The 144179-nt window shown below is 40.8% G+C and overlaps 2 protein-coding genes across 6 annotated transcripts; both read right to left on the reverse strand.

The window, feature by feature from the left end:
* Positions 1 to 4202: 4202 nt before the first annotated feature.
* Positions 4203 to 88437, reverse strand: LOC149314714 (deubiquitinase DESI2-like). 5 transcript variants are annotated; one of them, XR_016280958.1, is made up of 7 exons: positions 88404 to 88437; positions 86126 to 88104; positions 22844 to 22916; positions 17442 to 17535; positions 16659 to 16800; positions 15812 to 16335; positions 5010 to 5087 (listed from the first exon to the last, which is right to left on the reverse strand). XR_016280958.1 is itself a non-coding variant. In XM_089521782.1 (5 exons), exons 1-5 carry the CDS (start codon positions 86162 to 86164, stop codon positions 4845 to 4847), a joined length of 591 nt encoding a protein of 196 aa, XP_089377908.1. In that variant the 5' UTR covers positions 86165 to 88296; the 3' UTR covers positions 4203 to 4844. The 5 variants fall into 5 exon arrangements, 2 of the variants coding, with proteins under 2 accessions (XP_089377908.1, XP_089377907.1); XR_016280957.1 differs by lacking the exon at positions 88404 to 88437 and having other exon boundaries at positions 86126 to 88296; XR_016280959.1 differs by lacking the exons at positions 86126 to 88104; positions 88404 to 88437 and adding an exon at positions 57406 to 57474.
* A 34799-nt stretch (positions 88438 to 123236) lies between these two features.
* On the reverse strand, positions 123237 to 136533 carry SYNJ2BP (synaptojanin 2 binding protein). Its single transcript, XM_089521783.1, has 4 exons — positions 136291 to 136533; positions 131005 to 131141; positions 126492 to 126587; positions 123237 to 125401 (listed from the first exon to the last, which is right to left on the reverse strand). The coding sequence occupies exons 1-4, from the start codon at positions 136352 to 136354 to the stop codon at positions 125261 to 125263; spliced, it is 438 nt and encodes a 145-aa protein (XP_089377909.1). The 5' UTR covers positions 136355 to 136533; the 3' UTR covers positions 123237 to 125260.
* Positions 136534 to 144179: the final 7646 nt, after the last annotated feature.

Here is a 144179-nt window from a genome sequence, read left to right on the forward strand (position 1 = left end):
GCAGCCCTTAGGAACAATGTACTCATCGGAAAACCCTTTTCTGTATCATTCCGCCTGAACACTAACATCATCATAAATAAATACAAAAGGCCAGAACAATTCAAATGATACTCCCTGAAATTTATAGAGGTGCCTGTGCCAAACGTTTGGTAGTAGACTCTGTTAGTCTGGATCAGAATACAAAGAGATTTTGTAGCACCTTTGTAGAACCTAAGTGAGAGAAAGAAGTTGGCAGCATAAGCTTTTGTAGACATCTGATGAAGTAGACTTTTTCTCCCCGTTAGTCTCAACGGTTTTACAAGACCTCTTTGCAAGTTTTGGTGGGTATGAGAAAAGTATCAAGATCTGCTCTTGTGTGCATTTTGCCATTGCCTTGACCTGTACAGGAACTGACTCTTCTGGCACAAGACTACTTCAAATGATGTAGGTGCGTCATGGCACCCAGGGCTGATGTAGGTGGAGACAAGTTGGTATAAATTACTGAGATCTGATTCCCTTGTCCAGAAAGGGGCCTGGGACCTGACTGATTGCCTATGTTTTGCCCTTTCTCATTGGTATCATTATTTGTTGATTGTTTTTAACACTCACTGTAAAATCAGTGAATTTCACAGAAAATAATATTGATATACATTTCCTATTCCATGTAAAGATTTTTAGCAGTCTGTCAGGGGCTCAAGACTGCCACTGGCCAACCAGGAAAGGAAGCTGGATTCCTTGGGCATCAGTCCCATAGTTTCCAAGTGACATGGCCTAACTGTGCGAGTAAAGGAGGGTATTCCTACAGCCTCCTGCTGAGACAGGCTCCAAGCTGCTCCAGGCACCGAAACCCTCCCCATTTCTCCCACTCCACCAAATGGCTGCCTCCCCCCACAACCCCCGAACACATTATGAAGTCAGCACAGCATGTGTTCGTGTACCCAGAACAAGAAATAAACACTTCGCTTTTGTTGTTGTGTGTGCCTTCAAGTCATTTTTGAGTTATGGCAATCCTAAAGTAAACCTGTCATGGGGTTTTCATGGCATGATTTGCACAGTGGGGGTGGGTGAGTTGCCCTTGCCTTCCTCAGAGTCTGAGAGAGTTTGACTTACCCAAGGTTACCCAGTTGCCTTCCATGTCAGAGTGGGGATTTGAACGCTGGTCTCCAGAACCATAGTTCAACACTCAAACCACTATACCATGCTGGCTCTTGCACTAATTAATTACTGCTAAGTAATTGTGTAAGGTTCCTCTCAAACTTCCTGAAGACCATGAATGAAGCTTTAGGCATGGATAGAGACAGCCAAAGAACATGGCTGAAGGATTCTGGAAGCTGTTGACAAAAAAACTGTTTTCAAATACCACATACCCTCAGGACCTGAGGGAATCTAGTAAATGGCACTCCCCTGAAAGGGTAAAATGCCTTGTTTATATTTTAAGTGAAGAAAACTGCCCTGTCAAGAGTTCGCCATCCATCTTAAACTGTCACTTGTTGACTTGGCACACTGCTTTAGGCATTGGTTTGAAAGACATATCTGGCATCCATACAGCTCCATCCCCTTTAAAAAGCCACTTGTTAACTAACTTACCTACCTACCTTGGATTTTGCTTTTGATGTTCTAGCATTAGAAAGCCTAGCACCAGTTCAAGAAAGTACGCTGATGACGCCCAGATATGTTTCTCTGTGTCTTGGACTGCTGCAGTGACTGGCATCTCTCCTCTGAATGACTGTCTTAGGGCAGTAATGGACTGGATGAGGGAAAACAGACTCAAGCTGAATCCAAATAAGATGGAGGTACTTGCAATAGGGACCCCTAGCCCAGGAATGGAGATATGTTCACCAGTGCTGGGTAGGACTACACTTCCCCTAAAGGACTGTGTTCGAAGCTTGGAGGTGCTCCTGGACTTGTCTCTCCAGTTGACAGCTCAGATGAATGTGACGGTCAGGAGTGCCTGTTATCAGCTTCAGCTGATATGCCAGCTGCGACCCTTCCTTGAGCCAGGTGACCTACAAACAATTGTACAGCTGGTAACCTCTCAACTTGACTTTTGCAATGGACTCTACATGGGGCTACCCTTGTGCCAACTTTGGAAACTTCAACTGGTCCAAAATATGGCGGCCAAGTTGGTCACAGGCACATCTAGAGCTGACCATATAAGACCTGTTCTGAAATCTCTTCATTGGCTGCCAATTAGTTTCCGGGTACGGTATAAGGTGTTGTTATAACCTTTAAAGCCCTACAAGGCCTGGATCCAGACTACTTGCGGGAGCACCTTCCTCCACATAATGCACCCCGCACACTTAAGTCCTCTGGGAAGAATCTGCTGCAGCCTAAGAAGACCAGACTGGCTGCAGTGTCCCAGAGGACCTTTTCATCTGCTGCTCCTAGGCTATGGAATGACCTGCTGGACAAGATCCATCACATTACCGCTCTAGAAGCCTTTAAAGGGGTTGTTAAGATGGATCTCTTCCGGCAGGTTTTTCCAGATTAGCCCTTCCTGATTAGCCTCCCCCTCATTGATATCAGTGGCCCCGAACCCCCCTAGAGAAAGATATCTGTCTTGCCTCAAATCTACCTTTAATTTTAGAAAATCTGTGTTTGAGATTTTTAATTTGTCATGTTGTTTAATCTCTGTTTTATTGCTCTTTGACTATTATTTTATGATGGGGGGAGGGTTGGGATATGAGATTGTTTATAATTGTGAATCTTTATTCTTATGTTATTTTGTTGTTATATTTTGTATAAATAAAGAGAAAGCTTTAACAAGAGCCCCACCATTCAACCCAAATACCAACCCTAGCCAATTTCCTTTTTTATGTAGGTTTCTTACAGCAAGACCATTTTTCTCTGCCTGAAACAGAGCGTAAATGGCTCACCCACATCAACTAAGGGCTAGCACTTTGAAAAATCATAGACTTGAGGTCCCATGTAAGAAGAAAGACAGAATATACATTAAATTATATATAGCAGAGAGGGAGGAGACTCCAAGGATCATCTAATTCAACTCTCTTCCAGTGTAATAATCCACAGCCAAAGCAGTGCTGAGAGATGACCATCTAACCTCTGTTTAGAAACCTCCAACAAAAAAGAGCCCATCACTCTCTGTCTCAATGGAGTTTATCAAACGGGAGGAATTTCTCTTAAATTTGAATGAAAAGAAAGTGGGGCCAGAACGCATTCACTTAAAGTCGCTAGTTTCACGCAGTTACATGAATATGCATTGCATTCGAACTGGCTCCCCATTGCCCGAAAATAGAATGCCATTGCCCGAATTTGCATGTGGCAGTCTATCACACAATAACGTGAAACCATATGATTGCATTCGGACTGACTTCCCATTGTTCGAATTTGTGTGTAGTGGGTTATCACTCAATAACATTAAACCCCATGATTGCGTTCAGATTGCCATCGGATTATACTTCCAGTTTCCCTTGTCTGATAAACTCCACTGTTTAACAGCCCTAAAACTTAGTTGAAATCTCCTTTCTTGTAACTTGAATCCATTAGTTTGGGTCCTACTCCTTGAAGTAGCAGAAAACAAAGTTACTCTATCTTCCTCATGGCAGTACTTCAGATATTTGAAGATGGCCATTGTATCACCTCTCAATCACCTCCTTTCTAGGCTGAACATACCCAGTACCTTAAATTGTTTCTCACACATTTCCAGGCCCTTTACCATCTTTGTCATGTTCCTCTGGAAATATTCCAGATGGTTCACAACTTTCTTCAACTGTGGTTCCCAGAACTGGATACAAATTCAACTTTTTAAGTCACTGATCTCTCATTTCATCTCCCCACTGCCCCCATATTGCCTGAAGCTGTTCAGTTCACCTTGATGCATGGCAGGGTGATCCTCTTTCAGCGTGGCCTTTTAAATGTTGTTGAACTACAGCTCCCATCATCCTTCATTATTAGCTACAACGGCTTGGGAAATTGGGATTTGTTGTCCAACAACATCTGGAAGATCACACATTTCTTCCTTCTGGATTAAATATATGAGGGAAACCCTTGTCCAGAAAGGAACTTAGCATCTGTCTTTTAGTCCCAGTCTCTTAATAAAAGCCAAAACCACACATTCATTTTTAGATGATTTTTGCTATTGTTGCTGAAGGATAAAGAATCCTCCAGTCTCTTACACAATATTCTAATTCACAAAAAAAGAAAGGGAAAAAAAGAAAAGAAGAAGAAAAGAAGAAAAAAAAAAAGAAATCTGCAGTGGTAGAATGGCAGCACCTTTCATTTTTCCAGCAGATAACTTTAAGAAACTAGTGATTACAAAACAGAAAAAAAGGAAAGAGAAATGAGGAGACAGAAGAGTGTTAACTGGAGCTTGTTGCTGGTCGTACAGATGAGAAAGTTAAGCTCAGAGTCTGGTCCATTATTTTGGTACTCAAAGGAGGCAGGTGCCCTGTGTGAATAAGGTGCAACCTTGGAGGGAGTGGAGAAAAGGCGTTTTGTGTGCATGGCAGGAGGAGGCAGAGGATTAAAAGAGTTCCAGAGGAGGAACTTCTGACTATGGCTTCCCTTCATGTCCACTATGTCATCATGTCCCAGAAATGCCAGTAGTTTCTGCTTTTCTTTTTGGATTCAGGAGTACATGTCAGCCTCCAGAGTTTAAACTCCAATACATGTTGGCCTAAGTCTTAGAGTGACAGAGGTCACTTGGCTGAGAAGCTGCAGCAGCATGTAGAAAAAGAGGCAGGGCTTTCATCTCCTTTTCAAAAGGATTCAGCCTGGTGTTCTTGGCGAGAAGTGTTCTCCTGCTGTTTTCAGGAGATGGGTGAAAAGATCATGAGAAGTGGAAGATGACTGTCAAATGGGGCAAAGAAAGAGGTCTGAGAGTGTGATTTGAATGGACACAGAGTTCAGACCCTTGTGTGCCTGCAGGTTCGTGAAGGACCGGAGGCTGAGGCACCTGCAGAGGTGGACGGGGATTCCTCGTCAGTGGTGTCTCCCTGCTCTTCTTTGTGGAGGCCAAGGCTGATGTGGCTCTGAAGGGCAGCTGGCGTTAGCCATTCCTTGGGGAGGCAGCTTTGCAGAAAGGGAATACAGGAGCTGAAGTAGGCCAGGCGATTCACCCAGCGTGGGATCTCCTTCCCACACAGGATCTGGGAAATTGACAGAAGAAAAACAATATGAGACACTTACGTTTTGCATGCATTTTGAGAGGCAAAAGTACTTCCAATGAAGTAGAATTTGGCAAAAATGATTATTTGGGCTTCAGCTCCCATGGTCCTGGGAGTTCTGTAGTCTAAAAAAGAAACTTTCCCAAGCTCTGCAATGAAGCACACAGACAAGCAGAAGCATTAAATAAAATTCTAAAAGGAAAAAAATAGTCTCAGAGATAGGGATAGATGATATGACAAAATGTGGAGAATGTGAAACCTGGGTTGGGCAGTAGGTATGTTATGATGGGGATAATAAATTTTCTTTGTTTTTACGGCTGCTCCTCTCACAGTTACTGCAGGTTGTATGGGACCTGTCCCAGGGGTTGGATGCTATTCTGGATAGAGATTCAGCACAGCACCTGTACAACCTGCAGTGCCTGTGTGAGAAATATCCATAAAACTGAGAAGGGATTTTTTGCTCCTGTAGTAATGGATACATTCTTTGCCCTGTTGAGACGTTAACTATTGCAATTGTCTAGGCCTCTACACCAAAGTTACCCAAAATACAAAATGTACTTGTGTCATCTGAATAAGTATGTGAACATATATCACCTTAATGGAGGTTTAAAACTAGCTCTTACAACAGTCAGGAAGTGAGACCAAGAAGCCTAGGGAGGGTGCTGAATTCCCTTCCAAAGTGAAACAGAAATCTCCAGGAATTGAGAAAAGAAGCTGGGCAAATGACAACATGCCCTACAATTCATTCTGCAAGAGAACTCTAGCGACAAGAGGACCTTCATCCTGCAGTGCAGAGTGAGCAGAGCTGAGAATGGCAAATGAGCATGCATGAACAAACTCCCTGCACTGCATGCTGTGAAATGAAGCCAGGCAGCAAGACAGAAAGTTTTTGAAACCAATCCAAAAGCAGCTGGATTAGCGAGCCCTCTGCAGTTGTACAGCTTTCTGCTTTGCAACAAAAAGTGACCTAACAAAGATTACTTCCCTGCCTACATTATGGCTCTTATTTTATGAAACCAATGCAGGGTTACTTAATGGCGCTTGAATTTCTAAAGAACAGGCCTGAAATATTTCTTTTATTGTTGATACATGTCTTCAGGTCAGCTCATACTTATGGGGACATTATCCTAGGCTTTTCTTGGCAAGATTTATTCAGATGAGGTTTGCCATCGCCTTTCTCTAACAGCAATAACAAAAGCACGTACATTTCTATACGACCTGTCATTGAATTCTGCACTCTAAGAGGATTACAATCTGTAAACTAATTGCCCCCAATGAGCTGGCTATTCATTTTACCAACCTTCGAAAGGATGGAAAGCTGAGTAAACCTTGAAGCCCCTGGGATCGAACTCACAAACTTGGGGCTGCAGTATTGGCATTTAATCACTGTGCCACCAGGGCTCACTCTGAGGGTATGAGTGTGTTATGTGACCAGGGTCAGCCACTGGATTTCCATGGGGTAGCAGGGATTTGAGCCATGGTTTTGCAGAGTCCTATTCCAGCACTCACAACTCTACATTATACTGGCTTTGAAAAGCTTTTTACCTAACCCATAAAAGCTTACTAGCATGTGCTGTGGGCTGCTTAAATAGAGCTTAAAACAGACAGACAGACAGATCTTTGATTATAACTCCCTGAGTCCAGCAGTGACCATGCTGGTTAGGGGGCTCTGGTGCAGGAGTCTGAAAAACCATGGCTCATATCTCTGCTAACCCATGGAAATTCACTGGCTGACCTTGGGCAAGTCACACACTCTTCACACATTTTCATATAGAACATGGGAGGATGGCTTCTACCTAGTGAGAAGAATAGTCCAGTTCCTCAGCAATGCATTGCTTGCATTCACTAGCAAAAGCTCTTCAGTGTTTCAGAGTTGTGTTCTTCCTCAGCCCTCTCTAGAGATACTGCAGGTTAACCCCTATTCCAGCAGTTCTCAACCTGTGGGCCATGACCCCTTTGGGGATTGAATGACCCTTTCACAGGGAATGCCTAAGACCATCGGAAAACACATGTTTCCGATGGTTTTAGGAACCAAGACACCACTCCTCTATCTGCATCCAGGCAGGTCCACCCACATGCAGATACACCCACATATGAGTACCCAGTGTGATGACATCATCGTGCTAACTAGCAACGAAAATAATTTTATGGTTGAGGGTCACCACAACATGAAGAACTGTATTAAAGGGTCGCAGCATTAGGAAGGTTGAGAACCACTGCCCTATACCTTTGGCACACAAAACAAGTGCTCTGCCACTGAACTGTTTTAAATCTACTTCTCATTCCACTTCAGTTCTTGGCAAGCTGTTTCTCTCAGTTCCATATAGAGTGCAGAGGCCATTTGAGCTTCTTCAGGGAATCAAACAAAGGAGGAAAGAAGACTAGCTACTTCACCACCACTACACATGCCTATCAGAGCCATTGTCTTTTTAATTTCCTTACTGTTCATAGTGCTGAACAGCTATAGACTGAGAATTATATCAAATGGCTTCCATCTGTTTTAAAATTTCAGAGAGGAAGAAGAATCTGGATTTTGTAACTCAAGAGAGCACACAAAGACTGGCATTTGTGACAGCCCAACATCCCAGCCTCATACAAATTTGGCTGCTGGCATTACAAAATTTGGTATCCATCCTTTTCTTTCTTTGCAAACAAAAGCTAGTTTCTAAAACTGAAATATACCCACATAACAAAGACGCAGCAGGAAAAAAAGGCAGGGGCTTACATGGCTTTGCTCAACTATCATGAGATGCAGCTGAATGCTTTCTAGGCCCTAAAAAGCGCCACCTTTGGGTCAATCCAGGGACATGGCATGGAGATGACACATGCTCCCAGACTGGTCAGAAGCCACACCAAGGCCCACTAATATGGCTCAAAGCTGGATGCAAAAGGAGTGCAAAAAAAAACATTCCTTGCTGGTGGTCCATTCCGGTCCCATGGCAATCGGAGGTTGATCGGGGCTGAAGCGGCTTCTGGCTGCTCTAAGCTGCCTGTCTGGCAGTGATGTCCAAACTCTGGCCCTCCAGGTGTTTTGTATTTCAGCTCCCAGAAGACTCAGCCACTTTGGCCAATGGTCTGGGATGCTGGGAGCTGAAGTCCCAAACACCTGGAGGGCCAGAGTTTGGACATCACTGCCCTAGTGGGTGACTCAGAGGCAGGCTTGCCAGAGTGAAAACTGGAGAACCTGTACCTTTAATGGTTGTGTAGAAGAGACCATTGCTTGTCATGCAACTAGGTAAGAATCATAGAATCATAGAGTTGGAAGAGACCCCAAGGGCCATCTGGTCCAACCCCCTGCCATGCAGGAAATCACAATCAAAGCATCCCTGACAGATGGCATCCAGCCTCGGCTTAAAGACCTCCAAGGAAGGAAACTCCACCACTCTCCGAGGGAGTGTATTCCACTGCTGAACAGCCCTTACTGTCAGGAAATTCCTCCTGATGTTGAGGTGGAATGCAACACCCTTTGTCTTCTACACAACCATTAATGGTATAGTATCACTTTCCAGTTTTTATGCTGAAACCTGACCCAAGGGCTGTTGTCACACTGCAAAGTTAATGCATTTTGACACCATTTTAACTTTCATAGCTCCATCCTATGAAATCCTAGTTTGTTGTGGTACCAGAGCTCTCTAACAGAGAAGGTTCAGTAATTCACAAAACCACAAATCCCAGAAATTCTGTAGCATTGAGCCATGGCAGTTAAAGCAGTGTCAAACTACATTAATTCTCCAGTGTAGATGCAGCCTCAGAGGACAAGGAAAGTCATTTGCAAAGGGCAAAGCAAACATCACACTTTCTGCAAAGAGCATTTAAAATTTAGTCATCATCATTCAGGCCTGCACGACTTGTGACTCATCAGGATGAACACATCCTACCTGCCATTGCTTGCGGCCTCTTAAAATCCCTGCCCCCCCCCCCCCCCCGGACACACACCTCTTTTTTATTGAGCCCTGACTGGGAGACAGAAAACACAGGAGGTTTACAGAATCCATTATGAGCCACCACAGAGTGGGTGAGTGACATTTGGCCTGGTGTATTACAAGGTGTTATGTGGCCATATAAGTTCCTGTACAAAAGACAGCATTCTGTCTGCAGGTGCATCTAGTCTTATGGCTAGTCTACATGCAAGTGTATTATGCAAATTGCTACAGATTTTTGCACATTTGCATCAATGTGCAATTTTCTTCACTTTCCTGTACAAATGTGCATCTATTCATCCTCTCTCTTCCGAAAATGCACAGCCATGCAACTCCATGAGAATTGATGCAAAGTGGACAGATGATACATGTTTGATAATGTGCATCCCTGTGTACGCTCTGGTAAAAACCAAAAATCCTTTTTCAGAGGGGTTATAGAGTCCTCCCCTCATACAAAAAGCCAGAATGCCTCCAAATCACATGTTGCTGGATCACAATCTATTCAATTTGAATGAACAGTATTTTAAATGTGTAGATAAGCCCTTAGTTTAGTTTAAAGATAAAGAACCATAAAGAAAGGAGGGCAAAGGTCTGATACCCCTGGAGAAAAGTCTGAGAAAGCACATTCAGGCCACCATCGCCACATAGCACTCAGTGATCAGAGCAGATGTATCTCCACTTTTTGTTTCCAAACTTGGTTTTCAAGTTCTGTTATTTGCCTTTAGAGCCCTGAACAGCTTAGAACCTGATTGCTTCAGAATGGTCTGCTCCCATATTAACCTGCCTAACCTTTAAAGTCATCAGACAAGAAGTGGAAAAGCCAAGAATTAAATGAAAGTCTTACAAGACAGAAAAGTGAAAGATAGTCTAGGAATGCCTAACATGAAGGTATACTGCAATGTTTGCTGTATGTCATGGATGAAATACTGGATGACACTTGCTAAACTCATAGGAAATTTTAAAAGAGATATAAAACTAGAAGGAATTCAAAATGGAAAAAAAGTGAACTAGACAGTTGGCTTTGAACACAAACAGATAATAATAAAATTTTATAAAATGTTAATTACTTATGAAACAAAGGGAGAAACTGTCAAAAATAATACGATTGGATGGGCACAAAAATGGAAAAACCAAGAAGCACTAAGGATCGAGGAGTCGATTCTGAAACTGATAGATATGTTAGAAATCCATAAACTAACAACTCTTTTCGGCAATAAGAATACTAAGTATTTCAAGGATAATTAGAAAAAATTAATATCTCTATGGAGGGGGGTAGGAATAAGAAATTTAACATCATAAAAGGCCATAACAGATCATAAAACTTTTATGTGGATCTTATTTTAAAATTTGGGAAATAATGTATAATTGAGATGTCCTGAGGACAACAAAGCAAGGAAGTAGCCTCATAGGTTTATTTCTTTACTAGGGTTAGTAACTTAGCAATAGAAACAAAGAATAACAGACCAAGCAGAGAAAATACACCAACAGTTTGAACAGGTGGAATATGGATGTTATTTAATTTCTGAAATAAAAATTAATGAATGTATATTTGGAAATAAGTTATTGTAATGTAAGCTGAAATCTACAAGTGGATGTAAGTCAATGTGACTGAATTTTTGGGTCGTTGCTGTTGTTTTTCTTTTTTATATGATGATAAACTCAATAAAATATTTTATAAAAAATAAATTAAATAATCTCATGTGAAGGTCCTGCTGGAGGCATATAGGTCCAAGAGGCAAAACCTTTTGGTGGTTGGGCTGCAATGTGGAACTCTTTTCTAGTAAAGATTTTCCAGGCTCCCGCTTTTCTCATTTTTTGGTGCCAAATAAAGCCAACTCTTAACCATTGACTGCTTTTTAAAAGACATTTGATAATGTTCTTGGTGAAAATTCAATATTGGTGCCTTTTGTGGCTTAAACTATTGTTATTTCTTTCTTTGAGAACTTTCTTCTTGCCTTTGTCTCATTGTGGGGCACAATAAAGCTTACTACAGGATTAAAACAAGTACAAATACAGATTTACAACAGGAGCAGAAAAAACAGACAGAAATTTAAATGTTACAAACAGATTAAACAGATTATACCCGTGTGGTGTAGTGGTTTGAGCATTGGCCTATAACTCTGGAGAACAGGGTTTGAATCACTGTTTGACCATGAAACCTATTGGGTGACTCTCAGCCTCAGAGGATGGCAAAGGCAAATACACGCCGAAGAAACTTCCCAAGCTAACCCTGAGATACGTTCACCTTAGGGTTGCCATAAGTCAGAAACAACTTGAAGGCACACAACAACAAACAATAAATTATTAAAACATGATTAAATTAAAAAGCAAAAGAGAGGCAGTTAAAAATACACAGCAGAAACATTTTAAAAACCCTTTCTCAGCAGTGAGCCAGTTGCCAAAAGTCTAGCTAAATAATAAGGCCTTTGTCTCCCGGCAGAAGGACCACAGGGATGGAGCCAAGATAACCTTCCTTGGAAAGAAATTCCACACCCTGGGAACAGTCATAGAGAAGATCCACTTTGTCTCATCACCAGTGTGTGGAAACAAGAGAAAGGTCTCTTTCCAAAGGTTTCAATGCCTAGGCTATGGGACTAGAATACAATTCTTGAAATAGCCTGGACCAGTTGGGACTTCTGTGTCAATAGGGCAGTTAATCTGCCTGGGTTATAGTCTGAATCTTAAAAGAGCTATGCAAGAACTTGCACTCTATGCCTCAAAATAGGGTCTACCTCCTGCATTGCTCCTTTAAAGTATGGATTAAAACCTAGAGTGGATTCACTGCTCCACTGAAATGGAAATCATCAACTGCTCCCATCCAGGACTCAAGCCATATAATAGTGAATGTGTGGTGCTATAGTTTAGTTTGATTATTTTATATATTTTTATGTCAAGCCACTTTATTATTTTAAAAGAAAAGTGAAATAGTAATGTTTTTCAGACCAAACTACTGAACCAATGTTCTTCAAGCTCAGTACATCACCATCTTTATCATCATTGTCACTACTAATATTACTACTATTATTAATGATTTTTAAGGGCAAAATGCAAGTATGTGACATAAAGGAGTTACAGCTACAGTAATGGGATCGACAAGATTAGAAATTGCACAAACATGGAAAACAGTGAAAGATTTTAATTTCAGTGCTGGTTGGATCACATGTGAAGAGCTGCTCTTGCAGAAAAACTGACTTGTAGACTTGTAGATTGGCTAGAGGGGAACTTTAAAAAGATATGTTTGCTTCCATTTGGTCTCCCTACATTTCATCAATACATGAGCAAGAATCATCAATAAACATTTTGAGTCTCATTTCTTTAACATAATTGTGCCAATAAAAGGATTCTATGGAATTACTTTTGTATAGAACGAAATTTAAAATCAGTATTTGTGCTGGTTGGCTAGCTGTGTCATCTTTTTTGTATTTGTTTTTTGCCTTTCCTTTTCCTTTTCTTTTCTGCTTGTATTGATTTCTTGTCATCATATAAAATAAAAAATTAATAAAAGAAAGATGAGATAAACAACATTAGTTTTCCCATAACTTGTGCAAGAGAGTCAACCCAGTGAATGGTCAATTCAACTTCACCAGTCAGGGCTCCAAGACAAAGGCTTCCAAGAGGCAAATCTGACTCCTTTTCACTCTGGCAAAAGATAGATGTGAATCCCAATGCCTCTTTCCTCTCAATTGCTTTGTTTTGGGGTTCAACTGCAAGCCAGGCTTTTCTTGCAATTATGCACTTTTAATGCATGAAAGTCCTTGAGAGGAAGATTTTGAAGCACAGGGAGCAGCTGCAGGATGACAAGAGACTTAACAAGTGGTCCTCTGGGGAAGGCTTGGGTATAATTAAGACTAAGATTGCTGGTGACACTTCAGAATAATGGATTTCACTCTGAATGGATGAGCAACTGTAAGTCAACCAAGCTACTGCACTGTCACAAAAAAGCCATTTTCTACCCCAGTAGGTATTAATGCAAGGCCAGTGTCTTAGAACAGCCCCAATGAATAGTTAGGAAGATACTACGATTATGCTGTGTTAGATGTCAAATGTCCTGTATTATAGTTTTATGTTGTGTCTGAATAGAAATGAATGACATGAAAGAGCCAATCTGGATGCATGTTTCTAAAAACAGATTCAAACCGATTGCTCCCACTAGCGAGTAAAAATACCTCATTTTGGAACAAGGATGTAAATCCAGACTTGATTCACTCTTGGACAGAAAAAGAGAAAATGCTTCCTGATAATGTGAAGTCGAAGGCTTTCATCGCAGGCATCCATAGATTTTGTGGGTTTTTGGGGCTAAGTGGCCATGTTCTAGCAGAGTTTCTTCCTGATGTTTTGTCAGCATCTGTGGCTGGCATCTTAAAAAAATGGCAGCCACAGATGCCGGCGGAACGTCAGGAAGAAACTCTGCTAGAACATGGCCACTGAGCCCGAAAAACCCACAAAAAACTATAGTTTCTTGATAAATCTTCTCACACTGATATGTGATGATTTTTTTCTTTTGATTTTTGTTTTCCTTTGGCTATTGTTGGTAACGAAGATTTTGCACATTTTTAAATCTGCTAATTTTGTAAATGCTCCAAATTCAAAACAGTAATAAACGTTGCTTTGCTGCGTGGACTGATAAAACACAGCGGCACCACACTGCACAGAGACTTCTAAGCAAATTATGGAAAATAGGACACACACAATCTCTCAAAGGTTTTGATGCCTCATTTTCATGCCGAAGGAAAAACTTCCATGAAGTCTGAAGAATCCTCAGCTGGATGTATTGTTGTTCTGAGATAGCCTGTCTGAACTAAAATCTTGCCAACTGTGAGATTTTTCAGATCACTTTTTTTTCACCATCAGACTTCTAGATAATTGTGAGGCAGACCCAACCTCTTCCAAACATGCATCCCAGCATCAGTCATCCTAATTGCTGTAACTGTTTCCCTCTGGGGGAACGGGAGGAATTTCTCTTAATTTTGAATGAAAAGAAAGTGGGGCCAGAACGCTAGTTCAGTGAATTTACGTGAATTCGAATTGCATTCAAACTGACCTCCCATTGCCCGAAAATAGCTTGCCATTGCGTGTGGTAGTCTATCATGCAATAAGGTGAAACCTCATGATTGCATTCGGGCTGACTTCCCATTGCTTGAAATTGCGTGTGGTAGTCTATCATGCAATAACGTTAAACCCCATGATTGCCTTCTGATTGCCATTGGATTTTACTTCCAATTTCCCTTGTTTGATAAACTCCTCTGTTTCCTTCTGAAAACTGGCAGGAGTGATAGCTCTGAGAAGAGTTGCTGCTACAGGTTTTATTAGATCATATCACTTTTAAGAGTGCCCATGCTACCATGAAGATCATTTCCCAGGGATTCTGAAACCTTCAGATTTAGGGTCCCTTGGAAATTATAATCACACTGTAGTGGGTGCCAGGATCCAAGGGAATTATTGTTTACCAGGCTTCCTTAGACTTTAAGGGTCCATCTGATTCCAACTCTTGATCTAGGCCAGGAACTCTGACCTCTTTTTAAACTGGGGGACTCAGTATTGGCAGGCCAGTTGTTATTAATTATGCCTACTGGCAGTGGGAGGGCAAATTACTTTTCCTACTCATTGTCATTGAAATATCCTTAAACATGAAGACTCTTGCAACAAAAACATCTCATTAGATGTGCCCTGTATGTGTTCAGTGTAGCTGACTCTGAGGTTAGTGTGCATATGCTAGATGACAGGCAGCCTTTATTAACCCTGGGAAAGCTCCTTGACAATTTCTGTCATAATATTTCTTAGTTCTTGCACATTCAATACATTTCTTGTTGATAACTCCCATGCAGGCCCAACTGCATAGAGGTTTTGATGCTCCAATTCTATCTATTCATTGGGGGGGGGGGGGGAGGTGGGTCTAACCCTCTAAGCTAGGCTTGAGCCCCTCTGCCCCACCCTCATACCAGGGACCATGCCTTACACTCAACATTTGTTTGGGCCTGGCTTGCATACAGCTACAAAAGTGAAGCAGTTCCTCCACATGGTTTGCTTATGGTGGCCTTCTGGCTTCACAGCAGGACTGGTGAAAACTGGGTGTCCAAATTTGTTCAGAAGAAGTCACCATAGGACAAAATGTATATAGGACCCTACAGGGACATAGCCGGGGGGGGGGGTTCTTGGGGTCCAGACCCCCCCTTCCATTAGAAAAATGAATGGTGTGTGCTGCTGCGCCGCCACACCCAAGCCCCATTATAATGGTGGCACTTAGTGTGGACCCCCCCCCCCCCCGTTCCTAAAATCCTAGCTACGTCCCTGACCCTAGATAGAACTTGCTGCACTATTACTATAACAGAGTAGTAGTTCTTGTTGCTAAGATGCTAATGCTTTCTCCAAGTCACTTTATCAGTCAAACCCAAGATGACAATTATAGGAGTAAGGAAGTCTTCAACATAATAATTGCACTTGAAATCCTGTACTGAACAGTAATAACTTCCAACTTAAAATATACCTATCGGGCTCTTTTAAAGAGGAAGGAGGGGAAGATGTGGCAATTTAGAAAATGCCTTGAGATATGTAACTCTACTGACAGAGTCCTGTACAAAAAGAAAACACTGCACACTTAAGCAGTCCACTTCTCATTACAAAGATTTCAGAGGAGTTACACTGCAAGTGTACCTGTGAGTAATGTGACCTCTTAAACTACAGTTACACTAGGGTCACATGTAAAGAAGCTCCATCAACTCTCTTTTCCTTTGCAAATTACATTTGGGGTGGGACAATATACACCTAGCAAGAAAAGGAAATGCTTACTCCTTTGCTCTGCCAGTTGTTTTCCTTCTGTACTCTTGCCGTAGATGCTTTTGTGTTTCTCAGTGTTGTAAAGCCTGCTCACATCATAGACATAAATCAGAAACCACAAGCAAAGGTATGTGTGGGGAGGTGGGACTAGCAGTGGAAAAGTAAGCAATAACAGAAAACTTGGAATAAAGGGGCCATCAGGGTTTCATTATACCGTCGGCCCTTCTTATACATAGATTCTTTATACACAGATTCAAATATCAAACCTTGATTTCCATTTTTTATAAGGGATACCATTTTGCTATGTCATTATATTTAATTGGACTTGAGCATACATGGATTTTGTTATTGACAGGGGATCTTGGAACCAAAAACCAGCATATAACAAGGGTCCACTGTACAATGCTAAAACATAATGTGTAGTGTCTATGCCCAACCGTCAAAAGTTCTGCTATACATTTGCTTGTGGCGCTAGAGATTTCGGAGCACATCAAAATTGAGTGATTTGGCCTTTTGTCTCTTCCACTTGCATTATGCTGAGGAAAAAAGAGAGTAGAATGGTTTCACAGCTTCCTTGAGACACATAAATAAGTCAAGGGATGGGGTGCTCCTCTGAGAATAAAGACGTTTATGACCTTTTCACTGACACTTCATACAAATTACAGGTAAAAAATCTGAAAGGTATCATAGTAGAAAGCAAAGATACATGTAACATCCCCCCCCCCCCCCGCCGCCCTCATTTGAAAGATGCAAGTATCAGCTTTTTACTCAGAACAGTCAAGTTTCTATAAGTTTCTCACACTGATATTGGCATCAGGTCCTGAAAGTCACAAAGAAAAAGAATGGAAGATGTGCTAACCTCTGCCAGTGCAGCTGAGAAGTGATTGCAGTTCTTGTGCATAAGGTGGTAGGCATTGCCCTTGTATTCCTTGCCCAGTTCTTCCATGATTTTATCCACATCCTCCTCTGTGAAGTCTGTGGTGCCCAAGGCGATAGATTCTCTAGTGTTTAAAAAACACAACAGTCAAGAATAGAAAAAAATACAATAAGGTAATATGAAAAATTGGCTGAGGCAACACAGATAGTAGATGAGAGAGAAAATGCATGCATAGTCTTCATGTGGCAGATCTCTCATCATCCACAGCAAATTTGGTGTAAGTTTTCCCGCCCCCCCCCCCCATCACACGATTTTTAGGGGGTTGCATTGTAATGGCATAGAATAAACTGCCCAGTCTAGATAGCACTTAATGTAAATAGCTATGACAAAGAAACAGCCACAATGGGAGACATTTAAAGCATCATCCATGTGATAGCTGTGGGTTTCACAAAGCATTTGCTCTTCCATGTATTTTAAATTATTGTTGGTATTTCAAGTATTTCATTAATTAGTCACTTTCCCCAGAAAATAAGACTATTTAAAGGACAATAGGATAACAACATCACAAAGTTTTCCCTCTAAAGGTATTATACACATTCTAGCCATTGCCTGCTTCTCTTGATGCCAGAAAGCATCAGGAGGAAAAGACACACATAGGAAATGAGAAGAGTATGGAAAAATGGCTGAAGTTAAAATGGATTGTCCTATTAACAATTTGTGGCTTGTGAGAAAATAAACATGGAGCAAAGCAGCAAGGGCACTTACTTGAATTTAAAGGTCTCGCCAAGCTCCACGGCACTACCAGGGGTGATTTCAAAAATCCCACTGAAAGGGTAGGGATGCCCTCCATAGGCAAATTCTGGCAAGAAAGAAAAAAGAGACTGTTAGTGAGGTAATGGGAATTATGTATCTGGGGAAAGACCACCACTGGCAGGGATGGAATTCCACATCAACAAGAAATTAACCTCCATCCAAATAATACAATATAATCTCATCTCATTGCACTTATTTTTGATCAAAGTGTCAATTCAGAAATGTAATCCCACACATTACATCAAACAGTGGCAACTTCCTTGCCATTGTAAAGTGCTAAGCACTTGGGCAAAGAAGTGAAATAATACACATACTGACTTTTTTTTTTTTTTAAAGGTGCTAAAACCTACAACAGTGGCATTTGGTGGCTCCCCTGGTAGATGGGCAGTGAATCTGCCTGGAATTTTAGTCTGAATTTTAAAAGCAGCATCCTGAACCTATTTTGACAACAGAGCTGGTTGCCTTATAGCTGTTGTCTTCTCGACTGCAACTTTCCCTCACCACTGACTAGGCTGGCTAGAGCTGCTGAGAGTTGTATTCCAGCCACATCTGGAGGACTAAACATTGCTCATCCCTGCCTTAAAATAACAAGGCAAGCTAGGCTTCTCTGGACCTTCCAGGAATTCCATTCCTGACAACAGTTAGCTATAGCTCTTAACACTGTGTCATAAAATATTTTAAATAATGTCTCTGATACTAACCACAGTAACTCATAAGATTTCTCTTTTTGCTTTAGCAGAATTGAAAATTCAGGCAAAATAAAAATTATTTACTTTTAAGTGCATGGGGAATGGGAGTAGGTGCTATCTTGTTTTTTGCCTAAGGGAGTAAAACATCTTGGGCAAGCCCTAATTCTCACAGAGTACTTAATATTAAGGGTAAACAAATACATTAACAGCATGGCTGGTTGATTAAAGTCCATTAGCTGCATCAACAATGTAGTTCCATTGTGCCAATGCGGTCCTGACACACAAAGCCTACCAGGAATCGGTGACTGACATTTAATTCCTACATAGCTCTGACCACATCTACACTGCAGAAATAATCCAGGATGACACCACTTTAACTTTCTTGGCTCAGTGCTATAGAATCCTGGGAACTGTAGTTTGTGAGCTCTGGTGACACAGCAAACTGCATTTCCCAGAGTGAAGTCGAAGACTTTCATGGCTGGCATCCAAAGTTTTTTGTGGGTTTTTCAAGCTATGTGGCCATGTTCTAGAAGAGTTTATTCCTGAATTCCCAGTTCCCAGAATTCCATAGTACAGATCCATGGCAATTGAAGTCAAGTCAACCCGGATTATTTCTGCAGTGTGGATGCAGTGTCAGTCATTTAAGACTGACATCATGTTTCAGTCAAATTGAACCTAACATGCAGATAACTGATATGGAGTCATCATCTTGGGAAGCATGACTGCACATTTTTACTTGCAGTTCTCAGTCACCTGAAAATGTCTGTATAAATTACACAGAATCCTGTCCTTTACAACACTAGTAAAAAGGATGATCCTATGTGAGCTATTTAGCAATTGCCAAGTTTTTGCTTTAGGTGTGTGCTAGAAATAGTTGCTTAGGATAGCATGAGAACTCTTTGTTTGAACCAGAGGTAAACTCTTCTTCTTCTTCTTCTTCTTCTTCTTCTTCTTCTTCTTTGGCACCACTTCTCCCATTAACCCCAGCCAGCCTCCCCAATAGTCAAGGCTGATGGGAATTGTAGTCCAAAATCTCTGAAGGGCAACAGTTGCCTATCCTGTCTTCACTAACCATGAGATAGAGTACTGGTCCTGTGACATCAGACTTCCAGGCCTCTGCTGACTGAGTAGCAGCATTGGACTAACGTGCTAAGCATTGAAGCAAAACTCCTGCCATGCAATCTATGCACTAGCTTAGGGCTTCTTTTAATTAAGTGCCCAATGTTCTTCAATCTTAAATGAGTAAAGGCAGAACTGTATCAATTAGCCACAAAGAGCCCTTTGAATGCCCTTTACTTTCAATTTCAGTACTTTAAATTTCAGAGACAGTTTCAACTCTTCTTTCATTGAAGAAGAACAAGACAATGTTTTTATTCCTGTGAACAGGGAAACTGTCCTTGCAGAAAGACCACATTGTTGTGTTGGGAGTCTTTGCAACCAAAGGCTATAACTGCACTAGAAGCCCATGAATAGAGTGAGTCTCTTCCTGAATGGGAAACCACTGGCAAACTCTGAGTCTGAGTAGCTAGGTCCCCGTGCTTGCATTTCCAAATTTCTGAACTCCAAGTGGCTCTAGAAATTATATGTTCTCACTGGAATTTACTCAGCCTGACTGATTTTCAGCTCCTAGCACTGAGTTCTCTTTTTTGGCACTTAACTCCACCAGATTTCAGACAAGTGCCTTTTTAAACTACAGCTCCCATATTCACTGGGGGATTTTGGAAGCTGTGATCCAAAAATCACTTCTCCAGTTTTCTATACTCACAAAATTCTGTCAGTTGCTCTCCTGCTTTATTTCTTGATCCTAAGCCAAATTTTCCTACAATCTTTGATTCTGCTCTGATTCCTGCTTTTCCATTCCATTTGCCTATGATTAACATCAAGCCCTGTTTTGGTGTGTAATCAGTTTCCTTCTGGACTCCAGATTCTTTCAGTTTTCTCTTCTTCTATCTCTGTAGTTGGAGCATAAACGTGGATTATGGTCATAATGACAGGTTTTCCCTGAAGTCTTATTGATATTATTTGGTAAGACTTTGCATTATATCCTCTGACTGCTTTTGCTACATCTCTCTTGATGATTAATGTGCCCCATTTCTTCTTAGATTTTTATTTCCTGAGTAAAACACTGTGTAATTGACACAGAATGTCCCATTCCTGTCCACATTAGCCCACTCAATCCAGGTACTGCAATGTTTATACATTTTATTTCTTATTTTACTATGGAGCTGAACAGACCACCCTGATCTGGCCTTTCGGTGGCACAAAAAGGAGCCACAAAAAGCAGCTCCTTTTTGCTCCATGGAAAGGGCGCCATAGCCGCTGGCACCGCAGCTTTTCAGTACTCCTTTCGCACTTCATCATCTGGACACAGTGCCAGAGGAACATGGTATCATGCTGGCATGGGGGCAGAGTTGGTGTGTGCATCGTGCTGGCCTTTGATGCTGGTCTGTTGAGGCTCTATGTCTAGCTTCCCCTGATTCATGCTTCTCACATTCCATGTTCCTATGATATGTCTTGTGCAGCTTTGGACTTTCTTTCCACCTCTCAGCATGTTAACAGCTGAATGCCCTTTTGGCTTGAGTCCAGTTGCATCATTAGCTACAGTTCTATTAGTAGTTGTCCTCTGCTGCACCTCAGTAGCTCATTGAGTGTCATCCAACCTGGAAGACTGGTTGTTTCACTTTGAATTATCTCAGCATGGGGCTTTCATGTTAAAAGACATTCAAAAGGGGTTTACTCTCCCTCCTTCTGCTCCGTACTAACAAGTCTTAGCTACGCTGCCACTGCTATTGCCTCTGAGAGATCCCCTGCCAGCATCATCCCCCAATACTGCTGTCCAGTAGCTGTTTGGCACATTAATTTGGCTTCTCAGCAAAAGCCTATCTGATATGGAAGACCCTACCAGCACCACTGCTGTTATCAGTGTAACCTCTTGTCCCACAAAAGCACATAATGCCACCATCGTAAAGAGATAATGCCATGTACTTCACTTTTGGTAAACCAGAAATACCTTTTTGCATAGGTTCCATACTTCAATCAGTCAGAAATCACATCATTAAGTCATTTGCCCAGTTCTTTCGCTAGATCTGTTCTGACCTCTCCTCCCTAGATTCAGAGGACCATGCCCACAGGCACAACCTAAGTGTATCAGATTTGTTAAAAAGTTTCAGAAGTCTTAAGCAGACCTTAAGCATTCTGAATTTATAGTGAATAGAATGCCAAGAGACCCTTCCATATACAGCCTTGACTGTGAGAAAAACTTTCAGATTTTTTTAAAAATATTTTTTAATTTAATATATATATATATATATATATATATATATATATATAATTTTCCCCAAAACATCACATCTTACCAAATTTTAACTTTAATCACATGAAACTATTACATGTAAATACATTTAGGTTGTACGTATGATGTTGTAATTTAAAGGTATAATTTTAATTTTACTAGTTGTTTATGTCAGAATTATTACCATTATATTCAGTGAGATAAGAGAATTACGATTTATAAGTAACATTGGCCCAGTACCTGCCGGCGCCTTGTTTTGCTACGCGAGGAAGCTGCAGTGGACAAACCGTGCGGCTTTCTCACACAGCAAAAAGAACCTTCAAAAAGCGAGTTCTTTTTGCAGTGCCATAATGCCGCAGTGTGCCAGTGGCACACTCGCAACATCATTATGGTGCCGCAATGTGCGGACGCTAAGCGTCCATTGCGTCAAAATGGCAGCGCCCATCTGTACAGGGTGCCGCCATTTTGACGCCTTCGTCACGTGCTAGGGTTGAGGCCCATGTGGGCAGAGGGCCCTCAGCCAACCCCTAGCACATGACAAGGGCGCCCCATAGGCCTGTCTGTACCGGGCCATTAGTACAAAAAACATTAAGGATTCTGTATGGAGTGGTATAGGAGGAGGTCAATGGGGGGTTGACAACACAAGTTACCACACTGGGTGACACCAACCCTAGTGATGCCACTGCAGCCATGGCAGCTAAAGTGGTATCAAACAGCTTTAGTGGTGATCTCCAGTTATGCCGGCTGGGAGTTTATGAGTATTGGAGTCCAATACATAGAGGGTGAAGCAAGCATGTCCCTGCTAAGTTGAAGGACTTGCAAAATGGCTCCCCTGCTGACTACAATTCTACTACTGAACTGCAAGTGACATGTGGAAGACATGAGAGCTTGGCAAGAGTTTGGGTATTCAGAACTACTGAGCTTAAGATTCTTTCAAAAGGTGTTTGCCTCTTGGACCAAAATCTGGATGATGAGTATCAGGGCTCTAGGGAAAAAATGAGCATAACATGCAAGGATAAAGTTTGTCCAGCTGCAAGGTTCAGGGTTGCAACTTCAATGCACATGATTACATCCACAGGTTTTTTTCCTATTTAAAATCCTGGACAGCAGCTAAGAATTGTATCCCATAGTTGCTTTCAGCACCACACTGCTACAAATCTGTCTTTGTTTATTTTAACATATGGCAACTGCTACCTGTGTAGCAGACGAAAACTGAATAAACAGCTCCGTATAGGAAGATATAGTTTTCCTTTAAGTGGAAACCACCTGGCTATGATAGATGACAGCCCAGAGAACTTCCCCTGCCCTTTTCACCATTCAGCACAGTGAACATTTCCACCCATTTTCAACACAACTAACAGAAAATACCATACCTCTGCCATAGATCTCAATTCCCGAGTGGAAGACTCCAATACCCAACGTGGAGGTGTATTCATTTATCCAATACTAGAGAAAGGGGGAGGGAGACAGATTTGGAAATGTTATTAGAACAAACAGTGTTTGCAAATCTCTATTTATCACTTTATTTTGTTATACCTCCTCCCATTATCCTGAAAGCTGTGGTAAGGTTGCAGTTGCAAAACATTTAACACAAAAAACCTTATAAATTTTATATAATATAAACATAGCCTATAAAATATTCACAATAAAATTGCACAAAAATAAAAGCATGCCTCAAGAACAGCTTAACCCTCAGCCTCTGTATATTTAGAAGAAAGCCTTCTAGAACAACAGTGGGAAGTGCACAGACATTCCAGATTTTTTGAAATACATTTCCCAACAGTCCTAGCAAGAAGAGCCAATAGAGAAGGATGGTGGAAGATGCAATCCAGCAACATGTAGAAAGCCATTTCTCAACTTGGCAGTGAATAATTAGCAATATTTGTTCCATCCCCGGTATGATTTTTTTTCAGCACTTACACTTTTAAGATGCCCCAAGGGAATCCAGAGTGAATCCTCACACAGAGAGTCCAGGAAGCTGAGACCCAGGAAAACCCTTTGACCCTTATGCTGAAAGTCTGCAAACATCCCCATATCAGATTGGAATGGGTTCCTCCCACAAATTTATTGCGCGTTTCAATGTGTTATCAACAGCAGCTCAATCAGTATTTGTGTGTGTTTGTGTGTGTGTGAAGAGTCATCACTCCAGTTTAGGGTGGGCAGGTATGGCCCTTGGGCTGCATGTGTCCCTTGGGACCCTCAAATGTGGCCCATGAAGCCCCTCAGAAGCCTTCTAAGCCCCCAGACTAATTAACAAAAACTTCGGGTGATTTTTGCATGGCTTTTTGCCCTCAAACTGCCCAAAATGTTCCACAATAGTGATTTGCTTCCAATGTTTGTATGAATAAATACAATAGTAAACAGATTAAATTGTAAAAGGACAAGAGAAAAGAAAAGGAGGAGGAGGAGAAGATAAGAAGACGAGAATAGAAACCCCACATCAAAAGACGAAAAAATAAATGAAACAGAGAGGAACGAAATAGAATTGGCTATGTATCAGAAAATATGATGATATGATATGTAAAAATTTGGTGGATAAAAAAATTGTTGAATAGAAATATTTAATTAAAATAATAGTGATTTGCTTCCTCTGACCCTTCAAACTCCCATCATCTCCTCAAAACACAAAATAAATCTTTAAACAAAAACTTTATTTTTTTCTACAAATGTATACATTTCATTCAAGTGATATACAATTGAATTTACATGCTAACGTAAAATACTATTTCAAATAAACTTCCTCTAGGTCTGATGCATGATCATCCTTTCTTCCTACTGTAACGTATTCAAACATTATTGTTCTAATGTTATTTTATGATACACGATCATATATCTAAACAGTAGTGACAAGTTTTAACTCGTATAATAATTCCACCTCTAAATTTGTCTTATTTGAAAAAAGAAATCTTTAAAATTTGCCACAGATTGTCCAAAATAGCAAGTGGAAGTGACATTGTGTCACTTTGGACACACATAACAGTATTGCCCGCCAGGTGGTGCTGGGTGTCAAAATGTCCTGAAATCCTAGAAAGAGACTGAAAATGCCCTCCTGCATTGGCAGACAGGATTATGACATCATAGCTTAGCTTGTCCAGCTGCTGCTGAGAAAGTCTTTGGAGTCAAGCTTTTACTGTGATTACTCTGACAACAGGCTTTGAAGATCTTTTAAATGACAAGCCTTGAGCTGTAGAGCCCTGTCCTCATAGGCTATTGACTCCTGACCTGCATTTAGGTTTACATATTTAATAATTTTGTATCCTCCCTCCTCTTCAAAGCCTGTCTTTCCAAGTCGGGCTTACAAAATGTGACAACAAACCTAATAGGGATTTGGAATCTATTTTTGTTTTTCCTTTGTGGGTTGGTCAACGAATTTGGTTATTAGGTAATCTGCATTTTGTCACAAGAAACCAACAAAAACAACAAACATTGAGGAGCATCATAAAAATAAGAGGAATTAAGAAGCCGGAAGCAGCATAAAACACATGTATAACAATACATTTTTCTTCACATATAGGATGAAAGGTATGGTTGGAGGTGTCAGGTCAGCTTTACTACTATTTTCCTCTAGACCAAGGTTGGGAAAAGTGCAGCCCTATCTAGATGCTACTGGATTCTAGATGCTAATGGACTGCAACTCCACTTCTGTTTTAGAAAACAAACTAACTAACAAAGCACCAAGTTCAGTAGCAAAGTCTGAAGCCGGTCCAATCTGCCTTCACCATGGGTGTGGTGTTTATGAACTAGACAGTCAAAAGCTCATATCACTAACACAGAAACACCATCCCAGAACTTTGTACCTCGAATGGCAGGCATTGAAGCCTCAGTCTTCAGAGCCCTTGTCCAGAACACAATGATAGGCTTGGCCATCAATATCCTCTGAGGAATGATCTACTCATGATTAGTCATTGATTTATGAGGAGCACTTATTTCTCAAGTGGAATAATCCTGTATCTGCACTGCAGAATTAATGCAGATTGACACCACTTTAACTGCCATGGTTCAATGCCATGGAAATCTGGGCTTCGTAGTTTTGTATTTATCCTTGTCTGTCAGAGCACTCTGGTGCTACAACAAACCACTGCCTCACTCCACCCACCATCCTCCCAGAGCCTCAAAAGGCAATGGAGGTTCAGGTGGAGGTTGATTGTTTTGATTGTTTGACTAATGGTTTTAATGATTTATTCTAGTTTTTGTCATTGTTATATTTAGAGTTTTTGTTGTATATTTGAAGTGGAGTGGAGGGGGAATTATGTGTATTGTGTTATACTGTATTCGAGTTGTATTGTATTATTGCATTGCATTCCATTAGAGTTACATTTGCTATATTATATAATTTCTTTTTACTTGTTTTGCTCTGTTGTTATGTATTTTGCTTTGTTAATTTTATTGTTGCTATAATTGCTATGTATTTTTGTTACTTATTGCTATTGTTAATCACTATCTTATTTTATTGTTATTGTTTAATGCATTGCTATGTTACATTTGTTTTTTAATTCATGTTCACTGTTATTGCCTTGTATTATCCCCTCTGTTGTAAGCCACCCAGATTCCCAGTGATTGGGCGACATATAAATAAATCCTATTATTATTAAACCACAAATCCCAGAATTCCATAGCACTTAGCCACAGTATTTAAAGCCATGTCAACTGCATTAATTCTGCAGTGTGGCAGCAGCCTGTGTTGTTGTTGTTGTTGTTATGTACCTTCAAGTCATTTCTGACTTATGGTGATCCTAAGGGAAATCTATGATGGAGTTTTCTTGGCAAGGCTCTTCAGACAGAGTTTGCCATTGCCATACTCTGAGGCTGAAAGAGTGTGACATGGCCATGCTGGGATTTGAATCATGATCTCCAGAGTCCTAGTTCAAGCCACTACATCACATCTGTGGGCAACTGATCCTGGACCTTTAGGTATTTGCACTGTCCAGATTTAAGTAGTCTCTTAGTTCCACCCTTCAGCTGGGGGGGTGGGGTATCTGCATCAAGGTGAGACTTAAATGTCCATCTCTCCCCATGGCCCCAGCATCCAGTCATCCCCTCCCCATTCTACTTCAAGGCTCCCTGGACTTAGACTGCTCTTCTGTGTCATTTGATTCAGGCAGTGTCAGATCATCTTCCAAACAGGATTGAACTAGCAGGGACCATGAAACCTGGGGAGGGCATTCCAGAAATAAGGAATCATCACTGACAAATCTTTCACCTCAGCCAGCCTCTCCCTCTCCTCTGTAGGTGGAGTCATCTGAAAGAGAGGTCTATCGATTACATCTACTGGCCAACCTATGATCCTCTATACATTGCAGTTGTCATCGACTCTAGCTAGCATAGTTAATAACAAGAGATAATGCCCACCTGACCAAACTTATGGTTGAATTAGGCCAGCTTTCCTGAACATGGTATTCTCCAGATGTTGTTGGACTCTAAATACCAGGGCAGCAAACCATTATCTGTACTGGTTGGGGGTTAATGGAAGTTGAAGGCCCAAAACATTGTATAGTTCCATGTCAGAGAAAGTAATTTAGGATGCAATTCTGTGTGTAAACCCCATTGACTTCTATGGGAGTTGCCTTTGAGTAAATATGCATAGGATTTCACAGTCACGCTTGCTCACTGGGTTGAAGAGCTAAAAGTTCTGCTTTGCTGACTACAGTCTTTGTCTCAATTGCACAGCATCTGAGTGGTCTGACTGTAAGATGTCCTCAGTCTGCACTAGGCCAGAGTTGTCTATTACTACTTTAACTATCCAGCTTCTGTACCATGTGAGCCCAAATTTTGTTATGTTTATACCTCACATAATTCTCAAGCTGAGGCAGTAAATTCCGCTTCATTTTCTTCTCATCCTTGTTTTTGTATTTGGATGTTTCCTAGAGCAAGTCAAGCCTGAATTCTTCCTAGACGCAAAGATGACTAAACTGAGGTTACTGTATTTTGGCCATATCATGAGAAGAAAGGACTCGCTAGAAAAGACTATAATGCTTGGTAAGATGGAGGGCAATAGAAAAAGACAAAAACCACATTCCAGATGAATAGATGCAATCAGAAGTTACAGCCATTAAGTCTGTGAGCAGGGACGCTGAGGATCGGGTGACTTGGAGGTCATTCATTCATAGGGCTGCCATGAAGTTGACTTCAAGGCAGTTAACAACAACAATTTTTCCCCTCTGCACTGAAATTTGCACCCATTTTTTCACGCTTTTTCTAATTCAAATTTATTTGTGCTGTTTACCTAATTTTCACAATTGTTTTCCTGGTGAATAAAGCATTTCCCCTCCAATAATGTGCATTTAAGCCCTTTTTAAAATATTCATATTCCTTTGTGTATACTTTATTTCTAGGAAATATTCTGTAAGCCTTTTAAAAAAGATTCTCAGTATATTGATATCAATTGCTGCAGTTATAGGCAGCAGCTCCTCCTCTTCCTCCTCCTCTATCCAAGTTGACTTTAACTTACAGCAATGCTATCATAGGAGTTTAGCGCATGGGGGAGATCCTGTGCAGAAATACGGATTTAAATCAGACAAAAAAAAAGGCAAAATTGGGTTGATTTTCACATGATGTCATTGTTAAAGTGGTGTTAACCCGAACGGAAAGTAGATGGAAAGTAGACAAAAGCCGCTCCTTTTTACTTTCGGAAAATCCCTCAAGTAAAGAGTGGCTTTTGTCTACTTTCTGTTTGGGTTAACACCAATTTAATAACATGTGTGAAAATCAATCCAGTTTTGCGGGTTTCCTCCAGTTATTAAATCCCATTTTTGCATGGGATTTCCCTCGTGTGATCAACTCCATAGAGTTTTCTTGGCAAGAATTGTTCAGAGGCAGTTTGCCATTGCCTTCCTCTTATTAGGCTGAAAGAATGTGTCTTGCTCAAGATCATCCAGTAGGTTTGCATGACTGAAAAGGAATTTTAACCCTGGTCTCCTGGAGTTCTAGTCCAGTACTCAAACTACTATACCACATTGGCTGCAGTTATAGAATTTGCCTAGCTCTGGTAATAATGGATTGGTCAGCGTGCACACACACACACACACAGTTTCTGTCAGCTAATTGGGCAAATTACTTTTTACAAACCCCCATGCTTCACTGTCTTCAGAGGGACAGTTTTTTACCATCTGGATTATATACATACCCTCCTGTCTCTGGGTGGCCCTGATATTTCATAGTATCAACTAGTGTGTTGCTAGTGGATATACTTAATCCACTTTCTTTGCCTTTCTCCTTGCATTATTGATGATTCTGCAAACCCTATTAACTCTCTAAGTATCTAGAGATGCATTTTGAATGAATGCTACAGTCCCTTAAAAAAATATTAGAGTTGCCTTATTATTCAACACAGAAATCCCAAAGGTTACTAGAGGAAGGGAGGCTCTTAGCTCAAACAGCACAAAGCCTCTAATTCCAAGTGCCTTGCCAGCAATTCCCCCCAGCTTTACATGTCTGCTCCCCTGCCAGAAAGCTCCCTTAATGCTTCTTGGTCTCTGGCCGGGAAATTAATGCTCCCATTGTAGGAGCAAAGGCTGGCATATGACCTGAGCCCTGGCAGTCTCTCACCCATCTGTCACCTAGTCTATGAAGGCACTACTAATCCCAATATACCCCTTATTATGCAGGCTTTTTCTAATATGAATGTCACATCGTTCTGCATATATGAAAGCAAAGGGAGGGAGATGAGCAGAACATGTAGTGCTCTTCCCACTTATGAGCATTCCTACTACACTTCTCTGGAGGCAGGTGTGATTGAACCAAAACACTACAAACACAAACTGCATGGGCAAATATGCATTTGCAGCCTACCCACATATGCCGGCAGATTTTCATGTTAGTGGACTCTAGCTGACTTGGGTCCCACTGGGGTTGTCTGTATCAGTTCTTCTTATGTCTGAGATGGGCAGCATGCATTTCCTTCTCTGCTGTTTTAGCAGCCCCTTTCCACTTGACTCTCTCTGGATAGCCCATTTCTGGCAAAAAGAGGGGAGCAGAGCATACACTGCCTTTCCTGGAAACTTCCATATCATATTTTAAATAGGTTGCAACCTTCTCCCCACCCCCACCCACTGCAATTTAATATTTAAAAAACACCAACCTAGTTTTCAATACTTTGTAATTATTCTGGCTGCTTTCTCCCCCCCCCCCCCCAAAAAAATTCAATTTGTAATTGTTGTTTGAATAAACTCTTCTTTTCATATAACAAACATGCCAGTCAATATTATATAATATTTTAAAAGAAATTTGTAAAGGTGTTAATTGTACATTTTTTAAATTATTCTGAAAATTTCAATTTTCTTCTGGGGAAAAAAAGAAAAATTGAATTTTTTCTAGACATCCCATCCTCAGGCCAAAATGCATAATATCAAAAGGTTTCAGTGGGGGATGACCATAAAGCAAGAAATCTCACCATCACTTTCAGGCAGTGAAATAATATATTAGATAATTAAACATTTGGTGTCCTTTCATGATGCCTCAGATCTGCTACCTGAAGTTGTTGCCTCAGTTTACCTTATAGCAGAGTCAGCCGTACTTCCCACTCGAAAAAAATGAGGGCTTAAAGTGAAGAGCAACAGAATGAAAACACAACACCTACTTTTCAGCATAAACAGCTGGGCTGTGAGACGGAAGGGATGGTAACTAGCCTTGCCTGGCTATAGGAGGATCCAAGGACATGAGGGGGGAAATGGAGTGGAGGCAGGTGGCCTCGTCTCTGACACTGGTCACACAGCAGGGGTCACAATTTAAAGAAGGCAGTGCAAGTAGAGGGAAATGAACTGAGATCATGTCTGCCTCAGATGTCAGGCTTTCCCTTTGAAGTTCATCGAGAAAGCTGAAAGCAGAGCAGATGAATCAAAGCATCCACTTTGTCCTCCTTTCACCTCATCTCCAGAGAACTGCAGGAGCCGTTCAGGGCTGTGCATGACTAAACTGTGCAAACACCTCTTAGTTCTTTGGAACAACCCTCAGTACATCTCTGGGGGCATTTGATTACTATCACACAGCTATCTGGTGAACTAGAAAGCACACAGAATATTTGATTTTTTAAGAAACCCAGTGGAAACTGCTTAACCTTCTCCCTTCCAACTATATTCTGCCACTTCCTCATATGTGGAAAACAAAAGACAACAACCCTTGTACATAACTCTCTTGTATGCAAACTGCAGGGAATGAAGAGACAGCCCCTGCTGTCCAGTCGCTTCCGTCCCTCCCTGTATCAATGGCCCTATAGGGTTTGGGAGCCGGGAGGTTTTGGACAGGGTTCAAGGGGCTAGAAAACAGCCCCTTCTGCCCTGTTCTAATAAACACATGAGTGCACTTTACACGTATGTATATCACTAACAGGATGCAGGACATGTTTGTATTAATGTATATGCCAAACTTATATTAATGTATATTCCAAGCCTATGTTCCGGTCCTATGTATGCCCTTATTTCCTTTTTCTTTCCTTTTTTCTCTCTCTCTTTTTATTTGGTCCGTTGTTTATAATTATACTTTTAAAATCCAATTTGTTTTAAAGGACCTTGATGGCAATAAAATAGATCCAGGGCTATGTGCATGAGAGAGAAGCAGTTTGGGGAAATCTTTTGCCCCTCACAACCTGAGCAATGAGTCTGCTCAAGGGTTTAGCCAGGACTGGAGTAGGGCAATCCAGGCACAGTTTCACTCTGTGTTTTAATCTTCTGAGCTACATGTATAGAATACTTGGACCCTTTCTGTCAAAAAGCAATAATAATAATAATAATAATAATAATAATAATAATAATAATAATATAACAATAAAATTTTATTTCTATTTCCCGCCTCTCCCTGCAGATCGAGGTGGGATCACAACAGTATCAACAATACAAAATGCACAATAGAATAAAAACAGTATTATTTAACAATACATACAATACTAATCAGCCAGCAGTGTTGCTCTAGGTGAACTAAAACATCCAAATAGTCGTCTGTTTCCACATTATCAAATTGGAATGGGAATATTTAACTATAACAGGTCGGGTGGATATGCCCGCCGGAAAAGATCCGTCTTTAATGCCTTCTTAAAGGCTTCTAGTGTGGTAATAAGACGGATCTCTTCCGGTAAGTTATTCCATAATTTAGGGGCCACAGCTGTAAATGTTTTGTGGAAAGTACTGACCAGTCTGGTTTTTGTGTATTCCAGCAATTTCTTCCCTGAGGCTCTGAGTGTGCGGGGCGGATTGTGTAGGGAGAGGTGTTCCCTTAAGTAACTCAGGCCGGAGCCATGTAGGGCTTTAAAGGTAATGAGCAACACTTTGTATTGCGCCCAGAAGCTAATTGGCAGCCAGTGTAAAGATTTTAATATTGGTGTAATATGATCCGATCTTGATGTTCCTGTGACCAATCTAGCTGCAGCATTTTGGATCAATTGAAGCTTCTGAACTTGGTACAAAGGTAGCCCCATTACAGAGCGCATTACAGAAATCTAAACGAGAGGTTACCAGCACATGTACCACTGCTTCAAGGTCCCCCTGAGCCAGGTAGGGGTGCAGCTGGCATATCAATCAAAGTTGATACCAGGCACTCCTGGCCACCGCCTCCACATGGGACATCAACTGTAGAGACGAATCCAGGAGCACTCCCATACTGCAAACCTCGTCCTTTAGGAGAAGTGTGACCCCATCCAGGACTGGTTGACAAAACTCCCCACCCGGGCCAGGGGTTCCTATCGCAAGTACTTCCATTTTCTCTGGATTCAGCTTGAGCTTGTTTTCCCTCATCCAGCCCATTACCGACTCAAGACAGGCATTTAGAGGAGAGATGCCATCCTTGGTCACTGCAGCAGTCGAAGACACGGAGAGGTAGATTTGGGTGTCATCAGCATACTGATAGCACTGTGCCCGTGTCTCCGGATGATCTCTCCCAGCGGTTTCATGTAAATGTTGAAAAGCATGGGGGACATGAGGGATGCCAGATGTCAGCTCTCTCTTACAAGAGCAGCTGTCCCCCAGCATCACCATCTGGAATTTGCCCAAGAGGTAGGGCCGGAGCCACTGGAGCACAATGCCCCCAATACCTAATTCTTTCAGGCGTTCCAGAAGGATATCATGGTCTATGGTATTGAAAGCCGCTGAGATGTCCAAGAGCACCAACAGGGTCACACTTCCCCTGTCGATACCCAGACGGAGATCGTCGACCAAGGCGACCATGGAAGTCTCAACTCCGTAACTTGCCCTGAAGCCAATTTGAAACGGGTCTAGATAATCAGCTTCATCCAAGACAGCCTGGAGTTGGAAGGCAACTGCCCTCTCAATCACCTTGCCCAAGAATGGTCACAGGGAGACCGGCCTATAGTTGTTTCTAATCAGGGGATCAAGGGAGGGTTTTTTCAAGAGTGGTTTAACCATTGCTTGTTTAAGTTTAGATGGAAATATCCCCTCCCTGAGGGATGCATTGATAATGATTTGAAGTATGGTTAATACTGCATCCCCTCCCTGGGCAGTCAGCCAAGGTGGACAGGGATCTCGAGGGCAAGTAATCTTCCTTACACTTCCAAGCAGCTTGTCCACTTCATCAGTATTCACAGGCTCAAAATGATCCAGTCTAACACAGTTCACATTAGACAGAATGTGGCAGGTACTTCTGCTGTTGACAGGAAAGAGTAGGATTTAATTTATTGTAAGTGCATTTTTACTCCCAGAGGCACCTAAGGGATAATTTATCTGGCCTAGGATGTTTAAGCACCTTGTCCAAAACTTGGAAAAGTTATTTTCTGGATTACAATTTCCAGAATGTTCCAGCCAGCATCAGTAAATCAATCACTTATACCCCACCTATCCCCTGAGATTGGGATTCAAGGTGGCTTACAAAATAAAGAGAAGTACAAATGAAACAACCTGTATCTGAAGATATTTTTAGAATTAAAACTAAAATAGTATTAAACTGTCTATCGTCTTCAAATTATGTAAAATATTAATTTAAAATCACAGAATAAAGGGAGGCGCGTTACAGACCACCCCTTTGGGGTGGCCTGTAGGCGCTCCTTTCCCCGCCGGATCAGGGCCTCATCTGCCAGAGTGGCAGCCTCTGAGGCCCCAATCTGCCACTTTCCAGGCTGCGGGGAAGCAGCAAAAGGCAGCGCCTATGTGTATAGGCTGCCGCCATTTTTTATGTCCTGGGGACATACTAGGGTTAGGTGCGTACGTAAGGCATGCACTTTCCCTAACCCTACAACGTCCCCAGGATGTACTTTACACCCGTCTGTAATGGGCCATAGTATGACAAACAAAAAGCCCTTTACGTCACATCTGGTGGAAACATGGGAGAGGGCCTTCATAGTGGCTGCACCCCTGGGTGTGGAACTCCCTTCTCAGAAATGTTAAACTGGCACCCTCCCTACTTTCTTTTGGCGAACAAGTAAAGACTTTTCTATTTCAACAGGCATTTGATGAGTGATTATATGAAGTTGGTCTTTAAAAATGCTCTGGATGTTGCTAATTATTATGCTGGTGTGTATGCGTGTATGTTTTAATGTTGTATGTTCAACCTGGTTTTAATTTTTTTAATTGTTTAATTGTATTTTTACGTTTGTAACTGTAAGCTGCGTTGAGGAAAAAGCAGGATAGAAGAAGAGGAGGAGGAAGAAGAAAACGATGGCCATCCTGTTCAGGGAAGCATTCCCAGGCATTGTGCGATTGTTATACTTTGGCCTGTTACAGACAGCCAAAATAAAGCTGCTTCGAGTCACAGTGGAGGTATGGTGTTTCAATGATGCATGCGTCCTAAGAGTCCAGAAGTCGCACCAAAGCCACACTCCATACTGGAGTGTGGCTTTGGTGTGGCTTCTGGACTCTTAGGACGCATGCATCATTGAAACACCATACCTCCACTGTGACTCGAAGCAGCTTTATTTTGGCTGTCTGTAACAGGCCTTTGTTTTTAATTTGTTGCCTGCCTTATTTTATTGAACTCTTTCATGTATTATTATGTACTAGCTGTACCCAGCCACGTGTTGCTGTGGCTCAGTCTGGTTAAATGGAAAAGAAAGAAAAGAGAAAGTGCACGTTTCTGAAATATTTAATTTCACAATGCCTGTGGGTATACAATATTATTTATTGTTGCATTGTCTGTGTAGAGATTGTCTGGTTTGCTGACTCTAGAACACACAACATATAATTGTCCATGTGAGAAGCAATCCGTGTCTAGATCTAAATCGCAAAATTCTAAAGATTGGCCCTGAGTTTTGTTGATGGTGATTGCAAACACTAATCGAATTGGGAATTGCAATCTCTTAAACTGAAATGGCATATCTGTTGGAATCATAGGAATGTGAAGAATGAGGACATTTTCACCTTTGAAAGGTCCTGTCAAGATTATTGTTTCAATGATGTTGCTCATTAATTTTTTTACTGCAAGTCGCGTGCCATTGCAAAGCTTTGGCTGGTTGATATTGCGCAACATGATAATTGGAATGCCGATTTTCAATTGCAGTACATGTCGTGGCATCCCTGGCAGATTGAGTGAATTCAGAAATGCTGTTGGATAAATAACTACTTCATCTGCTTCCACAACAGTGTTGACGGACTTGTATGTGACTGCCTCGCTTTGAATGTTAGGCTGAATAATATTGTTAAGTTCATAGATGTCTTTGTCCTTGGCCGCAAGAATAGCTTGTTCACTCAGCCAACCGTGATTCTTATAATTGGTTTGAATATTGGGAAATACTTTTTCAACCAATTCTTCTTTTGACATCACTAAATTGTGTAGTTTAAAGCTTAAAGAAGTTATGAGGTAATGAAATTCATCCTGAAGTCATATCAATTGGCATCTTTCCATTTCCAATTTCCAGCAATATTTCAGCTGATCGTTTTGCAGGTGGACATGCATATTTGTAGTTAATTTTAACGTCTTTACGTGTCGCCACAAAGTGGAGTATTTCAGGCAAGCATTTATTATGTCAATTGACGAATAGCAGGTAATGTTTGCCTGAAATCTCCTACAAGCAATATGAATGCATTCCCAAATGATCTGATGTTTCCAGGCAAATCTTGCGATGATCAGTGTTGTTGTTATGTCCAACAGATGGCACTGTTTTTCAAAAAACATATTTTACCTGTCACAGGTGTGACATCTATATAATAGTAGGTATACAAAAACAAAGTAGGTATATAAAAGCATAGTAGGTATATAAAAACATGTGTGTATTCGAATTGAACATTGTGTCAAAATGTCAATGCAATCGGTGAAGAACATTCAGAGATTTGAGATTTTGAACAAACAAACATTTACATTTTTATTTATATAGGTTATTTTATATGTATAATGCTATTATTTCATAGTATGATTATTTTTATCTATTTTACTGACTGTATTTACAGCACTGTGTAAATCTACAGTGCTATATAAATAAAGCATAATAATAATAATAATAATAATAATAATAATAATAATAATAGGCAGAAGCAGCCTCTGCTACTGCCAACTGGAATAGAAAGGACATCAAAGAGGAAGCTTGGACCCTAATGTCTGGAAGGGCATTCCAAGCCTGGGAGCAGCTCTTGTGTTCCCACTAAGTATGCCTGTGAAAGATCATCTTCCAATGATCTTAGTCATCAGGCAGGCTCATATGGAAAGATTCAGTCCTTCAGACAACTTAGGACAAGGTTGTATACAGTTTAATATGCCATAAGGTGCATTTTGAATTATGCTCAGAAACAGGCTGATAGCCAATGGAACTTTGGTAACAAGGGAAGTATGTGCTCCCTGTAATCAACCCTTGCTAACAATCTGAGTGCAGCTTGTTGAACCAGATGACATTTCTGAATATTCTTCAAGGGCTGTCCCCCCAAAAATTATGTGACAGACATCCAAGCAGGTTATACCCAAGGCATATGTCATGCTGGCCAAGTCATACTAATTTTAATTATGCAAATAGACTTGAAGTCATTGTCAAAATGTGACCACACAGGTTTGGGGCTGAGTATACTCCAACTGTGGGCCTGCATCTTCAAGGAACATGAAAGCACAGGATGAATCTCTATTCTCTGACCTGCATTTCAGCTGGACAGGAGCATCTCTGTCTTGCTTGGATGAAGTCTCAATTTATTTGCTTGCAAGCAGTTCATTACTATCAGTAGGAACTGGTTTAGAATGGAAACAGCTTCCTTTGATTGAGGTGGAAGAGAAAGAATTGGGTGTCATCTTGGTCCAAAGAACACACAGAAATAATCCAGTTTAAGATTGCTTTAACTGCTCTGGCTCAGTGCTAGGGAATCCTGGGAATTGTAGTTTAATGTGGCACCAGATTTTACTGACAGAGGAGGCTAAATGTCTCATCACAAAACTGCAGTTCCCAGAATTCCCTAGCTTTGCACCTAGGCCCTGAGCAGTTAAAGAGGTTTCAAACTGGATTATTTCTGCAGTGTGTTTTGGACCAAGATGACACCCAATTCTTTCTCTTCCACCTGTCCAAGAGCAAAGTTCACTTCTTGCTGCATTTAAACCAGAGAATGACATGATCGTTTTTCTCATGGACTGAAATTAGGGATGCATTTATGGACAGAAGTTTGTATTATTTTGTTTTCTTTAAAGGTTCATATTTCATTTAAAAATACAAACAAACCATGAAGTCTATTTTTATTCATGAGTAGATTTGAAAAAATGTAAAATGTAGCTCAAAATACATAGATACATAATTCAAATAAGGTTGGGAAAATCCATTCATGACATGAGGGCTGAAAAGCAGCCAAAATCATTATTAGAGCCAGTGCCACATTGATTTCAGTGAGGCAGCCTGGGGCAGGGAAGTGGGAGGTGGGATGGAGGAGAGGAAGAGGACAATTCTACCATTATCTACTTGGATTGCATTGATCCTGTTGTGAAAAATGTGATCGCAGAGGAGAAAAATGGGAGCTATGATGTTGAACTGTTTTCTTAATAGCTTTTTTAAAAAAATCTAACAGTGTTTTATCCTGTGGACTTCCAGACAAAAATACAGCTTACTGCAGACAAATCATAGGGTTCTCAGGTCAGCAATATCCTATTCTGATGCTTTCTCATGTTACAGGGGTGGGTCCTTGTGGGCCCAAGCCTTCCAGGGAACAACAAACAAAATCCAACTTTGTATCAAAACAGAATAGGGAGCAACTGCAATATCTGTTGCTACAGTTCAAGTCTTCCATAAGTGTATTTATTTTCCCTCAGGTATATGAACAGTGTTATTTTTAATAAGTACATTGCCTTCCCATTCTGATAAATTACTTTCATTTATTGTCAGTCTTTCTCACCCTAAGTTAATTACAAATGTGTTTAAAGAAATTAATGACATTGGCTTTGCAGTCAACCTGCTTATTACAGGAATCCAGCTTAAGGGAGAAGGGTCTGATCATGCAACATTTATCCTATTAATAAGTAAAGTACTCCAGGAGGCTCCCCCAGTTACGAGTGCATGACGGGAAAGGAGTGGGAGCTGCGATTACACTTCTGAAGCACCATGGGGGATCACACCCATGGCGCTTGCTTGACGTTTGGGCTGCGCTTGCGTGACATTTACCACACGGAAGGACCTCCATGTGATAGTGGCGACAACTGTGAATAGTGAACCTGTTCAGTCTGCAATCCAGATGCTAACTGCTGATGAGCAACTTGACAGCTTCTACTTTTCATTCTTATCTTTAAACCCAAGTTGAACTAAAAGTGCACCAGTCCTAAACTTTCCTCTATAGGATACATGGTCAAGTCACTCTGTTCTCTAGACCAGAGGTAAGGAAACTGTGACATCCCAAATGTTGTTAAATTAGTATCATGAGCATGTTGCTGTGGATAATGAGAATTGGAGTCCAACATTACATCCCCTGGACAAACATAGTCTCACTCTTGAACACCTTGTTCTACAGTTATAATGCAAAGCTGCTACCATGTAGGTCTGAGTTATTTCCCATAACCAAGGAAATGGAGCTCCCAGATTCCTCAGCTGCAAGCTAAATGGGGTCAGACCTTCTTGTGTAATTGCCTTTCATGCATCATGTTTATCTCTAATAACATTACTTTAGCCTTTTATCTTTCACTATCACCACCTCACTTTAGAAATATAATAGGAGAAAATCATTTTTAATCCATATATAACTGTTTCAGTGGTTGTAAATTAACCCACTTATACCTGTAGAGTTTGGAATGTTTGTGCTAAATCAATGGAAGTAAAGGCACAATTGCAAATGGAGGGGGGACTCAAATAATATCTGAATTGTTCATTGGAAGTTCCTCTGTGTGTCCAGGGAATGCAAAGAAGGAAGACAATGAACATAGAGAGATGGCTATTCTGTGCTCTGGTTTTTCTTTCTTCAGATATCCCCATTTGCTCTAAGAAAACAATATGCAGTCTGAGTGGTTCACTGAGCAACAGTGGAAAGTTAATGACAAAAAGCAGTCATTTATTTCTCACAATAAGAACTGTTTCTGAAGCTGACAATTGGCCCTTGGAAATCGCCATGTTACTGCCCGAGTACTATACAGAGGAAAGATTATCACAGCACTGAGATGGCCAGGGAGAGAAAATGGTCAGAAAACCTTTTATTGTGGTTTTATGTATTTATGGGATTATGGCTCTCATCATGTCACAGCAGAGACATTGGCTGGGGAGGCAAAAAAACAAAAACAAAAACAAAAAAACCCTGCAGTCCAATACATCTGGAGGAAAAACCTAGTAGAAAGAATAGTGTGGAATAAAATGCATTTTGGAAGAGAGAGAATATAAGAATATATGTGTTGTGTGGAAAATTATTGCTTCATTTTCAGAATCAGGGCTATACAGAGCTACTCTGACATTGTCAAAGCTGGGTAAGAATTAAATCTGATTAAATGTTTGCATCTCAAGAGACTACTTACCTAATTCACAGAAGGTAAATGTAAGACATTTATCATGTTGGGGTGGGGGGAGACAAGTGCTCCTCCCAGTGGTGAAAGCTATCTTTTATTCTGCATGATTTTTCTCAGATGTTTACACTTGCTTTGTATGATTGCTGAGGCATATATCTCAGAGAAAATCTCACTATGGGAGAGAAAACATTCTCACTATGAGGAATATGCATTCGCTGAACATCTAGTTTGATTCTGAACATCCCTGTTTATCAGCCAGCCAAAAATAAGCAAATCCATTTCTTGAACATCAGGGCCCAGCATGTACAGAAAGCTCAAAACCATCAGTTTACCATATGCAAATGGAAGTGTGTACTCATCTTGGTTGGCTATGACTACACCAAGGACTTGTATGACATGCAAAACACTATGCCAACACATTATAATAATTAGTGCCAACTGTTGTGTTTGTGCAGTAGGAGTATATGAACGTGAAGGCCACAGACCAGTTGAACTAGTAATACAGAAGATGCATGATAGGCCTCTTAAAAAACTAAGGCGCTGGACAGATGGGTGCTATAGGGCGCCCTCGTCATATGCAAGGGGCGATGCTTCCAGACGCCCCTCACCCCTCACACATGATGAGGGCATCAAAATGGCAGTTACCTGTACAGATGGGCACTGCCATTTTGACATGACGAACATTTAGTGTCCGCATATCGTGGCACCATAATGGCGCACTGCGGTGTCATTATGGTGCCGCAAAAAGAACCTGCTTTTTACGGGTTCTTTTTGCTGTGTGAGGAAGCCGCGCGGTTTGTCCACTGCAGCTTCCTTGCACAGCAAAACAAGGCATGGGCAGACCACCCTTTTTGGGCGGTCTCTACCCCACCTTAAATACAGAAAAGAGGTTGGGATGGGTGCAGTACAGATGACTGATGCACTACAGTTCTTGCTTGGTTTGGCATCCAAGTTCTGCATGCCTTTGAAAAGCAATGTAGTGTGGATAAGACAGTATCCATGCTCAGCAGCCACCACCAGTCTAAGAGCACATCTACACTGCAGAAATAATGCAGTTTGACCGCAGTTAAATTGCTTTTGCTCCATAGTTTAGAATCCTTAGATTTGTACTTTTGTAAGGCACCAGCACTCTTTGGCAGAGAAAGCCGAAGACCTTGCAAATCTATAAATCCTGGGATCCCACATGATGCAGCTACAGCACTTAAAGTGGTATCAAATTGTATTATTTATACAGTGTAGATGCAGCCTAAGCCACCAATCCCTGATCCAGCAAACAATGTGCATAAGGAAGACAAATTCCACCAACAGATTTAATTAGAGGCATCAGACAAGGAAGCAGGGTGTTGGTAGAATATAAGGTAAAACAGAAGAGGGTCATTATCATTACTTTACCCTTTCTTCTGGAGAGGGATAAATAAAAGGTAAGAGCAAATTATGTAAAATGCATTCCCCCCCAGCTTTGTTCTTGTACAGTATATAAATAAACCTCTTCAACGTCTCCCCCTATGATGTGCAATTACTTTGCAGCATGTGCCTCAACACTTACAGCTTAAGTATACATTTCTAGGTCTTTAAATCCATTACCAGACTGGGTGGAAATACATATAGAATTTTTGAAAGTGAAAATAATTACTAAATGCATACCTCATGACACATAAAGCGTTTTTTTTTAAAGTCCCCCCTGCCTCCAACCTTTTTTAAAGTCCCCCCTGCCTCCAACCTTTTCATAGAGTGATTTTAATATTTTCTATTATCCTTCTTGAGGTCTCACAGGTATGCCCTAGAACAGAAGGAGTTTAGTAACTGGGCTTCTCATTCACCCATACACATTTATTACAATATAACTACACACACGTATGAACTAATTTGCTTTAAAGTCCTTTTTACATAACACCATTGTACTCTGGGTTACTCAGTGAAGATCTAAGAAAACAAAATATCATCTAGCAGTGCAGACCTGGAGACCATCGGCACTTGAAGCTGTGTCAGCATTAAGCCAAAATGATGTGAGAATTCTGCTTATGTTTTCTGTTTCTGCATCCTTTCCCATCTGTTTGTCATCAATAAAGCTATAACTTTACTTTCAGTTAGTATTAGCATATCCTTGAACCTAAACTGAGCAGTACTTCAGTAGTTCAGGCCCTCCAAGTCAAAACAACTGCCATGATTATTTATCGACCAGGAGGAGGGGAGAGAGTCAACCAAGTAGCAAACCCTCCAACTCACAGGTTAAAATCCAGGACACATGTAGCCAAAATGACAAACAGGATTAAGGAGAAAGAAAATACAAACTAGGAGTTTGCTTTCGCTTATCCCCACTGGGAAGGGCAATTCTTCCCCCCTCTCTCTATTTCTCCCCTGCTGAAATAAGTGCAAACAACTTTTCAGTTTGAAGGAATTCAGGTATGCTGGAGACAAAGGGGGAAGTGGGAAGAGGAGAGAGAAATAGGGGTATTTTAAAAGCAAATGAAAAAGTGGAACAACAGAGGATTAATCCAGACTCTCCCTGCTAAACTGGGACAGTATGGGGAGACCCAACTGAAGTTCTGCATTTGCGGGAATAGAGCTAACCTCCTCCTCCTCTTCCTGAAACCCCAGCTGCCTTTTGGAAATGTAGGAGGGTGATACTATCTCTCTACTTCCAGGAGCTAGGCACTGCTTGGGTTCCACCCACTTACCCAGCTACTGTGCTCTGGGAACACCTCCTACTGGGCTTCCTCCTTGACTAGTAAATGGCAATCCCAGCACATCTGACAGATGGAAGGAATGAAAAATTGTGAGCCAAGTATATGTGTTCCACCCACATGATTCAGGATCTCATCTCACACATTACAACCCCATATTGATTACATATCAATAGCCTCTGATGGAAAATAAGACTGTTTTGTGTTCACCTCTGCATGATCACACATATTTACTCATCACTTGATAACTGTGGCACCAAGTAAGGCCTGCATGAGTAAGCCATCAGGAGAAATGCCTACTCATGCTTCACCTCAGAAAGACTGCTTTTCAATGACATTGCTTCAGACATTCAACTGAGCTGCTAATATTAAGGGTCCTTTCACATTATTCAGTTTTAGCACTATGACTCCACTTTAACCGCCATGGCAACATTGTACGGAATCCTGAAGTTTAGGAAGGGGTACTTAAAATTCTCAGCCAGAGAGTTCTAGTCCACCTCTAAATTGCAAAACCCCAGGATTCCATAGGATGCAGTCACTGCAGTTAAAGTGGAATAAGTGCTATAACTGTGAAAAGGGCCCTAAAGAAATAAGCGAGTAAAGGTATATTAAATTGTTTGAGCATAAGTGAATCCACTTTCCTTCTTTCCTCAGCTTGACACCCACAATAAAATAAATGCTTTGAGAAGTGAATAGCCATGCTTATCATTTGTAAAATAACTCATGTTGGGGTGCTGTTCGACAGTGGAACAAACTCCCTCGGAGTGTAGTGAAGTCTCCTTCCTTAGAGGTCTTCAAACAGAGGCTGGATGGCCATCTGTCAGGGATGCTTTGATTGTGATTTCCTGCATGGCAGGGGGTTGGACTGGATGGCCCTTGTGATCTCTTCCAGCTCTACGATTCTATGATTCTATGATTCTATGATTGAGCAATGGGCCTAGGTACCGAGGTTGGTACCTAGGTTGATATGGGGATGGGGGATGTTTACATAGCTGTCCCTGCTTTGACCTGCATTGCTCTGACTGAAAAGTCCCCCCCCACACACACACAATCACTGCATCTGACATGGAAATGGGGCACCTGGGTACACCCACATGGCCAAACTCCCCGTTTCTGCATCAGATGCAGCAATGGGGAGGCTTCTCAGGTGGAGCAATGCATTGCAACACAAGGAGCACAGGGGGGCATGTATACAGCTAGAGTTTGCTACAGAATTTCCAAGAAACTCTACAGCAAACCAACGGTAAATTACCCTGAGGTATCAGTAGCTCACCCCAGGATCAGGCTCCAACTTGTCTGGTCTGGCAGAATCAGGCTGGATTCCCCCCCCCCCCCCCCCCGGATTTTGGCTTGCATCATCTGAATTAGATTACACAAGCCTGGGTGGAACCCCTGCCTTTTGCCCTGTGCAGACAACCCCAAAGTCCAATAGCACCTTGAGGAGTTAAGAAATATATTATTGAAGTTTGTAAAGGCCCTTGCCTACCTCAGAAACCACAACATTGCCTGAAAAAGCTGATCAGGTGCACCGTCATACATCTGATAGAAGAGCCTTTCTTACAATGAGCTCCTTCCACAATTTATTAGTTCTTAAAAAGTGTCACAAATATCTCTGCTTTGTGGGGAGAGAGGGAGGGATTTTAAGTAATGTTTTGAAATTTTGCCAGAATTACTTGCAAGGACAGCAAATTAAAAATGAAAGTAAATATTAACATTATGTTGGTTTGAGTGTTGGACTATGACTCTGGAATCCAGGGTTTTAATCCCGGTTCAGCCATGTAAACCCACTGGGTGAAGCTGGGCAAATCACACACTCTCACTCTCAGAAGATGGCAATCGCAAACCCCCTTCTTCCTAAGAAAACCCTATGACAGGTTCACCTTAGGGTTGGCATAATTCGTAAATGACTTGAAGGTACACAACAACCATAAGGCTTATAGAAACATTTTAATAAAGGCTAATCACAAAGTACTTCATTTATTAAAATTGTGCGTGCTGAGTTGAAGACTATAATCTGTTCTGCCTCAATTCAAATTATTATTATTTTTTACAGAAGCCTAACAAATAAGGGAAAGGTGTCTTGTACATACCTTTCATAACAGTACTTTCCCCCTGAGAATCCTCCCCTTTGCCCTGATCACTGAAGAAGAGAAGAGAGTCTCTGGACCTGGCAATCTTAATTCTAGTATTAATTGTCAATAACATCCTCTATTTCATAAGCCGTTAGCACCACATTGGGCAGGGGAAATCATGAGGACAGCATGTGGCCTCCAAGGCCTTCTTTATGATCTTAGGGCTCCCTCTTAGTTCTCTTTGACCTTACACTGTACCATTTTTAATTTTTGCAACAGAAGCTGAACTCCTAGCAGCTTCCAGGACTGGAAATTCAACTTGCAGCCCCCCCTCCATACACACACACACACACACACTCATCCATCCATATTTGCAGATTTGATATTTGTGGATTTGATTAATATATTCTCTCTAGGAATAACTTGCTCCTCAAATGCAACTCTATGGTCAACTTTAGTTAAAAGTTGCACTGAAAGACCTAGAGATTCCTAGAAGGAATACTCTACTAGGCATTTGTAGCTCCTCCAGTGTAGTTCTATGGTCAATGTCTATCAGACATTGACCACAGAGTTGCACTGGAGGACCTAGAGGACCTAGGTGTCCTCTCAGGAAAAAACATGGTGTCTTTGTTATTTGCTGTTTTCCCATATTCACGGGGATCTTGTGCCCCTAACCCTGGTGAATATGGAGGGACAAGTGTGTGTGTATGTATGTATGTATGTATGTAAAATCATTTTTACCAAATCTGACCATTCTGGTTTTGTTTTGTTTGTTTTTCCTGGGAGGGGGGCATTTTTGCCCTCAGTGTGGCTCCTGGTGGGTTCCAGGTGGGGAGATTGGCCTGTTCCACACCTTCATCCTTTTCTGTTCATCCAGCATCATAGAAATTCACAGCAACCCTCTGAGATTGTAGTGGAACATCCTCTGAGAAGACATTTTACAAAATCAAATAACAGTACCTCTCTCACTTTACAAACAGTTTTAAGAATGTTTTAAGAATGTCAGATAATGCATCAGAGGTGATTAATGCCTACTATAAGTTGATCTCATGTAATATGTGGGGAAAATCCATGATGTACCATTTAGGCATCAGCCATAACTGCTTAATGTTTCTACAACCCCATCTTGACAAAGCAGCAATTGATCATCATATAACTGCAATCACAAGCATGGAGGTGACATGCTATGCAGGAATGGCATACCTGAAAATTAGGTCTCTCATGTTCATGTTCCATTACAGTTAACCGTCATAATCAAGAACACCTTGAATTTATGGAGCCCTCAAAATATAGCTTTGAGAAACTTTGGGAAATTCTCGCAACGCTTGGGTGCAGGGCATCATTTTTGTGGCTTGGAGCATCACCATTTTGAGACAGACTGACACATTGGAGTGAGGTGCTAGTGCATGTGGGGGGGGGGGGAGAAGTGATGGCAAAAAGGAGCTTGTTTCAGATTTGGGACTCCGCTTAAGCTTTGTGAGCTTTGCCAGGACTTGGCTGGTGGGTTTGAGTTGCTGCTTCGGCTTTCTTTTGTCACACAAGCTGAGAGAAGAGGTAGCAGAAGAAACAATATTTGTGAGGAGTGGTTTGAACAATTGTGGGGAGACATGCCTCTGGGGAAGGAGGGAGAGGAGTATCTGAAGTCAATTCTTGGAAAGAGTGCTTTGCCACAGAGTGGCTCCAGTAGTTAAAATCTCTCCCTTTCCCTGTCTATGCCAGTCTCCAGTCCAGAGCGTGTTGCCTGTGTAAATTCCTTTATGCACATGCCGGCTGTACCCCTTTCCACTCCGATGAAGAGTTGAGAAACCTTCCTCACCAGGGAGAAGCTTTTCCCTTTTCACTTGGTCACCTTCAGAGCAGCAACCAAACAGCTAGATGAGCAGCGACCAAGAGGCCTCTTGCGTGCGCTGGTCTTTGTCTAGTGGTGCCACTAGGATTGGTGTCACCTGGTGCTATAACTAATGGTGTTACCCCCACACACACACATTGACCTTTCCCCCTATCAGACCATACATAGTCTTTTGTTAATTTTTTTGTACTAATGTTACACCCTAATAATTCCATAAATGACTGGATGTAATGGTGATAGTTGTGACATAAATAACTTCTTTGTTCTCTTAACTCTTGAAGCTGGAGGCTTCTGTCTCCAGTTCACACAAAGGACTCCAGCTTCATTCCCCAAGGGACTCCTCTTCTTTATTCCCAAAGCAGAAGATTGTTATTAGAATGGGAGACATCAGTTTCCATCTTTGGGAGTGGGCTGCAGGAGGAACCCAGAGATTCTTTCTCCTCTTAACTCTCAAAGCAGGAGAGTTGGTGTGTGAATGGGAGATAGCAGCCTTCAAGTTTCAACTCCCATAGCAGGAAGAAGAATTGACACAACAGCCTTTTGCTTTGGGAGTTACAAGGAGGAAGAATCTCTGGATTCCTCCTGCACCCCACTCCCAAAACTGGAGGTTCTTCTGTCAATGGCAAGCAGCAGCTTTCCTCACACTCACTTGTTCTCTGATTTTTCTTTATAGCTTACAGTCAGGGTAATTAGACACAGTTGTGTTATGCTGTGTGTTACACTGGACTCAGAACTGTCACAGTCCTGCAGATTTGTGCATCTTTGAGTCCCGCCGTGTCTTTGAAGAAAGTGGAAGGATTTTATTCTCTGGAATATGATATTGTTTCTCTCAAGCCTCCAGGCATCCTTACACTCACTATGTCCTCCCAGTAGAAGGTGAAAGGCAGTAAACAACAACAAGGAATGGAGAGATCTGTTAAGGTTTGTAATGTGTGGTCCAGGCAGCTTCAGGAGATCCATGAAACAGCTTGCAAAAAATTGACTCCCTTGTCTTTCCTGTAACCTCCAAAATTGCATTTTAATACAGTTTCTCTGAGGAGTAGTTCCTCAACTTTCATTCAGTTCTCAGGTGGTCTGTGACACCCCCAAACATTAAGAATCTCTGTTTTCAGGATACCATCAAGTGGACTTCACTTCTTCACCATCTCTTTCTAGATAGCCTCTTCTCTTTTTGCACAATGTGTGTTAATCTAGTCATCTTTTTTTCTTCTAGTTAAAATGTGAACTTGGGGTACATTCCTGTCCTGTCATAGGATCTGCCCTATGCTTGTCTTTTTAGTTCATAAAAGGACCTGTCTTTTAACCTCTCCTTCAAAAGTAATTGGATGGAAGCTGCCCATCACTTTAAAACCTCTCCAGCCACCTTCAGGGGCAAAAAAGCAGACAATCTCAGAGGCGTCTGTGTCCCATTCCTTCCTTGCAGTATTATTCTGTTGAAGTGTGCACAGCCTTCATGCTTCCCATTGGTGCTTCTGCTTAATTTCCTTTTATTTCATCTCCTCTTGAAAGAGGTCCCCCTTTGTTCCTATGAAACCAGCTTTCCCTAGGAAGTGGCCCACGCACCTGTTCTTGGCCTTTGTTTCTGCTGCCCTTTGACCACATATGGCATACAAAGTATTTAAACTGCAACATCTCTTTCTCTTTCATTAGCAGAGAGACTCCCTGGGGCAGAGCTGCTGGCTTTATGACAAGTGAAATGTGAAGCTCACCCTCCCTGCCTTCCTCCCATCCCAGTCAAACTTCACTACATAACAGATGCCATTTTCTAAATGAGCCCTTTTAAACTCATTTTTAATTCCTTATTTCAAGGAAACCCAACTTCCTGCAGAAAGTAAAGGCCAATGCATGTTATCTGCGTGCACTGTATAGGTACAGAAACAAGAGGTTAACTCTGCACAGAGTTTTTAAGGGATGGAATAGTAGAAATGTTTGCATCTTTAGCTTTCTGATGGCCCAACTTCATGCAGACTCACTCAGAAGGCAACCTGAGAAAACTTTCATCTTAGTTTTAAAAGAAAATAAATCTAAGATCTGTACATGTCATTATCTTGAGTGTCCATTTGGGTAGAAAGCTGCATATATATATATATGAAATAAAGTTGTTCACACCACTTTTTCTGCCCATTAGAGTCAAGGATAATTTGCCCCAGTTCATATCTGCTGCCCAGTTCATACACTTGCAGAAATAAATTAGCATTTATTGAATGTACTGATGTACTGTATCATCATTCCACAAACATCACCAAAGGAACTGAAAAGAACCTCAGTACTTCAAACAACATGGAGTGCATTCTTGCCCTAGCATGGACCACATACATACAGAGGCAAATCTTTAGATTTACAGATTTTTAGACTACAGCTCCCATAATATATCACCACTGGCTATGTTGCCTGGGGCTTCTGGAAACTGAAGTAAAAAGGCAGCTGCTGAACTGAAGATCCTCTGCCCCTAGAGGCTCCTGGTATCACAATGTAAGTGAGGTCCTGAATCCACTCTGGGTTTTAGTCTGAACTTTAAAAGAGTTGTCCTAGGGGGTTGAGCTCTGTTCCCCAAACAGGTTCAGCAACATGGAGAGTTTCTTTGCAATTCAGGCCAAAATCTGGACTGGAATTGCTACTCCACTCTCAGCCACCATTGATAACTGACATAGAGAAATAAGATGTGTGTGAATGTCCTCTAAGTTCATGGTTGGATCTAGAGTTCCTCATTCAGCTCCATGTCCCACATGCTGTGTAGAAGACTACACTACATATGTTGAAATGTGCCATTGATTTGTAAAGCAATATGAAATGATGTACACTAACATTCAAAGATGCCAATCCTTTGCAGCTATAGTCAGCCCTATAGATGAAAAAATGAGGCTGGGCACAATCCAGTTGTAGGTGAACACTTTTATATATCATTGGCCCGGTACAGTCCACCCAAAAAGGGCAGTCTGCCAGCGCCCTGGTTTGCTCCACAAGGAAGCCGCAAACTGCATGGCTTCCTTGAAGAGCAAAAAGAACCCGCAAAAAGCGGGTTCTTTTTGCGGCACCATAATGACACCACTATGCGTCTGTTGAGTCAAAATGGTGGCACCCATTTGTACAGGGTGCCGCCATTTTGACATAAGGAAGACATGCTAGGGTTGCGGGGCATCTGGAAGTGACATCCCGAGGCAACCCCAGCATGTCATCAAGACGTGCCACGAGGACCATCTGTACCAGGCCATTGTCTCCAACAGGAAAGTTAAGCATTCCCTTAATAGGACTGAATTGTTTTCAGCCATCTTAAACAATGACCAAAGCATTTCCTCGTATTCTTTCCTTTTACTTACTTTCTTTCTTTGCTGAAATCAAATAACATCCACTGAACTCTGTGGTCTCTTTTACACATCAATGTAAATTATACTTATGGAACATTGCATGTAAGAATATATATGAAAAGACAGAATTCCCCATTGCACAAAGACATGAGCCAAGATAGAGGACGAAGTTAAGCCTAGCCATCATTATTCTATAGCACTCATTAAAGATGAGTCCACCCCCCTCTCCCCAACATAAACTCTTGTCTGGATTAACTGTCAATTTGTTAGCAACTCCTGAAGCCTACTTTCATCTCCAGACACTGTTTTATAATGCCAATATCTTTCTTGGTGTTCAATGAAAAAGAAAAATGGATTCATATCTGTGACTTTTCCACACATGCCAACAGTCCAGATTTGGCAGGAACAATCCTGGTGAATCCTCTTTTATCCCACTTTTCCTGATGCTTTTACAACGAAACTGTTTCTCTCTCCTCCTGCCACTTTCACCCTTTCTCCTCAGCTTACCTCAGGTGTTGAAAATGGAATTCAAATTGCTAAAATAGTTTGCACTCACATAAGTCAGCAAGAGAAAGAGGAGAAGAAGGGGCAGAATTGTATCCTTCCTTGAGAATTCAGGTAAAAGAAAACTTGCAGCTTCTAGCTTGTGTGTCCTTCCTCACTAATAACTTTGCCATCTTGACCACATTTTGAGGTTGCTTGACCACATGTGTCCCAGTTGTCGTTTGTGAAATGTTTCCAATGAACACTAGAGCTGGGAAACATTATTTTTTGGACTTCAGCTCTCAGAATGCCCTAGCTAGCATGGTGACTGGCCCTGCTGGCTGAGAAATGCAGAGAATCATAATCCAAAAAATTACTGAGTCAAACACTGTGTGCACCAGTGATTTGATCATATCCACAGCTATAAATGTATTTCTTTATATGACCAGGATAAATCATGTGGCAGATCATGCATTATATCTGAGCAATGGGCAGCAAATGGAATATAATATATTCAGGTGCTGAATAAATGGATTGAATGTCAAAGATGCTTCTCCCTGGGGTGTCATGTGATCTAAGGCTGGGTCTGGTCAGGTCACACTAAAAAGCCCAAGGTTATTGATGGGAAATTTGAAGACTGTGGGCTAAATCCAGTTGCTTGTTCCCAGTACAGTAGATCTAATGAATCAATGAACTTATATAAGTGCCAACCAAGTTCTCATTGATTCTATAGGTATTCTTTCATTAAGACTGAGGGTGTATCCAAAATGCAGGAATAAAGCACTTTATCATGATTCTACAGAATCTTGAGATTTGTATTTTAGAGAGGCACCAGCTCTCTGACAGACCAGGCTGAATACCTTACCAAACTACAGATCTCAGGATCCTACAGGATGGAGCCATGACAGTTAAAGTGGTGCTAAACTGCTTTATTTATGCAGTGTGGCATGTCTCTAAGGCATGGATTTACATCTAGCAGACTAGTTGAGTTCTCAGGTGTTCTGAAAAACAGCTTTCTTCTCTCTATGTGAATCTGGATTCTTGCCTCCAAACCTGCTGCTACTCACCTGTCAGCCTGCATCCAACAAAACATTAAACTAAAACCAACCAGTTATAAAATTGGAGACCAATTTAAAGTCAATTAAATCAACTAGCATATTAAAACCCAGCACTGAATTAAAAACTGTTGAAAGCCATTTAGAAACATCACAAAAAACAGGAAAGAAATACAACACACTCCATTAAAAGACCCTTCTTCATAGCCAGTTAACAATCAAAAAGCCTATCTGATTGAAAAAGTTGCCAGCTGGTAGAAAGGGAGCAGAAAGAGGGCAAGCCTACCTTCCCATGGAAAAGATTGGCACAACTGGGGAGAAGCCACAACGAAGGCCCTATCTCAAGTTCTCAACAATAAGCCTAAGCTCTTTTGTATTTCCAGTAAACATACCTTATCTCCAGCCTAGGTTTCTCTGGCCTATCATCCTGCAAGCCATCTATAGGCTGCTTACCTCTGTGGTACTCATTACCCACAGCCTGAGCACCTCAGAGTTCTTCAGTCAGACCAATTTGTTGTTTCTGCTGGATGAGCTGCTCAAATGCTATAAACATAGAACTGTGATTCTGCCTGGCAACCTTGAGCCAGAATGGTGTATTTGTGGGCTTACAGCTCTTCCACACTACAGAAATAAAACACTTTGACACCACTTTAATTATCATGGCTCCACCATGTCGAATCCAGGGATTTATAGTTTGGTGTGGTATTCAGCCTGTCTGTCAGAGAGCTCTGGTGTCTCACCAAATTACAAATCCCAGAATTTTGAAGGATAAAGTCAAGGCAGTTAAAATAGTGTCAAACTGATTTATTTCTGCAGTGTGGATACACCCTTGGACTCTAGGATACCATGGTTTGAATGGCTTTGAACAAGTCACACTTTCTCAGCCTCAGAGGAAGGTTGCTGGGAAATGTCCTCTGAAGGAATCTTGCCAAGACAATCTTATGATAGGGCCGCCCAAAAATGAAGTCAATTTGAAGGCACATAACAGAACTAGAAGCCTTATTTTACAGATTATAGAGATAATATATTCCAAGTGCTTGAATGTAATGAAAGTGAAATGTAAGTGCCTTCCTTTTTTTAAAAAAAAATCATTTGTATAATGAGGCTTTGATTGTACAGAACGAGGTCTGCACGTCCTTTTGCAAAGATACCGTAATTAGACTAGAGCAAAAGACTTGCCAGACATTCTCCTTGCTGCAGAATTTTCTTGTTAATTTGAAATATGGTCTTCACTTAATCCACAGGTTCAAAGTGGCTTTAAAATTTCTAAATATTATGCACCTGGAAGCACATACTTGGATCACCGAACCCACTATTGATCCTCTCTGGAAACACATCAACATATTGCACTATCTAGGGAAGATGGGATGAAGTGGAAAACAAGTTGAACTGTCAGTAGAAAAATGCATTTTTCAGTTGCTCCAAAATGAATGAATGAATAAATAAATAAAATAAGAGTAAAAAAACAATCTTTATGACATTGACAGGTAGTAACTGCACAGAAAGAAGGGCTGGGCTTGATGGGTGGGTGGTAGCCTGGTGGTGATGGAAATGGAGAAGAAGGAAGAAAAGGAGGGGAAAAGAAAGCAAAACCATAGCATACAAGAAGGATTTGGATTTCTCTCCACATGATAGGGAATGAAAGCAAACAATTGATCTAATCAAGAAAATTAAAATTTAATCTGAGAAAATATTTCCTTGAGCTGTGTATAGCAGTTGGAATTAATGTAAGAATGATCATGTGTGTTAGAGAAAGCTCATAGTCTGCTGTTTAGCTTAGCATGGATGCAGCAAGCAAGCCTACAGGGGGCATGCTGCATTAACAGATCTCTCCATTCCTTGTTGTTGTTTACTGCTTTTCACCTTCTAATGGGAGGACATAGTGAGTGTAAGGATGCCTGGAGGCTTGAGAGAAACAATATCATATTCCACAGAATAAAATCCTTCCACTTTCTTCCGAGACACGGCGGGACTCAAAGATGCACAAATCTGCAGGATCGTGGCAGTTCTGAGTCCAGTGTAACACAAATCATAACACAACTGTGTCTAATTACCCTGACTGTAAGCTATAAAGAAGCAGAACACTGCACAAGCCTGCTTTCCATATTTCACAGTTCTAGGCACAGCCTCCTTCAGTCGCTGTGGCTTCAGGGAGGTTTAAACAGCCCAAATACAGCAGGATTGCAACCCTTTGGGGAAGTCTCTTTTAATTCATTAATTGGTTAATTAGTTCCCCTTCTCTACATTTAGTTTGGATCACAAACCTTCAGGCAAGGCTCTGAGCTTGCAAAGTGTGTAACTGATGCTTTATTGTTAGAATTTATGAGCAATAATATTAATGATCATCTGCGTTTCTACCATTAAGTGCTTGAGATGATTAGTTCCAAGCCTGTTTTTCTTGCATAGCTCAGATGTAAGAGGTACACTGACCTTTTTATGAGTGGGTGCAGAGACATCATTCCACCTACTGAGGCACCTAATATTAGTCATCAGCTGCCTGTGATATTGGGAGGATTGGTAGGAAATGCACTGAAACTCCCAAATTGAAGTCATACAATTTAACAGGTCTGTGACTGCACAATAAATGGAATGAACTGATGTTATGTAAAATACAAAAACAAAGCCTCCAAAGAAGAGGAAAGACCATGATCTGAAGGTGCTGAATTTATTTGACAAATAATCTTGTATGTGTATCAGTTTTCTCTGCATCATACATTATGTTCAGATTGGAGCACAAAAACAGAGGGAAACGAGTATGCTTCACATCTGTCTGTCCAATAAAGTGGGATATAAATTGAATGAATGTGAATAAAATGAGTTATGTGTCTGTGCCCCTTATCTGAAAATCTGAAAGCCAGATTCTCCAAAATCCAAAATTATCCATACAGGTGGCTGAAACTGTGACACCTTTGCTGTCTGATGGTTCAGTGTACACAAACTTTGCTACATACAAAAAAATCATTAAAATATTTTACAAAATTACCCTCAGGCTATGTATATAAGATGTATGAATGAGTTTTGTGTTTAGATTGGGGCCCATCGCCATGGTAGTATATGCAAGTATATGCATATAAGTATACGCAAATATTCCAAAATCTAAAATATCCAGAATCTGAAACACTTCTGGTCCCAGCATTTTGGACAAGGAATACTCAGCCTGTATTACACTTTTCCTCCAAAGAGTTCTATACAATGTACAAGTTTTCTTTTTAAAAAATATCTTCACAATATCCATGTGAAGTAGAATAATCTGAGAAACAGTGACTGATCAAAAGTCATTCATTGAGCTTCATGAATAAGGAGGATTTTGAATGGAATCTACTGCTTGAATGGAATCTACTGCTTTAACAATTATACACAGTTGTTGATTTTGTTGTTTTTTGTTGTGTACCTTCAAATTGTTGCAGTTTTTGTTGACTCTAAGATGAATCAGAGTTTTCTTGTCAAGATTTGTTCAGAAGAGGTTTGCCTTTGCTTTCCACTGAGACCAAGGGAGTATAACTTGCCCAAAATCACCCCAGGGGTTTCCATGACCAAGCAGGGATTCAAACCCTGGTTTCCAGAGTTGAAGTCCAACACTCAAACTACTGCACAAACCACTACTTGTACAGAGTTACCAATGGCTTTAAGATCTTTGGTGATTCTTTATTTGAGGTTATTATTGCTTTCTGAAGTAAAGCACATGACAATTAAGAGCAAGGTCTTTTCTTTGATGGCATTCTTATTGTTCCATTCTTTGTCCAGTGACTCATCCCCAGCAAGATCGGCTGAGTCTGTTTAGGAAGCTACGGTAAGCAAATCTTTCCTTTATAGAAAAACGTTGTGTTTATTAGCTAGCATTGTGTTTCTGGGTTTTTTGGGGAGGGGGTATTTTTTATTGCAAAAATATATTTGTTTTGCTATATTGAACAGTTTTTGTATTTCAACTTGATGGCCTTTTAGAGAGTCCATTTCGCTGAGCAGTAGGATAAAAATCTTAGAATTTTAAAATGCCAACATACAAAGGGACAGGCATTTAGCACAGTATTCTGTAGTTGTTTAAATTCAGAGCCTTCTTAATTCCTTGTAGGCCTGACCTCCACCATCCACGTTCACTCACTGTGCGGGGTTTAAGAACCCCTTTCATGTTAGGTCAGAGGTGGAATGGCTGCAGCCTTGTATTTTTCATTCATGTTACCAGGTATTGTAAAACTGGAGGATTCCTTGACAGTAAAGAAATTAGAAATCTCTGTTAAGTGATCCCAGGTGCCTTCCCAGATGTCAGACCAACTCTAGTTTTGAAGGGGTCCTTGGCGAAATTCTCTGCAGTAAACTTAGCCCCCATCCAAGGCTTTGGATTTATTTGGTAATGGCTATGGCTCAGGAAATTACTTTTAAATAAAAAGTGGCTGCAGCATCAACATCCTCAAAAGTAGTTCATGCCACTATCACAAATAGTATTGCAGTACAGGATAATTATCCCTTATTCAAAATGCTTGGGACCAGAAGTATTTTGAATTTATTTCATTTTTTACATTTTGGAATATTTGTATATACAGTATATTTGCATATACTGTACTGTATATACTTGTGTTTAAGCCTAGAAATTTTAGTCAAAAAATTGACCCCAAAACGTGACTCTACTTATCCATGGGTCAATGTAAGTACTGTACTTCAGCTCTTATTTTAAAAAAGGGAACCATCCCCTGGTGAAAGGTGAGAGTGTAATGTGTCGTGGAAGCACTCTACTCTTTCATCTTTCCAGCCTTTAGATTGAGCAGAAACAGTTATGTCTGTTGTGATTTTGTAAATTCTTTGGCATTGTTTTCTTTTGCTTCATCCTTTAGATCCTTTGTTACATACACATAACTTTTACCCTTGACTTATCCTCGGGTCATATCAAACCCCATAATTTTGGCCCCCAAAACCTACACTTGACTTATACACGAGGTCGAGTTATAGTCAAGTACATATGGTACATAATGAAACTGGAGGTGTGAGCACAAACATGAAATTCATATCTTTCATATACACCTTATACACATAGCCTGAAGGTAATGTATACATAATATTTTTAACAATTTTGTGCATGAAACAAAGTTTGTGTACACTGAACCATCAGCCACCCATATGGGCAATTTTAGATTTTGGAGTATTTTGGATTTCAGAATTCCAGATAAGGGAATGCTACATTCCTTCCATCCATCTTGTTGCCTCAATTCCCACAAAAGAGCAAGAGGCAGGAGCCTGAGACAGCACTTGAACCATATAATGCACTTCCACATAGGGTTGCCAAAGTGAAAACTGGAGAAGACTCTTCTACCTTTAATGGTTATATAGAAGAGGACATTTCTGCAAGTGTTGCTTGTTACCTGGTTGTATGACAAGAAACACCTGCTGAAATTCACTATTCTCCACAGCTATTAAAGTGTCAGGTGTAAGTGTACTGCTTTCCAGTTTTAACTTTGGCTACCTTACTCCTCCACCTGTTGAGTGTGAAATAAAATGTTACAGTTAGGTTGCAAAAGAATTTACACCCCATTAAGTTACATTTATAATTAGATGTATTTCTACCTTAGTTATTGAGAAGATGAAGTGATTACAAGTAACTAGCTACTTTGGTTGAGAGACAAAAGCAGCTGCTAGGTCTAAGAGGCCACCTGCCATATTTTAATTTCCCAAATTGCTCCATAGCAACTGTGTGTAAAATCCTCTATGGCACTGTAAGCAATTCAAGATGACAGTCAATTTTCCAGCAGCTCTTTGCCAGAAAAAGAATCAAACAAGGAAGGGAAATAAGTGGGCCCTGCTACAGCTTGGACATGAGTGATGGCTGGATCTAACCAAAACCCAGCTTGTCCTATATTCTTCACATGATTCTCATTAGTTTTTAGATAGTCTGCTAGGAATGTGCCTGTGGTCCACCAGCAGAGTGTAAACATCCTTCTGTTTACTTTCAATGACAATTTTATCTTGTGAGTTGGAAAACAGCTGCGGAAACTTTTGCCTGCTGTAATGAAAATGACTTCAAGTGTGTGGCACAGCAGGTGAAGCGAGGGTGTAAATAGGACTGGGGAAGGAGCAGACAAAGGAAGCCATGGCTGCTTCATCACCATCTACTTCCTCAGTAAATTTAAAAATAAAGTACAAATCTCTTCTATACAATCCAGCCATTACTGATTTCAGGTCTAGTACTTTCTAATCCCAGCAGTCTTTTGTTGAGTTTTCTCTGTGATGTAGACATTTGCAGAAATGATTGGGAAAATACTGCTGCCCCATTTAGAGGAGACTGCTATTTCACTTTTGCAGCCATCTCTTCCCTCTCTGAACTAACACTACTCCACCTTGAATGCAAATATGGCCTTACATCAAGACTGGGGAAATGTGGACCTGTGGCCCCTGAATCCTTCTGTTCCAGACCTAGAAGCTTCCTTGCAGTGCCCAAATCCCTATGAACTTTATTTCTAAACGGTGGTTTATTTTCCACCCCAAAACAATCCAAAACTGAAGGAAACTGCCTGCCAACTGAATGGTTTCACTCCTCCAACCCTCCAAGATCATCTCTTTCAAAGCAAAAACTTGCCCTAAATGGTGATTCAGTAACATGAATGCAAAACATGCCTTGTTACTTACAAAAGGGAAATAATCAGGAGACTGTCTGTGGAAAGATAACCTTTTGTAGTGCTACACATACCAGTATAAAATTTGTCTGGTCACCGTCCATGCAGGCGTGAGTAGTTCATGTAGATATAGGCAATGACAGTTTGCCTAGGGGCCATATACTTGAAAAGAGGCCACCAGCATACACGGCTTTGCAAATGTCTGGCTCTCTAATTCTTGTTAGCAGAAGTGATATTCCTACAACACAAGATGCTGTGATTGGTTGCCAAGCAATGTTGCTAAGCATAATCTCTCCATCAGTGAGGGAAGAGCTATTGAATGCTATTACGCAGCCACCCACGCCATGGAGCTCATTAAAGCCAGTGAGGACTGAATTCAAATATATCTCAATAACTTAGCATACATAAGCTCCCACCCTGGAAATACATCATCACTTCCAATATTGTCTTCAAAGAGAATTTCCCAGTGCCTTTTCATATTTATCACTCAGCTTCTCATGGTAGCGATGAGCAGGGGGATACGTTCAGCCTTTTTTCTTAATACCCACATTCTCATCTCTTCTGATTAGAGACAAATGATGATAGAAACCTCCAGCTTGTTTACAATTAACATTGTCCCCTACAGTTGAAAGTGAGTTTGGGGGACCTCTTTTAGCCTAAGGGTCAAATCCAATTTCAGAAAAGTTATCTGGGGCCATATTCGAGTATTGAGTTGGGCCAAAATAGCAGCATATATCACCACAAAGCTTTTTATGTCAATTACTAAGTCTTAGGAGATGCATCCAAACCTTTTACAATGAGGAAAAGATCATACAAAAGTTGGAAAACCATCAAATGAAGGTATGTGTGATGCCAAAGATGTGACCCCCTGGAAGCCTAAAGAGCTAAAGTAGGACTCCAGGAGGGCCAGATTCAGCTCTAGGACCTAAGGTTCTTCATCTGGGCTTCCAGGTCCACTAGAAACCAGCATGGCTTTATTGTTCTCCCAGGCAATGACCATAGGAAAACTTTCCAGTGTCTTGACTACTGGATGTCCAGAATAATTATATTTCATCACCAGTTAGCAGATGACATGGCAGTTGAGAAGAGTGAGTGTACTAAGCCAAAATGTGAGCATACATAATGATAGTAACTTTCATAGGAAGGTATTTTAGCTCTTGTTTTCAGTTTCACATGTATGACAGTTGGCCAGGGGTTTCCAGGGATTCCAATAATGGATCAAACAAAGGGTTTGATCCACTATGGCCCAATGGCAAAAGGGCTGGAAAAAATTATAACTATAAATCAAATTTTCAACATGGTTTTTGGATTATTGTTGTTGTTGTGAGCCTTCAAGTCATTTCCGACTTATGGTGACCCTAAAGTGAATCTCTTTTAGGGTTTTCTTGGCAAGATTTGTTCAGAAGGAGGTTTGTCTTTGCCTTCCTCTGAGAGAATGTGACTTGCCCAAGGTCACCCAGTGGGTTTCCATGGCCAAGCAAGGATTCAAACCCTGGTCTCTAGAGTCACAGTCCAACACTCAGACCACTACAACATACTGGCTCTCTTTTGAATGTTACTTGCCACAAAATCATACCAAACCACTCCAAATCATTTGTAAATGTGATGTTTTGCCCATTTCCATTCCAATTCCCATACCCCACCACACCCCCATACATGGCTGTTTCTTTGTATGGAAATCAATCCAAAATGGACACTGGAAGTGAAGTGACATCACTTCTGATGTGCCAGGAAGCACAGGTGTGGCCTTCAGAGGGGTGCAGGAGTGTAAATTGCCCCCTGTTTAGTTGCCCACTTCTGATATAGGTTAATACAGATGTACTGTGGGTTATAAATATTTTAATTAATAAATAAATAACACAGCAGCCCTCCTGGAAATTTAATGAGCTGCCTTACAGTTTGTGCATCTTCTTTTCTCTCTTGGTTTTCTTTATGTCCCAGCTTTTTGTCTTAGCTTAATGACACCCATTTGCCTCACCTGTGAAACACAGTTCCTATTGCACCATGCATTTCACTGAAACTATATGAGTTTGACAAGCCAGGCAGAACAGGAATGAGAGAGCTAAGTAAAAGCTGAGCATCCTAAGTATGTCTGCGTAAGCAGGATAGGTGCATGAGCTTTTGCAATAGAAACCTGACAGGAATATAGGATAAATGTCTCCCATCTTCCTGAATTGCTAAATAAGTTATTTATGCTTGACGGTGTAAGAAATGAAGTTCCACCTCAGAAGGAATGCAATTCTAACTTTACTGATTGGATGTGATATTGGTTCTTCCATAAGGTTTAACAAAAAATGCTTCTCAAAATTAAAATTAAAACTCCAGAGACTAAACTGAAAAGCTTCATGTAAATTCAATGGATTTTCTCTGGCTGGGAGTTAGGATATTGGTCTCTGGTTCTGGCACTGTAACAATCACATACAAAATATTAGTTACCTGAATTAGAACCCTAAAACTTGTTAACACTCACATCTTCACTTTTCACCTTCAAGACTCCCAGAAAGTATAGATGCATATTTACAAAGAACAAATCAGGGGTGGGAATCATGTGCCTCCTCCAAATATTGTTAGATTGCAGTGACAGGATTATTATTGGCTATGCTGGCTAGGGCCAATGGGACATGCAGCCCAACAACATACATAGGACTGCATGATTTCCCCCACTACACTAAATCGTTTCTTCCAACTAAAGAAAACCTACTGAATTATCACCAAACCATTGATTCTGTAAGTCTACTGTAGTTGGGACTCACAATAGGATTTAGGCTCAAACAACTAGACATTCTTAAGACCTCATATAAATACTATCTTCCTTGGCTGAATTCATGACAGTTATATGTATCTAAAAGTTTGTAAAAAAGACATATCCTTTATTTGAGTATTTCTAGTCCATTATCCCCCTCCTCATACACACACACCTGCACAAATTTGCTAAGAGATCACAGGCTAGTTTTTCCAAAGAGCCAATGAACTGAGAAGTCTGAGTCGAGCAGTGGCTGCTGGCTCTCACATGAAGTGGCAAATCCACTCCAGATTTCTTTCTGACTTTTAAAAAAGCCATCCAAGCTGCTGAACCCTATCACCAAACATACGTTCAGTACCTTGGACAGCTTCTTTAAAGTACAGTTGGCCCTCCACATTTGCAGCTTTGACTTTTGCAGATTTGATTTTTCATGGATTTGATTAATATGCTCTCTCTCTCTAAGAATCTCTAGGTCCTACAGTGTTACTATGGCCAATTTTCACCAGAGTTTCCTAGAGAGAACACTTCTCTAGGCATTTTTAGGTCCTCCAGCACAATTCTGTGGTCAATTTCCAGTGGATGTTGACCATAGAGTTGTGCTGGAGACCTAGAAAGTCCCAGACAGGTGTTTATCAGGTTATCCAATCCTCTTTGAACTAGATTATTATGCTGTTTGATCTTTGGGTTTTAGGAACTGGACACAAACTCGTTTTAGGATTGGCATCTTTCTTGCAATTGAATTGGATTCCAGTTATTTGTATGTTTGCACATTGTAACAGCCAACAACCTTGAATGTGTGTGTTTTGCTGTCCTAACTGATGTGCTATAGATTTTTGTAGGGGGTATTCAAAAAACTAGTATGTAAGCCAATTAATAGTTCAGATATAGCACATGTATTAACTTCATGTTTGTAGTACATTCTGAAAAAGACTGTATGTTGTCAAACAAATAGCTACCAAATAATCTCAGTAATTCATTTATATTTATATTACCACCTTTTATACATATTTTTCATATTTCATTATATCCCAATTATTTATAATGGCTGGCTTTTGCTTGCTTTTTGGTGTTATGTTATTGGGTGGGTTTATATTCCTTCCCCAAAACCTGTTTTTGTTTTTGTTTTGTTTTGTTTCAGATGTAGTTGAGGACAGGTCTCCTGAACATTCAATCAATATATGAAAAGGGAAATCTGAGCAATTGCAGTTTTACATGTCAAGTTTCCTTATTCATTTATAAACTCTCTCATCCTGGGAGAAAGGCAGGCTATAAATAAAATAAAATAACTAATAAATAAATGTATTAATTTAATTTTTTATCCCATCTTCCTTTGAACATGGGGGACCCAAAGCAATTTACAATGAAGTTAAAATAAAATACAATTAAAAATCTAATGATACAAAAGTTCAAAAAGCCATTAAATAAGCTATCATTGCTTATTTAGTTGCCATGTCTACATTTTCTTTAGACCTCAGAAGTATGACTATCTCCTCCTCCTCCTTTTTTTTCCTTTGCAGGTCTATTTTATTACCATTTCAAATTAAACAGCATGTACCTTATTGTCAGGTCTTCAAGAGAAAGGAATGAATTAGCCTGTCCTGCCCAGTTACTGATTGAATGTCAAAATCTGGAAACACGGGTGGATTTGTGAGGTGAAACATTCTTGGCAACTGATTTATAAAACAGAAACTGTGCCCATACTGTGGAAAACTGGGACAAATGCCACACATTTGAGCATTATTGACTGAATGATTCTAACAATAACAGTGAGAAATATAAAACAAAGGTTTCCACAAATGGCTACCACTTAACAATGATGAATGGCTGTTCTGGAAGGCAGAAGAAACTATTTTTTACAAGGAACCAAACAATATGCAATGGGTTTCAGGGACAGCCTCTGTCACAAACTGTTGGCTGCTGGCCACTCAGATGGGCAGAAAATAGTGGCTTAAAAGATGGACAGCTGGAAATGGCAGAGAAGCCAACACATCTCAGAGGAAACTAATTACGTCCTGGCAGCTGTGTGGGAGAATGTAAGCGTAAGAAAACAATAGCTGAAATGAACAATTCCTACAATGTGTAAGACTCAATCTTCCACTCATTTCCCTGATCTAAATTCCAGGTCATTCCAGAGACATCAGCAAGATTACACTGGTAAATGACCAACACCACTGGGATGAGAGCAAGAAAGATCAAAAGCTTTGTTTATGGTTAATGGGGTTGTGATTCCTCAGTGAATTGTTTCCTGGGTATTTATTAAGTGCATAAATAATTTGTTGTTGTTGCTGCTGCTGCTGCTGCTGTTAACCACCCTTGAGTCAATCCCAGCTCTTGGTGACCCTGTGAATGAGATATCTCCAAGTCCCCCTATCACCCACTGATCTGCTTAGATCCTGTAAATTCATATCTGTGACCACCACCACCCCAATAGAGTCTATCCATTTAGCGTGTAGTCTCCCTCTCTTTCTACATCCCTCCACCTTTCCTAGTATTATTGTATTTTCCAGTGCATCAAGCCTTCTCATGATATGGCCAAAGTACAACAGCCTCAACTTAATCATCTTAGCTTCCATGGATATTTCAGGCTTGATCTGTCTAAGGGCCCTTTTGTTTGTCTTTTTGGCTGTCCATGCTACCTTCAGCACTCCAGCACCACAGCTCAGATGAACTGATTTTCTTCCTATCAGCTTCCTTCAATATCCAATTCTTTTATGTCTGAACAGGAATGTGCACGGTTCAAGGCCTTGAACATGCCTGCATGCTAAGATTCTTGTTCAAACCACTATACAACACTGTCTCTCTCCCATACTAATATGTACTGGGCATACCCAAAATTTACTTAAAATCTAAGGACTCCAAGGAAAACCATAATTCCTGGCAAGTTAGCCCAGTTTCTGAAATCATGCAGTTTGGCTGAAAGGTTCCTACCATTACTTTTAAATTTACTGAAAGCAAATGACATTTTGAAATCTAGATTTGCAGATGTCGAATGGCAAGAGATATGGCAAGTTGCTAAGTCTTTAAAATTTTAGACATTTACACACATTTCTGACTGCAAGAGATCAAATTGCATGTCTGAATGTACTATCATATCACAAAAACCTTCCTGCATATACAGAACTAGCATACTATCTGTGAGGCAAAGCTAGAACCTTCTCCCTAATGTGTGTGTGTGTGTCTCTGTGTGTAAACCTAGTGCAATTAAACACCATATGGCTATTCTGACCGCTCATTTTAGCTCTACTGGAAGCATCCCTGGAAAATTGATTCCACTAATTTGAGCTGAACAGATGCAGCTGAAGCGATAGTTGTGCAAATTATGGTTCCCTCAAAAACCATTTCTAGGGTTCTTGGAAAATCCACTAAACAGCAACAAAAAAAAAAAAAAAAACAAAAAAATTGCCAAGGAAACCCAAAAGAGTGGGGCATATACACTCTTTGGTGCCAGCTTCCTACACCTTTTATAAGGAACAGGCAGAAAGAGGTATATATTGTTGAAGATGGCTCACTAAAGATAGGAAAAGTCTTGCCAATCTGAGGTTGAAGGCTTCAATAAAGGAACACAAGAGACACTGCAGACTGGATCAGCCAGAAAAATCACCATTAGCAGAACACGTTTTAAACCATCCTGGGCATAAAATGCTATTTGAAAACACTGAAATTCTGGACCATGCCAACAGCTATCAGGTCAGAATGCACAGGGAAAACATTGAAATCCACAAATACCTAGACAACTTCAACAGGAAAGAAACCCTTAAAATAAACAAAGTTTGGCTACCAGTCCAGAAAAACAACAAAATCAAGACCCAGTGAGGAGAAATGAAAACCACTCAGGGTCAGTGGGTTTCCCAGCAGACAATGGATTACTAATTAAATAGATACCCTGAGGCCTTGCCATTCAGCAACAGACCAACACAGAGATGAACATGTAAATCACTTCCTCTCAACCAGGGGTCACACCCCACTCACTCCCATGCCATCATTCTCTGAAGATGCCAGCCACAGATGCTGGTGAAACATCAGGAATAAACTCTTCCAGAACACAGCCACATAGCCCAAAAACCCACAAAAAACTATCTTGCCAATCTCTCCTTATTCTGAAAATTGCCTGCTTGGAAACATACTTTCCTGGGGAGAAGCATGTGAAATTACAGCTGAATGAGGAATCACAAGAAGTGACAAATCCCATGTTCACTAATTGTCATTTCTTCTTGGGGAAGGTTGGGACTGAAATTTCTTTGCCATCCCAATTCATTCTGGAAAGGAATAAAAGTATAAAACAAATGTTCACTGGAAAGAAATAGCATTCTATATATGGTTAGGAATGTAATTTCCAGTTAAGAAAAAAGCTTTCTCAACCCCAAGTTGCTGTCTTCCACTTCTCAAGGATTAGGTTTTTATCCTCAGGAAGTGTTGCAGCACAGACCAGTAACAGTAAACTGAACTGTGTGATGAGTTACACTGACTCTGGGCAGAGCTTTGGAAAAGTTCCTTTTTGAACTACAGCTCACAGAATCCCAAGGCAGCATGGCCAGTGACTAAAAAAGAAATGGTTCAAAAAAGGTGGCTCTGGGACTGACTCAAAAGAATGTGGCGTTTTGTGAAGTCGAAGGCTTTCATGGCTGGCATCCATAGTTTTCTGTGGGTTTTTTGGGCTATGTGGCCAAGTTCTAGAAGAGTTTATTCCTGATGTTTTATTGACAGTTTCACACTACACAATCACAACACTTTGATACCACTTTAATTGTCCTGGTTACATTGTATGGAGTTCTGAGTTCTTTAGTTTTATGAGAAGTTTGGAATTCTCTGCCATAAAACTGTTGTACTCCACAAAACTACAAATCCCAGAATTGCATAGGAGACAGACATGGCAATTAGAGTGGTATAAAAGTGCTATATAACTCTATAGTGGGAAAGAGGTTTTGAATTCTTCCAGTCTCAAATCTGCCTCATCACTATTTCCTGTGTCAGTTACTATCACTGCCAATGGGATCATTTTGCCTCTGGGTTTGTGAGCTGAGTTTTTCTTCAGAAAGGTTTTAGCTCTCTTAACTCTGACTGACTGCTGCTCTATGCAGTGAGATTGGAGCACACTAACCCACTATGACTTAAGATTTCTTTATTCCTTTTTAACCAGGAACTATTATGCCAAGCTTCCCCAGATTGTCAGGAACAGCTAAGAGGCAGATCCTTCAGTTAAGAGGATCCTTTGGAATTTATTTTCATTTGTCTTTTGACTGAACAGCCATATGCTAACAATTTAAAGAAATCCCCAGGGAATTTTGGATTCAGGTTGATGTCCTGGACAAAGAAAACAGTTGTTCACTTTTTCAATTAGTTGTCCAATGAATCAGCAGTCTCCCCAGCCCAAACAAGTTTCTTAACAGAACTATGCTTCTATCATACCGGGTTCACTTCAATATGTTTGGAATATGTAGAAACGAGAGAGATACTACTCAATTTCATATACAGAATAATAAAACTCGTGAGATAGAAGCTGAACAACACCCAGTCCCACACCCATATGTCTGCACACGTGCACACAGGTAGCTGAGTAAAGTAAATAAGATTAATCTCCTTTGTAAAACATATTAAAGTAGTTTTACTTACAATACTTGGGTATAATCAAATACATGATCTTATGGAGGAGATACAGGAAAGAGAAAAACGGCAGCAGGTTGGAGTGATGCAGAAACAGAATGGGTACGGCAAAGCAAAACAAATACATTTACAAATATGCAAACCATCCGTGAGCACAGACACATTCATATGCAATATCCCATCAGAACATAATAATAAAATTGTTATTGAACCGCATAGCTGTACTTATGAAATTCAGGAGCAGCCATAAAAATGATCAGTGATAATCAAAAACAAAGCCAAAAAAAAAAGTCTTAACCTGTATCTAGAGCTCATAGTGTTTCTTGATTCCAGGACACCATCACACACAAAAAAGGTCTCATTTCCAGATGACAACCCACCACCAAGGCAGAAAAGGACTACTAGAGATGATCTCAACCCAGCCTCATGCACCAGGATGTGGTGCTTTAATCCATCAGAGTGATATTTTGTTAGAGAACTGACATAGCTCTAAACTTACAATGTAGGTATTATACAACACTGTCATCATCAATATAATCACCACCACCACCACCACCACTTCGTTTCTGGATCATTATAATCACCACAGTCCTTTCCATATAATTAAAACATGATAACAACATAAGATATTAGTAAAATTTGTATAGTACATATTAGTATGGTAGACAGCCAGTTTAGTGTAGTGATTTGAACATTGGACTATAACTCTGGAAATCAAGATGAAATGTGATATTAAAATTGTATTTCTCCTTCTACCCTTTCATCCTGGAGATTTTGAGTTACTGGACATTTCTTTTGATGGCCTCTTTTACATGGACCAGGCGCTTTCTACAGGCTGTGTGTTGACATGTTCCACATTTTAAAAGTTCCAGTGTTACCGGCTTCCTGTGGAAAAAATTAGTGATTTGACAGAATTCAAGGGGTTTAGGAGGGCCACTCTTAAGGCATTTCAGGAACTCACTGGTCAGTTTAATTTCGCTTATAAGGTCATGGCACTTGGTGTCTTTCTGATGCTGTTGCAGGAGTGCATAAACTCCATCACAGAGTTAGGTTCACTCAAGGGATTAAGGAGGATTTGAAGGTTTGGCAAGAGTTTCTTGCATCCTTTAATGGGATTTCTTTTGGGAGGGATGAGTTACAAATCCAGGACACTCTGAAGGTATCTTCAGATGCAGCAGGGTCCATGGGGTTTGGGGTTTGCTTTCGTATCATTGGTGTGCCCAGATATGGCCTGAGGAGTGGGCTGCGGTACGCTTGTTGATGTTTTTGGATATATATATATATATTTTCCAGTTGTAGTAGCTGTTCAGATTTTGGGTAGAGGAGTTGGCTAACTTCTCTGTCTATTTCTGGTGGGAAAACACAGGTACAGTTCAGGTTATAAATTCTATGTCCTCCAAATCCCCATAGGTCATGCATATAGTTAGGGCCTTTACGCTACAGTGCCTCTAGCACAATATTTTTTCACAGTGCTCCATGTGGCCAGGGTGCACAGTGGGACTGCCAATGCTCTCTTCCTTCAACAGATGGAGCACTTCAAACAGCTGGCTTTGGATGTAGAAGCCTGTCTGGACCTGATGCCTATGGAGGCTTGAAAGGGTGAGGTTGTCAGAGCCATCAGCCTTCCGTTGGCTTCTAGTACCACGAGTACTAGGTATAGTACCAGGAATGGCTGGCAGGGAGTTCAAACACTAGATTGATCAATGGGCTTCAAGCCACTTGGCCCATTTCAGTATTGTGTTCATTTGAGGGGCTCCCAGTCAGGGCTGGGCTAGGCATTGGCCTTTGCCTCTGATGCTTAAGGATATAAGGACAACATGGGTGATTTCAGAGTCCACAGGGGCTTTGGGGGGGGGGGTAGTCTGATAGGCAGGGACCATTATCCTCTGATATCCTTAGGAAGTTAGGGGACATATGGTTGGGTATTTGTGACTCTTTGCAAGCATAAACTGTTCCACACTGCAGCTTTGACTGCCTTCTTTGGGATCTTGCAAGGTAGTCAATTAGTAGTCTCATCCAAAGGAAATGTTTCAGGTAGAGCTTTGTTATTCTGGGATTTACCATTGTTGGAGCAGTAAGCAATATTGCAGATTGAGACTTTCAAAATGAATCAGAAGAGGGTGGGAGCGAAGGTCACATGGGGTGGTGCTGTGATTTGGCCTTATGCTCTGTAAATGCTTTGCAGAGTTACACACATTTCAGGGAAACTAGACCAGGGGTGTTGTTTTGTCATGCCGACTTTTCACCCCTTACCAGATATCACTTTTGGACTATCATCTCTGAGGCCTTGCTCCACTTGAGCCTGCAAAGAGTGAAATTAGGTACCAATTAGGTACTGAGGAGTTGAGGTTGCCTGAATGGTTTTTGCCATGAGCCTGGACCCACACTCTATCCAGCATATTAGGCATTGGAGAATGTTAGCATTCGAAAGGTCCTCTCAAGTTCTAATTGCAATGTTGTTTACTAATAGTTGTTTTTTCTTTAGATTCTAGGTGCTGTTTGAAAAAGTGATGGATCCTGATTTGTGGCCATAGTATGATTTACTGGGCACTGTGCCAGGCCTGAAATTGCCGTTTGGGAGCTCATCTGGAGTTGACTGGATGTGCCACTGTGGTGTGACTTTGGAGAAGAGGTCGTCTTCTTCTTCTTCTTCTTCTTCTTCTTCTTCTTCTTCTTCTTCTTCTTCGGGATTACACAGGGACTTGTTTGGTGGGGATGGATTGGAATTGCTGAAGGGCAAGGCCCTTATTCTCCAGGTTCTGTATGATCTCTGGGTCATACAGAGTACAGTGGACCCTTAGTATCCACTGAGACTATTCCAGGACTCCCCACAGATACTGAAATCCATGGATGCTCAAGTCCCATTATATACAATGACAGAGTAAAATGATATCCCTTATATAAAATGGTAAAATCAAAGTTTGCTCTTTGGAATGTATGTATTTAAAAATATTTTCAAGCTGTGGATGGGTGAATCTGTGGATACAGAATCTGTGGATACAGAGGGCCAACTGTAATTGGCCAAGAGTAATCCTTGTTTGCTGAGCAATTTTGCCATGCCAAAGTTGGTCTGCAAGGGCCTCTCTGATATATTGACCTAGACTGGAGAATGGTAAAAAGGCAAATCTGGAATGCATTACATAAGGGGTTGGGGCACTTTCTTTTGCATCCCTTTAAAGTTTTTAGTGGCTCGAGCTCTAGAGGGCTGCTGACATGCATTTATCTGAGGTGGGGAACATGTTCCTGTGGGACCTGCAACCTGCAAAGGGGTGATGGCCTTTTTGGCTGGGCTGGTGGGAAAAAGGGACTTAGCAGACACTTGTCCCTTGTTTTTGGCAGGTAGCAGAGGGAGATGAAGTAAGAGTTTTGCTGTACCACTTGGCACACTTTTGGTGAAGGGAAACTGTCTCCTTAAGTCTTGTGGTCCAGGGGGTGGGGAAAGAGTTTATGCTTGTGGTGGACCTGAAGGTTTAGCTCTCATTAAAAAGTCCTGTGACATGTGGGGGGGGAGGCCTTGGGTCTGCCTTCCAGTAGATGGTTGGCCAAGAAACAACCTAATTATTGGATTGTCCTTAGGGCTCAAGAGTTTTGCCCAAGGCAAGCACAAGGAGATTGTCATGGGTGACACCTGGCCTCAGCTGAACCCACACTAGGTTGTTCCCCCCTCTTGCTCCTTTCCATATTCAACTAGCTTAAATAGGTTTTTAGATTAAATAAAGTAGCCCTTGTTTCAACCCAGTTCTCTGTCTGGTCTGGTTATTTCATGGTTGGTCATCAATATTTTTACCCATCCTGGCACCTTCCAGTTATGTTGAGCTACAAATCCCATCATCCATAGCCCACAGAAACATAATTAGGTTGCCCAGAGATTTTTTGAGTTGTCCCACATATCTGGAAGCCATTTGCTTGGGGAAGACTGTCTTAAAATTTAGTAGCTTCTTGGTATCTAAAGGTCATACTTTCCCATATGAGCTTGCCTGGGCTTTGAGGAAGCCCTTCTCTCTGTCCTGCCAGCTTTAAAAGTACATTTAGTAGGGACAGATGAAAAGACCAGTTTGGTGGCTGCGTCTAGGCTGTAGAACGCCCTACTAAGAGAGTCTAGGCTAGCCTCTCCTTTCACCAAAGGCCAAAAACATTTTTATTTTGGCTTTTGGCTATTGACTGGTTGTTGAGGAAAGAGCTTTCAAGAACAATTACTATAATTTTCTAATGATGGGTTTTTAGCTTATTTTTATTCTAATGTGTTTTGCTTTTCATCTGAATTTGTTTTAATATTGTAGTTCCTTTAATTGTGTATTAATAGTATAGCTTTTTATGTTTTTTGTTTCTTTCCTTAAAAAAAATCTTAATGTAAGTCATTTAGAGTTCATGCTTTGGGAGGAAGAGTAAAAGAAATCAAGAAAGTAAAGCCCTAATTTTATACAGCAGAAATAAACCTTATATATGTAGCTCTTCACCCTAACTATTAACATTTCATTAAAGACAAGGCATTTCTTTCCAATACATGTCCAGCAGGGTGAAGATAAATGGCTGAAATCTCTGAATACACAAGACACCAAGGCCTCATGAAGCAGCAATTTCATATCTGCACAGAGACCCTTAATTGAACTTTCATCCTCAGGCTATGCTTTCCTATGGCTAAAGTGCTCCCATGTGCAATAGGAGGGTCATGTTCTCTGTCAGACAAGACAGAGCTTTAAATCCATACTAATTGTTATCCCCAGATGTCAGCTGGCTCACCATTGCCAGCAGCACAGTGCATTTGTTTTGCAACAATTCTTCAACAGCTTATCCCCACCATCAACACATATATATACATCAGTCATGGTATACCGCCATTGTGAAAAGTGCAAATGATAAAGCTGTACTCAAAGCACCTGTAATATAAAAGTGGTACTTTTTAATAGCCCACTGGGGCATTAAAATGTAAGTGTGACCCTTTTCACCCTTTTTAAGTGACTATGTCACTCCTCACATTCATACCTCACAATCATTGTGTTTTGATACCAAGCTGATTGTCTTGGCTCCATCTAATGGAAACAAAGCCCCATGTGCTGTTGATGGTCCACAAACTTTATAATCTCAAAAAGCCCAACACGTTTTGTCCTTGTCACAAATTGGCCTTCTTCAGAGGCTATTACCAGAGATTTCAGGAGTTGAAGTCTTCATTCTCAACTAAGTGGACACTCTGAGTATTTCCTCTTAATACTCAGAGTGTCCACTTTGTTGAGAGTGCGAATTTCAACTCCTGAAATCTCTGGTAATAGCCCTGAAGAAGGCCAATTTGTGACAAGGCCAAAAAACATTGGGCTTTTTAAGCTAATAAAGCTTGTGGAGCATCAACAGCATGTGGGACTTCGTTTCCTTTATTTCTTCCACTGTGAATATGTGCTTTCCAATTTCTTGTTCTGTTCTCTCTAATGAAATCCTAGGATTTGGAATTTTCTGCTAAGGAAAACTAATGTCTCCCCCTGAAGTACAGCACTAGAGCCATCTAGCAAAAAACATTACCCATTTACAAGTCCCAAGATTCTGCAGGATGCAGCTATGGCTGTTAAAGTGGAATCCAAATGCTGGAATTGTGTGCCATCCTCAAGTTCTGATGTGTGAAATGGGATACAGAATAGCAGCATGGCTGTTCTTTATTTCACCATTCTTGGGACATAGATGAAAGGCAAAGAAAAAGAAGCAAATTTTTATCACCCCTGCTTTCCAATCAGTCCCATCAGGTTGCCTTTAAATACTTACTGTCCAGAGGGTTTGGTTAGTCCACAGTGTTACTGCCATTTTGTTATCAGGAGCTACCAGGAGAGACCATACTATATATTTAGTTCTTTGCTAGTTTCATTTGCTGGAGAATAGTTCTCAGATTGGTTCAAATGCTAACTTTAACCTTTAAAACAAGGTTGGCAACCTGTGGCCGTATGGCCCCATGTATTCCTTTTAACAATTTGACAAATTCTCAGATTAGACCTCTAACAACAGCAATCTGTTTCTCCACCAGCAAGGTCTGGGCAAGAAGTGAGAGAAAAAGAAAAAGAGGTTTCTCAGGCTCTCTGGGTGTGTGCCTGAGGGAGATTTCAAGCCAGCACCTCTGTTCTGCTGCTCCAGCAGATTTTTTTTAATTACTGTTTTGATTTGATTGTATTTCAGTTTGGTTTAACAATACTTGATTTGTTTTTAAAATCTTATAAACCATTTCAAATGGGCATATGCTTCAAATGGCAGGGTATATAGCATATTTTGCCCTTTGTTGTTGTTACTGTTGTTGTTGCTGCTGCTGCTGCTATTGTGTGCCTTCAAGTCATTTCTGACTTATGGAGACCCTAAGGCAAATCTATCACGAGGTTTTCTTGGCAAGATTTGTTCAGAGCAGGTTTGTCATTGCTTTCTCCTGAGGCTGAGAGAGGGTGACCTGCCCAAGATCCAGTGGGTTTCATGGCCGAGTTGGGAATCAAACCCTGGTCTCCAGAGTCATAGCCTAACACTCAAATCACTACACCACATTGGCTCTCCTATACTATTTTACTACATCATTGTATATAATGGGACTTATATGGCATGTTTTTAGAGGGGCTCTCCAAAGTCATAATCCAATGTTCAAACCACTACACCATGCTCGCTCTCCATCTTGCTGTAAATAAATGGTACTGAGAGTTTGATTCATGATCATCTGGTGAGAAAATTGGTGGCCATAGAAGACAAGTCCCTCTAAGAATTCAAGAACTGCAGTGAGGAATAAAACCAAGGTCCATCATAGCTTATCATTTTGTTCACATGCAGTCAAATTTACAAGGAAATATGAAATCAGCACTTAATAACAACCCAGGATGATTATCATTTTAAAGAGTGAAATGCCTAAAACTTTAAGCCAAATCCTAAACAGATTACTTGCAAATCCTATTAATTTAACAAAACTACTAAATACAATCCAGAGATTATCAGACAGGTTATAAATCAGAGATACCACTGAATTCTCTTCTGTACAGATCTTAGATTGGCTTCTCAGGACAGGGTTGGGGCAGACCCAAAATGGATGCGGTTGACTGATTGTTGGTGGGTTCTGGGACTTTATCCAAAACTATCATTTGAAGTTTGAGAATAGTTGTACTAGGACTTTCATTTGAGAACTTACACTTATTTGAGAACCTGGAGTATGAAATCCATTCTAATAAATAATAAAAACTTATTTTTACCCCACCTCTCTGTCAGGGACAATCAAGGTGGCTTACAATTCTAGAGTCTGCAGCATATTGGTGCTAATTTGATTGTTCTACCAAAGTAATTATGAGTGATAGCCAATGATGCAAACCAATCTTACTTAAATCCTTTTGACATCATTGTGTGTTAAGTACAAATACAGGTGCTTATGACCCAGCAACATCAAGATAATAGTAAGTGTATCTAACTTCTCTGGATTGTTTCCACAGAATTTAGAAATGAAGTTCTAATCGAACTCAAAGGAAAGTACTCTCTGGCCCATGAGCCTAATCCAATGCATGAATGTTTCCCACTTGTTCAGAAGAGCTCTCTTCCTGCTTCTCTGTGTCAGGAAGACAGAAGAAGACAAAACCCTGGTCCCTAGCCAAAGTGAAAGATGGGAACACTCCACACAGCACTGTGCCTGGATACCCAGTGATATCATAGGTTTAAGCCATACCTTCTGACATCATGTAGTGTGATGGGGCATGTGTGGGGAAATTCCCCCTTTGGATTATAGACCCCCCACCCAATTGTGTTGGTGACCCAATTTTTAAACTCTATTAACTGAAAGATCTGAATCATGTTGTCTAGAAGTAGTGATACCTGATAAAAGCACAGCCCAGCTAAAAATTGTAAACTCACAGAGATTTCAGTAGAAGAGATTTAAAAGTGAATGCTTAAAAAACAGGGCATTTAACATGCTTAATTTGGGCTGGATCTTGCTCCAAGTGTTTCTTTTGTCAGAAGAAACATCCAGTAGTATCATAAATCACTGAACATCTTCTGCATTTGAGGAACAAAACCTCGAAAAAATTGCTTTTTTGGATAACAACTCCCAGAGTCCTACAGCCAACTTCACTACTGGCCATTCTGACTGAGACACTGAAATTCTGAGTCTTGAAATCTGAAAAAGTAACTTGTATTTTTTCCTTACTTGACATATATTTATACTTTTGCATATATTTCTCTCTTAAAGGCCCAGTACACACGGGCAGGAAGCAGCATACCACCACCAATACTAGGGTTCTGGATTACTGTATCCCAGTTTCTGGCGGGACATTCATGTTTTTTTAAAACATTTGGAATGTCCCATCTTGGGTCTGCAGCCAGTCCTGGCTCCCGGCACCCACCTCCTCTTCTTCTGCTCCTGCCGTGCTTTTTTTTTGCGCTACACCCCAAAAGAGGAGGCTGCTGTCACGGTAACAGCCTCCTCTGGCAGTGGGGGAGCTGTGAGGGGCTTAGCCAGCCGGCTAGGCCCCAAAAGAGGAGGCCACTGCTGCAGCAATGGCCTCCTCTGGACGCGGGGGAGCCGCGCGGGGCCTGAGCTGGCCGGCTGGGACCCAAGGAGGAGGCCACTATGGCAAGGCCTCCTCCTCCTCCAGCAGCAATGGAGCCGCGTGGGGCCTGAGCCAGCCGCCGCAGGAAGGAGAAAGAAGTTGGCAGCATGAGCTTTCCTAGATTAAAGTCCACTTCCTCAGATGCATTAGTCTCACACATACAACAAGATCTCAATATCTTTGTATTCTACTTCCTGAGATGTATTATGTTTGTTGTTGTGTGCCTTCTGTCTAGGAAGAATGTCAAAATCCTCCATTTTTTTGCAAATAAGGATTTTTTAAAAATAATTAATGTTTTTGGCTTCTAGTTCATTGTATCCTCCATTTCTCTTGAATGTCCTACATTTCCAGGCAAATTTTGTCCTACATTTGACCCTACATTTTGTCCTATGTTTTTTCTACGTTTTGTCCTGGTTTGGTGGTAGCAAATTATGGCAACCCTAGTTCTGGAGCGCACAGCAACCACATGCTCCGGAACCTTAGTCTGTATGGGTGGCAGCATCATCGCTGCATCCTGTCCACATGGGCGCTGCCATGATGACGCTGCCGCTGTGCAATGTCCTCATGTCCGCACCAGGAAGAGACATCATAAGAGCTGCAACACAGCCTTTATGACGTCTCAAGAAGAAGCTGCATTTCGCAGCTTCTGAGAGTATATTGTTCCCGCAGCAACCGCACGGCAGTGACAATGATCCAGAGGAGAAAGGGGCCGCCCTTTTCTCCACATGGCTGTCGGAGTGTCTGGGGGCATGAAGCTGCATGGACACCCCTTTTCAATGCTAGGGAATCATGGGAACTGTATTTTTGTGAGGCATTTAGCCTTCTCTGTCAGAGACAGCTCTGTTGCCACAATAAACTACAGTTCTCAGGATTCCCTAGCACTGAGCCAGGACAGTAAATGTTGTCTCAAACTGGATTGTTTCTACAGTGTGTTTGGGACCTATGTGAGATGATATTTGATGTGGATATGGAATAGATATTAGAAAAAGTAACTTTTCCAAGCTCTGATGACGGGTTTTTTATTTAGTCTCAGCAGTGATTATTCTCTAGCCAATGATTGTTCTAGCCATGAAGTGCAATTTATTCTTGACAAATATATATCAAACAGGAAACCTCACATAAAGGAAAAGGTAGGATATCCCATAGAAGAATGTTAACTGGCTTATTTACATTCTTGGTAAAGCTAACTATTCAAATCTCACTTACCTTCTCTAAATGAGAACACAGATGCTATACTGGTCACAATATTCCTGACAACAACAACAAAATTATATGCTGGCCTGGCACAGAACCATAATTCCTCTATAAGAAACAAAACAAATCATCTTTGAGATGCCAGCCTACTCATCTACATCCATAAAATCCAGAGGCATATTTCTTTTTCTAAAACTGGAGAAAGGCAACGTTGCCTTGGGTTCCACACTGGAGCCAACCTGTATCCCGATCTGAGAAAAAGGTGGCATATAAAATAAACGAACAAACAAATGAATATGTAGAGTAATTTGTAGATATAATGGTAGGAGACAGGAGACACACAGAGTGACAGAGAGGTGCTAGAATTATTTAAAGTATTTCATATGTTGCAGATCAACATTCCCTTAATTTGACACTATCCAGATGTGTTGACTACAACTGCCATTATCCCCAGCCAGTATGGCCAAATGGTGTGCTGAAAATTGTAGTACAACAAATCTGGATGTTACAAGTCAAACAGGGTGGCCAGATGTCCTAACTGCAAAGGAGGACAAGGCACTACAAAATCTAGGACATTCAAGAAAAAATTTAGGAAATTCAAAAAAGCCCAAAACACTAATATAAATATAAATTTATGCTTCTTAGTAATGATCAAAATGGAGGACATTTTAAAATTCCCCTGGACAGAAGGTTGAAACATAGGACATTTCTGGTTTCCCTGTAGCCAGGTTGGAGAAACTTTCACACTGCACAATTATAGTACTATGACTCAATGTTCGCTGCCATTGCTTCATCCTTTGGAATCCTGGGGCATGTGGTTTAGTGAGGGCACTAGAGCTTCCTGGCTGAGAATTCTAAATGCCTGTCCCTAAACTTCAAAATCCAGGATTCCTTAGGATGTTGCCATGACAGCTAAAGTGAAATATAGCATGGCAGCTAAAGTGAAATATAGAAACTGTTATTGGGAAAGGGGCCTTTAAAATGTATGTGTCTGAAGGAAACTGGCCTCAGTCCAGTTCCAACAGGGTCACGATCACAAAACATAAATCTGCAGAGGCAAGATGTTTTCCTCTGCACCTCTGCTGACAACATGGCAACATCCTAAGGGGGGAGGTGGAACAAGGATCAAATAGGCCAGAAACCGGGTATTACAGTCTATTTCAGAAGAATTCCTTTTGGCTCAGTTTTGAGAAACATAGAATCATAGAATCATAGAGTTGGAAGAGACCGCAAGGGCCATCCAGTCCAACCCCCTGCCATGCAGGAAATCCAAATCAAAGCATCCCCGACAGATGGCCATCTAGCCTCTGCTTAAAGACCTCCAAGGAAGGAGACTCCACTACAGTCCGAGGGAGTTTGTTCCACTGTCAAACAGCACCCCAACATGAGTTATTTTACAAATGATAAGCATGGCTATTCACTTCTCAAAGCATTTATTTTATTGTGGGTGTCAAGCTGAGGAAAGAAGGAAAGTGGATTCACTTATGCTCAAACAATTTAATATACCTTTACTCGCTTATTTCTTTAGGGCCCTTTTCACAGTTATAGCACTTATTCCACTTTAACTGCAGTGACTGCATCCTATGGAATCCTGGGGTTTTGCAATTTAGAGGTGGACTAGAACTCTCTGGCTGAGAATTTTAAGTACCCCTTCCTAAACTTGCATCCATTGTTCCGGATCCTGTTCTCTGGAGCAGCAGAAAACAAGCTTGCTTCCTCCTCAATATGACATCCTTTCAAATATTTAAACAGGGCTGTCATATCAACTCTTACCCTTCTCTTCTCCAAGCTAAACACCCCCAGCTCCCTGAGTCGTTCCTCATAGGACATGGTTTCCAGACCTTTCACCATTTTAGTCGCCCTCCTTTGGACACGCTCCAGTTTCTCCACATCCTTTTTAAACTGTGGTGCCCAGAACTGGACACAATATTCCAGGTGGGGCCTGACCAAAGCAGAATACAGTGGCACTATTAAAAAGACACTATACTTTTATTGATGCAGCCTAAAATTGCATTGGCCTTTTTAGCTGCCGCATCGCACTGTTGACTCATGTTCAACTTGTGGTCTACTTGGACTCCCAGATCCCTTTCACATGTAGTCTCATTCAGCCAGGTGTCCCCCATTCTATATCTGTGCATTTTATTTTTCTGCCCTAAGTGCAGTACCTTACATTTCTCTGTGTTGAATTTCATTTTGTTAGCTTTGGCCCAGCTTTCTAGTTTATTCAGGTCATTTTGAATCTTGATCCTGTCCTCTGGGGTATTAGCTATTCCTCCTAATTTGGTGTCATCTGCAAATTTGATAAGTATGCTCCCAATTCTGTCATCCAGGTCATTGATAAAGATGTTGAATAACACTGGGCCCAGGACAGAGCCCTGTGGGACCCTACTGGTCACTTCTCTCCAGGATGAAAAGGTGCCATTGTTGAGCACCCTTTGGGTTTGGCTAGTCAACCAGTTACAAATCCATGTAACAGTTACCTTGTCTAGCTCACCTTTTACAAGCTTGTTTGCAAGAATGTCATGGGAAACTTTATCAAAGGCCTTACTGAAATCAAGATATACTATATCCACAGCATTCCCTTCATCTACCAAGCTGGTAATTTTATCAAAGAAAGAGATTAGATTTGTCTGGCATGACTTGTTTCTCTGAAATCCATGTTGACTTTTTGTGATTATGGCATTGCTTTCTAGATGTTCACAGACTCTCTTTTTAATGATCTGCTCCAGAATCTTTCCTGGTATAGACGTCAGACTAACTGGACGATAATTGTTGGGATCCTCTTTTTTCCCCTTTTTGAAGATGGGAACAACGTTTGCCTTCCTCCAGTCTGCTCGGACTTCTCTTGTTTTCCAGGAGTTTTCAAATATGATTGCCAATGGCTCCGATATTACATTTGCCAGTTCTTTTAGTACCCTTGGATGTAGTTCATCTGGTCTTGGAGACTTAAATTCATTTAGATTAACAAGGTATTCCTCTACTATCTCTTTACTTATTCTGTGCTGAAATTCCCCCAATCTGTCCTCTGCTCCATTATCCTCAGGTTGAGCACCCTTTGCCTTTTCTGAGAAGACTGAGGCAAAGAAGGTGTTGAGTAATTCTGCCTTTTCTCTGTCCCCTGTTAGCATTTTGCCATCTTTTTCACGCAATGGCCCTACCATTTCCTTCTTCTTCCTTTTGCTGCGGACATGTCCAAAAAAGCCCTTTTTATTCTTTTTAACCTCTCCAGCAAGCCTGAGTTTATTCTGCGCTTTAGCTTTTCTGACTTTACCCCTAGAAATGCCTGCTATTTCTTTGAATTCCTTTTTTGTGATTTCCCCCTTTTTCCATTTCTTATACATGTTCCGTTTCAAACTTAGCTCGGTTGAAAGTTCCTTAGTCATCCATCCTGGTTTCTTGAGACACTTCCCATTTTTCTTTCTCACTGGAACTGTTTGAAATTGTGCCTTTAGTATCTCCCTTTTGAGAAAGTCCCATCCATCTTGAACTCCCTTATCTTTTAGTATTTCTGACCACGGGATCACCCTCAATATTTCTCTAAGTTTACTGAAATCCACTCTCCTAAAGTCTAGAATGTGTGTCTGACTATGCCTAGCTTCTCCTTTCCATTGTATAACAAACTCCAGGAGAACATGGTCACTTCCACCTAAGGATCCCACCACTTGCACCCCATTAACCAAGTCATCCTTATTGGTTAGGATCAGATCTAAAATAGCCGAACCCCTTGTTGCCGCTTCCACCTTTTGGACCATGAAATAGTCTTCCAGGCAAGTGAGGAATGTGCAAGACCTTGAGGATTTGGCTGAGTTTGACTTCCAGCAAATATCAGGATAGTTGAAGTCGCCCATCACTACTACATCTCTCTTTTCTGACTGTGTGGTCATCTGTTCTAGAAAGATATCATCCAGTTCCTCAGTCTGACTTGGGTGTCTGTAGTAGACTCCCACCGTAACATCCTTGTTGTTTCCCTCCCCTTTAATTTTTATCCAGATGCTCTCCACCTGGCTTCCATGATTGATGTCCTGGATCTCTTCACTGGTGTAAATATCTCTGACATATAGTGCTATTCCTCCTCCTTCCCTGTTTGGCCTATTTCTCTTTAAAAGGTTATACTCCTCTATTTCCACATTCCAGTCATGAGACTCATCCCACTAGGTTTCAGTGAGGCCTATTATATCATATTTGCTTTGTTGTACTAGGAGTTCAAGTTCATCTTGCTTATTTCCCATGCTCTGTGCCTTAGTGTAGAGACATCGCAGACCATGGTTCCCTTTTACTTGCTGCCTGTGCAAGTTTTTTTGCCTCCCACTGCTGGGTCCTTGCACTTTTTGCCTTGTTTCCTCTATGTCTGTTTGACTATTTTCTCCAGCCCTTTCGCCTTCCTTAATATTGTCTCCCTTCCCCACGGAACTCAGTTTAAAGCCCTCTTGATCAAGTTCTTGAGACTGTTGGCAAAAACATTTCTTCCAACTGGCGTGAGATGCAACCCATTTGTTGCAAGAAGTCCCTCCTCATGGAACCGCAGCCCATGATCGAAGAATCCAAATCGTTCTCGGTGGCACCATCTGCGAAGCCAGTTGTTCACATCCGCTATTTTCCTCTCCCTTCCTGGACCGTGCCCTTCAACTGGCAGAAGAGACGAGATGACAACCTGTGCATCCATTCCTTTCAGCTTCCTACCAAGCACCTCGTAATCCCTTTTGATGTTCTGCAGGCTGTGTCTTGCAGTATCATTGGTTCCCACGTGGACTAAAAGGAAGGGATATTGGTCAGTAGGCTTGACCAGTCTTGTCAGCCTCTCTGTCACATCACGGATCTTTGCCCCTGGGAGACAACACACCTCTCGAGACATCTTGTCAGGCCTACAAATCACTGCTTCTGTACCCCTCAGCAAGGAGTTCCCCACTACGACCAGACGCCTCCTCCAAGGTTTAGCAGCAGCTGTTCCCTTGGGTGAGACTCTCAGGCTTGCCTGCTCTGTCCCTGAAGTCTGTCCATGCTGCTCTTCTTCATCATCCTTGATAAGGGAAAGAACTTTGAATCGATTCTCCAGCTGCAAGCTCCCCGAACAATCCTTTCTTGGCCTACTTCTCTGTATGACATTCCTCCATCTGTCTGCCTCCTGTGTATATGAAGTGACCTCTTCTGCTCCAGCAACTTCCTCTGCGTGGTACTCGTCCAGGATTGTTAGTTCTGTTGTGTCCAGGAAATCCTCCTGCTCCCTAATATGCTGAAGTGTAGCTACTCTGGACTCCAACTGCTGCACTTTCTCCTCCAAGAGGGCTACCAACTTGCACTTGGGGTATGTGAAGTTCTCCACTTCTTTAGGCAAGAAGACAAACATCCCACAAGTGTTGCAGGTGACTGCCGTGGTTCCGTCAGTGTCCATACTGAAAAGTCTTAGGAAATTACTGGAAAAGGACTGTGGGCTTCCACCTAAAAAAAAAAAAATCCTCCAGAAAACACCAACGTTAAAGCTCCTGATGTTTCAACAATTTGTGGCAGTGAGCTCAATCAACTCTGCCTCTGCTGTAGATCTCCTTTCTCCTCCTCCTCTCCTCTCTGTAGCAGGAACATGTGTTAAAGGGCTTGGGGGGAGGGGGTGGAGACTGGACTAGGTTTTAGGATTAAATACTACCACCCTCTGAGGAAACCAGTATTAATGAAGAAGCAGCTACTGGCAAAATAGTAAGCCAATATTTTAGAATAATTAACTTTATTTTTGACATAATAGTTTTACATGTGTGTCAGAGTTCAAAGTAAGAGAGAACAAGATTTACAGTAAAATTCAAAGGTCTGCTCTTAGGTCTCTTTCACACTACACTGTTATAGTATTTTAATACAGTTTTACTTGCCATGGATTTACCCAATGAAATTCTGGGATTTGTATCTTCATGAGGTATTTAGAATTCTGGCCAAAGAAATCTAGCCCTTCACCAAACTACAGATCCCTGGATCCTGCAGAGTTAACTGATATCAAAACACTATGATGGTGTAGTGTGAAAAAGACTATGTGAAAAATGAACAATGTCATTTTATCTGTGTCTGCTCAGAAGAAAGTCCCATCAATGAGATTTACACACATGATTCCTCATGAAGGCTGCTATTGAAAGTGCACTTACACAGTGGAGTTTAATTATAAAGAAATATGCATAAGGTTTAATTGTATATTGCAAAGAACTGTATTTTTAAGATGTGCTGTATTTGTATGATAACCAGAGAAGAAATGTGATTCAGGAATGCAGTCTAATGATGTGAAATGGGAGAGGAGGACGCTGATTAACTAGCATGAACCCTTCCAGGCTTCCATGCTCTTAAGCAGAAGCAACACTTTTTGGGTGCAGTTTACTACTAGTGCAAGGGTAGTATAAGTGTGACCTGTGGGCTGGACGTAGTCCCTGGAACTTCAGTGTGGTCCAGTCCCTTCCTCTTTATTAAGATGGGTTTGGAGGCCTAACACATGCTGGGGGTAAAATTCCACTTAAATGGCAAATTACATCTCCAAAGGCTTCTGGAGGCATGGATAGCCACTGAGAAGGCAACCATATATATGGTGATGTGGATGAGAGTGGGGGACATTGAGGGTGTTCGTAGAATAATGTCAGAGGATGTTGTGATCTACCAAGCTCTCCTGAAAGGCAAAAATGTTATATGGACCCTCAGACATTGCCCACTACACTTCATTAGCAGTATGACATAACCAAAAGAAGAAGAGGGAAATGGCTACACAATATGAGAAACCAAAATTTAAAACAGTGGACACACTGAGAAAGACACATATTGCTATGTTCCTTGTTATACTTTATAGCACATTAATTTAATGGAAGCAAAGCTTTGAAAAGTTTTATCATTTGCCCAAGTGATAAAATTCAAAGATATAGCCATGTTAGTCTGTAGAATCAGTATGTAAAGAGATCTTGCAGCACATTTGAGACTAACTGAAAGAAAGAAGTTGGCAGCATGAGCTTTCCTAGACTTCAGTCTATTTCTTCAGATGCATTTGAGTAAGTAGACTTAAGTTTATGAAAGCTCATGCTGCCAATTCTTTCTGTTAGCCTCAAAAGTGCTTTAAAAATCTCTGTATATATACATTTCCACAAGTGCCCCTGCCACCAGCCAGCATGGCCATGGACAGGAAAGTTATTGTGGGGAGAGGCATCAAGGTGAGAGGAACAATGGATGCAAGACAGGAAAAGAGATTCCACCTCAACATTAGGAGGAGTTTCCTGAGAGTAAGAGCTGTTTGACATTGGAACACACTCCCTTGGAGAATGGAGGTCTTTAAGCAGAGGCTGGATGGCCATCTGTCAGGGATGCTTTGATTGTGAGTTCCTGCATGTTAGGGGGTTTGACTGGATGGCCCTTGTGGTCTCTTCCAATTCTATGATTCTATGAAATGGGTCCATAAAACAGCTTTATGATTAGCCTAGCATTTATCAACTGATGCCCTCCAGATGTTTGGGCCACAAATTCCATTAGTCCATCCACCCACCACCTGCTTCACAAATGGGTTTGTAATTCACCACAGCTGGAAGACACTGGCTTTGAAAAGTCTGCATTGTTATTGTCTTAAGTTTCTCATCTCGATTTTTTGTATTTTGGTAAATCAGTGTTCCTATGAGTATCTCATATCTCCCTCTCATGTGTAGGTGGTACTGTTTGGCTGCATCAGGACTACCTGTTGGAGAACTTAGATTGCTATTAGCACTGCACATATGATTTTAAACTGGCATTTTTGCAGTTCAGTTTTTGGCAGTCAAACATAAGACAAGCAGGTGAAAAAGGAATGCTTTCTTCAAAATGCAAAACCCATTTTTGTAAAAATGTAGAAAACATTGTGAAAATATTGAAAAGAGCACAGTGTTCTTCCATTGGCTCTGTGGGCACTCAGTGGGTTATCAGCAATATACAAGCCCACACATCGCCCTCAGTATTTAAAATGTGTGCCTTGGCCATCTACATTTTTGTTCACATGCTGAGCTTTTAATATGTGGAACAATTAAGAACAAAACAGATTTCCAGGAGGTTTGTGGACAGAGATTGACATAAAAGCAGAAAACCTTTCAAATGCAGTCTTTTTTATATATAAAAAATGAAGCTTAGAAATGTTTTAAAAGTGTATTAGATTTCTGTAAAGTAAAAAGGGGGTGAAGAATGTGTTACTCTTTTGACAGCAATCTTAAGAGCAAGAGTTGATTCACTGCAATTGAACCTCTATGCTTAATTAAAGTGTGTGAGAGAGTATTCATTTCTCAAAGTCAGAACAGAAGGAAAACCTGTTGTCCCTTTCCCCAATCAGTACTCAGGAAAATAGCCTTAACAGAGAAAGAACCAAGTGCCTAATCCAATACACAAGGGGTCTCAAAACTGTTTTTAAGATATGGGGTTCAACGTTGGTAGACAAGAGTTTTCCCTTTGTGCAGGCACTTGTAAAGGGAGAGGAAATTACTCTTCCCCATCCATTATCATTTGAAATATCCTTAAATAAGATGACTCTAATAAGCACAATGGGTAGTTAGAAATGCCCTCCATGCATTCGGTGCAGCTTACTCCCAAGTAAGTGTATGTTGGATAGATTCCAGGGAGCCTTTATTATCTCTGGGAGAGTTCAATGGCATCAGTTTCCTTAATATGTCATAGTCCTCAGTAATTTAGAACACTTCTTGTTGGTCATTCCTGAAGAGACTCAACTACATAGGAGTTTTGGTAGTCTACTTTGGTCAGAAACTTTCACTATATACATAGCCTGTTCAACAAATACACATTCTGAGACCCTCAGTGTAGTAAAAAGGAAACTATTGGCATGGATCCTGGAACAGGGGAGGGCCTGTGGGAGGCCTTGAGCCTGGACTGGAACCTGATGGTCCATGCTCAAGGCCTTCTACAGGAGCTCTCCAGTGCCAGGATCGATGCCAATAGTTTCCTTTTTACTACACTCAGGGCCTCAGAATGTGTATTTATTGAACAGTATATTGTGTATACCTCCCTGGCCCATACATAAAATGCATAAAGGTACATTTTTAAAAAAATGGTGGATGATAGAAACTACTCAAACTATATCTGGTACAAAACTGCTATGTGTGTGTAAGATAGGAGAAGCTGTTTTTGCAATTCCAACACAAAAAGAACAATTAAATGTTAAAATATGAGATAATTATTCCATTCATGATCCCACTCATTGAAATTTCTTCCAGACCTTTTACCATGATTCATTAGTGAATGCTTCATAACCTGCCCATTTCAGTGAGTTTCTATCATACATTTCTTGGAGGTGGAAATGAACTTTTTTAAAAAAAACTAGCTGCTTTTTCTAATTTGGCAATTCAAAAAGGTTAATATTGTGGATTTCTGCTAAATTTTGAGTCTTGGATCATAAAATGCAGAGAAGAATTTTATCAGTAAAAAAGTATCCAAAAGAAGATTCTTTTACTGTTGAATTATATAGAAAAAAATTCATCTGGATGGTTTACAGGGAACTGTACACTGAAATGAATACTCTGATCTAAACCCTCCAGTTCCTCAGGTAGCATTGCAGAACTTTATTACAGAAAACCCTGCTGTTTTTTTAATTGGGTTACATCAAAACTTTGTCTACTATCACTACAAAATCAGTACAGATAACAAAAATGGATGCAAAGAACAGTAAAGGGATACACACAAAAGCACAGATAGCTGTGCTGGCCAAAAGAAAAACTTCAAAGTCTGTATTGGATAAATATTCTTATTAGGTCCATTTAAAAGTCACAAAATGTGCAAGCCTTCAAAATCTACAGATTTATTACCAAATGCTGACAACTGCCATGGCTCAATGCTAAGGAATTCTGGGAACTGTAGTTTTGTGAGACATTTAGCCTTCTCGGTTAGATAGCTCTGGTGCTACAAAAAACTACAGTTCCCAGAATTCCACAGCATGGAGCCATGGCAATAAAAGTGGTGTCAAACTGGATTATTTCTGTGGTGCAGGTGCAGCCTTAGAAAAACTACGAATACCCACTGATATCAATGCATTTCTTCCAAAATCCCTCATGCCTTGAGGCTTCAGTGCAAGATCCTGTGTACACTTACCTAGAGTTAAAGTACAGTATGATTTTGAGAGACTTATACCAGAAAGGAGAATGTATAAGTTTGCCACCTTAATGTTAACATTTCACCACAGCTGCATTTTTATGTATGCTTACAGTATGTCAAAGTAAGCTTCTTGGAACCCCATATTTTTTTTTTTACCTCTAAGTAAATGTACATAGGGTCAGGCTGCAGGAAGATTTCTGTGATGCATTAAAAGGACAAGTTCCTACTCTCTCTGCTCCATTACTCCCTGGTCTCATGTTGCTTTAATCACTTTGAAAGTCAAGGGCATCTTACTCTGAGAATAAGCCATGTTACTGTACTCCATCTCTCATGGCCTGTCCCCATCATCACTAGTGGGGCTTTTGGATAAACAACACCCAACCACCCCCAGAGTAATCTCCAGAAAATCCTGTTTTACATTTAGCCTTCTCTGATCAGTGCCAAGAGAGTGAGACAGAGAGACAGACAGAGAACTAGGCTTGGCAGCAGGCAACAGCAGAAGCATCTCTGTCAGGAATGGCTGTGGAAATTCATCCCTTGCATGCTGTTTGGCTCATCATAATAGGGCCTCTTGTCCAATCACATCTCTGGGATCCTCTCCTTCACCTCCCACGCCCCAAACCAGGCATCAGATTGTTTCCTACTCACCATGTCATAAACATTCAAAATCACCGGTTCATTGGCCATTGTGGATTGCAGCGAAGGCTGGATTTAAAGCCCTTAAATCCCCAACCAGATGTGGCAAGGAATGCCCACGGGGATGAAGGCTTTCCTCCTTTCTTTTTCTCCCCTCCTCTCTCTCTCTCTCTCTCTGTCAGCTACATAGGGAAATCAAAGTCCAGGCGAAGAGTTAAGCCCAGCAGGAAAACCTTGGTCTCCAAAGTTTCTGGATGAAGCTGCTTCTTCCTCGCCTCTTTTTAATTTTTTGTGTTTTAAGACTGCCGTTAATGGATATGGGGGTGTTTATGTAGCATGTTCCAAGGCTGTTCCCCCAGTTGGGTGCCTCCTAACTCCAAATCCTGAGCAACAGCACCCTAAAAGGCAGGCTTCCTTGTGGAAGAGATCAGCCCTAAGTTTCCCAGTAATAGAGGGATACCTAGAAAGGAGGAGAAAAAGACAGGAGGGGAAGAGGGGTATGGTGAGGAAGCCAGGCTCCTCTTTTAGCCAAAGTAGAAATCTTTAAAAATGAACTTCAACATGACACAGAAGTCGGTATGAAAAAAGAAAAAAGCCCCAAGGTCCACATCTCTAGGCTAGAACATTGGTTACGTAGACTCTGTGTACCAGAGTTCCTATATATTCACACAGAGAGAGGGAGAAAACTGCTCAACTGCCCACCCTAATTATGGTGCTGTTCCTCCAAGTCATTTTCAATGTATGGCCACCCTAAGGCGAACCTATCCTGGGTTTTCCTTGGCAAGATTTGTTCAGAGGAGGTTTGCCAGTGCCACTGGCTTCCCCTGAGGCTGAGAGAGTGGGACTTGCCCAAGGTCACCCAGTGGCTTTCATGGCAGAGCTTGGAGTTCAGAATCCTAGTCAAACCACTTTGCCACACCAACTCTAGCTGCTGTCATTGTTGCTACGTGCCTTCCAAGTCATTTCCAACAAATGGCAACCTTATCATGGAGTTTTCTTGGCAAGCGAGGTTCAGAGGAGGTTGGCCTTTGCCTTCCCCTGAGGCTGAGAGAGTGTGACTTGCTCAAGAGTGTGACTTGCTCAAGGTCACCCAGTGGGTTTCATGGCCGAGCTGGAAATATAATCCTGGTCTCCAGAGTCCTGGTCAGACTGCTCTGCCACCTTGACTCTAGCTGTTGTAGTTGCTGTGTGCCTTCCAAGTCGTTCCCAACAAATGGAAATCGGGTTTCCTTGGCAAGAGAGGTTCAGAGGAGGTTAGCCACTGCTTTCCCTTGAGGCTGAGAGAGGGTCATGCTGACTCTAGTCCTCCCTTGTTCTCCTCCTGCCTCGGTTCCTCAAAGTTTTCTTTTGCGATGAGAAGGAGATGTCCAGTACTGAAGTTCTTTTCCCCAAACTTGGGTTTCCCCAGCGATCTCGAGCAAGCAAGACCACTTTTAAGATTTGTTGGTGCAGAGATAGGAAGGAGAGGGAGAGAGGGGGGGCTGGGATCAAAAGAAGGTTGAGTTGAGTAGATGCTTCTCAGGTGAAGGTCCCTTGTCCCAACCAAGGCAGCCTCCGAAGCGCTTCAGCGGGTGCTCTCCAGGGTGCTGAAGCTGAACCAGCCTCCCTCCATCCCTCTTTGAGCAAAGAGCTCTCCTGGAGGCAGAAAGGCAAGCAGCCCAGCAATCCAGCCTTGGCTTTTCCTAGCTCTTGGGCTTGGAGCTGAGCACCCTCTTTCTCTGGACCAGCACCCCTTAGGTGGAGATACATCCCAGGGCGGCAGGAAAACCCTGAAGAGTCCCGCTCCATCTTTTCCTGAGATGATGCATCTCAAAAGGGAGACTTTTAAGCAACCTAGCGCTGGGAAAGAGAGGAAGGCAGGGATTCTCTTGGCACTTGGCTTGGTGGCTTTCTCCAGAGTTCCCCTCCTCTCCCTCTGCTGCTTAGGACTCTCTCACTTGGCAGCCCTGCTGATCCTTGCCGGAGTGTCAGAAAACCCATTCAAATCCGACCTGGAGGCCAGAGTTTTAAAAAAAAAGAAGAAGAAGTGAAATCCATTGCGGTATACTTCTTCCTGTGTTTGCTCCTCCCTCCCTCTCTTCCTCTCCCCCCCCCCTCGCAAATAAAAAAAACATACTAGGATGTGCATGAAAAGGAGAGGAGAGGGAGCCTGAGCAAAGAAAAGTAGGGGAAAGGAATCTTTCTCCGTCCAATGGATTACAGGGAAGGGAAAGAGCTGACCTTAAAGCTGGAAAAGCGCAGATCCTGCTGGAGTACCCCCCCCCCAAAAAAAAAAGGGAGCTGGGATTACCTCATCGGAGTTGGAGGCGTAGCTGAGGCTCTCTGCCAGCTTGCAGCCAACCACATCTGAATGGAAATTGCAGAGAGCCTCTTACATCAGCATAGCCCAGCATTCCCTGGTCTCTCTCTGGCAACAGCTGAAAGCTTTTCCCAGCTGCATGCAAACCATTCAGTAGGGAGAGAGAGAGAGAGAGAGAGAGAGCTTTGCTACTCTCCATTTGTGTAGCAACAAGATCCAATGTGCATATCATTCTAGAAGAAAAGCTGTTCCCTGTGTTGGGGCAGATGGAACAGGCTGGCCAGCTCTGGGCATTGTTGGATATTGTTTATCATCATCATCATCATCAACAACAACAACACCATCACCATCATTATTTGTTTAGCTGATTAGGGTGATGTTCTATATCATTACTCACTCTTTGGGCAGGAAAGGGAGGGGGGACCGAATTAGAATGAAGCATTGGCAAATTGTCTGTCTTCTTGTAGTTGAGTGCCTTCAGGTCATTTCTGATTTATGGCAACCCTAAGGTGAACATGGGGTTTTCTTGGTAAGATTTGTTCAACTGTGTTCAGAGGGGATTTGCTATTGCTTTCCTCTGCAACTGGGAGATTGTTATTTGCCCGCTTGGGATTAGTTAATCTGTCCAGTGTGAGCCAGTGTGGTGGTGTGATTTGAGTGTTGGACTATGACCCTGGAGACCACACACTCTCAGACCCTGAAAACCCTGTGATAGGTTCACTTTAGGGCTGACATAACAGCTTGAAGATACAAAGGGATTCTGTGTGTTGGCAGGTGTGCAAGCATGCGTATAAAGCTTCCATTTCATCTGCCAGGTTACTTTTTAAGTTCAGAGATGCTGTCCTTCACCGGGTAAATTCAGTGAGAAACCTCCCACAGATTTTAAATCATGAAGATGGCTTCCTGCATCTCAAACTGCCAACATTCTGTTTGATGAGAAAAGCATACCGTTGTTTCCACTTGGGCTACATAAATTTCCCTCAGGTGGCTTTTCCATTTCTGCTCTTTTTCCAGCCCTTCCTTCCTTCTTTCCTTTCTGGCTGTCCATCTTTTTTACTATCATGTCAAAGGTTGTATTGGTGGAGTTTATTATTTTTTTTAACCATCTTCCATGTAACAGCCCAGGACTTAGAATGCATCCCAAGAATCAATATAACTGGAAGTGGGTCATATATCCTCCTTCCTTCCCCTCATCCTCTCCCTTTGAGGTATCAGAGGACAGGCTCAGCTGGTTCACTGCAGGCCACTCAGGCACTTTCTCTGGTGCTCTCTAGAGATCATGCCAGCAAAAAGAGACAGCACTGGGTTGAATTCGTGAGGATAGTAACTTAAATGCTGGCACAGAAACTATCTTGGAACAAATTTTCTGCTAGGGATCTCTGGTGGGAGAAGATGGTGAGGTCCCTCTATTTCAGAACAAACCTGAAGGCTAGGGAGGAGAGGGATGCTATTGGTTAGCGGAACTAGTAGAAGGTCAAAGGCAAGTTGGCCATTTTGGCTTCCTGGAGGGGTACAGCAAGGATTTAGAGTGGAAAGTCATGACAGGTGCACTGTGTACACTCTCTGCCTATGGGCAAGTAACAGTTATCTCCCAGATTCAGTTCTCCATCTTCAAAATGGAGAAATAATCTAACAGCAAGGATTTTCATCTGGTGAAAAAAGGGTGTACACCTTTTAGGGGATTTATTTAACACTTCCTCACTACCTTTCTTTTTGTACCAATTGGTATAAATTTGACCGATTCCATCCAATCTTAGGAAACTACAGTATACTTAGGGAAAGGAAGAAAAATAACTCAAATTTATACTGAAATATTTACTAGAGAATTTAAAACTTGATTATTTTATGGGGGGCATAGAGTAATAAAAATGCTCTAAAACATATGAATATTATTTCAGAGAAACAAAGATAAAAGGAGGGAATGTACCAATGTAGGAACAAGATGGTGCATGGAATTATAGGCTGGCATCCTGTTGGGAAGTTATGTCATCATAAACCAACTTACAATCATGTAAAGTTGAATTGCTGAGTTGCTCACTGTTTGCATCTTCAGGAGAGGAGCTGTGCCTTCAGGATCATTGTGTAAGAGGACCCAGCAGCATGGCTGTTGCATAATGGTCCCAATGCAGAATGTGTCCCATTGCACAACATTATGCAAAGTGTCCCATTGTGCAATGTGCCCAATATGCGACACCTCCCAATGCACAAGGTGCCTCATGGTGAAATGGAAGTCTCCATCATGCAACATGATATTTTGCACAGTGCTTCATTGTGCATCATTGTTATTCACTAGCATGGTGTATATCATGTTCACACTATAGTTGCGTCATCATAACATTACACTTCACAGCCTTTGATGCAGGATCTTGGCCAAAATTTATAATTTAGCCACCTCAAGTTGGTCTAATCACGATCTTGACCAGCTGATTTTAAAATAAGGCAATAATCTTTCTTTCCTTTGTGTTCTAAAAAGTGATTTTTTTTTTAGAGTCACAACTGCAGTCAGAGCAACAATAATATTCATACAAATGCTGAGGAGTGAATGTTACTCTTATTACTTTTAATTAACAGAATGTGTGCTATGAGTTGGACTGATGCTGGTTCTTTTTCTTTGTATTGTGAAAATAAGACTCACCTCCCTGTATTTGTATTCCAGCAACATGACATACACAGCCCAATATATCTGATGCCCACCTTTTCAGTATGATTCAGTCATGTGGGCAGGACTGATCTAGACATGTATCACTTGCCTCAGCTCGTGATCGACCAGCCTCTCAAGACCATTGACCTACAGTGAGTTCCAATGTGTTACTTTTAGTGTAGTCAGAAGACATGAGGGATATAAACAAGGAATTCTTCTATTACACTTTATTAGTTTCTGGATATAGACATCCCCCTTTTAATTGGATGCTCCTGAATTCTTTGAAAAACACATTCCTCTTAACATCAGTATGTTAAATGCAATGTTGTCATTTTCTGATTGAGGAAAAATACTATCTTGGAGCTATATTTTATGGACACATTAAAGAAATCTCAGTCCAATTCTTAGCCTAGAAACTGTTCTCTGTTCTATGCTAGGAGACAGATTGGTGATGACAACACTTGTTTACCTTTTGTTTTGTGCCTTCAAGTCATTTCTGACTTATGGTAACTCTATCACTGTTTTTTCTGGAGCTGAGAGGGTATAACTCACCTAAGGTCAACCAATGGGTTTCCATGGCTGAGTGGGTGAATTGAACCCCGATCTCCAGAGTCCTAATCCTATGCTCAAACCACTATGCCATGCTGATGTACCTTTTAGCAGCTTTTAATTCTATTGACCATCATATCCTTCTAGACTGACACACGTTCAAGAATCAGTTTTAGCGTGACTCCAGTCATTCAAGTAGGCAGCTTGGAGATTCTCCTAGACCAAGCACTACATTTGAACAGTGATATGAAATTGGTGGTCAATAGTGTTTTTTACTTCATTTATCAGCTATAGGCCTATCCAGCAAGTATAGAAAACAAGAAAGGACAGCCTCAGTGAGCCGACTACATCCATATTACACTGTCCTTTCTCTGTAAAGGGAAGCCTTTGGGGAGAATGCAGAAAATTCTGCTGATGCAAACTTCATCTAAAAGAAAGCTTGTGGTGGGTAAGAGGTTAACATAACACATATTACACAGTGGCTGGTAGTTCCCATGTCATTGTGTCAGTGAATCTATTCTCAGTTTTATTCAGTAACTTCAAAGGCAATATTCAAGAAATGGAAACAATTTGGGGGATAGGGTTCAGCATCTTGGATAGTTCATTTAAAGTTTGGACTAAAATCCAGAGTAGATACATTAACCCACTGACATGGAAGCCACCAGCCACCCCTGGTATCACACCGTATTTTGCATAATCTGCATGGCTACAAATTTCTGCTGTCTCAGCAAGTGCTGATATTTACTTTTGGAGTCTGAAATTGCTTAGACCCTAAAACCCATTTCATTCTACCAGGCATTTTATTTATTGTCCTACAGTCGGCCCTTCACATTTGTGACTTTGATTTTAGCAGATTTGATTATTTGCAGAATTAACTGACCTTCTTAGGAATCTTTAGGTCCTCCAGTGTGACTCTGCTGGAAGTTGACCATGCAGGAGGACCTAGAGATATCTAAAGAAAACACTTCTCTAGGCATTTGTAGGTCCTCCAACAACATTCTATGGCCACTTTCTGGCTGACACTGACCACAGAGTTGTGCTGGAGGACCTAGAGATTCCTAGAGAGTTGTTCTCTCAGGTTTAAAAAATAGTGATTTGTTATTTTTATTTACAGTTTGTCTACTTTCACAGGGGTCCTGTGCTCCTAGCCCCAAGGAAGGTGGAGGTCCCACTGTACTTGTTTTGTATGTATGTTTCATAGAATCATAGAGCTGGAAGAAACCACAAGAGTGATCCAGTCCAAACCCCTGCCATGCAAGAATACACAACTACCTTAATGAATGTTTTGTGGTAGGAGACAGATTGGGGATTAGAACACTGGTGTGCTTTTTAGCAGCTTTTAATTACATAATCAAATACACAATCAAAGCATTCCCAACAGATGGCCATCCAGTTTCAGTTTAAAACTCCTCAAAGAAGGAGACTCTACCACACTCTGAGGCAGTGTAGTCCACTGTCAAACAATTCTACCATCAGGAAATTTTTCCTAATGTTTAGGTGGAATCTCTGATTCACTATCTATATCTCTTGCATTTTAGAAAAAAACTGTCTGCTTATGAAACAGAAAAATATGATGATGTATCATGGGAACTGAAAGGCTGCCAACTGGGATCAGCAAGTTTACCAAGTGACTGAGGAAACTGGGAACATCTGTCACTGACAATTACCACTTCAACTGATCATTTGACTTAGCTCTAGGTAATTAGTATGATATGGGGGCTCTATGATGACTTGCTCTGGAGGATAGTGTAGCATGAAAAACCAAAAGTTTTCAATGTCCACGTTGTGGTGGTGATGGGAGTGCCCGCTTAATACAAAAATCAGGTATTAATTCATTTGGTTCTGGGAACATAGAGCTTTAGTCAAGAAATGTAACCAAAAAGTCTAAGTGAGAAAGCATTCTAGAGGCAAACACAAGTCTTATCTCAGAATATTTCCTACTAAATTATACACCAGGGCTGGGAATTATATGCCACTCCAAATGTTGTTGAGCTGCAACTCCCAATAGACCCAGCCAGCATAATTTGAGCAATGTTGGAACATGTGAATCAACAACATCTGGATTGTTGCATGATTGAAAACCTACATTATGCACAAATACATCCTTTCTTTTTAACATCTGAAAAAACTGACTCCTGTGTCACAAAAACTGCTTTCAAACTGGCCAGAGAGGTGAAGTTTGAGTTTTGAAAAGCAATTCTAACATCTTCTTGGCTCATGGAATTAGTCCCATGTCTCTTAGGATCTTGGTCATTAATATTCCTACCCATTCTTCAAAAGGAATTAAATCTTATCTTCCCAAAGGACACAGCATACTTTCCCCCCAATACTCCTTACTCTCCAAATCATTCTCCCTCCCTTCTCTCTTCATTTATATGTTTGAAATGTTTCAAGTGGACACAGTCACCCTGAATTTTGCAGACTTATCTGTCTTTCAAAATGACAACTTAGCACTATGTCAAAATGAATCTTCACACATTTCCCTTCCCTCTAGGGACAAAGGTATTTCTGAACTTTCTCTTATCAGGATATGCCACATTTTCTTGCCCTGTGCTTTACAGAGAGAGAGGGAGAAAAAGAGAGAGAGAGATTAAGTATGGAAGCACATTGACTTCTGCAAATTATCAATATGACTTGGGAAGAACACTTGGACATTGCATTCCAGGCTTTCTTCATATTTACCATTTTGATATAAAAGCAGCAAAGCCTATGGCAATTTGAAGGCCAACACATTTAATATTATATGAGCTTTCATACACTACAGTCTATTTCATTAGATACTCAAGGAGTCATCCGGAAATTCAGTATCTGTACATAATATACGTGATTGTAGTGTTACAGACTGAGTGCTGTTTCAATATACATTTTGCAAAATATAAGCCCTTGAAACCCACAGCTCCCTAAATCGTTCCTCATAGGGCATGATTTCCAGACCCTTCACCATTTTAGTCGCTCTCCTTTGGACATGCTTGTTTCTCAATGTCCTTTTTGAATTGTGGTGCCCAGAACTGGACACAATATTCCAGGTGGGGCATCACCAAAGCAGAATAGAGTGGCACTATTACTTCTCTTGATCTAGACACTTTACTTTTATTGATGCAGCCTAAAATTGCATTGGCCTTTTTAGCTGACACATCACACTGTTGATTCATGTTCAACTTGTGGTCCACTTGGACTCTTAGATCCCTTTCACACTTAGTTTCATTCAGCCAGGTGTCCCCCATCCTATATCTGTACATTTCATTTTTCCACCCTAAGTGCAGTACCTTACATTTCTCCGTGTTGAATTTCATTTTGTTAGCTTTGGCCCAGCTTTCTAGCCTATTCAGGTCATTTTGAATTTTGATCCTGTCCTCTGGAGTATTAGCTATTCCTCCTAATTTGGTGTCATCTGCAAATTCGATAAGTGTGCCCCCAACTCTGTCTTCTAAGTCATTGATAAAGATGTTGAATAGCACTGGGCCCAGGACAGAGCCATGTGGGACCCCACTGGTCACTTCTCTCCAGGACGAAAAGGAGCCATTGCTGAACACCCTTTGGGTTCAGCTGGTCAACCAGTTACAAATCCATGTAACACATTTTACAAGCTTGTTTGCAAGAATGTCATGGGAAACTTTATCAAAGGCCTTACTGAAATCAAGATATACTATATCCACAGCATTCCCTTCATCTACCAAGCTGGTAATTTTATCAAAGAAAGAGATTAGATTTGTTTGGCATGACTTGTTTCTCTGAAACCCATGTTGACTTTTTGTGATTATGGCATTGCCTTCTAGATGTTCACAACCTCTCTTTTTAATGATCTGCTCCAGAATCTTTCCTGGTATTGATGTCAGACTAACTGGATGATAATTGTTGGGATCCTCTTTTTCTGCTTTTTGAAGATGGGGACAACGTTTGCCCTCCTCCAGTCTTCTGGGATTTCTCCTGTTCTCCAGGAGTTCTCAAAGATTATTGCCAATGGCTCTGATATTACATTTGCCAGTTCTTTTAGTACCCTTGGATGTAGTTCATTTGGCCCTGGAGACTTATAGTCATTTAGATTAACAAAGTATTCCTGTACTATCTCTTTACTTATTCTGTGCTGAAATTCCCCTATTCTGTCCTCTGCTCCATTGTCCTCAGGTTGAACACCCTTTGCCTTTTCTGAGAACACAGAGGCAAAGAAGACGTTGAGTAATCCTGCCTTTAATCTGTCTTCTGTTAGCATTTTTCCATCTTCTCCATGCAATGGCCCTACCATTTCCTTTTTCTTCCTTTTGCTGCGGACATATCCAAAAAAGACCTTTTTATTGTTCTTAACCTCTCTAGCACGCCTGAGTTCATTCTGCACTTTAGCTTTTCTGACTTTACCCCTACACAGGCTAGCTATTTGTTTGAATTCCCCTTCGGCTAAGTTGAAAGTTCCTTAGTCATCCATCCTGGTTTCTTGAGACATCTCTCATTTTTCTTTTTCATTGGAACTGTTTGAAATTGTGCCGTCAGTATCTCCCTTTTAAGAAATTCCCATCCATCTTGAACTCGCTTCACTTTTAGTATTCCTCACCGTGGGATTACCCCCAGTATTTCTCTAAGTTTACTGAAATCAGCTCTCCTAAAGTCTAGAATGTGTGTTTGACTATGCCTGGCTTCTCCTTTCCACTGTATAACAAACTCCAGGAGAGCATGGTCACTTCCAAGTCATCCTTGTTGGTTAGGATCAGATCTAAAATAGCTGACCCCCTTGTTGCCTCTTCCACCTTTTGGGAAATGAAATTGTCTTCAAGGCAAGTGAGGAATTTGTTAGTCACTCACAGATGTGACTCACAGAAGCTCCACCCCCTCAACAATAAGCACACTCTCCACTCAAATCGGCCACCCAGCTTCTTCTCTCCTTCTCCTCTCTGTGGCAAGAACTGATATTGGATGGGAAAATCTTTGTTGACATATATGAGGATTAATTTTTCTCTGATTGGACAGAGAGATATTAGAGGCAGTATAAATTAAAGGTCTTTCCCAAGAGACAAAAGGCAGACTGTTGACACAAACCTCCAATGAAATCATTTTATGACAACTTTAATGCTGCTACTGCTTTTCCTAGCTGATAAATATCTTTAAAATCAGAAAAGGGGGAGAGAACTTTGCTCTCAGTATTAAATAGGCTATAGCAAATATGTACTTCTTATCTAGACAAATAAATGCCTATCAATGTTTGTTGTTGTGTGCCTTTATGTCTTTTCTGACTTATGGCAACCCTAAGGTGAACCTGTAGGGATGCAGTGGCTTAGTAGTTATTTGCAACTTCATTACAGGTCTAAAAAGGGGGGGCAGGTGTTGAGTGTATGTTCACTTGCTAGGCTTCTGTGATGGAATCCGCTTCCAAGTTGGCCCTAGAATTCCAGCCCTTGGATTTCTGTCACTGAGCTTGTCCTGTTCCCCTTAAGATCCTGCCCTGGATGTGGGAGGATCACACCCAAAGGTGACTGCTAAAGTGAACAAGTAGCTGTGCTGCTCAGTGGGTTTGATGTGGTAAAGCATTACCAGTCTTCCCTTTCAGTTCTTAAATGTAACCAGACATAGTTGCAGAAAATAAAAAAGTAAATATTTATTATATGGCAAGTAGATTAAACACGAAATCCCTAAATGTGGTTCATATCCACAGCTCCCCAAACCCTATTCCAATTGGTCTTCACCCTGTCTCTCACTGACCTAACTCTTTTTCACACACGCCTCAAGATTGCAGCCTTTCTTTTCCCTGCATCCCACCACTTCACAGCATGACATGAGCTGTGATGGGATGGTTCTTGCCCAATTTTCCACTTCATAACCTTGAATTTGATGTGTTCCATCTTCTGCCATCATCGATGCCCTTTGCATTCAGCACAGGGCAAAAGACAAATCTGTAGGATCTAAAAGAATACAGACACAGAAATCTGACATTAAAAAATGTCAGTATTCAAAAACCAGTCAGAAAAGAGTTCAGCTTCCCAGGACACTGTCACTGACTTTTAAGTCAAGCCTTTGTGGAGCAAAGAAACTTCAAAAGGAGTTTAGAGGAAGAAACTGCTGAGTTAAAACTTATCAAGAAGTTCCAGTGTTCCAGTACAGCCTTGTATCGGGGAAAAATAATAAATAAGTCAAATTGAGGCCATTTGGCTCCACTGGCATAGTTATTTTGGAAATAGTGGTAGCAGCAGCAACAGCAGAAAAAAAGCAGAAAAAAGGAGAAGGGAGAGATGGCAGGAAGATGGAGAAGAAATCAAAAGAAGGAGGTGACAGCTGGCTACAGGTTGCCTATTTTATGCTAGTGAAGGAGGGCCCTTGAACCCAAGGTACTAGTAGATGCGTGTCTTGGGAAATTGCCTGGGTGCCTGAAGTCAGGAATTCATAGACTGGGCAGCTTGAAGAGAGCCACATCCTCCCCTCATTGCTGTCATTGCTACCATTCTTTGGCTTGTACAAATGTGGAGATTGTCAAACTGCTTATAGAAAAGTCAGTTCCATGAACTGTTTGCCAAACTGGATTCTGACCTTAGTTTGTCAGGTGCCACAATATTCTATATGGTTTTCTGCTGGAGCCAACTAACATGGCTACCACTTTGAAAATTGTGATATTCTGAAACAATGACTTTATTCATGACTACAGGCTATGGTGAATTAAGTAGAGAGGTTATGGTGCTTTGACTTGAAAGAATTAAAATGTATTTTCATCACACAAGTATTAAAATATTATCAGTTGTCCACACTCATCTATGGAAAAACAATGTATGGGCATGACCATACATGGATCTAATTTTGGTAGTCAGAGATGCAGCACCTAAGTATGTCCCCTTGCTTATAGTACACATATTTTGTCTAGTCTAGGTCTCTCAACTGTGACATATGGTTTGGCAGGGACAACAATGTCTCTGTTCTCCATAAAAGTATGGTGTGTATAAGAACAATGGAGGAAGCACTGGAGCTAGTGCTGGATTTACACATTACAGATACTTTTGAATGAAATGTGACTGCCTTTCACATGATGACTTGGAAGCCAAGAAATCTGGGGCCCATTCACACTACACAATAATAGAACTATTATTGTATTTTAACTGTCATATTTCCATCGTATGGATTCCTGGAACTATTAGTTTGATGAGGCACTATATAGCTCTGGCTCAGAATTCTAAATACCATTCCCAAAACTGTCAGTTCAGGAATCCATAGGATAGAACCATGGCAGCTAGAGTGGAATAATAGTACTGTATTATAATTCTGTGGCGTTAATGAGCTCCTGGTATTTAGACATACCTTGTTCACCCTAATTCCAAGCAGTGGTAGCTCTAGCTTGGGTGTCACCTGGTGCAGAGGGCTGTTGGTCACCTGCTCCCCTGGCCAAACAGTTACCTGTTGCCCAGGTTGAAAGGTTTTCTGGGCAGTGGTGAACACCCTTATTTCCTCTCTCTCCCCAACCATTGCATCACTCTGGTCAAGCAAGTGAGGCAGTGAGAGGGACAGAAAGGCTGTGTCTTCCCCTCTTGCTGCTCCATCACTGGGCTTCCTCCAAAGGGAGAAAGCCCAGTGATGGAGCAGCTGGGAAGCATGTGCATTCACCTCTCCTACACTGAAGGGGAAGGAGGGCCCAACCAGGTGTCACTGGTGTCATATGGAGTGTCATCTGGTGAGGTCCTCACCCACTGCACCCCTTCAGTGATGCCACTGATTCCAAGTCCACAATTTGAATCATTCTCACGCTACACAGTGCAATCCTCCTTATTAAAGCTTTGAATGTTTTACCCAACATAACTTTTTTATTTTTAATGTTTGCCATGGAAGAGATTTTTCTGAGTAAAGGGGCAGATTAGATTTTTTTTAAAAAAACATCACCTGGTGTTTCTTACAGTTTCTTTGTAGTGAATTAAACTTTTGACCACCACCACCACAGTCAGTCACATATATCTATTTTCTCATAACCAGTAATTCTCTTTTCTTAACCCCAACTACTTAGTCACGAAATGACAGTATAATTAGTAACCCCATTTCTTGTTTTGCAATACCTAATAAATACTACAACTAGAAAAAACTAGTTCTGCATGAGCATCCCTTTGTTGCTGTTAACTCCTATCAAGTGGACGTCAACCCAAGTTCTTCCATCATCTGAAACCCTGATTAGGTCCTACAGACTCAGAGCTATGGTTTCCTTGTTTGAGTCCATCCACCTCTCTTGCAGGCAGCCAATTGAACCATATCACATTCCTCAGTCCTTGTAACATCCCCATCTGCTGGTAAATCTAGGTTTGGTGGCCCCTGCTGTTCTGTGTAGATTGTAAGACAGTCAAAGGTCATTGAAAGCATTTATTATTCAGTTTAAAAGAACAGTGTGTCTCCCCACCTTTTCCTTAAACAGTAGCAATAATTGTAAAATTAACAAATCCTCAGAGCTGCAAAAGGTGATCTTTGTGGACAAGAAGTGGGCAAAATGTGGAGTGCAGGATGCATGTAGGCCTCAAGTTCCCAGTTTTCAGCCTTGATCCAGATTCTCTCCAATTAATTTTACAGATGATTTTTTCCCACTGCAAACCCAACCCCAAATGGGTAAAAATGTGTACAGCACACAGTTCCCATCCTCCCATAATCTCCATAATGCCACCACCCATATCCTCAAAATAGTAAAAATAAAAGTGGCTGAAAAGGAAGCCAGAAAAGACATGATCTCAGGCACAGGGACAAACAATGGACCTACACCCTGCTGTCTCTGGAAATCTATTTTAAGTTACTCAGTCTTGCTTTTCCTAAAGGTATAATTCCTAATGGTATAATTCAAAAGTGGCTTGCAGCAAAAACTTTCACACTATAAAATACACACATTGTGAACCAAGTGTAGCACAGATCAAAGTACAGTTCAAATGACAATGTAGCAAAAACATGTAACATGGCGTAGTGGAGAAAGAAGCCTAGCTACAGAAAATGTCAAATCAGTCAGTCCCAAAGCCATAATGAAGTCTATTCCTTTAGTTGTTCCAAAAAGGCAAAATACTTGGTCCAGATTCCTGCCAGGCCATCTTGGGGAAGGCATTCCATACCTGTGGAGTTTATAACTGTATAAGCACAATACAGATCACCTTGCATCTCAGCAACAGGAGAAAAGTGGGATAGAAATCTAATAAATCATTTTTAAAAAATCTAGCCTCATTAACCATCTGCCAAACTTTAGTCAGTAGGAATGCAGATATGTAATACATCAAATTATGAACAGTGTGTAAGAGATGGGAATTTATCTTGGAGGTGATGGGCAGCTCTTTTTTTTTTTTTTTTAGAAGTCAAAATAGTCTTTATTAAGATATAAATAAAAATAACAAACATACATGTTTACAAAAAAAAAAGAACACGCTTATATACATCTAAATACAGAAAATATTAAGTACATATCTTTATACTAAATGTTCATCATTCTGTTCATCTTCTTCCAAGACTCCTTCCTAATGCCAGATTACACAGATTCCGACTTAAGGTTCACCTTAATACAGAAACAAAAAAACTAAAAGTGTACTATACATGTATCCAATATAAAAAAGAAAAGAAGATAGAAAAAGGAACAAAAAGAAACATTTGAAATCTGCTGGCAAGTACCTATTATATACATATATTCAAATACATATCTACACAATACCATACATCTTTCGTTTCTTCTACATCTTTATCCTGCAGAGAGGCTGTTAATAAATCAAGATTTCTTACATCTTTCAGTTTAGATAGCCATACATCTATATGAGGACAATGCAGTTTTTTCCAACATTGTGCGAACAATATTCTGGCTAAAGTAATCATATATAAAATTATCTTATAATATTTTCTTTCTGAGACTTTATCTACTTTGTTCGTCATATTTAACAAAAATAGTAACGGATCAAACGGAATATCAATGTTTGTTATCTCCACCATCTTCATATGAATATTTTTCCAGTATTCTCTTGATGTTAAACAAGTCCACCGTGTATGGAAAAAAGTTCCTTCTTTAATGCCACATTTCCAACATTTAGTACAACCCGTTTTGTTTTTGGTTTTTTTCCATAACTTTTTATTGAATTTTCCATCTATTGCCAACATAACATACTTCGAAATATCCGCATATTCTCTTTCTTTTTACATTCTAACAGTACTTTATACCAACAAGCTTTACTATTATTGTTACCCCACTTCCCTTCCCCAAACTTCTAGAATTCAACTTAATCATTATTACACCGAACAGTTCTTGTGACACTTCTGTAAATGCAGTACAATATCATTACCTTCCTCCCACCTTTAATTTATGTCACAGTAGACTAATTGTTATTGTTTTTCCTTCTATGTTTGTTGTAACATTGTCAACTCAAAAGCTTAAAGGTATACCCTTCAGCTTAAAACATTCTTTCTTGTTTCTTTACTTCTCCAATTTCCTTCTTAACTTTCCTGTCTTCTGGTCTTGTTTAAATTATTCTCTTGCAAGATTTACCGTACAGGCTTACAAATCTAGATAAACAAGGCCAATTTTATCATTATTTTTATGTCAGATAATTTCCTCAATATTTGAAGCCCAGTTTGCAACATTACCCCAAGTCTTTTCCAGATATTCCATTACCTTTTCCCAACATCCTCTCCATTTGTCATTGTTTTCATCTTGTAATTTATGTGACAGCAAATCCAATTCCATCATCTCATATAGTTTCTCCTGCCACTCTTCTATTTCTAAATTTTTCTCAGATTTCCAATGTTTAGCAAATATCACTCTGGCAGCTGCCAACATATAAAACAAAATTTTTCCATATCTATTTTCATCTTTTTCTTCTAACATACATAACAACATTGTTTCGGCTCTTAATGTTAATTTGACTCCCAACATTTTGTCAATTTCAACTTGTATTTCTTTCCAAAATTTCCTTGCCTTATTACAAGTCCACCATAAGTGATAATAAGTCCTGATCTCTTTTTGGCAGTTCCAACACATCTTCTTTCCCGTTTTATACATATTGGCTATTTTGACTGGTGTTAAGTGCCATCTATACAGGATTTTATAATAGTTTTCTTTTACATATTGCGACATTGAATAACTCATTATTTTAGTCCATGCCTTCTTCCATTGCGACAATTCTATTGATCTCCCACAATTTTGTGCCCATTTGATCATTGAGTCTTTAACAATTTCCTCTTCCGTAAACCACTCCAACAGTTTTTGGTAAATTTTGGAAATTGTTTTAGACTCAGATTTCCAGATAATTTCTTCCATCCCATTCTTGGAATTAGAGAAGCCAACCTGTTTCTTATCCTCTTTATATCTACAGGTAAGTTGCCTATACAGAAACCATCCTATGTCCCAACCTTCCTGTTTTAGAATTTCTTCAGTTTTAATAGATCCATCCTTGTTTAATAAATCTTCATATCTAATCCAGGTCTGGTTTTTCTTTGGATCATAGCAATATAATGCCTCGTGTCGTGACAGCCACAAGGGAAGTTTAGGACATATACGTTTTTTATACTTATTCCAGACCCTAAGTATTGAGGCACGAATATAATGATCATTAAAACTTCTATTAGCTTTTGTTTTCCCGTAAAACAAAAAGCCATGCCAGCCAAATCTAATGTTGGTACTCTCTAATTTCAGTAATTTACTATTTTCTAAAGTAATCCATTCTTTCAGAAAGGTTATGGCACATGCTTCAAAATATAATTTTAGGTTAGGGAGGGCAAAGCCACCTCTTTCCTTAGCATCATATAATATTTTAATTCTAATTCTGGGTTTTTTTCCCGCCCACACGGATTGTGCCAGTTGTTTCTGCCAATCTTTGAAGATTTTTTCATGTTTAATAATGGGGATACATTGAAAAAGAAATAGTAGCTTAGGAATCACCAACATTTTGACTACAGATATCCTTCCTAGCAATGAGAGATTCAATGTCACCCAATTTTTCATATCCTTTTTGATTTCTGCCCATTTATTCAAATAGTTGTTTTAATAAGGTTTGAATTCTTATTAGTAAGAATCATACCCAAATATCTCACTTTTTCAGATATTTTGAAGCCTGATTTTTCGGTAAGTCTATCCTGATCATATTTGTCCATATTTTTTGTGATCACTGCTGATTTTTCTAAATTGATTTTTAACCCGGCTATTCTTTCAATTTTTTTTAGATGTTGTATTAATTTATCACAGCCAGAGATTGGGTCCTCCAATGTAATTACAATGTCATCAGCATATGCCCTTGTTTTTAAACATTCCCCTTTAAAATTAACCCCTATAATCTCTCGGTCATCTCTCAAATTACTTAATAAGGTTTCTAACACCAAAATAAACAGTAGCGGAGACAGAGGGCAGCCCTGTCTGGTACCCCTAGTAATACAATTGCATCAGTTCTTTCATCATTAATAATAACTCTGGCGGTTTGTTTATAATATATGGAACTTATCCAATCAATGAATCTTTGTCCTGCCTTTATCCGCTTCAGTGTAATAATAATAGATGACCAATCGAGGGAGTCAAAGGCCTTTTCAATATCCAGGAAGATCAAGGCGAGTTTTCTTTCGTTATGCCAATCATAGTGTTCAATTATATTTATAATATATCTTAAGTTTTCTTTCAGTTGCCTATTTGGGAGAAAACCGCATTGATCTTCCTGAATTATTGTCTGTAGAACTTTTTTCAATCTATTCGCCATTATATCAGCAAAAAGCTTATAGTCCACATTTAACAATGATATCGGCCTGTAATTTTTAAAATATTGATGGTCTCTTCCCTCTTTCGGAATCAAGATAATGTTGGCCTCTTCCCAGGTTGGCAGTAGAGGATCTCCTTTAATCGAGTTCATTACTTCTATCAGATGTTGTTCTATTTCTGTTTCAAAGATTTTGTAAAATCTAGCAGTATGGAAAAAAGTTCCTTCTTTAATGCCACATTTCCAACATTTAGTACAACCCGTTTTGTAAATCTTATTTATCTTTGTAGGGGTCATATACCACCTGAAAAACATCTTTATATAATTTTCTCTGTAATTTTGACAGGCGGTGAATTTTTTTGTTACTTTCCACGAATTTTCCCAATCTTCCAATTGAATCGGACTCCCAATATCTTGAGCCCACTTAATCATTGTATGTTTTATAGTCTCATCCTCTAAATGTCTTTCTTTAAACCGCTTATAGTACATTGACAAATGTTTCCCCTTTTTGTCTTCTATAATAACATCCAATTCATTCTTCATCATCCCAACCCAAGACATGGCAGTTCTTAAGCTCAGAAAAATAATAACAAAAGATACCTAGTGTAGCTCTTGCTAGAGTAGAATAATATACTTGGATCAACCAACACCACCTATTTATCTGCCAGCAGCTGAAGTCTGTGTGAGTACTTTTTAAGGACAGCCTCTTTAAGAGCACATTACATGTGTCAAGCTTAAATGTTAATAAAGAATGAATTACTGTAGCTAAATCCAACTTCTTTGGGAAGGAAGAAAATAAGCATGTTGGCCAAGGTTAATAAAAGGCACTCTTCTAAGAGTGGAACTGGATCAAAGAACACATTGCATATTTTTTTTTAAGTGTGGGAGTGATATTACCAGTTTATACGCCAACAGTATGTTCACCACATTTCATTTGTCCTGCTTGGATTAAGCATAAATGGAAGGTTCTTACTGCATCCCTAGGATCTGATAACAATGTTAAATACCATTGGATGTCATCAACACAATGTTGATTTCACAGTCCAAATCTCTGAATAATTTCAACCAGCAGCTTCATATATATGTCAGAGAGCATGGTGTCCAAGATAACATTCTATGGAATCCTGAAAGCCATGGGACAGACCCATAATACCACAGCATCACCTCTGGCACCCATTTTCAATCAGTAATGAGTGGAGCCAGGTAAGTACAGTGCCTTCTAATCTCATTTCCAAGAACATGACATTCAAAGAGAACGGCATTCCACAATCAATGCAGTATGTCTGCATGAAGAATTTCCGAAGTGCCTTTCTGCATATCTTCATAGCCCTGATTAACATGAATATGTAGGTACCCATAAAGGTAAAGTTTTTCCCTTGACAAGATTATCTGGTCATGACCAACTGTAGGGGGTGGCAGTCATCTTTGTTATGAAGCCGAAGAGCCAGTGTTGTGTTTTAGTTGATCTTAAAAGGTGATCATGAAATGTAGAAGCATTGCATTTGGAGCAAAGGCTAGCCAGAACAAGGCTGCCTTATCTTGTCAGGAATTCTTGTCCTACAGCTATTGATGACATACTATTAGCAGTTGTTGTGGCACACCCCTTTAAATAAACAACAATGAAGCATGTAATTAAAACATGTGTTTACCCACTGAAAGGAAATGTTTGGAGCTAGATGAGAAAGGAGAGTTGTGCTACAGCAGCTGAGCAGCAGTTAATTGCAGACACACTGGTGTCACCAAGAGAAAACAAACCTATGACTGATCTTTCACGGTTTAAATGATGAAATAACATCATGCTTTTATTTCTGTTGTGTCAAGATGGAGACATCTAGAATCACAGCAGTATCTTTTTGTATTGCTAATGAATTCAAATTTTATTTCCTGGACTTTGGAATGCTTTGTTCCCAGTGCCACTTGGCCTGAAGGAGGAGAGGATAGATACCTCTCCAAAGAAGAGCACACCAACAACGCCTTGAAAAAATGAAAGCCTGTGACTGACATCATTATTTTATAATTTGTTCTCCTGTATGATTCTTAACACCTTTGCCCAATGAAGAAGCCAGTGGAGCTTTGAAAGCTTGCATCATATATTTTGTGAATTTTGGTTGGCTGATTAAAGGTATCACTCTTTGGGGGATTTTGGACATTATTGTACTTTACCATCTCTGAGACTGAGAGACTATGACTTGTTAAAGTCATCCAGTGGGTTTCTATGGCTGAACTGGGATTTGAACCATGTTCTTCAGAGTCCCAGTATAGTGCTCAAACCACTACATCATGCTAGGTTCCCAACCCAAGACATGTCTAAATTAAAAAAAAGGTTTTGACAGCTGGTCTTAGAATAAGACAGTATGATGTATTTTGAATACATTTTATTTTAAAAAAAGAATAAGACAGTCTTAGAATAATTGTCGAATGTTGTATGTTTGGTTTATTTTTAAATTGTTTAATAAAAATTAATTTTAAAAAAGTCTTTGGGTGCTGGTGAAAAAAGAGGAAAAAGGGGGACCAACTGATCTTTCCATGGGATAGAATCCCAAAGGCAAAAGACAGCCACAAGAAGGCTGTCTCTCATTTCTAAACCAAATGTACCTGAAGCATGTCCAGAGGAGCGTGACTATAATGGTGAAGGGTCTGGAAACCATGCTCTGTGAGGAGAGACTTAAGGAGCTGGGGATGTTTAGCCTGGAGAAGAGAAGGTTAAGAGATGATATGATAGTCCTGTTTAAATATTTGAAGTGCTGTCATATTGTGGATGGAACAAGCTTGTTTTCTGCTGCTCCAGAGACTAGGACCTGGAGCAATGGATTCAAACTACAGGAAAAGAGATTCTACCTAAACATTAGGAAGAACTTCCTGACAGCAAAATCTGTTCCAACAGTGACACATGCTCCCTCTGAGGGTGGTGGAGTTTCCTTCTTTGGAGGTTGTTAAACAGAAGCTGGATGGCCATCTGTTGGGGGTGCTTTGATTGTGTATTCCTGCATGGCAGGGGGTTGGCCTTGTGATCTCTTCCAATTCTATGATAGTGTTGAGGACCAAAGAGAAAACCATCCCCTACAGAGCTTAAAACTCAGGCAGATTCATATTGGGAAATGTTCTTTCAGATAGTATAGCTTCAGGCTACATAGAACTATATAGCTTATAACCAGCACTCTGAACTGTGTTTCAAGTGAGTTATATATTCCTTGTAACCACCTTGGTTAACAGTCTAGCCACAGCATTTTGGACCTGCTGAAGTTTCCAGTTAATGTATATTGTTGATGTAGTTCAGCTCTAATAGAAGAATTTATTCTGAATTTAGTTCAAATGCAGTTCAGCTACTTTATTTTCATTAGTCTATTTATTTATACAAAGAGAGAGAGATGGAAACCTAGCTGAGCATCAAAATGATTATATTTTGCTGTACAAGAAAAGTAATGATAGTAAGAAAAATTAGATTTGTTCATTATGTGTATCCCTTTCTTAAGATAAATAAATTTACCTTATATATGTATGTATGCATTTCTAATGTTTATTAGTTGCCCTACAGCTAATAGCTCTCAATGAAACAAATAATATGGCACAAGTTAAAGAAAACAAGCTTGCCAAACATCATTTGGTTTTCTTTAATAAAATTTGATAGCTTTGCCTAATTCAGTGGCAGCTTGAAGATCAAGCAGGGGATTCCTCTCCTCCAAAATGGTGGTGAGAGGTCTCCCTTTTAAGTCCACAAGCCACCCATGATACCACTTTATAATCAAGCAGAGTGAGCTAAATAGAAGTTATTTCCCTTAATCATTGTCCCTTTTAATCCATGTATTAGGATCATATCAGGAAAAGTCACCCCAGGTAGCACAGGTAGATACACCCACACTAGAACATCCTTAGATCCCAGAGTGCAGGTTGGAACATAACCACATAAACATGCTGGATTTCTTTAGCTATGAGTAGGGACACATGGCCATTAAATAAGTGTCCTTCCGTGCTTTATAGGACATAACCATATGCCTGGTACCAGTAAAATTGTTGTAACAGACCCTCTGTTCTGTCTGTAACCAGCTCCAGTCAGTGACCTGGCTGCAGCATCTTGGACCCAATGAAGTTTCAGAAAATTTTTGCAAAAAAAGTCCTGCATGGCATGTGTTACAGTAATCCAAACATTATACAACTGAGCTGTGTTCCCATGCCAAATCAGACATCTTCCAGAAATGGACACAGCTGGCACACTAGTTTTAATTGCAAATACAGTCCCCGCCCCCCCATCACCATCTCCTATCAGCCCTTGCCAGCAGATGAGATATGATTATGCAGTTTCTTGGTCAATTAAAGCATTTGCTGATTTAAAATTACTGCATATAAAGGTGATCTCTGGAAAATCCAAGCTTTCATTTGAAGTGTGCACCCTGCCTCCCAGTGCCATTACTGCACTTTGCATCTCAGTCTGGTTAGTGGATCATATTTATGGATTTTTGAAGTAGCATAATCAAAGAGGACCAATCTGAAAATCTGGAATAAATGGCTAAAAGGAATTTCAGTATTGCATCAGCTAGACAGAACAGAGCTGAGTAACTTTATGGACCGATTACATCATGTATCTTCTTACTGGTTCTCTTTGATGTTACTTCAAAAATCCATAAATATGAACTAATTGGTAGTCCTAGTCCCTTCCTTCTAATACTCTGAGTGTCCACTTTGTTGAAAGTGCAGACTGCAACTCCTGGAATCTCTGGTAATAGGTATATATATGATAATATGGATAATAGATGATATTTGATTTTTAAGAAATTATGTCCGGCCAGAGAGAGGAGAAGGAGAGAAGCTGCTTGGCAGCCATTTTGAGACCGTGTGCTTGAGACCGTGTGCTCGTTGCTGAAGGGGAGGAGCTTCTGTGAGTCACATCTGTGAGTCACAAGGGGGCGGAGCTAGCAGACTAGCTTTATATACCAACTTCCAGAGCCTTCCAGAACAGTCCGGCCAGAGAGAGGAGAAGGAGAGGAGCTGCTTGGCAGCCATTTTGAGACCGTGTGCTTGAGACCGTGTGCTCGTTGCTGAAGGGGAGGAGCTTCTGTGAGTCACATCTGTGAGTCACAAGGGGGCGGAGCTAGCAGACTAGCTTTATATACCAACTTCCAGATCCTTCCAGAACAGTCCGGCCAGAGAGAGGAGAAGGAGAGGAGCTGCTTGGCAGCCATTTTGAGACCGTGTGCTTGAGACCGTGTGCTCGTTGCTGAAGGGGAGGAGCTTCTGTGAGTCACATCTGTGAGTCACAAGGGGGCGGAGCTAGCAGACTAGCTTTATATACCAACTTCCAGATCCTTCCAGAACAGTCCGGCCAGAGAGAGGAGAAGGAGAGGAGCTGCTTGGCAGCCATTTTGAGACCGTGTGCTTGAGACCGTGTGCTCGTTGCTGAAGGGGAGGAGCTTCTGTGAGTCACATCTGTGAGTCACAAGGGGGCGGAGCTAGCAGACTAGCTTTATATACCAACTTCCAGAGCCTTCCAGAACAGTCCGGCCAGAGAGAGGAGAAGGAGAGGAGCTGCTTGGCAGCCATTTTGAGACCGTGTGCTTGAGACCGTGTGCTCGTTGCTGAAGGGGAGGAGCTTCTGTGAGTCACATCTGTGAGTCACAAGGGGGCGGAGCTAGCAGACTAGCTTTATATACCAACTTCCAGAGCCGCGCGCCTAACGGCGCGCAAATTTTAGTTTTCTTTAACTGAACAACTCTGCTCAAGTGGCATCAGGTTAGAATCGGATATTGAAACAGAACCTTCCCTTTAAGTGTAAGATAGCAGCCAGTACATTCCTTTAAAGAAGTATTCCCAGTAGATTGACTGTTATACTCATTACTAAAGACTTTGCAGTATGGACAACGAGGGATCTGCTGCAGTCACCTGCAACTCTTGTGGGATGTTTCTCTTCTTGCCTACAGAAGTGGAGAACTTCACATGCACCAAGTGCAAGTTGGTAGCACTCTTGGAGGAGAAAGTGCAGCAGCTGGAGTCCAGAGTAGCTACACTTCAGCAGATTAGGGAACAAGAGGATTTCCTGGACACAATAGAACTAACCATCTTGGATGAGTACCACACAGAGGAAGATGCTAGGGTGGAAGAGGTCACTTGCCAAACAGAGGAGGCAGACAGCTGGAGGAATGTCACAAAGAGAAGTAAGCCAAGAAGGAATTGTTCGTGGAGCTTGCAGCTAGAGAATCCATTCCAAGCTCTTTCCCTTATCAAGGAGGATGAAGAAGAGCAGCATGGACAGATTTCAGGGACGGAGCAGGGGAGCCTCAGGGTCCCACCCGAGGGAACAGTCGCTGCTAAGCCTCGGAGGAGGCGTGTGGTCGTAGTGGGGGACTCCTTGCTGAGGGGTACAGAAGCAGTGATTTGTAGGCCTGACAAGATGTCTCGAGAGGTGTGTTGTCTCCCAGGGGCACAGATCCATGATGTGACAGAGAGGCTGACAAGACTGGTCAAGCCTACTGACCAATACCCCTTCCTTTTGGTCCACGTGGGAACTAATGATACTGCAAGACACAGCATTCAGAACATCAAAAGGGATTACGAGGCGCTTGGTAGGAAGCTGAAAGGAATGGATGTACAGGTTGTCATCTCGTCTCTTCTGCCAGTTGAAGGGCATGGTCCAGGAAGGGAGAGGAAAATAGCAGATGTGAACAACTGGCTTCGCAGATGGTGCCGCCGAGAAGGATTTGGATTCTTCGATCATGGGCTGCGGTTCCATGAGGAGGGACTTCTTGCAACAGACGGGTTGCATCTCACGCCAGTTGGAAGAAATGTTTTTGCCAACAGTCTCAAGAACTTGATCAGGAGAGCTTTAAACTGAGTTCCGAGGGGAAGGGAGACAATATTAAGGAAGGCGAAAGGGATGGCGAAAATAGTCAAACTGACACAGAGGAAACAAGGCAAACAGTGCAAGGACCCAACAGTGGGAGGCAAAAAAACTTGCACAGGCAGCAAGTAAAAGGGAACCATGGTCTGCGATGTCTCTACACTAATGCACAGAGCATGGGAAATAAGCAGGATGAACTCGAACTCCTAGTACAACAAAGCAAATATGATATAATAGGCATCACTGAAACCTGGTGGGATGAGTCTCATGATTGGAATGTGGAAATAGAGGGGTATAACCTTTTTAAGAGAAATAGGCCAAACAAGAAAGGAGGAGGAATAGCACTATATGTCAGAGATATTTACACCAGTGAAGAGATCCTGGACATCAATCATGGAAGCCAGGTGGAGAGCATCTGGATAAGAATCAAAGGGGAGGGAAACAACAAGGATGTTACGGTGGGAGTCTACTACAGACCCCCAAGTCAGACTGAGGAATTGGATGATGCCTTTCTAGAACAGATGACCACACACTCAGAAAGGAGAGATGTAGTAGTGATGGGCGACTTCAACTACCCTGATATTTGCTGGAAGTCAAACTCAGCAAAATCCTCAAGGTCTAGCAAATTCCTCACTTGCCTGGAAGACTATTTCATGGTCCAAAAGGTGGAAGAGGCAACAAGGGGGTCAGCTATTTTAGATCTGATCCTAACCAACAAGGATGACTTGGTTAATGGGGTGCAAGTGGTGGGATCATTAGGTGGAAGTGACCATGTTCTCCTGGAGTTTGTAATACAGTGGAAAGGAGAAGCCAGGCATAGTCAGACACGCATCCTAGACTTTAGGAGAGCGAATTTCAGTAAACTTAGAGAAGTATTGAGGGCGATTCCATGGTCAGAAATACTAAAAGATAAAGGAGTTCAGGATGGATGGGAGTTTCTCAAAAGAGAGATACTGAAGGCACAATTTCAAACAGTTCCAGTGAGAAAGAAAAACGGGAGGTGTCTCAAGAAACCAGGATGGATGACTAAGGAACTTTCAACTGAGCTAAGTTTGAAACGGAACATGTATAAGAAATGGAAAAAGGGGGAAATCACGAAAAAGGAATTCAAAGAAATAGCAGGCATGTGTAGGGGTAAAGTCAGAAAAGCTAAAGCACAGAATGAACTCAGGCTTGCTAGAGAGGTTAAGAACAATAAAAAGGGCTTTTTTGGATATGTCCGCAGCAAAAGGAAGAAGAAGGAAACGGTAGGGTCACTGCGTGGAGAAGATGGCAAAATGCTAACAGAAGACAGAGAAAAGGCAGAATTACTCAACACCTTCTTTGCCTCAGTCTTCTCAGAAAAGGCAAAGGGTGCTCAACCTGAGGATAATGGAGCAGAGGACAGAATAGGGGAATTTCAGCACAGAATAAGTAAAGAGATAGTAGAGGAACACCTTATTAATCTAAATGAATTTAAGTCTCCGGGACCAGATGAACTCCATCCAAGGGTATTAAAAGAACTGGCAAATGTAATATCGGAGCCATTGGCAATAATCTTTGAAAACTCCTGGAGAACAGGAGAGATCCCAGCTGACTGGAAGAGGGCAAACGTTGTCCCCATCTTCAAAAAGGGAAAAAAAGAGGATCCCAACAATTATCGTCCAGTTAGTCTGACATCAATACCAGGAAAGATTCTGGAGCAGATCATTAAACAGAGAGTCTGTGAACATCTAGAAGGCAATGCCATAATCACAAAAAGTCAACATGGTTTTCAGAGAAACAAGTCATGCCAGACAAACCTAATCTCTTTCTTTGATAAAATTACCAGCTTGGTAGATGAAGGGAATGCTGTGGATATAGTATATCTTGATTTCAGTAAGGCCTTTGACAAGGTTTCCCATGACATTCTTGCAAACAAGCTTGTAAAATGTGGGCTAGACAAAGGAACTGTTAAATGGATCTGTAATTGGTTGACCGGCCGAACCCAAAGGGTGCTCAACAATGGCTCCTTTTCATCCTGGAGAGAAGTGACCAGTGGGGTCCCACAGGGCTCTGTCCTGGGCCCAGTGCTATTCAACATCTTTATCAATGACCTGGATGACAGAATTGGGAGCATACTTATCAAATTTGCAGATGACACCAAATTAGGAGGAATAGCTAATACCCCAGAGGACAGGATCAAGATTCAAAATGACCTGAATAGACTAGAAAACTGGGCCAAAGCTAACAAAATGAAATTCAACACAGAGAAATGTAAGGTATTGCACTTAGGGCGGAAAAATAAAATGCACAGATATAGGATGGGTGACACCTGGCTGAATGAAACTACGTGTGAAAGGGATCTAGGAGTCCAAGTAGACCACAAGTTGAACATGAGTGAACAGTGTGATGCGGCAGCTAAAAAGGCCAATGCTATTTTAGGCTGCATCAATAGAAGTATAGTGTCTAGATCAAGAGAAGTAATAGTGCCACTGTATTCTGCTCTGGTCAGGCCCCACCTAGAATATTGTGTCCAGTTCTGGGCACCACAATTCAGAAAGGACATTGAGAAACTGGAGCGTGTCCAAAGGAGGGCGACAAAAATGGTGAAGGGTCTGGAAACCATGCCCTATGAGGAACGACTTAGGGAGCTGGGGATGTTTAGCCTGGAGAAAAGAAGGTTAAGAGGTGATATGATAGCCCTGTTTAAATATTTGAAAGGATGTCATATTGAAGAGGGAGGAAGCTTGTTCTCTGCTGCTCCAGAGAACAGGACCCGGAACAATGGATGCAAGCTACAGGAAAAGAGATTCCACCTGAACATTAGGAGGAACTTCCTGACAGTAAGGGCTGTTCGACAGTGGAATGCACTTCCTCAGAAGGTGATAGAGTCTCCTTCCTTGGAGGTCTTTAAACAGAGGCTGGATGGCCATCTGTCAGGGATGCTTTGAATTGGATTTCCTGCATGGCAGGGGGTTGGACTGGATGGCCCTAGTGGTCTCTTCCAACTCTATGATTCTATGATTCTATGATTCTATGATTCTATGTTTTATAGATGATTTATGTGTTATCACAATATCACAACTATAATAAATGTACTTTTATTCATTTTACAATAGCCCCTGAAGAAGGCCAATTTGTGACAAGACCGAAACGCGTTGGGCTTTTTAAGATGATAAAAATTTGTGGACAATCGACAGCATGTGGGACTTCAATTCCTTTATCTCTTCCATTGTGAATACGTGCTTTCCACTTTTTTGTTCTGTTCCTCTCTAGCACACCGGCTACAAGGATTGCAGCTGAATACAGAGGAAACAGGGGAGCATAAGGTGTGTGTGTGTGCCTTCAAGTTACCTCTCAACTTATGGCAGCCCCAAGTTCAAGCAGGAGTTACCAAAAACAGAATGTTTTAAGTATGTTTTATGTTTTAAATTCTACATTGTTTAATTGTATTTTAAGGAGAGTGGGCTGAGGGTTCAGACCATATATTTTAATCTTGTAAGCCACCCTGATTGCATTTTGTAGAGAGGTGGGATATAAATATCATCATCATCATCATCATCATCATCATCATCATCATCTTCTTCTTCTTCATCCCATGGGGAGGTGCACAGGTGGTGAACCAATCCATATTAGTAAAAAGACCATAGGTGTTACCTGAACATCGAAGAGCAGACACAACTCCAAAAGGATGCCAAACCTTACACACATTATCATTTAGGTCAGCTGTGACCCTAGTCAGAAAAGGCAGACTCCTCTCGTTCAGGCTGACTAGACCATCCATCAACAAATAAATTAAATTCAAATTTATGTATCACTATCCCGCCCCCCTCAACCATTCTCCTACTTATATGCCTGGATTAGATAACTGATCTGGTACCTACACTGCAGAAATAAAACAGTTTGACACCATTTCAACTACCATTACTCTATCCTGTGGAATCCTGGGATTTGTAGCTTGGTTTGGAATTCAGCCTGGTTTGTCAAACAGCTCTGGTGCCTCATCAAACTACAAATACCAGGATTCAAAGGATAGGGTAATGGCCAGTTAAAGTAGTACCAAAGTGCTTTATTTCTGCACTGTGGGTACACCTGTGTTACTGTTCTCATCCTATCCAAGTGTTGTCCAAGATGCATTGGGAGGTGGTGGCTCTGACATTAGTGAGGCAATGGATACACTCTTAGATTTACTCTGAACTTTAAAGGACCTCGCCCCAAAATAGGTCTAGCACATACATAAAAGTCTGGTGTAAACCCCAGACTGGGTTCACCACCCAACTGAAACTGGACCACCAGTCACCCCAGGTATAATCTGGAGATCATCTGAGTTATAGTCCAACAATACCTGGAAACCCAAGGCTGGGAACCTACATGTTAAGAAACCAAGGTAACCTTACGGTTACCTTATGGACAGGAACATACCTGTAGGGCAGATCACCAGTTTCCAAATACTGAACTGTCTTCTGGAATTTACATGCAATAGAAGACTAGAGAAACACTTAAGGTGACACAATTCATTCCCTCAGTCTAGACAGATAGAAAGATGCATCATGATTGATGATATCCAAAGTGACAGACAGGCTGAGGAAAATTAACCAATTTGCCATTTCCCACAGACTAGTGAGCAACACAACCAAGGCCATTTCAAGGGTATAACCAGACCAAAAACCAAAGTTAAACTGATCCAGAAAAATATTTTCATTGAGAAATGCTGAAAGCTGAACAGTTATCATCTATTCAGCTATTTTGCTCCAAGCCAGAGAATCTGGTATCTGGTATTAGGAAGTATATCCAACAAAGTATCCACTTATTTCTAGCTTCAGTAATGGGTTGAAACCTGAGTCCTGCAAGGGGTTGAAAATGCATCTGAACATCTCTCTAAGGCTCTGAATGAGCAATACAAGTTACTGTTGAAATTTGTCTTAGAATTATTTGTGCACTGAAAAATCTATTTTTCACTCCTGCCTTGTAATATATATATCTACATTTTTAATGATTCTGCCTAAGCTACAGTTCAGTGCCTTTGTGCATTATATTTACGGAAATTCTGCTATGAGAATTCAGTTATCTGAAATAGGATTGTGTGGCCTTTTATTTACTTTGAACATTTTTTATCAAGACTTATTGCTTGTCAGGATGTCAGAGCCCTGCAACTGCATTGCAAGATGGATGGATGGGTCATACATTCATTTTGAATGTAATTATGGAAAAGAAAAGACAGAGATTCAGGAAAAACTTTTATTTCCCCTTTGTGCAGCAGATGTCAGCTGCATGAGAGGACATCTGAAATACCTTTGAGCTTTCTGGATCATAGAAGAGTTAAATAAACTCTGTATTGGAAGGCAAGTTTCTGGTTGATTGTGCAAGAAAGATTTCTGCTCAGCCTTCTTTCCAGATATATCCCAGTAAGTTCACTGTAACTTACTCATCACTTCCAGTTGCTATTTTGAGGAAAACGCAGATGAAAATGGAGTCAATTGGGTGTGATGGAGGTTTCTGGGAAGGTTGTACATCAATGTTTTCATATGTCGTGCTGTGCTGGGAGGGGGTTGTGAAGCTTTGAGGCAAAAAATGCCCCCAAATCATACTTTTTTTAAAGGGATATTGTGGGACTTTGTGTACAAGCAGTTAGCTCTGAGGAAACACAAAAGAGGAGTTCGGGGCTACATGTCATCTGTGGATTTCACTTCTCCTACTCCCTGAGCTAATAATAATAATAATAATAATAATAATATTTCTATCCCTATCCAATATGACTGAGGTGGCTTACAACAATAAAATCCATACAGTATAATAAAATAAATCCCACTATCCCCTCCCTCCATAAAACAGATCAACATAATAATTGCAACATGACAATAATAAAATACAGTTAAAATCATTAAAACAATCAGAGGCAGGAAACAGGACTTCTTGGGGTAGTCACTAGGATGGTCCATATCAGTGGGTCCACCCATTTGATTCTTGTCTACTTTGCTACAAGTGATGAAATAAATGCAGTAATAAGGTGTTGATACTATCTCCTTATTTCAGTGTTCAAAGGGGCCAGTGCAAACCACAGTTAGTCCAATGAATGATTGAAGTTCAGAATAGAAATGGGAAGACTGGCACATCCCTTTGGCACCTCACCTCAAAAGGTGTACTCTCTGAAAGGAGTAAGGAAAACAATTGGAAGCAGCCTGCAAACTGATCCCTCCCTGCTCCCTCATGGATGATCAAAATTAAAATACATTCCCTTTTTCTTTTTTATTTCACAGTACAGCCTCAATCTGAGACAAACTAGCATGAAATGTCCATTTAGATTGCAGTCAGAACTGCGATCATAAGATGACATTTAAATAGTAAATGTCTTTTTAGCTTGTTTAAATAACAAATGTCTTGTTAAATAACGCATATAATAATTTCTCTGATTTCAATTTGTAAATACTAATATTAATATTTAATTAGTCAGGTTCCCTCTGGTCTTAACTGCTTCTTCTGAATTAATGTTAACTTTAGATATAACATACACTGCATATTTAAACAAGATTATAGCCTATAATGAAATATTCCAAATGTATGCCAGACATTACCAATTTTAAATATTTCAAAGTTTAATTTTTTTCACCCTTTAGAAAGGCTATGCTGAATTTTGGCCCACAAAATATTTAAAATTGAGAGATTGGGGGAACATTATCTCTCCCTCCCCTTACCATTTTCATGCATTGTTCATTCTCCAGTCTGCAGCTTTAGCACCATGAGAACAAAAACTAAAAAAAAAAACTCATCTAGTTCCCTTTCAAGGCATGATTTCAGTCAATCAGGAATTACAAAGACATCATTCTAAAATTAAGGCACAAAGAAAGAAAATCTCCCTGCAAGAGAAATCTTTTTGCCTTACTTGTCAGACCTCAAAACAATTATCAAAATGTGTAACTGGATTGCAGGGATGACATTATTTCATGAAATATCCCTATTTCTGCGCAAAGGCATTCATTCCAGTCAGGTTTACAGTGTTGTTGTTGATGCATACATGAGAAGATACATTGTGCCTCAACATTAAACTGTTGCTGTTGTATTTAATGAGTTGTTGTTGTATGCTTTCAAGTCATTTCAGATGTGTGCAACTCCCATTAATTTGAACAGTGAGGCAAAAATCCACCAGAACTGTGAAGACCTTAGAAAATGTATTTTTTTCAATGGCCTAATTAGGATGCTTATTAAACATTAGACACAAACTCCATTCTGTCTCAGAAAACAACATTGTATCAAGCTGTTTTGAATCCCATTTTGGGAGAAAGGTGGGATACAAATCCCTAAATAAATAAATAAATAAAGTATACCATCAGTATACTTATCTTTTGTCCTCAGGCTGATAGTTATTTTTGAGAAGTTAATGATTCTCAGGAGAGCCAATGTGATGTAGTGGTTTGAGCATTGGACTATGACTGTGGAGACAATGGCTCAAACACTGGCTTGGCCATGCAAACCCACTGGGTGACCATGGGCAAGTCACATTCTTTCAGCCTCAGAGGATGGAAATGGCAAACTCCCTCTGAAGAAACTTGCTCAGAAAACCCCATGACAGGGTTGCAATAGTGTTGCCTTATGTCAGAAACAACTTGAAGGCACACAGCAGCAGCAACAAGCTTGTTTTCTGCTTCTCCAGAGAACAGGAGTCGGAACAATGATTGCAAGCTATAGGAACAGAGATTCCACCTCAACATTAGGAGGAACTTCCTGACAGTAAGAACTTTTCAGCAGTGGAACAAACTCCCTCGAAGGGTGGTGGAGTCTCCTTCTTCGGAGGTCTTTAAACAGAGCCTTGATGGCCATCTGTTGGGTATGCTTTGATTGTGAGTTCCTGAATGGCAGGGGTTGGACTGGATGGCCATTGTGCTCTCTTCCAACTCTATGATTCTATGATCCGTGTCTTCACTAGATCTGTTTTCCTTTAGTTTGCTTTTGTTTTTCCTCTTCTAAGTAAGATTTACCGATGGTCCCTTTCTGTATTTGTATCAGGACACTCTTCACATACACAACTAAAAAGGCATGGTATGCTCAAATATGAACAACCATAATGCAGCATTCGCAAACATTCCTTGTTGTTTTACTTTGTTTGTTAATCCTTCCCTATTGACTCCCAGCACTATGTCCTTTCTTGGCTAGTGCAGCTAATCAAGCAGATGTTTTCAGAAGGCTCTCTCCAGAAGTAGAAAGGAAGATGGAGAGCAGCAAATTGATATGTCAAAGACGACCCCTGCAAAGGAGTCCTTTCAGTATAAAAATTGAATTCAGAGTCAGCTCTTGTATTTAGACACGGAGGGTACCATTTTGCTGTTGAGACTCAGTGCATGCCTACAGGACACTCCTGAAGGGGCCATTTTCAAACTGATCAAGGATAATTGCAGCCTAGGGCAGCTAAAGAACCAGTCTCACCTGCTCATATCAAAGAGGTAGCAATTAGAAATGCCAGTGTTGTACAGCTCCCTCTATTGTGGAACTGGGCTCCCATTTATTTGATCTATCCTTAACTCAGCAGGGAAAAGGCAGTAATCGCCTTGTGCCGACAGGTATTATAAACCGAACAACAGCTTTTGAAGAAAGAGTTTCTTTGGAACTATGTGAGAACTGCAGGTCACAAGAACTGGAAGGGAGCAGAGGGTTCTGGGAACAAGTATGCTTTTATTGTGTTCTGTATTCAACAAGGCTTAGGCAACGTCAAGCAAGAGGCATGCTGTTTGTCTAAAACATGGGAATTTATAAGTAACTTCCAGAGAGAAATATTAACTGAAATACCTTATAGGGTTAATTATCTTATGCTGAGAGCTAGTTACCACAGAAATTTGTCCTTGGGAAAAAAAAATCAATTTTTCCAATGTATTGGTCTTTCTCCAAATTGCATTTAGGAATCATGCTGTGCTTCATCAAACTGAATTTCAGAGAAAAGCCTATTGGAAAAGCTGAACTTTGGGCAAGAAAGGGTTCATCAAAGGAATAAGTGGTTTCAAAGCCTATACAATTAAATTATAGTAAGAAGACTCAGACTGAATGGGTGGGATAACCTCTGTATCAGAAACTAAATGATACAGGTTTGAACCAATAATCACAACAGAAGATGTGTGGTATAATAATGGACATAATGCCTATCATTATATTGGGTAATATTTGCAGACACATAGCTATGGTGGATCAGGGCAAGGAAGGCTTCTGGGCCACCAGCCAACTAACCAGAACCACAGGATGCCCAGTCCCTGCCACAGAAGGAGGAAGAAGGGATAAGGATTGTGGTAGACATAGTATGAGAACACAATTCATTAGAAGTTCCACTGTCACTCACTCTTCATCCTCCTCCTGTTGTAGGGAGGATGCTGAAGTGTGGTTTAGTATTGGGTGTATGTGTGCTAACACTGGAGAGCCCCCCCCCCCCCAAGAGTGGCAGTTGGGCAGCATAGGGGAAGGGGACATTTCTGTTACTTGTCTTGGGTTATCTGCTTTTGAGCTATGCCTTTGAAGACCTATATGTGGACATGGATGACAAATTACTTTTTCAGACAGGCAAAAGGGACGGGAGCACAACGGGATGCTCCCATCAGTGTTGCATGATCGCGCAAAGATTTTCAGACGACATTGTGCAACATTGCAAAAATCCTGCCATTATCCTGTGAATAAAGAGAAGTTTTCCAGACGCTTTTCATTCATATGCTCACATCCCTTTTGCCTGACTGAAAAAGTCCATAAACTCTTTAGAGGATCCCTTTAGAAAGACTGTATCTCCCCCATTACAAGGCTGCCTAAGTTTGACCATCTTCAGGGGAGGGGTCCTCTCTGTCCTACTACCTTTCCAGGCTCTTCCAAGAGAAAACAGGACAGCCTTTTGGGTGGCTTCCCCTAGGCTACTCAACTCTCTCCTCAGGGAGGCTCTTTGGGTGCTCTTTGCTTTGCAGGCAAAGACCTTTATGCGTAAATAGACTTTCCACTTTAACTGAGCAGGGCAGAAAAGATTATTTCTAAAGTATGCTTTGATTCTGTTTTAAACTGTTTTAACGAGTTGTTTATTTTTAAAACTTTTGTATTATACATAGTTTTATTTTTGCTTTAATTTATATTGTAATTGCACTTTGGTCCCAAATTAGGAGAAAGGCAGGATATAAACCAAACATACACATAAAGAGCATACACTGTATTCTGTCTTTGTCACTGGAGACATAGATGGCTTTTTAGCAATTTAGGGTGGTGATGCTGTCTCTCTGGACAGAGATAACTTATTTTCAGTGACTTATGCTCTGATAATCTCCATGTTAAGCTATTGTAATGCACTCCATGTAGTGCTACCTCTTAAGAGTTCAGAAGCCAGTTAGACTAGAAGGCAACTGATAAACTTACAAAATGAGAATGGACAATATGATCTTATCAGTCTGATGCAACATCAATGGCACTTGCTTTGAAGTCCATTTCAAGACCCAATTCAAAGTGCTGATTTTGATGTTCTGTTCCACATACTTGATCAAGCATACCTCAAGAACCATGTGTCTCCACATGTATCTACTCATACATGAATTGTTGTTGTATGCCTTCAAGTCATTTCTGACTTAAAGTTCTTCCTAAAGTTTAGGTGGAATTTCTTTTCTTGCCATTTGAATCCAGTGGCTTATGTTCTAGCCTCTAACGCAGCAGAAAAGAAGCTTGCTTCTTATTCTACAACACATCCCTTCAGATATTTAAAGGTGGCTATCATGAGTGATAGTGGTTGGTGCACTGGACTATGAATACTAATAGAGATGGGGGACAAACAGAAAGCAAGGAAAAGCCATTACTTTTAAGCATCCATGGCCTTTCAGGCAAGTGTGTTCTATATCCTGGAATGCTGTGAATAATCACAAAGATTGCATTTCTTGCCCTAACATAACTGAAACATTAAAGTGAGAACTTTCCACTCCAAACTTCTTCAGAAACAGCCAAAGTTAGAAGCCAAAACATGTCCCTTAAAGACTTTGTAACATTTCTGATATTAGCCATCCTTGCAAATAATTGTACAGTGTATTGCCAAGAAAACCCCATGATAGGATAGCCATAAGTCAGAAATGACTTGAAGGCATACAACAACAACAAGTATCTATTTCTCCTCCCTCCCCGACACACATTCTCTCTATCTGAGGCTTACCAGAAAGGCAAGTAACCATGGTCAGCAACTACCCAAAGCAACAGTGAAGCGTCATTTCCTTGCCTTCTGAGGGGTAGCCACAGAGATTTCTGTGGAAGATGATGTTGCCACTGGGAGGTGCTGCCACAAACAAAACAAAAGTAGGTACAGTTGAGCTGCCCCTTCCTCCCTCCTTTTTGCCTCCCTCTCTTATTCCCTCTCTCCCATCAGTGCCGTCATCCTCACTCTAACCAGGTGTCTCCCAACCCAGTGGAAAGAGATGCCAAGAGCAGGAAGATAGCCTCTGAGGTAGCTGCCCAACGGATGACATTGCATAGAACCAGTGCTGGCCCTTGCTTCCTTGCATACTCTATCCCGCTCTCCCCCTGCCCTGTTATCACTCTTGTCAGTCTCTTTGCTTTCTCATGCATGCCCAAATAGAGCAACAGCTCATGCTCCTCAACCTCACCTGGCTCCTCTGGTGGGACAGGCAGGGAGAGGCTGTCTTTCTGAGGCTGCTAGAGAGCCAACAGGGTGTATATCAAGGGCAGGGAGCACAGCTATTCACAGCTAGGCACTCCTGCATCACTGCCCCCCAACTCTCTGCCCTGCCCATTGCCACCCCTTTTTTCCTCACAGCTCCCTGGATTTTTCTACTGCCCCCAGGGGGGTGGTATTGCCCAATTTGGGAATCACTGTTTTAAGGTCCTATTACTAGAATAAGGCTGTTAAATAAAACTGAGCACAAATAGAAAGGTGCTGATGGCACAAGCAAGGGTATGAGAGTCATACTAAGTGTCTCTCTGGTGTGTTTGGAGCACAGCTTGAAAATGTTATTTTGTTGGATGCCATGTTGGCTGAAGGATTTTTGGAGTCATAGACCAAAAAAGTAACTTCAAAGCTTTGGTCTGGAATGAGGGTATGCTTTCTCTCCTTCAAATGTACTGAAGCAATCTCAGTAAAAACAAGGGAAGGAAACTGTGGTAGATAAATGCCACTATGAAAATATCCTAATGATTTAAAAAAAATCCCTGAAGAAACATTGAAAGTTAGGAAAATCAGAAGTTTCAAACCACAATTTAAAGTCTCAATACATATAATATATATGATATAATTTTTGGCATCATACAGACCTCACATATCAGCATTCTTTTGCAAGGTACAAAAACACATTCGCTTAAGAGAAGAGTAAAATGGACGATATCCTAGTTTGCTCAAATCATTGGCGACTACAGTACAATCAGAGTGTGCGTGTGTGCAGGGCGATGGTGTTACCAACTTAAAAGTGAAATTCTTGCAGCGTTTTGTTTGCTTTACATTTCACCATCTTACAATTTTTTGCCCACATAAAAGACACTTCCTGGCTTTACAATCCACAGAAGTCTCTAAAATAAAATCCATACTAAGCATTTTGAGGCTGGAGTCAAAGAATGTGTATAGCATGTTCATCACCTGTAGGTATTTCAGTAACCTAAAAACAAGTTCAGCTACTCAATCTGAAACATGTTTATTTGGAATTCCACCAGGCTGATATCCCAGTAACCATGCTAAAGTCTGTAGGCTTTCCCCTCACCTATAAACCCTGAATTCCACCCAAATCACTCCAATATGAAAAGTCAGTGGAATATAACACTATCTATTGCTTTAGAAATACAAGGATGGCCTAAAGAATTTAAGGTGTGTGAATACACACTAGACACAATTTACCCATTTGGTTTGCACTCACTAATGTTCAGCTCATAATGAGCTGAACTGATTACTGGGCCCAAAAGCAAGGTTATGGTTATATTGGGTTGCATCATATCAATGCAGTAACTTTTCAATGAATTTCTCCCACAACCCCAGAATGAATCAGAAGAGTAACATAGGCATCTCCTGGGCAGCTATGCAATGGTTAAGAAAAGATTAAGCAAACTTATGTTACCATATTCATTTCCCATTAGTACATTTCCTAGAAGCAATTTCTCATAGTGCTTCAACATGGAAGCAAGGCGAGACCAATACCTCAGAGGATAATGCAAATTCTTTTACAAAGAGGCATCTATGGGAGGAAAGGAACATTCTGCCCCAATACAGCTTTCAATGATGTTAAAGATACATTATTAGTCTTAATATTCCATACTTCCCTTCAGCCTGTTTTTGTAAATGAGACTTTCATAATGCCACTGTAACAAAAACAATCAATACCAGCTCATAAGAAGCTTATTTAAAACTTTGGACTCTCTTATTTCTGCCACAGTCCTGAATGCATATTTACCTATGTGTTCAGGTTGGCTAATTAGTGTATCTCTTGCCTCTATAGGCTTTTCCCCATGTTCTCATGATGCCTCTTATCTTTACAGGATCAATCCCAGCATTTATGGTTTGCTTTGTGCCAATAGCTCATCCAAAGCTGCATATTAAAGTTAATATGCTCCCCTAAGGTATGTCATAAAAAGAACAGCTCATCCCCCTTCACCAAAAGACTAAGAAGCAGATACACCCATCACTGCTTTCACTTCTCACTACTTTTATCTCTACTGATGACTGAGTAGGGCATATATGTAGGTTGTGAAAGAACTCATCCAATGCTTCTTTTCACTCCTCAGCTAGAAGCTCTGCCTGCAGTCCAGAGATTCTTTTAACTGGCAAGTAGTTTCCTGTATACTACAGGGCATCGTATCCCTCCTATTCCCTATCAAATCAGTTAGTTTAGTGGCTGCCCAAGACAAGTTACACTAGTTTCAGAAGCTTACTGAAAAGCAGCAACAGAATGTCAGAAGCCCTGTGGATCAGTGGAGCCTCACTGTACCAACCTTGCTTTGCAGCCTACATTTTAAAATCAAAGAGCCAGGGAGAAATCATGGAGCAAAAGAAAATAATCAGAAACAGCTTAATCAAACTTCTGAAGGACCAGTGAAGTGCAACATCCTGGTTTGTAAACAATCTGGCCCCTAACGTGCATGAAATTCACATCACACACAGCAGCAACTTTACATTAGGCAATGATTCTCTCCTCCCCCATTGTCAATCCAGAATAAGACAGTCAATTTGCGCTCTTTAAATTGCATCATAGATTTGTAGACTTTGCTATGCACCAAGGTCTTCCAGAAGTGGTGTGGGTCACAGCCGTTGTCGGTATCTCAGGAAGGCCCATACTACAGCCACTGTTATGGCCAGTCCTGGCACCAAAATCACGGCCAAAGGAATGCCTCCTGGCTCTCCATCCCCTCGGTGGCTTGAAGGACCATTCTGGGGCACCAGCTGCAATGGGAAGAAGAGTAATAGTATGGAAGACATCAAAGCAGAACAAAAGATAGCTAAACAGCATATGCACATACTTCTCAGATCAGGTATGACCAAGATCCTTCTGGTGAGAAACTGAACCACTCTGCTTAAAGTTAATATTCAATAAAGCTGCAGAAATCATTAACTCTTGAAAGCTTGTGCACATGTTACACTTTAATGAGCTTTAGCTAACATACACAGCACATTCATCTTCCTACAGTCACTATTCATATGCTGAAGTACAAAGCTGAAGAATGTGTAAAAGCATATGTCTGCATTTATCTATTGCTAATCATCTTTTATATTTTCTCTCTGCCTCTTCCTTCCACCCTACCCTTAACTGTTCAACTTAGGTAGCTTCTTCCATAATAAAGTCACCCATGAGAAGATTTTAGCTTCCCCATTTCATATGGTGAATGTTATTTACAATTTGGCTGCATGTATATGGAAACAGCAACCATTTACATAAGGCTGTTCCAGCATAGCAATCTCCTGATACTGGACTGCATCTCTCATCATTCCTGAAAATAGAAGTTGTAATCTAACAAATCCTCATAGTATTAAATTGAGGATTGACTGATTTATAGTCTAAAAAATGCACACTTGAACTCTTGTAAAGAGCATTTATCATTCCACACATGCATACCCCCAGCTGTTTACAAGAGCAGAAAAGCCATCAGAAAAATCACAATCAAGCATGCAAGCAACTTCAAGGATTAATGTTTAACGTATCTGCAATGAGAAGAAGGATCTCTCATTTCTCCCCACTCAATAAGGTTCATCATCTACCAGGATAAAGTACATTGGGCCCTTGGTATCTCCTGGGGTTTGGTTCTACGATGCCTTGTGGATACCAAAATCTGTAGAAACTCAAATCCCATTAAATACAATGGCATTGTAAAATGGTATCCCTTCTATAAAATGGCAAAGTGAGTTTGCTTATTGGAATTTATGTTTTTAAAAAACATTTCCAAGCTGAGGATCATTGAATCCATGGATAAAAAAATCAATGGATAGAGAAGGCTGACTATAATAGTGGCAGATCCCAATATCGAAGAATACATACCCTGTGTTGAACCTTTAAGGAAACATGGTCACCCGCATTCCTAAAGAGATCCACAGCATGCTGGTGCAGCATGTCCTTCAGCTCCTTGCCATTAACCTATAAAAAACATCAACGTTTTGAAGGCCAATTTGAACACAATTAATTTTAGGCACAAGCTGACGATCAGCTTAAACAAAGGATCATCACTAGATGACAATTTAGTCTACACAAGAACAATTCTGCTTGTATTATTTTTATAAATGGAATAGCATTCTAAATATTCAAAGTTCTTCATTTTTCAGAAATGACATGGGGGAGAAAAACTGGTAAGTGGCAATACAAATGCTTCTTATTTATGTTCATCACCAACTTTCATATATGTTCTGAACAGAGAGCATCTTTAAACGGAATTAGATGCAAGCAGCCAAGAATGTAAAATAAAATAGAGTACCATCAGCTCTGAAAAGCTTTAAACATTAAGTAGGGATGCAGTTCCATGCCCTGGAAATCCTTGGCAAGGGAAGCTGAGATAGCTCTATTCTGTCGCCCTTCAGCTGGGAAGCAAAGGCATTTGTATTTACAGATTTTTGGCATTTAAGAGGATCTGAGGCTGAAATAATTTTTAATCTGGAGTTTGCTGTTACTCTGTTCTTGTTTAAGAGTTTTAATTTGTGTTTTTATTGGATGTGCTCTCATGCTTTAATTAGAACTTGCTATTTTAGTTGTATTTTGTTAGATGTCTGCTTTTAGTGGACTGTCAGATATGAACCCAACAAATAAAGAAATCCTATAGATTTCTTTCTTTATTTATAAACCTCAGAGGTTTTTACATGGCAGTAAAAACCTCTGAAAATGATGGTTATCTATTTATTAGATTTGTATCCTGCTATTCTCCAAAAATGGGATTCAAGGCAGCTTACAATAATTTTAAAAGGATAAAATTACAGTTACCCAGAAGTAACTGTAAGCTCTGAAACATCCCAAGAAACAATCACTCACTATAAGCAAAGCCTTGTGCTTTGCTTTAGGAGAGAATCACTGATTGGTGAAGCTCACATGAACAACAATCAATATTTTTGAATAGACTTTTGGGAGGGGGGTTAGCAGGAGAGATACAGAGGTTCTAAAAACAGACAGTGATTATATATGGCCAAAGGCCCAAGTGTGTTACCCAGCAAAAACAATAATAATAGTAGTACTAGTTTTTATTTTGTGTCTTCAAGTCATTTCTGACTTATGGCGACCCAAAGGCAACCCTATCTTGAGGTTCAAACCGTGCCCTCTCCAGAGTCATAGTCCAATACTCAAACCACTCCACCAGGCTGACTCTCTCCAATCATCATCATTCCTTATCTACCTCTCTCCAAGGATCAAGGTGAAGAACAACAATTAACAAATACATTATGGGCCTCTACAGACCACGCCTAAGAGGTGGCCTCAGCCGTCCCTTTTGCGCCAGATCAGATCCGTGGCAACTTCACTCCATGACCCCAATCCGGCCTTTCTACAGTGTGAACAGGAGCCACGAAAAGTGGCTCTGTTTTGCACATTGGAAAGGGTGCCATAGCTGCATTGCCACAGCTTGGCGGTGCTCCTCCGGCGCCTTGTCATATGGATGCAGTGCCAGAGAACCGCCATGATACCACACACCATGTGGAGCGGCACATGGTGCCCTGGGGGCAGAGTCAGGGCGTGCATCATCTGGATGTGACACCCCGACTCCGCCCCCAGGCCGGCCTTAACAGCCGGTCTGAAGAGGGCCCATATCAGTTAAAAACACATCAGTTAAAACACACATCATTTTAATAGGACAAATAAGATGTACACCTATTAACTACATTATGTAATTTGAAACTATTTTTCCAACATGGCCATACCTAATTTCCAATATAAGCTACAGCCTTCTCAGAAAGAATGTATATTCCAGAAGAAAGGCAGTGCAAAGAATGAAGGAGAAAAATCAAAATTTCAAGAGTAGGAAAATCACTGGCTCAAAGGAAAATAAGGCAAATCACTAAGTCACTTTATTAATTTTTAAGTTATTAAAATATTTATATTGTATCCTATATAAAAAAATGTCAGCACAGTGTTAGATGTTCACAAAACTCCCTTAGGATGTACATATATCTAACTTCTTGTTAGCCCCTAGTTTTTCCTTCTTGAATCTTTAGTTTGCCTTTTAAGGTTCAATTCAGCTTTTTAAGCTGATCTTGCAGGCCTTGAGTTATTTCTTTTACCTTCTAGGCTTTGAGTTATTTCAGTTTTTGAATTATTGACACTTATTATTTTAAACATTCACATTTTCTGCTGCAATAATTGTATTAGTGTTAATTATTTTAGTTTTACTGGATAAGCTTCATTGAAAGTATTTTATCATGAAAAGTGGTCTATAAACTGGGAAATAAATATTTTACTATGACTATTAGTAGAACACTGCATAGATGGGTCATGCTGTACAAATAAATTATTCCATCAACAAAGGAGAAGACCTGTGTGTACACTATGAAAACATGCCAGGGAAAATTGTGAGTGTTTATAGTGCACTACCCACAGTAAATTACAGTGAAAAATGATGTGTCACCATAGGTAGAAATGGATATGTAATACATCTTCAGGGTTGAAGTGTGTACATAACAAATTTTCAAATTGCAAGATAGCCTAAGTCATTCAATGGCAGTGTTTGCACAAGGACGTGCTAATGTATGCACATCACCGCGCACTGAAGAACAAGGGACACAACCGTCTGCATTTCTCCCCATCTGTGGGTGGACCCAAAGCTGAACCCCACAGGTGGGAAGGGTCCACTCTACTTGTAACATATCAGTAAGGTTTTTGTTGTTGTTAACTGCCTTAGAGTCGATCTCAACTCATGATAACGCTATGAAAGAGATGTCTCTTGAGCTTTCTGCTCAAGTCCTGCAGGTTCAGACCTGTGATCTCCCTGATTGAATCTAGCCATCTGGCATGTGGTCTTCCTTTTTATTGCCTACCACCTTTCCTAGTATTATTGTCTTTTCTAATGAGTCTTGCTTTCTCATGAGGTGGCCTCAGTTTAATCATCTTGGCTTCCAGAGATAGAAGGGGCTTGATCCTTTCTAGAACCCATTTGTTTGTCTTCTTGGCTGTCCACAGTATCCTCAGCACTCTTCTCCAGCACCACATCTCAAATGAGCTGATTTTCTTTCTTTCAACTTTTTTTACTGTCCAGCTCTCACATCCACACGTGGTAACAGGGAATAAGAAAAGGTGGTGGAAGGAGACTGTGAACTGACAAGTTAATTCCCTTTTCTTTTTTTTCAGAGACAGGCAGGGTGGATTTGGTCACACTTTTAGACCACTGGATTCTGGAAAGAGAAAGACACTATTCCACTGATGTAAAATAAATGCACTGTGGGAACGCAACAAAGTCTCAAAAGAGATTACAAAAGGAGCAAAATATAGTGAAATCCACTTATAAACCAGTTGTGCTGTATAATTCCAAAACATGAAATAAAAAAACATCCCCACAACATAGGAAACTGAAAAAAATAACGTCTTGTGGGATAGTCCAGTTTGTGGGAACCTTACAAAGTTTCTGAAGTTCATCTTCAGACATTATGTCATTATTTTTTAAATCTGTTTTTAACTGATTTTAATCATATTTTTAAAATGATGTGTGTACCTTCAACTCACCTGTCATCTTATGGAGACCCCATTAATTTCATAGGGTTTTCCTAGACAAAGAATACTCAGAGATGGGTTATGCCAATTCCCTCCTCAGAAATATTTATTATTTATTTTATTGGCTTATTATTTACATTATTATTTATTTTAAGTATTTATACTTCAGTTGCAAAGGCTCTCAGAGAGGCTTACAAATCATTAATTTGACAGTTCCTTGCCCTCAGATTTATAATCTAAATAAAACACAAGACACAAGGAAGAGAATGTCAGTGAGGGAGGGGATTGAGTTCAGCAGATACTGCTGGTTCATCTCTCTCCAAGGCCAGAGCAGTGACAGCTGGGATGGATGAAGGGCTTTTCATCTGCTTCTGGGTATAGGCATGATGGAGCTGTGTCTGGCTCTTCTTTTCTCCCTCTGAAATCCTACAGCACCTGGAATTCATTGGCAGTCTCCTATTCAAATACTAACCAAGGCCAACTGTTATTAGCTTCTAAGATTAGACAATATTATTATTTAATTATTTTGTAACTTTTATAAACTAATATTTTGAGAGCTAGCATGGTGTAGTTGTTTGAATTTTGGACTAGGACACTGGGAGACCAAGGTCTGAATCCCTAATGGGCCATGGAAACCCACTGGGTGACCTTGGTCAAATCACACTCTCTCACCCTCAGAGGAAAAAGGCAAACCATCTCTGCACCAATCTTGCCACGAAAATCCAGTGACAGGCTTGCCTTAGTGTCTCCATATGTTGGAAATGACTTGATGACGTATAACAACAACCCAATATTTTACCTTAATCTTTTTTAAAAAACCTTAAATCCTACCTCAGGAGAAGGGGGATATAAATTCAATTAATCAACTACTTACTGTTAAAATTTTGTCTCCTTCCTGTAGGCGACCATCCTGTGCAGCAGCTCCATTTTCTTTGATCCGGCTAACAAAGATGCCAGTGTCACTGGAGAGGTGCTGTTGGTCTGTCCCACCAACTATATTAAATCCCAGACCTAAAGACAAGAGCAAGTTGGAGGGCAGTGAGACCCTCCGAGACAAGAAGTAAATCTGAACCTCAGAACAGTTAACAGTAGCTATTCCCATCTAATCTGCAAAACAGCAGATATTATTTTAATTTTGTGGTTGCAACCATACCTATTTTTTAACTTAATACAAGGCTAGAGAGGCGATTTTCAGTGGAATCACTCTTAAGAGGAGAAGTACAACCTTCTCTCCCCAGCTGTGATGCCAGTGAAAATCTTCACCACAATTAATAATAGGAAAAAATGTCCCACTGGCAGTATCAGAGCTTTTCTCTAATACTAACTTCTAATGTATAAATATATCTATTCATACATTCAGTCTATTAGCAGAGGTATGCACAGAGACAACAGTTTCTTGGCAGACTACGCATATTAATACATATGATCTAACAATTAGGCATGTAACAAAAGAATTTTCCTAGAAAAGTGTCTGATTTTAAGGGCACTGGCTCACTGGCTGCATCTGCACTGCAGAAATAATCTAATTTGAGACCACTTTAACTGCCATGGTTCAATGCAGTTCTGGGAACCGTACTTTTGCGAGACATTTGGCCTTCTCTGTTAGAGAACTCTGGTTCCAAATCAAACTACAGTTCCCAGAATTCAACAGCCATTAAAGTGGTGTCGAACTGGATTATTTCTGCAATGCAGATGCAGCCTTAGTAAGGGGATACATTGCTTTTACACATTATAAGTACCAGCCTGCCTAACAGACAAAAACTGTTGAAAGGTATATGGACAGTGTCATAAATTGCATCATTGTGTACCCTATTATAGCAAGCAGGTACATTTCAATATTGCTTATCAGTGCACTTAAGCACTCCCTAAGCGGTTTACAATGTAAAACTCATTTTAGTGACCTTGGAAGGATGCAAGCCTGAGTTGAGCTTGAGCCCTTGGCTAGTATTGAACTTGCAACCTTGCAGTTTGTGAGTGAGCAGTTACAGTACAGACATTTAATCACTGTGCCACCATGTTCTGATCCCACCTCCAGAACTATGTAAACCGCTAACATACACGAGGTTTGATATTAAATCCACCAGTGTGCCTGAAGAAGAGAACTAAAATCAAGAAAATCTCATGCTAAAATAAATCATGAAAAGGGAGAAAGGGAAGGGGGAAAAGAAATCTAGCAGCATCTTTAAGACTATTATATTTTATTAATTAATTTAAATTTTGGTGCTGTTATTGTGTGCCTTTAAGCCCTTTCTGATTTATGGCAATCCTAAGGCAAACCTGTTTTAGAAGGATTTGTTCAGCAGGGGGTTATCACTGCCTTCCACAGAGGCTGAAAGTGTGACTTGCCAGAGGTCACCCAGTGCTTTTCTGTGGCTCAGCGAGGATTTAAACCCGTCTGCCAGAGCCCTAGCCCAACATTCAAACCAGCGTAACATACTAACACTCTTAAATGTTATTACATATATTTAATATAAAATAAAATGCTTGCTGTATGTGTTTTGAGTGACACATAATACAACAAGTAATTAGACTCTTTTTTTTGGGGGGGGGGGGGAGAGATCTGCCTAAAAACCAGAGCAAATACAAAGTTTAGAGATATGTTGTCAAGTGAACTAAACAGCAGCATAGAAATTTATATGTAATAAACATAAAGAGTAAGACTCCAGGAAACTTGAGAAGATAAAAGGTAGGAATACCAAAAGGAAAGTGTTACATGTGTAATAGCACACCCCCCCCCCAAAAAAAAAAAACAGCTAAAGTGTTAGAAAGTGAGGCTTTCACAGGACAAAACATACACTAATATTTGCTCCACAACTGTCATTTCCAGTTCTGGGGCAAACAGTCAGAATCCAGATTTGCCATATCTCACTGCTTCTGAAAGATCCCATGTTCCTCCTACAGCTCCCATGCACCATGAAAACTGTTTTGGGAGGCTGGTGAACTTCTGGAATAGGTTTTTGGTACCCTGGAGGTGTGCAGCACTAAAAGGGAAGCAAAGAATAGCCAATTTCCAGTAGCACTGCATACCAAAACCCACTGTAGAACTTAGCCAATTACAGTTTTTTTAGAGTTGTAAAAGTCTACAGGCTGTCTTTTAACTGATTAGACTGAAACTCAGATCAGAACTTAACTTCTTTATATGTATCTCTTTTACATTTAGTGTAAAATTACTGAGAGATTTCTTGATTCAGGAATGTTGAATGCACAGATCGTTCTCTGGGCTCATATCTTGTAATCACTATCTGTATAGGTTCCTCTCTCCACCTAATCTGAGTGTACTACAAATAGCTTGGCCATAGTAAACCAACAATATTTATGAAAGAACTAGGTATGTACTGGGGGGAGGGGGAATTAATACACTAAATCAGATCTTATATATGTACATACACGCCAGGCCATACCAAAGAGACCCATCGAAGCAGCAGTTTCTTTTTTTCATGTGGTCATTCAGTGGACGTCAGCTGCAAACTTAAAAAGAGGCTGAGTATCCCTTATCCAAAATGCTTGGGACCAGAAGTGGTTTGCATTTTTTTCAGATTTTGGAATATTTCTATATATATGAGATACCTTGGAGATGGGACGCAAGTCTAAACATAAAATTTATCTATGCTTCACATACACCATATACACACAGTCTGAAGGTAATTTTATACACAATATTTTTAATAATTTTCTTCATGAAACAAAGCTTATGTATGTTGAACCATCAAAAAGCAAAGGTGTCACTATCTCAGCCACCCATGTGGGCAATTTCAGAGTCTTTTGGATTAGAAAATTCTAATAAGGGAGGCTCAACATGCATATATTTTTTCAACTATAGAACACATGGCTGCCTACAACCAACTGGCAATTTGCTACAACATTGTTATACATAATGCTTTCAGATTGTCACTAGAGACAGAGGAAAACCTTTTTCGTTACCCCATTTTGGTTTTGTGCTGTTTCTCTGATATAATGCTGCATAGTGAAATTTCTTTTTAATGTCTGGATTTTATGGTTTTAGTTTTTTCAGGGGTGTTGGTGCATAAGTTCACCTTCAAGCCACTTCCGACTTATGGAGACCCTAAGGTGAACCTATTACAAAGTTTTCTCAGCAAGATTTGATGAGAGGAGGTTTGCCATTGCCTTTCCCCTGAGGCTGAGAACATCTGAGATGGTCACCCAGTGCGTTTCATGGCCAAGCTGGGAACTGAACCGTGGTCTCGAGAGTTGTAGTCCAACACTCAAACCACTACGCCTCATTGGCTCCTTTTGGAAGATTTAAAAACAAAAGATATTTACTTAACTTAGTCACCTGGTAAATACACATATTTAAGGCAGAGTGTATGTAATACATATCGTAATAGGCAATACTAAGAGCCAGTGTGGTATAGTGGTTTGAGTGCTGGATTATTACTCTGGAAACAAGGGTTAGATGTCCAGCTCGGCCATGGGAACCCATTGGGTGACCTTGGGCAAGTCACACTCTCTCAGCCTCAGGGGAAGGCAATGGCAAACCTCCTCTGAACAAATCTTGCCAAGAAAACCCCATGATAGATACACCTTAGAGCTGCCTTAAGTCGGAAATGACTTGAAGGAACAGAACAAAAACAGATATGTAATACTACACTTTCACTGAATTAGTTTCTCCCCCAGGATTGCTTTCTTTAATTTATTAATATAAGATAGCATCCAACACCAGCAACACCAAACACCAAAGAAGCTATGACAGCAAAATGATCAGGACTGTGAAAAACAAAACCAGCCACGATGAACTGCATTTCACTCTTCTTGGGATGAAAGGATGATTTAGTTAACTAATTTAATTAAAAACACATGAACTGTAAGCAAGATGACAGTAAAACAACTGTTTGTTTCTCCCATTTTCCTTCCTACCACACAGCAAAGACAACGATTTTTAAAAAGTAGTTTACTGAGCTGAGGAAGAGAGGAAAGAAGGCGGAAACATGAGATTGGAAATTATACAGTCTTCCAGATGTTGTTAGACTGCAAATCCCAGCAGCCATAGCCAGCACAGATAATGATTAATGCTGGGAGTTGTAGACCAACAACATCTGGATCAGTGTTCCTTAAGCTGTTTCATGTGGAGGACAAGCAGGATTTTGTCCACAATGTGCCAGAGACCAGCATCAGATATGTGCCTGAGAGGTGGACTAATACTTGAGTACATACAGTAGATGGGAGGCTGCCAATGAATCCCAGGCGCTGTAGACTGTATTTCAGAGGAAGGAACTGTCAAAAACACCTCTGAGTATTCCTTGTCTAAGAAAACCCCATGAAATCCATGGGTAGCCATAAGTTGCCAATGACAGACAGACACATACATGTACAAGTGTGCATATAGGACTGCAACTTCCATGTGCTCACTTTGGGGAGACGGGCGCAAACAGAAATTTCCACTGTAAAATTAATGCAGAATGAGGTCCGAAACAGACTGCAGAAATAATCCCGTCTGAGGCCGCTTTAACTGCCTTGGCTCAATGCTAGGGAATTCTGGGGACTGTAGTTTTGTGAGCCATTTAGCCTTCTCTGTCAGAGAGCTCTGGTGCCACAAGAAACTACAGTCCCCAGAATCCTGCAGCCATGGCAGTTGAAGCAGTCTCCAACTGGATAACCTCTGCAGTGTGTTTTGGACCTTAGTCTCCAAAGTGAGTCACAACCATCCTCAGAAACACTCCTGTGTTTTGGAAGGGAGGGAAAAGGCAAAGGCAAAGGCAAAGGCAAAGGCTTGAGAAAACAATCATAAACGTTCCTTCTGGAGCCAAGGTGAAATGATGCATTCATTCCCTTCACCCATTGGGTGCCTCTATGCAAGTGGTTCCCAACCTTCGGTCTTCCAGGTGCTTTGGACTTCAGCTCCCAGAATTCCTGACTCGTCCAAGGCGGCCGAGGCTTCTGGGAGTTGAAGTCCAAAACACCTGGAAGACCAAAGGTCTGCGAATCACTGACCTACACTGTCGGAAATGCAAGTGCTGTAGCTCCACTCTATGGAATCCAGGGATTTGTAGCTTCACAAGGCCCTTCGCCTCCCAGAATTCCATAGCAAAGAGCCAGACAAAGAGTTAAAGCGGTACCAAACCGGGTTATTTCTCCAGTGCGGATGCAGCCTTAAAGCGGCCTCAACCCGCATTATTCCCGCCAGGCTTGTCCTCCGCAGTACCTGAGGGTCCCCTGGTGAGATCGATGACTTCCTCCGAGAGGAGGCCCTCCACGCCTCCGTTCATGCTTCCCCCTCTCTGCCTGCCTTCCTCCCTCAGACGAGGCTCCGGCTTCCCAACCGGGATCGGCCCCCTTCCTTCCTTCCTTCCTTCCTTCCTTCTTCTTCAGGACACGATTTGAAGGTGAAAAAGGCGGCCGGGGAAGCAGCAGCAGCAGCAGCAGCGCTTTCGCTTTTCTCAGCCTGGACGACGGGAAGCGAGAGGCCTCCTGGCCGCGGAGGAGCCTGGGAATGGTAGTCCTGCTGCTGCTGCTGCTCTGGTTTGCGGCCTGGTGGTTCCATTCCCTCCTCATTCAGGCCTCTCTCTCTCTCTCTCTCTCTCTCTCTCTCTCTCTCTCTCTCTCTCTCTCTCTCTCTCTCTCTCTCTCTCTCTCTCTGAGGGGAATGAATGCCTTTTAGTTTGTCGTTGGACTGAGGGCCTCCATCGTTTTTTCAGACTCATCACGGCCGGCATCCATAGTTGCCCATATATATATCCCATATATATATATATATATATATATATATATATATATATATATATATATATCCCAGAATTCCCTAGCATTTGAAGCATACCCCGCTCTCTTCCGTGCCTGCATTCTCTGAAGGTGCCAGCCACAGCTGCTGGTGAAATATCAGGAATAAACTCTTCTAGAACACAGCCTCATAGACCAAAAACCCACAAAAGCTATGGAGGCCAACTGTGAAAGCCTTCAACTTCACAAGGTTGCCACTGACCGTCATCAGAGGCTGAGGGAGTGCGACTGGGCCAAGGCCACCCCAGTGGGTTTCCACACTTGACCTGGCCTCCAGAGTCACCATACAATACAAACCACTAGGCAATGTTGGCTGTCTCAAACATACATAAAGCTGTACAATAAGGTCCCAAATACACAGAACAGAGATAGCAAATCTCCAAGCAAATATTATTGTCACAAGCTTTTGAAGCTCTACTGGTGTCTCCAGAAACAGTGATATCTTCACTAAGAGAACCAAATATTTTTATTGCAAGCATTTGAAGCTCCACTGGCTTCTCCGAAAAAGTGACACTTTTACTGGGGCAACTAAAATGTACAAATGCATGTTGCAAATGTTTGAAACTCCCCTGACTTCTTCAAAAACAGTGATACCTGTATTGGCCCAACCAAATATTTTTGTCACAAGCATTTGAAGTTGGCCTGGCTTCTTCAAAAACAGTGATACCTTTACTGGGCCAACCAAAATGCACAAATGTATGTCACAGACATCTGCTGACTTCTTCAAAACAGTGACACCTGTATTGGGCCAACCGTGTGTGTGTGTGTGTGTGTGTGTGTGTATTGCAGGCTTTTGAAGCAGCACCGGCCTCTTTGAAAACGGATACAGTCAACAGGCAACTTGAAGGCACACACACAGGGAGGGACCCATCCTCTGTACCATCTCAAAGGAATGTGAGGACCTGGTGACTGTATCACTTTCAATTATTGCCATTATGCTTTTCAACCACTTTTTCCTAGTGAAGAAGCCTACGAAGGTGTAATTCTGAAATCCATGAAAGAAAAATGGACATGTTGTCAAGGAGGCCTGTCTTTTATTCCCAACTCCCAAGGAATTATAAAGATTCCCCAGCCAGCCCACATCTCACTACAGAAGATGACGAGATTTGGCAGTCAACTCTTCCTTGAACAGTGAAGACAGGGAAGGCCAAATCACGATATGCCAATGCCACAAAACTACAAATCATTTCTGACATGGCAACCCCAAGGTAAACCTATTGTGGGGTTTTCTCGGCAAGATGTGTTCGGGGGGGGGGGGGTTGCCATTGCCTTTCAGTGAGGACGAGAGAGCATGACTTGGGGCTAGTCTACAAGATTAAAATGCTCCTCACCCCAGTCAAATAAATACAATCCGGTCATATGCGGTTCACAGGAGTTCAGCTCCATGTGCCCTGAGGTCCTGCTCTGGAGACCTAGGAAGCTCTCCAAAGCAGGCATCCAGCACCAGAGAAGACTGCTAGCAGAGGGGGATTGCAGCACATTACAGTGTATGTAACATTTCCTCCCCTCCACGAGAAAAATATATTGCAATAATTACTTTGCATTTTCCCCATGAAAAGATACATTAACAGTTAATGAAAGACACACACACACACACACACACACACTTATAATCTTTATTGTGACTTTCTGCCACAAAGAAGACGACAGTGAAAAAGAAGTCAGTAGGAGGCTGCCCACTGGTTTGGACTTTTCCTTTATGATCAAATGCTGTAAGATGAAATGCCACATTATTGTGAGGGAGTATAATTATGAGTAGCTGCATAGAAAAAATGCATTCCCTTTAAAAACAAAGCAGCATGATTTGTGTTCCACTGTTGCCACTGCCTTTGTAGCACGATTTACAGTTTACAGTATAAAATCCTTTGAATTTTCCCAAACATGTTGATCTTACTTGTTTCTTTCTTTCTTTCTTTCTTTCTTTCTTTTCTTAGAAACCCTAATTTGGCTGCACAGCAATTATCATTCAACATTTTGTCATACACTGTCGGGGTGATAGTGATGGCTACAGTTGTTCTTTTCTGGAAGCTCTTTCGGGACTAGCATCTGGGGTTCAAAACACACTGCAGAATTAATCCAGTTTGAGACGGTTTAACTGCCCTGGCTCAATGCTAGGAAATTCTGGCAACTGTCATTTTATCTGTGAGGCCTTTAGCCTTCTTGATCAGAGAGCTCTGGTGTTACAATAAAGTACAATTCCCAGGATTAAAACGGTCTCAAACTGGATTATTTCTACAGCATGTTTTGGACCTGGGACTAGCATTAGTTTATGAGCCACCACTCTTAGTACCATGTGCCTAAACAACCTTCCAGGTATCCCTTGTAGCCCAGTGCGTCTGACTGCAAAGAAATCTAGGATCTTTTTAAGTTATGTAATTCTTTAAGATTTCTGTAAGTATATTAATATGGGTGCATGACTTATGGCAACATCTGTTCAAGGACAGCTGATAGCTGACAGCATTCTGATGATATGTTTTAATGGAAGTTTGAATGTCTCAGATGGATATCAGATAATGATTAAAGATTACCCATCCTTCAATAGGCATGTTGTTTGTTGTTGTGTGCCTTCAAGTTGCTTCCAACTAATGGTAACCCTACAGCAACCTGTCATGGGGTTTCTTGGCAACACTTTTTCCAAGGAATTTGCCACTGCTATACTTTAAGTCTGAGATCCAAAACATACTGCAGAAATAATCCAGTTTTAGACCACTTTAGCTGCCCTGGCTCAGTGCTAAGGAATCCTGGGAATTGTAATGTATTGTGACACCAGAGCTCTCTGCTCAAGAAGGCTAAATGTCTCACAAAACTATTCCTGAACACTGAGCCTGTGCAGTTAAAGCAGTCTGAAACTGAATTATTTCTGCAGTGTGTTTTGGACCTGAGAGAGTGGTAAGGTGTTTATCACATGGAGGTTTTTGCAGCTCAGATCTGGGGTGATTCCTGGTTCAGCTATGCAAATTCACGTTATAACGTGAATGTTTTATCACACCTGGTTGCCTTCTGTTGCCCTTCCGAATCGAGGGGGAATCGAATCCAAAGGCAAGTCACGTGATGCGGATTCAAGCAAAGCAGAGTGAGTGCAAATTGTATTACCACACTGTTGGGATTCAACGATTCAAATCGACACCCTTGCGCATGCCCAGTGGGGGTTTGAACGCATCGTGACCTTGTACGTTTCCGGGGCAAAAAGGGGCGCATGTTCTTGTACCCTGTTTCGCATAATTGCATGATTGCGTGAATATTTTCTTCATGAATCTTTCTGTGTCTTCTTCATCCCCCTTTTTTATTTTCCCTTCCATTTCAGCAATTTCAACAGATAGATAGATAGATAGATAGATAGATAGATAGATAGATCTGTATATTCACATTCATGCACATACACACATGTATGTATTCCAAAAAAATGAGTTGCCCTACAAACACACCTCCTCCTCCAACATAGCGGCTGGGAAGTGCACCTGAGGCGGGGCGATAGGAAATGGAAGAAAACCATACCCTCCCCCAGAGGGAGAGGGGTGGGCCAATCCCATCAGGCCTCCCCAAAGCAACTTGAGCCCTTCCCAGAAAGCATCTGGATCCATCCTGGCTTCTGAGGGAGAGAGAAGGTAGGCCCATCCCATCAGGCCTCCCCAAAGCAACTGAGCCCTTCCCAGAAAGCATCTGGCTCCATCCTCCACTCCCTTCCCCTTTTGTGTCATGTCTTCTTAGGTTGTAAGCCTGAGGGCAGGGAACCGTCTAATTAAAAGATTGTATGTACGACTTCCGGGTTAGCCGCGAAGGCGAGCGGTAGCGCGAGACGGAGGTTCCGCGCTGCCTTTTTCAATTGCAGCAAGCCTATTAATTTGGGGATACCCTGGGACGGGGGAATTCCAGGGTACGAGGCCCATTGGAAACCCTAACCCTCTTCTCCGGAGACGGACCTCGGAGGGGGGAAACCGAAGGAGAGGAAGGAGTGGAGTTTGGAGGCATTCGTTGCTGTGAATTGTTTCCGAGAGGAACCAGCCGACGCGGCTAGCCTTTTACTGTTTTTTGAGGGCGTGGAGGAGTGGAGGTGCTTTTGTTTGTTGAAGAGTGACGTTGAGAAGTCTTCTTTACAGGCAATCCTCTAAGCAATTTCTCCAAAGACATCAGATATTAAGAGATGGTAAAGGCAACTTTGTAGCAAAAAAGCTATATTGTTTCTTTTTTGGAAGAAAGCTGCTTAACTCCTCCAAAACAGCTGCATTAAGAGAGAAGGAGGCGCTGTCAGAGAACGAAAACCCCAGGTGAATTTGCTTTTTGGGGATACTGAATCTTTCTTTCTTGTGTTTTTCATTCATTTGGAGTGGTGAAATTGAGATAAACTTTCTTTACAAGGAGATATGAATGGCAAACATATTTAAGACCTATGCTATGCTACTGGACTTAAAATAATATGATGGAATGAAGAGTAAGAAATTTTTGTTATTGGAGAAACTAACCTAACTAATCTGTTTAGCAAACATATATTGAGAAATACTTCTTCTTTTGAGAATGATTTATGAGGAAAAAAACTCTTGAGCGAAATACTATAGTGGAAAATAGAGATTATGGACATGGACCCTTTCTTTTGATGAGAAAAACCAAAGGAAAGAAACTGTGAGAACAGAGGAATATAACTTGAACTCTTGGAGGATAAACAAATTGTGATTCTTTTTTTACTATTTTCATGGATAATACAGTAATCCTCTTTAAAAGACTCTCCTGAGAAAGCAAACTTGATTGATTTGGATATATAACTTGAATGCAACTGTGGGGAAAAAAAAAACAACAAACTTAGGAGCTCCAATTGTTAACACAGCTGCAAGAGATTAGAGGAGAAGATAATTTACAGCAGTGTAAAGGAAAAAGAAACAGTTGTAAAACGGATTAAGACAGCCTTGGAAAAGAAGCCCTAAAGACTGGTATAGAACCACTATCCACACTGAGAAAAATTGGACAGAAAGATAAAGAAATACTTTAATATTATAAACTGGAAAGATTGCTAGTTATATTGTATAATAATTGTTAAATACTTGTGAAAATTGAATGCAAACGAGAAGCATGACTGCAAGACGGGGATCTATTGGTCAATCTACAGGGCAATCTGACATAAGCAATATCATATTACAGGAATTAAGGGAATTTAAAAAAAATTTTAAGAAAGAGATTCGTGAAGAGCTGAAAGAAAGTCGGGCTGAAACAAAGGGGGATGTACAAAAAATTAGGGAGGATGTCCAAAAGGAGTTTGATGGATTGGGGAAAAAGATTGACAACATTACGAAGGAACTCTCAGGAATTAGAATAGAGGTGGAGGAGGTAGTAGAAAGGACTGATAGCTTGGAAAGGAGAACGGAAGATATAGAAAGAGCCTTGATAAGGGAACACCAAAATGGTCTTTTGCAGGAGGTTCGGTATAGGGAACGGGCCATTAAGATTCGGGGGTTGAAGGAGGAACAAGGTGAAAAAATATATGACAAGATTATTTCAATGTTGGCAGAGTATATCGAACTGGACGAGGACCTTTTAGAGGCTCAGATAGACAAGGTATTTAGAGTGAGCTCTAAAATAGCAACGGAAAGGAAACTCGATAGGGACATTACAGTATGTTTTACGAGTACAAGGATTAGGGATATAGTATTAAGGAAGAATTATGAAAAGAAATTGATCGTGAATGACAAAATAATAGAAATTTATAAGGATTTGCCTATACAAATTATTAGAAGGAGACAAGAATACAAATTTTTGACAATATTGTTACAACAGAAAGAGATTTTTTATAAATGGGACAAACTTGAGGGGGTAATATTTACCTACCAGCAAAAGAGATATAAAATAAACACAATAGAACAGGCCAAAAATTTTGTTGAAAAACTTAACAGAGAGGGCAGAGAACAGGAGGAAAGAAAAAGAGAGAGAGATAAGAAAGAAAAAAGAGAGAAAAAAGATAAGGAAGACATAAATATTCCAAAAGGGAAGAGTCCTTCTCGGGGAGAAGGGAAAAATCAAGAACAGACTGATTGTAGAATAAATGAAGGAGAAGAGGGTGCAGTGGGGGGAGTTGGTTAGATAATACGGTTCTTTTTTTGAGTTTGGATCATCCCTATGGTCTTGTGGTTTGTCTTTTTTTTTATTTGACATTCTAAATTTAAAGGAGGAGAGGTTACAACACACGTTTATATTTGAAAATGGGTCTGAAAATAATATCATGGAACATCAAGGGCATCAGCCAGGAAAAAAAAAGAAGGAAAGTTATGCATTTTTTGGAAGGCAAAGGGTTTGATGTAATATGTTTGCAAGAGACCAAAATGAGGGATGGGGATTTGAAATATCTTAGAAATAATAAAATTGGTACACTGTTTGCGGCAACTATTAATAAACGAAAAAGAGGGGTGGCAATATTTGTTAAGTCAAAATGGGAATCGAGATTGATATGTAAAGATGTCAATGCTAGATGGATATGTGTAGAAATTAAAATTGATAATGTTAAATACCTAATTTGTAATGTTTATGGACCACATGAAAGAAAGGAAGAATTCTATAATAATTTGAGTAAACAAATATATGATATGGAAAATAACAACCTGATTTTGATTGGAGATTTTAACGGGGTACTTAACCCCAAGTATGATAGGAAAGCCCAAAGTAAAAAACAGAGGAAACATCAGGGAAAATTACCAAAACCCTTATTTGACCTAAAGGAAACTTATGAATTAACAGATGTATGGACGCATTGCAACGGTAAAAAAGAAGGCTTTACTTTTTTTTCAGAAGTACATAAATCCCACTCGAGGATTGATATAGCCCTGGCCCCAAAAACATTACTACATGAGATAAAATATATGGAGATTTGGCCGAGAACCTTCTCAGACCATAATATGATCGAAATAGAAGTAAATATAGGGAAAAAAATAAATAGGGGTTGGAGATTAAATGAGAAAATACTAGAGGATGAAAACTTTATTAAGAAAGTTAAAAACGAGATCAACTTTTTTTTCAAAGAGAATGGGGGTAAAACAAGCAAGATGAAGGTAGTTTGGGATACCAGTAAAGCCTTTGTGAGGGGCTTGTTTATACAAAGGATGGTAGAGATTAGAAGAACAGAGAGACAAAGAGAAGAAAATCTAAAATTGGAACTTAGAAAAAAAGAGGAAGAACTACAATTAAGAAAAAAAGGTAAAAAGAAAATACAGAGAGAAATAAAAATTCTGAAAGAACAGTTAGATAACAAAATAATTGAAGAAATTACAACTAAGCTTAGAAGATTGAGACAGAACTATTTTGAAAACGCAAATAAAATAGGTAAATGGATGTCTT

This window comes from Sceloporus occidentalis, unplaced genomic scaffold (assembly GCF_023333645.1).
Source record: "Sceloporus occidentalis isolate IW3139 unplaced genomic scaffold, rSceOcc1.0.p SCAF_4, whole genome shotgun sequence".
In the NCBI taxonomy this organism is placed as follows: Eukaryota; Metazoa; Chordata; class Lepidosauria; order Squamata; family Phrynosomatidae; genus Sceloporus; species Sceloporus occidentalis.

Coding starts and splice junctions, on each gene's coding strand:
- SYNJ2BP (XM_089521783.1), bottom strand. CDS start 136,354: ATGAACGGAGGCGTGGAGGGCCTCCTCTCGGAGGAAGTCATCGATCTC. Junction 126,588..131,004: donor AAGGAGACAAAATTTTAACA/GTAAGTAGTTGA, acceptor TGTTTTTTATAG/GTTAATGGCAAGGAGCTGAA. Junction 125,402..126,491: donor CCTTAAAGGTTCAACACAGG/GTATGTATTCTT, acceptor TTCCCATTGCAG/CTGGTGCCCCAGAATGGTCC.
- LOC149314714 (XM_089521781.1), bottom strand. CDS start 86,164: ATGGCCAATGAACCGGTGATTTTGAATGTTTATGACATG. Junction 22,917..86,125: donor TTTTGAATGTTTATGACATG/GTGAGTAGGAAA, acceptor CCCTTTCTCTAG/TATTGGATAAATGAATACAC. Junction 16,801..17,441: donor GGCGAGACCTTTAAATTCAA/GTAAGTGCCCTT, acceptor TTTAAACACTAG/AGAATCTATCGCCTTGGGCA.